This window comes from Rhododendron vialii, chromosome 7a, assembly GCF_030253575.1.
Source record: "Rhododendron vialii isolate Sample 1 chromosome 7a, ASM3025357v1".
Taxonomy (NCBI): Eukaryota; Viridiplantae; Streptophyta; class Magnoliopsida; order Ericales; family Ericaceae; genus Rhododendron; species Rhododendron vialii.
Genome location: NC_080563.1, coordinates 17,268,882 through 17,403,988, shown reverse-complemented (window position 1 = coordinate 17,403,988; position 135,107 = coordinate 17,268,882). Strand labels below are relative to the sequence as shown.

The window sequence follows — 135,107 nt, the reverse complement described above, 5'->3', positions numbered from 1 at the left end:
ATTCTATAATCTTTTTAATTTCTCCCGGGCTGTCTTTCTTTTCCTTCCTTTTCTTTTATAAAGAAAACAAAAACAGAGGCAGCGGTGTGCTGGAAAGGAAAGAAAACAAAAACAGAGGCAGCGGTTCCACGCAGTGGCTCCGGCCCGGACTCGACCTGTGACGTCGGGTCCGAATACAATAACACCGAACACAAAAAAAATCAATGTAGAGCATGATATATACGTAGGGAGGTGAGTTTCGGACTACCTCTCGTCTAGTGGAACGGGGATCGGAGAGAGTTCGGAGTGGGTCGGAGCTCGGTGGTGAGAGGATGAGCGGCGGTTGGAGGTGACGATGGAGCTACGGCAGCTGGGGTTTCGGTAATGGTGGAGTGAGCTCGGTGGTGTTGGTGAGAGGAGGTGGTGGTTATGGTGGTATATGGCTGGTGATGGTGAAGAAGAGAAGGAAATGGAGTTGGTGATGGAGGTACACGGCTGAGAATAGGAAATGGAGGCCCGGCTGATTTCTCTTCCTCTCTCTTTTTCTCTGGACAGGAATACCAAGGTGGGTGTTTGTGTTGGAGGTTGTAAAAATAAAAGGAAGAGTGAATAAGTGGAGTGCTGAAGTGGTGGGATGGGATAGGAGGTATGGTGAGGGAGTGGGTTTCTGATTTTTGCAGGGGAGAAGGTGGGATTTTCGGCTGAAAAAGAAGAAAGGAGCGGGAGATGTGAGGTGAGGGTAGAGTATTGGTTTGGTAATAGTTTGTTTAGGATTCTAGTTTAGGATTCAGTTAGGTTAAGGTTTGGGTGAAATGATCCAGTGTACACACACGCACGCAATAAAGAATTAATTCGTCGGACATGCGCGCGCACAATCGATTATAGAAATAAAATTGGTGTGACGACATAAATAATTTTTCGCATTAAATAACTAACGAGCAAAATAATATATATATATATATATATATATATATATTGGTAATTATTATTATTTATTAAAAATACAGGGTCTTTACAACCTATCCCCCTTAAGACAATTTCGTCCTCGAAATTAAGATGTACCTTCGATTTGAAACAGGTGCGGGTAGTTTGCTCTCATTGTGTCCTCGCGTTCCCAAGTTGATTCCTCTAGTCCTCGGTGTCTCCACAGGACTCTGATTAATTTGATTGTTCGTCCTCGGGTAACTTTTTCTCCATGATCTTGGATTTCTACCGGTTGTTCTTCAAAAGTCGTATCCTCGTCTAGTGTTACTTCCTCCCAATTAAGCACGTGGGTGGGATGGGCCATATATTTTCGCAGCATAGAAACGTGAAAGACGTTGTGAACTTTGGCAATCTGCGGTGGTAGAGCAAGGCGATAAGCTACTTCTCCAATTCGCTCCAAGATCTCAAACGGACCAATGTAGCGAGGTGATAACTTCCCTTTCTTGCCAAATCGAATGATCCCACGACGAGGCTTGATTTTTAAGAACACGTGATCTCCCACATTAAACGTCAAAGGCCTTACCCTCTTATCAGCATAACTCTTTTGTCTATTCTGTGCGGTCAAAAGTCGCTCTCTGATCACCTTTACCTTCTCAGTAGTTTCTCGAACCAGCTCAGGTCCAAGTAAAGCGTTCTCTCTAACCTCTGTCCAACAAATGGGTGATCGGCATGGTCGTCCATATAGTGCTTCGTAAGGGGCCATCCCGATGCTAGCTTGATAGCTGTTGTTATAGGCAAACTCCACCAGTGGTAGGTGTCTCTCCCAACTTCCTTCAAAATCCAACACACAAGCTCGGAGCATGTCCTCCAAGGTTTGAATTGTCCTCTCAGACTGTCCATCAGTTTGAGGGTGAAAAGCTGTACTTAGGCGGATATCTGTTCCCAGTGCTTTCTGTAAGCTTCCCCAAAAGTTGGAGGTGAAACGAGGGTCTCGATCAGAAACTATAGATATCGGCACTCCGTGCAATCGAATAATTTCATTGATGTAGAGCCTGCTGAAAGATTCCATGGTATCGGTCATACGAACGGGTAAGAAGTGAGCAGATTTGGTTAGTCGATCCACAATTACCCAAATAGCGGTGTTCTTCTTGACTGACCTAGGCAATCCTGTCACGAAGTCCATAGTGATATGCTCCCACTTCCATCCTGGAATTGGTAATGGCTGAAGGGTCCCTCCTGGCTTCTGGTGTTCAGCTTTCACTTGCTGGCACGTGAGACACGTGGATACGTACTTAGCTACGTCATTCTTGATTCCTCCCCACCAGTATAGTCTACGAAGGTTCTGATACATCTTGTTCCCTCCAGGGTGCACGGCGAAGTTTGATTGATGAAACTCCCTCAGAACGGCTTCCCGTAGGGTGTTCAGATCAGGTACAAAAATTCGATCTCGAAATCTGAGGCTCTTATCGGCGTGGATTGTCCATCCTGTTGCGGCTTTTCCTGTTGCCACTTGGTACCTGATGAAGTCGCATTCCTGATCGAAGGTTTGCACTATAAGAATCTCTCGGTGCAATGCTGGTGTGGCGACTATGGCAAACAAGCAAGCTCCTCCTTCGCTATTGGCTGGCTGTAATTGAAATTCGTTGAGAGTTTCCACCATCTCCCATTCTTTCATAGCTAGTCTAGCTAACTGTCCCCTCGTCTTGCGACTAAGGGCATCTGCCACAACATTGGCCTTGCCTGGGTGATAAGACAACGTGAAATCATAATCCTCTAAGTATTCCATCCATCTCCTCTGTCTCAGATTTAGCTCCCTCTGAGTGAATAAGTACTTGAGGCTTTTATGATCAGTGAAAACCTCGAATTGCTCTCCATAGAGGTAGTGGCGCCAAGACTTGAGAGCATAAACAACTGCAGCGAGTTCTAAATCATGCGTCGGGTAGTTCTTCTCATGCGGTTTCAGCTGTCGTGATCCATAGGCAATAACCTTCCTGTTTTGCATCAGCACACATCCCAGACCCTCTTTAGAAGCATCGCAATACACTGCATAACCCACGTTCCTCTCTGGTACGATCAATATGGGCGCACTAGTCAATCTTCTTTTGAGCTCTTGAAACGACTTTTCGCAAGCCTCATTCCAGTCAAACTTGACACCCTTCTGCGTCAGTCTAGTCATCGGCTTGGCTAGCGTGGAAAAGTCCTGAATGAACCTCCTGTAGTATCCGGCTAACCCAAGGAAACTTCGGATCTCGAATACCGTTTTCGGTCGCTTCCAATCCATGACTGCTTCCACCTTACTTCTGTCCACCGAAATTCCTTTTTCCGACACAACATGACCAAGGAATTTCACCTCTTTCATCCAGAATTCACATTTACTTGCCTTAGCATACAACTTGTTCTCCCTTAACACCTGCAGAACTATCCTTAAGTGCTCTTCGTGGTCTTGCTCCGACTGGGAATATACCAATATGTCATCGATGAACACCACAACAAATCGGTCGAGGTACGGCGTGAAGATCTTATTCATCAAGCACATAAATACGGCAGGTGCGTTGGTCAATCCAAATGGCATCACAACAAACTCGTAATGTCCGTAGCGAGTTCTGAATGCAGTCTTGTCGATGTCACTATCTCGTACACGCAGCTGATGGTATCCCGAGCGTAAATCAATTTTTGAGAAACAAGTCGATCCTCTCAATTGATCGAACAAATCGTCTATCCTTGGGAGGGGGTAGCGATTTTTGATCGTGACTCGATTGAGTTGCCGGTAGTCAATACAGAGTCGAAGAGTTCCTTCCTTCTTCTTGACAAAGAGCGCAGGCGCTCCCCATGGCGATGTGCTTGGTCGAATAAAACCTTTCTTTAACAACTCTTCAAGTTGAACCTTCAGTTCTCGCAGTTCCGCAGGTGCCATGCGAAATGGTGCCATGGAGATAGGCGCAGTCCCTGGTTGTAGCTCGATGGTAAAATCCAACTCTCTTCGCGGCGGTAGTCCAGGCAACTCGTCAGGAAATACATCTGCGTATTCACAAATGATCCGCGGTAGTCCCAATTCCATGCAATCCTCTTCCTCAAGCATGAGGCTCGCCAACCATCCTGATAGCTTATCTTTCCACTTCGATTGTGGTGCTGATAAGGCAAGATTCTGTCTATCCCCCTTAAAACGGAAACATAGCCCATCTGGAGAGTAGGCTGTTACGATCTTCCGGTGGCAATCAATCACAGCACGATGGGCAGATAACCAATCCATTCCCAAAATTACGTCGAAATCCACCATTTCAATAATACGAAGGTCGCAGGTCAAACGTATATCAGACACTTCTATTTCACAAGATCTGCATATCGAACTTACTAGAATCTGACCTCCTAACGGTGAAATGACTCTCATCGACGACTCTAAATGCTCGGATTCTAATCCTAACGTATTAGCGCAGGCAGCAGATATAAACGAATGTGATGCACCAGAATCAAATAACGCTCGTACACAAGTGTTGAAAAGTAGGAGGTTACCTTGAATGACTGCAGGGTCGTATGCTTCTTCTTCTCCCTGTAGCGCAAACACTCGTCCCCCAACTTGCCGGTTCTGACCTTCCGGTCCCTTCCTCATTCCCTGATTCTGAAACTGGCGCTGTTGTTGTTGTGGGTTCCAACCTAGCTTCTGATGGTTAGGGTTTCCCTGGTACTGATTTCCTTGCCCAGTTGGTCTCCCCTGATACGATTGTTGCTGTTGTCCCTCATATCCTGAGCTTCCAAATCCTACTAGCTGCGGGCAGTGGCGCTTGATGTGTCCCTCTTGATTACAGTGGAAGCACCTTACCCCTCCAGGTGCTTTGTTCTGCTGCTGACTCTGATATGGTCCTTGGTTCGAACCTCGATTATGGTTATTGCTTCTCCACGGTTGGTTGTTCCGATTGTTATTCTGATTGTACGGTTTGGGTGCGACATACCCCTGACTGTTATTGCGGATCGGCCCTCCAGATGCTGGTGCTGCTTTCCTTTGATTCGAAACCCTGATCGAGTCATTAATCTCTCTTTCATTGATCAATGTTGTCTCTACCACCTCTGTGTAAGTCTGCAATCGCATCCCAACTACTTGAATTCTGAGAGCGTGCTCCAATCCCCATTCAAATCTCCTTGCTCTAGTAGCATCATTGGGAAGGTATTCTGTCGCATAATGGGATAGCTCCTCAAAACGTGCCATATACTGAGTCACGGTCATGTTTCCTTGTTTTAGTGCCAGAAATTGCTGCGCCATCTCATCCTTCAGCGGGGTTGGGAAATACTTATTCAGAAAAACCGTCTCAAACTGCGTCCAGGTAATGGTCGTGAGGTTCAAACTGGGCTTGATGGCCTCCCACCAATAGTCAGCCTCTCCTTCTAGTTGATACGTGGCCAGAGCCACTTGATCAGTTCCTCGCAGAACTCCCATCGTGTCCAACATCTTCTTGACTTGTCGGATCCATGCGTTAGCGGCAAATGGGTCAGGTGCTCCATGGAAGGTTGGAGGTCTCTGCTTCCTGAACTCAGCGAACAGATGGGTACGGTCCGGGGCTGCTCGAGGCTGAGGTCCTCGCGGGTTAGCGACAAGGTTCTGGAGTATCTGGGCCACATTCTCTAGGGCGGTCGCTACATTCTGATTTGTGTCTCCATTATTGTTGTTCCCACCCGAGTTGTTATTATGGTTGTTGTTGTTACTACCGTTACCATTTCGTGTCCCCACCATCTACATTAGTCGAATTCGAAAGTCAAAAAGGGGTTTCTAGTTAGGTGGCCCGTTTGCATAAAATTTTTATTCAAGGCAAAATAAATAAATACACAATACTGAACTAAAATATCATTCCATTAGTAGTCAAAAAGAGTGCAATCATAGATCTCGACATCATATCAACACATAAAGGAAATCATACTACTAGCACTGCCATCATCAAAAGAGTACTACAAGAAGTCCTACTACTAGCACTGCTACCATGAACAAAAGAGTGCTACCAAAAGTACAGCGACCCTTCCCTTCTTAATACTGTAACTAGGGTTCGCTGACAAGTACTACAGTACTCTAGTCTGAATCGTCCATCGGTGGCTCCTCTGGGTCCTCATCCTCTGAGTCCGAAGATATGTCGATATAAATCGGAGGTGCTGACGCGGGTGGTGGGTAAGTCTGTCCAGGTGAATCTGGCAGTGAAGATGGACCAGCGATGTAAGACCCCACACTTTCTGGTGACGGTGGTCGATAAGACACATAAGGCTGAGCTAGGGCCTCTGCCCTCAGGCGCTCATACTGCTCATCGTTGGCAATAATCTTTCGAGCTTCCTTGTACTTCAGGCCGTGGTTCTTGAGGCGATAGTCCACCAGCAGCCTCTGCTTCTCCAGGGAGCAGTTCGGGGAATCTTCGTGCACTTTTTTTGATGTCCCACATAATGCTCTTCTCTGCTTGCCATTTGAGTTTTCCCTGAAGCTGACGCGCATCTCGGGGCATGATATGACGTCCTCTCTGCCTCCATCTCCCGTAGGTGTCAAAGCTCAGGTCGTCCGATTCCAACTTTGGTGATGATGAATGGCTCGACATCCTACATTTTAAAAAAATTTAAGTTTTATTAGTAAAATATTCTAAGAAATTGATAATTTTAAAGGAGCGTGTTGATAGTGAATACATGGTATGCTTAGCTACCAATACTAAATATCCCCGCGCTTACTTTTACCCATTACTCACGTCCTCGCGATTATCGTTAAACCTAGGCTCTGATACCAAGTTGTAACGCCCCGAATTTCGGACACGTTAAAATAAATATTAAAAGACAATTTTCTCAAAGGATTAATCCGATTTACTGCGTCAGTCATTCCAAAAGCATACGTCAAAATATTACAACCATATCGAATTAAGTTCAAAGTTTCGAACAAGTCAAGAAATTACATTTTCCAAATTTAAACGTTTAAGCTTTCCAAAATCAAGACCAATTTTCTGTCAAGCATCTAAGCGTACGGCAACCAAGGTTCCTCGCCTCCGTCCGTAGCAGAGTTAAAGTTAGGCTGCTCGAACGGCACCTCCGTTCCGTCTTCAGTACCTGGCGTTCGAGTTACCAGGGCAACATAGTACCGTGAGCGATGACACTCAGTAGCCAAAACCCACCCGAACCCATAACTTACAGGCAATAGGAATATAATTGTCATGCATTAAAAATAACATAAAAAGAGAACAATCAACTTTTCTTTCATTACTATCTTTTAACCTATGTGAAATCTCGGATCTTATCCACAGATCCGTTCCTACCCATAACCTCCGGCACGAAACACTAGTGTGGTCCGACTCCCCTTTTCCAGATCCGGATGAAAGATACCTAAGTTATGTACTCGGGTATCCCATCCGCGACCATAAGTTCGGATAAAACTTCCCGGGTGCGCACGCGAGCACACTCTGTCCCGGTTTGTGACACAAGCACAATACCTCCCTTATGACCCGTCCCAATATCCGAGAGTCGACCACCACCATGCCGTACCCAGGGTTTCGTAAACCAACAATTCACAAACTCACCACCAATCAATCTCCAATCAATACGTCACCACGGGTTCCAAGCCCGGAATCCAAATCTCAGCTTCTCACTTTATTATCTTTTCCATTAATCCTATTCTCACGTCTAATAAGTTAAATCCACACCTCGCAACCAACCCCGGGAACCTATTTGTCCAATCTATCAATCCAACAACATTTTGCATAAATTAATACTTCTACAAACATGTATACATGCTACAATAATTAATTCTACGATAACAACCAATTATGCAATAAATCTACTCATGCGATAAAATTTATCATACCATAGAATTTATCATTTGAATATATTAATCATGCGATTAAACTAACATCAACCGGAAATATTTAACTTAGGGACTTATATTATTATTTCATATTCTCTAGGGTGGTTTTAGAAGCTATTCAAACCCAGTGGTGGAATTTGCAAACTAATCTAACTCAAGGGGTTAGACAATAATTATTCTATAATCTTTTTAATTTCTCCCGGGCTGTCTTTCTTTTCCTTCCTTTTCTTTTATAAAGAAAACAAAAACAGAGGCAGCGGTGTGCTGGAAAGGAAAGAAAACAAAAACAGAGGCAGCGGTTCCACGCAGTGGCTCCGGCCCGGACTCGACCTGTGACGTCGGGTCCGAATACAATAACACCGAACACAAAAAAAATCAATGTAGAGCATGATATATACGTAGGGAGGTGAGTTTCGGACTACCTCTCGTCTAGTGGAACGGGGATCGGAGAGAGTTCGGAGTGGGTCGGAGCTCGGTGGTGAGAGGATGAGCGGCGGTTGGAGGTGACGATGGAGCTACGGCAGCTGGGGTTTCGGTAATGGTGGAGTGAGCTCGGTGGTGTTGGTGAGAGGAGGTGGTGGTTATGGTGGTATATGGCTGGTGATGGTGAAGAAGAGAAGGAAATGGAGTTGGTGATGGAGGTACACGGCTGAGAATAGGAAATGGAGGCCCGGCTGATTTCTCTTCCTCTCTCTTTTTCTCTGGACAGGAATACCAAGGTGGGTGTTTGTGTTGGAGGTTGTAAAAATAAAAGGAAGAGTGAATAAGTGGAGTGCTGAAGTGGTGGGATGGGATAGGAGGTATGGTGAGGGAGTGGGTTTCTGATTTTTGCAGGGGAGAAGGTGGGATTTTCGGCTGAAAAAGAAGAAAGGAGCGGGAGATGTGAGGTGAGGGTAGAGTATTGGTTTGGTAATAGTTTGTTTAGGATTCTAGTTTAGGATTCAGTTAGGTTAAGGTTTGGGTGAAATGATCCAGTGTACACACACGCACGCAATAAAGAATTAATTCGTCGGACATGCGCGCGCACAATCGATTATAGAAATAAAATTGGTGTGACGACATAAATAATTTTTCGCATTAAATAACTAACGAGCAAAATAATATATATATATATATATATATATATATTGGTAATTATTATTATTTATTAAAAATACAGGGTCTTTACATGTAAAATGACGATTTTGAAAATGTTGATTTGGTAAATGAAAGGTGAAACCAGTGACACGGTTTACGAGATGTCGCGTAGGAGAAACTCAGAAAATCACGGACACCAACGTTAGTGGATAGTGAAAGTGGATATGTCATTGTTAACTGTTTTGTCAATTATGCATGTACTATGTGATCTATTATTGGTAAGTTAAGGGTTAGTGGGTATGGATTATTCTATTGAGCTCTCGTAGTTTATGGTGTTACCTTTGGTGACCTGACATATTATACTGGTGGTGAAGCTGGTATAATGTGTCAGACTTTGTAGATGATCAAGGTAAGTTGTACACCTTGGAGGCCTTTGGAGCTGAAGAGCTGGTTAGGATGGAGGAGCAGACGGAGCTGTAGTTAGGAACCCTAGTTTCCCTACCTTTTTGTAATGAAAGTACTCTTATAGAAATTGTGTTGTAATAATGAGCCAGACTCTATTTTGAAGTTTCTATAAAAATGTCCTTTTAACGTTCCCAAAATTCGGGGCGTTATAGACACTTTATCTGTTGATTTGATTTTTTTAATGAGATGAACTGTTGACTCCTGAAGTTTACTATTCAAAGTTATATACTATTTTTGTTAGTGTAAGGGACATAGACGTATGAGTTAGCAACTGAACTTAATTGCTCATCAGATCTACTTTTTGTGGACTTGGCATCTTATGCCAGATAATAGAGACGGACAGGAAGGGTACTGCAATCTGGAAGAGTTTGGCGCAAAACAGATGGTTGCAGAAGAAGACGGACTCCCTGAGGAGTAGAAATTATCTTAGTACCCTTTCCGAAATTTGGAATAATGTAATTTGAATTTATAAGACTATTTGGATTTGTAATGACTTAATTAACCTCCTTATTTAAATAAATGACGAACTATAATTTAAAAATTATTTATTTAATGTTCCCAAAAATCGGGGCGTTACAATTTTAGTTGAATTATGAAGCAAAAATACAATGTTTAATCTTTTTACCTTATATTAGCCAACTATGTTTGTATTTTTTTTGGTTGAAAGAACTAGGATCTAGTTTAAAATTTGCTTTAGGCCTCAAATATTTCAGGACCAGCCAGAGACGGAGGGAGGTGTGGGCATATAGGGGCCAAGGCCCCCGCGTGGTTTCGGGTTTTTTTTTTTTATAAATATTTTTGTTTTTGTTTTTTTGTTTAGTGAGAACATTTAGGTATTGTATTTTGTATTGGATATTATTTAGATATAAAAATTTGTTCGTTTTTTGTCCCAAAACCCAATTTCTCTCTCTGTGCACGGTCTCTCATAAGTTTTTCCTTCAATCGTTGATCTCATTTCTTTTTCTATCTCTCTCTATTTACTACCCAAAAAAACCTCCCTCAAAATTTAAACCAAACAAACTATAAGATTCCCGAACCTTCAAATTTCAAAATCGTGTTCATAGGTTGGCCCCGTATTTATAAGATCTTGGTTCCGTCCCTGGGACCAGCCCTGCTACTCCTAAAGAAGTGATGAAAACATACATGAGTGGTTACATGATTCAAACTAATCTTTTGTGTAATTCCCAATGATCATTACCTTAGTGCATTAGTTCTAGAGTTAGGTAGGATCACAATTGATGTGTTCTCACAATACAATACATTACCTTTAGAATCACTTATTTTGTTGACGGAACAAGGCCTAAATACTCTAAGCAGGCATTGGAAAATTGGAGTATGAGGGTATTCTTTTGGTTCAAATAGAATCACTTCACTATGTCAAAAAATAAAATAAAATAGAATCACTTCTTTTTTCTTCAAACCGAATAGCCCAAACACAAGAAAAAACTTAACCCGGTTCGCGAATGAACCGGTTACTATTTGCCACTACGCCCACCCGGGTATTTGGCCCATCCAACCCCGGTCAACCTGATCGAATCAAAGGTCCGGGTTTTGAATGGAGCCCCGTGAAAGAACCACATAAAAGAAGCTGCTTTGCGAAAACCTGGGTTGAAGCCTAAACCCTAGTAAAATCAGGCTTCCCACACCAACTTCTCGACACGCTCTTGGCTCAGCTGTTATTCGATCGAAACACGAAGCAGCTGTCATGGGTATCACAGACAACCATGAACTCGAAGCTCAGAAGAAGAGCAAGAAGCAGAAGAGGAAGCTCGAACTGATCGAGCCCGAGGTGGTTGTCGTAGAGGCCAAGAAGGAGAAGAAAAAGAAGAAGAACGACAAGAGAGGTGATGGGTTTGTGGTTGATTGTGTTGAGGGGGGTGAAATAGTAGATGGGTCAGCTGAGGTTGGTGAAAAGAAGAAGAAGAAGGATAGGAAGGAAAACAAGAGAGAAAAAGAAGAAGAGTTTTTGGGAAATGGGTCAGGTGGAATTGGTAAGAAGGAGAAGAAAAAGCACAAGGAGGAGAGAGAAGGCAGAGGTTTGAAAAATGGGTTGGCTCCTGATGAAGCCAAGAGGGAAGTTGTTAGTGGGTCGTGTGAAAAACCTGATGGGAACAACAGAAATGGTGCCATTGTTGATGGGGATGAGAGGCGGAGTCATGGGGATGTGGTGGTGTCTGGGAAGGATATTAAGGAAATCAAATACACAGCACTGAATTCTTTTGCAGAGTCTGGGCTTCCTAAAGAAGTTCTGGAGTGCTGCCAAGGTTTTGAAAAGCCGTCGCCGATTCAGTCCCATTCTTGGCCTTTCCTGTTGAACAATCGTGATTTTATCGGGATTGCAGCAACTGGGTCAGGTAGTATTATAGTTTGATTTGTTGGTGTGTTTTCCTTGTACGACATTGCTATGTGGTGTATAATTTTGTCCTTTTGGTGGTCAGGCAAGACATTGGCCTTTGGGGTTCCAGCTATTATGCATATTTTGCAAAAGCGGAAGAATAAGACATCGAAGAGACTGAATCCGCTTTGCCTTGTACTTTCACCCACTAGAGAGCTAGCTCAACAAGTACGTGCTTATTATCTTGAATTCGAAGCTGTAAACAACTTGCCTAATGGGTGTGGGAGCTGTTTTTAATTTTCTAGGTTGTGTACTATCTTCCTGCCTTAAGTAATGACTGCTTTTGTAGAACTCTTTGTAATTAGAGAAGCCAATGTTACAATAACTGAGAAATGAGAACTGCATCGAGAAACTTTAGAAGAACAGCGGGGAGGGTGCAAATTATGTTAGTAGAAGACTAGAAGTGAATAGTATGTTGCCTGGTAAGGTATGAAGGCAGTGGCGTAGCCAGAATCTAGTACCAGTGGGGGCACAATCCAACCCATGCAACTTGATTTTGGGAAAAAAAAAAGTATCTATTTCTCATTTCTAAGAATCTAACCCACACCTAATTTGAGTTTCTTCTGAACTATTTTTTCATGATCACTGTTAAATTTTTTGTTCAACTATCGATTATCTTAGGGTAGAAATTAAATTTTTAGTTCTAAATGAGTATTCTTCTACATAAAGATATAGAGAGGAGTTGTTGATAGATTTAAGAAGAGGAAGGAGAGAAAGAAGGGAAAATGTGAAAACGAGCCTGACTTGAATTGAATTTTGTGATGAGATAGTGATTGTAATTCCGTCAAACACATGGTAGTTTGGGGGCTAAAGTTTAGTGAATGGAAGTTTGCCAAGAGTAATTAATTATTTAGTGGCCAATCCTCGTCACATGGTGCCCCAACACTATTCTCCATTACATATTTAGGTGAAATTCAAAACATTAAGTCTTGAGCCTTACATGAATACGCAATGGAGAAGGATGTTGTCACAGCACGGGATGGTGTATTTGAAGTACTCAATAATTTTTTCATGCTTTGAGGTATGATGTTTCTACCTTAGATATCACTTTATAGTTTTCTACCTAAAATTATCAAGTGTAAAAAAAACGAAAAAAACAAAACCCAGTGGGGGCTTGTGCCCCCACTGATCTCCTACTCCCTCCGCCACTGTAGGAAGGTTTTGGGAATGAATGGATACGGAGCACTGAAAATACATTCCATGCATGCCTTGCGTGGTATCTTTTACTTTATAGGAAAAATAAAAACAACTTATACATTTGGTACATCCACTTGGCTATACGCCTATGCCCGAAATTTACGCTAGAAACTTATGGGACCCCCAGACTGTTAACTTAGTGCTCTTTTCTTTAGGTTGAAGATTTTGATCTAATATGCTAGTATAGGTTGGACTGAGATTCTGTCATTATGTACCAAGGTTTCTGGTACAAATAAAATGCAAATGTCATAACTAAACGTGAAGGTTGGAATTTTTCATCTTGTGGTGGCACTTGAAAAGTTGGTTACGTAGTTTCTTCCTGGTGAGGAGTAATTTGCATGTTCATGGATTGCCATGATCTTCTGGGCCTTAGTGCCATCTCTACTTGATCTTACTTGTCAAAGAAAAATGAAGGAGAAAAAGAAGACAATAATGGTGGCAATGAACTTCATCATAGGTATCGGAATTGCCCAATTTGCAATTTGATTCATGATTTATTAATATAGGCAATGTTCTAAAAGTCGCTAGGCGCTAGTCGGGCAGTTGGCCACCTTTGAGCGATAAATCGAAGTTATCGGCGATTAATCCGAGGTAGTAATCGGACCTAATTGATAGGCCCCGCAAGCTAGTAATCGGTGATTAATTCCTTGTTTCAGAACACTGAATATAGGTGATCCAAGGTTTAGAAAGAACCGGTGATGAACCTGTCGTTTCACAGTTCGATTCGTGCAATTATGACAATTGTTGCATCCGATTAATATGGAATCACTTTTAACGTTGTTTTTTATCGGAAAAGCAAGAATATAACTTCATAGAGTGGTAAGTACGAAAAATCTTTATTCCCATGTGAAATTTGATATGAGTACTTATTCTTATTTTGTTGCTAACCCTTTTTGTCTTATTCTTCTCAAACATTAAACTAATCATTCCAACTATGTTTAAGCCTAAGATACCTTGTACTCATGAATTATCTTTGTTATTTTGGTGAATTTTTGTAGTTTATTATCATATGGGTCAATAGATGGGCTCAACATGTTTAAAATTATTCTTATTTTGTTGCTAACCCTTATTGTCTTATCCTTCTCAAACATTAAACTAATCATTCTAACTATGTTTAAGCTTAAGATACCTTGTACTCATGAATTATCTTTATTTTCTTGGTGAATTTTTATACTTTATTATCATATGGGTCAATAGATGGGCTCAACATCTTTAAAATGTTATAATGTTAATTTGGTAGACAATAATTATACACGTGGTTGTGATTATTGAAGAGTATAATGTCTTACGTGAAAGCGAATTTTGAATCTTTGATGCATTGATCATTATAAGTATCGTATTTTTGATTCATAGATCAAGGCTTAGAGCCTCGGACCAACCCACATTGCTGCATATAAGCCAGTTTCTTACCTATTAAGCTACGTGATCCTTGTTAAAACCAAACCTTTTATTATACTAAGGCTAAGCTTTTATTTTTGTAAGGAATCTATAATACCTATATGCATGTATGTAGAGTCATACCTCATAGTTCCCAATCAAATTTTGATGATCCGAGCCGCTCAATGTGATCAGAATGTGATTTTAAGGGTACCCGCGAGAAATCAGCAAAAAAAATGATCGGAAGGGCTTGATCCGAACAGTTTCGAATCGTTTTTTATTGAACGGTTTAAATAAAAACTGCTCAAATCAAGCCTTTTTCGGTCATATTTTTTGCTAATTTCTCGCGGCACCCTTAAAATCACATTCTGCACACATTGAACGGTTCGGATCATAAAAATTTGATTGGGAACTAGAGCTGCAAACGAACCGAGCCGCTCGCGAGCGGCTCTCAGCTCGGCTCGTTAGTGGCTCGTTCAAGCTCGGCTTGGAAGTTAAACGAACGAGCTCGAGCCGATTTTTTCAGCTCATTTTGTAAACGAGTTAGGATAAGCTCGGCTCGAGTTGGCTCGCGAGCCGGGGTATGTATACTTAAGTTTAGGGTTTTTATTGTTATTTCATAATTTGTTCTTTCCGTTTTCACTTTCCAGTCAACCAAGGGAGGCGAGAGCACACGCACACCAGTACACCCCCGCTCCATAGAAAAATGAAAGATATTTACCTTCACAATCAAAATATTTTTGGTTGTATTAGGCCTATGCAAGGATATATATATACATTTTTCGTTGGTCCGTTGAGGCTCGTGAATAAGCTCGAGCTCGTGAACAAGCTCGAGTCAAGCCAAGGCCCGCTCGCCTTGAGCTCGCCTCGTTAAGTTTTCACTGAGCTCGAGCTCGTGTTCGTTAAAAACTTAATAAACAAGCTTGAATACGGTAAAACTTGGCCCGGCTTGGCTCGTTTGCAGCCCTATTGGGAACTATGAGATTGAGGTTTGGGGTGTTTTTTTGGGTGTCCCTTGAACTGCCCTATATATATATGTATATCGGGGTGGTTCCGGGAACAACTAATTAGACACTTAAAAAAACACCTCATAGTTCCCGATCAAATTTTGATGATCCGAGCCGCTCAATGTGATCAGAACGTAATTTAAAGGGTATCCGTGAGAAATTAGAAAAAAAAAAAAAGACTGAGAAAGGCTCGATCTGAGCAGTTTTTAGCTTAGATTTAATGAACGGTTCAATTAAAAACTGTTCAAAATAAACACTTTCTGGTCATATATTTTGCTAATTTCTTGCGGGCACCTTTAAAATCACATTCTGCACACATTGAACGGTTCGGATCATAAAAATTTGATCGGGAACTTTGAGATTGAGATTTGGGGTGTTTCTTGAGGTGTTTTTTTGGGTATCCCTTGAACTGCCCCGTATATATATGTATTTCTCTTATGTACAAGTGTCTTGCTCTTGCTTCATTGATAAAGGGGCAGTGGACCTGGTGGTTAGATTGGTCTGGTGGATTTTTCCACTTCATTGTTAAGGGGGTTGTGGACGTGGTGGTCGTTAGATTGGTCTGGTGGATTTTTCCACTTCATTGTTAAGGGGGTTGTGGACGTGGTGGTCGTTAGATTGGTCTGGTGGATGTTCTCATTTGACAGAAATGGTGCCGGGCGCAATCTAAAATTTGTTATGGCCTTCTCTTGGATGGTTGTATAATCTTGTCTGTCAATATCTTGATGTCATAAGCTTGTTTTGTTTGGGAAGGTTCAGCTGTTGATAGTTTATGGGGGAGTGCTTTATCTGGTTAGAGAAAACAGAGATGTGGGTCTCTGGAATCAATCTACTGCAACTGTACTGTTCAGCTCTTTCATATTGTCGGGAAGAGTACTCTGATCATGACTCATTTTGTGTCCAAGTATGAGGATTGTGATTCTTTGACATAACAACAATAACTGTACCACTTTAACACCCAATCGATGGGGTATGGGCGGGAGAGGACCAGAGACGGACCTTGCACAAAGCAGCTGCTCTAAGAGCATCCGCAATGTAATAATCAAAATTGGATAACCAAAAGTTGCCACATCATCTTTTGATTATCCATTTAAGACATTGCTAAGATTAGCAATGTAGAAGTCCACAATGTAATAATCAAAATTGGATAACCAAAACTTGCCATATCACATTTTTAAACTAAAAAAAATCTATAAACTAAAATTTTTGACAATAATTTGAATACTCTTTTTGAAAAAAAATAACAGTTTTTTTAAGAAAATAGTTTAGTGAAAAAAAATTTGAAAATAGTTTTTTTTTTCAAAAAGAAAACAGTTTAAATTTTATTTTTTTTTTGAAAAACCGTCAGAAACTGTTTTTTTAAAAAAAAAACAGTTTTTGTGTAAAGACACTTTTAAATTTTGTTTGTTTGTAAATACTGTTTTTTTTTAAAGTTTCTGAAAAAAACAGTTTTGAGAGAGAGAGAGAGAAGGTTTTCATGTAATGATGGGTGTACTTGATTGAGAAAATGTGGGGACCATTAGATTTGATTATTGGCAAAAAGATTGCTAGTTTTGATTATTCAAAGGCCAAAATTTGATGAGTTGCTAAGAGGTTGTTAAGTATGGTTATTACAATGTGAATACTTTTTTTAGAAAACATTGCTAACTTTAGCAACTTTTTGGTTTTGATTATTACATTGTGGATGCTCTAAGAAAGTTTTACCACCTAACATAATTGTGATTCTTTGACATGTCTGATTAAAAAGGTCAGGAAACCATGACTTGTCTTAGCCTTGTTGGCAAAATGGCAAATCTCAAACAACATTATGTAATGCAGTGTTTCTACATTTTTGTGTACGCATTCTCCTCATTTATACCGTTCATGCAGAACACTCATATAGTCATATGATAGTGGAATTTATTTGTCTGAAAAGTGGCCAACCATTGATGCTTTGTGCTTGTGGCAGATTTCAGATGTTCTGTGCGCTGCTGGAAAACCATGTGGCTTGCAATCAGTTTGTGTATATGGAGGAACTTCCAAAGGACCCCAAATATCTGCTCTGAAGTCTGGTGTTGTGAGCCTTCTATTATTCTTTGCAATTCTATTCTCACTTTTGACATAATGCTCAGTTGCTTACAGAAGTCACATACTATTTGCTCTATCCTCACATAAAAAGTCTACTTCTCAAATAGAAAACCGAAAATATCAGTTTGCAAAGTACTAATCAATACTCTTTGCTCGGTGCTGGGGTATGGGGGCAGTACTGCAAAGTTTGGAACCACCAGGACTTGAGGTGGGGCACCAGCTTGGTAAGGGTCATAACCTGGATTATTGAAAAAAGGCAAATGAAGATGACTTCTGCTTTCTGATTTATTAGATAACGGCAAATGAAGATGACTTCTGCTTTCAAGTACCTGTTGTTCTTGGAATGGCTCGTTCAGTTCCAATCTCGTATCCCTATATACGGAGCACGGTTGCATGCATATTTGCAGTTGTCCAAGTAATACTTGGATGCTATCCATATGCTTAGATACCAATCATCTTTGCATAGTTTTGGGGTTTTAAGGAAAGATGTATCTGTAAAGAACACTTAAGAGGAGCTTCTTATTTTCTGGTATCAGAGGCTTTTTTATATTGAACTGAGATCACTTCTTATTTTCTGGTAGCAAAGAATTCTCTTGTACTGAAGAGGTACAGGGTGTTCCCAGTTGCATACTAGCAGTATCCCTACACTTAAAGTACTTCCCTTTGTCCTGACATTTGACCTCCCTTATTGGGGGATAGTGTGAAGCGAAGTCCCACGCTTAGGTACCAAAGCTTTATGAAGAATATAAGCGTGAGGGCACCCTCACTTCAAGAGCTAGCTTTTGGGGTTGAGTTCTACCCAAGACCGTGTTGTTATCATGATGGTGATGCCTATTGCCTTCTGTGTTTAAATGCTTGCTGATGTTGGTCTACAATGGCTAGGACTGTGAAGTGCTGTGTACATTCCAAACTCTTTATTGGATATCATCTACTCTTTTTGGGAAGAAAAACACGAGATATCTACAAAAAGGAGATTATTATTGTGATTAGAGGCTTGCTGGCACTTGTATAGTTCCATGCATTATCAATTGGGAGAGCTTTTGCCATTGGATTCTCAATTCAACTTTGTCCTGTGCATAACCTTCTTTAGAATTACTATTGCTTCTAATGGGAAATTCAAATTCATATTATAGGTGTTCCTTCTCATATTGACAGCAAATTTGCTTTTGATAGAGCCATTTCGCTTTAGTTTTTTTTTTGATCGTCCATTTTCGCTTTAGTTGGCTATTGATTTTTGCCTCATTTTTTTAGTAGTGTTAAACTACTGACTTTCTCTAAGTGTTTTCCTATGCTTGATGTGCTGCTTATCATTACTTCAGGTTCTTTTCTTCCTTCGTTTTTCCATTTGTTTTTGGTTTAATGCTTCTTTCCTTCTTGTGATCTTAGGATATTGTTATTGGAACACCTGGACGTTTGAAGGACTTGATTGAAATGGGTGTATGCGTTTTGAAGGAGGTATCATTTGTGGTAAGCACTGTATATGATTCTTCTTTGTTTACATGTCATGCTCAAAGCTTGATTTTGTTCCTATTCCCTGTTACTACATATGTTGATATTTTTCTTTGATAAGTAAGTAATTTATTAACAAAAAGGCATAAAGGGAATGTCGCCCGTATACAAGAAGGCATAAAGGCATAAGTAAGTAATTTACTACATATGTTGATGTTTATCTAAATCTCATCTCCTCATGAGTCAGTGACTAGGGTAGAACTTCAGGCTGCTAAGCCCCATCACCCACAAATTTGACATCACGAACCTATACTAGGTGTGGACTCACACATAAGAGGTCCTTGAATCGAGGTTTATGTCAAAACCTTAATAGTTATATTTGACTCCTTCCAGCAGTTCACTGTGACGGAGTTACCACCATTCCTGCTTAGAATGCTATTAGACCCTATTCCTCCATGGGATCACCACATCAGTAATACAATTCGGATGTAGACAAATATCATCCTTGTTCTCGTCTGAATGACAATTCAAAGGCAACCATTTCTCCTATAAGACCTCAACAATCTATAAGCTTCTTCATGCCAAAATATGGGTCTTGCCACTATTAGGGATTTCATTTACAAATAAAAAATACACTCCCAAATAAAACTTGTACTCCATTCAAGGTTGTGTAAACCTTCTTCTAACAAAAAACAAAAATTGTGTTATTGAACTAAACCTTGAAATGAAAATGAAGTAAAATCCAAAAACCAATTCATTCGCCAAGAATCAAATCAGCATTGGAATAGCATGATAACGGTTCTTCCCAAAATCAAATACTTCCTCCATCCCTTCTCAAGTGTCCAGTGTCCACTACGGTTCTGTGTGTCATTTTCAATTGCCTATATCTCTCGATATATATTATGTTTTATATTTTAAAATCATTGTTTTACAGAAATAATTGAGATTTATCAAACAAAATCCATAAGACAATGATAAATCTCAATTTTTCTATAAGACAATGATTCATAATATATGTCGAGAGATATAAGCGATTGAAAATGGCACGGAGAACCGTATACGTTGCTGTTGTAGCAATTGCTCAGTAAGTTTTGTGAATATGTCATTGTGGTTTCCGAAGAATGAAAGAATAAGTATGTTATTGTAGACCATGTCAACTGTTCTTCATCAGAATATATATATGATTTGAATTAATCTAGGGAAGCTTAAAGTGACATTTTCTTGGTATAATTTTGTCACAGATCAGTTAGTATGAAATCCTATTTTGGGTCTGAGTTGTGCGCAAATCTCCTATATATTTTCGGAAATGGCAAGGCTGGCAGAACAATATTGAACTATTGATGATTAAATACTCTTCCCAAAACCAACGTTAAGTCCACTATTGATAGGTTATTTTCAAAATATTACTACCTCCGTCCCGAAATAAATGTTTGATCGGCAAAACGAGAAATTTGTATTATTTTTAAGTTCTCGTTTTGCAGACGGGACATTTATTTTGGGATGGAGGGAGTACAAGACAAAAGCTAAGAACCACTTAGAGCCATTACAATAACAACAATTAGAATCTAAGACTCTATGCACACAAAGTCCACCAAGTCACCAGCTATGGTATTATCCAGCCACGGTTCCATGTCTCTTTCAACTGCAAGCTCTTAATCTTGGAATTTCATTGGATGAGCTACGAATCCCAGTAGGAAAATAAAATCCGAAAAGCTCGAATACCAAACGCATCCCTTAAAACAATTGTCGGAGCAGGTACAGTGAGACACTTAAAATATGCAGCATAAGAGTAAGAACTAAGAATAAATGTACAAGTGTACAACAATAGCTAATGAAGGAACCAACAAATTAGTGAAGTTAGCTAATTCTGTTGTTTATTGCTTATTAATATGTTTCAATTCTAGGGCTACTTATGTGGAGTAACTGCTCCCACCACCGGTAAGTGACTTGCAGAAGTCAACCAGTAAGCCCTCTCAGGCCGTGCTAAGGATGGTTATGCTTCGAGTTACATACCTGGTCCTGGCATCCCTGCGCCTAAAGTCCTCTTAGCTTATCTGACAAAGGTTCGACCAGCCACTGAGTAGTACTAGCATCCTAACCTAGGTTCTGCAAACCCGTCTTGCTTACTGACTAGTCCGGGTTTTTGGTTTAGGTTTGACTTTTTTCCTCTAAGTTCAAGGATTGGATTCCGCTAATGCTGTCTTAGGGTTTCACTTGCGAGATAACACTAACCACCACAACTGTGTGTCGAGAAACCATGATTAAATCAGTCATTATCTTTTGTTCAATTAGCATCCAAACCCAACAACTCAAGGCTTAACGTTGACTATGTGTCCAATTTGTGCTCTCGGCACATTTTTAAGAACAGGTAAATATTTTCACAAATTGTTATGCATGTCATTTTAACAATAGTAAGAGTCTAAGAGTAGTTAAACGCAATAAACCAAAAATTAGTTACAGCCGTCAGAATTATGAGTTTGCAGCAGACAAATAGTACTCAAACTTCATGAAACTCTCCAAATTTGGTATTTATAGTATGTTAGTAAGATTTTGACACTGGCCTAGAAATAATAGCATTTCTAAAATAGGAGAGAAGTCCAAAATACGCTGGTAATAACACTGCTGGCAGGGGCGGCCCTACATGGTTTCCAGGGGGTTCAAGCGAACCCTTTGGATCCAAAAAATGCCCTAAAATTTTCATATTTCTTTTATATAATTGTATTTTTCCTTAATATTGTCGGCACTGAATCATTCATACATTGTCAAAGTGAAAAATCACTTGAGTTTGTGAGTAAGTAGGTACTATAGCTCAAGTAAACAAAATAAAGAACTGTGCTACTGGTACAGACAAAATCTGTACTAGTGGGTACAAACCCCTTTTTTGTCCCATTTTGGGTCTCAAAAAAATGATCGGAGTCGCTCATTTTGTTTAAAATACTTTGCTTATGGTCCCTACAAAAAATAAACTTAATCCGGTATCGGTAAAAGTATTTACGAAACGTCCAAACTTTGCTCTACTGAATTCTAGAGCAAAGTTTGGATGTTTCGTAAATACTCTTACTGATACCGGATTAATCTTATTTTTTGTAGGGACCATAAAGCAAAGTATTTTAAACAAAATGAGCGACTCCAATCATTTTTTTGAGACCCAAAATGAGACCAAAAAGGTATTTGTACCCACTGGTACAGATTTTTTGTCTGTACTAGTCGACTTTCTGCAAAATAAATTAGGCGCAATAAAATTTCATCCAAATGTAAATATGTGCATTCTACATAGAGCTTTGTATACAAAAAATTTCTTTGTAATATTGTCACCTCTTAACTAAAAACCTGGAGTGTGTCACTTTTTGGTGAATATGCAATATCTGCAACTGCAAGTGGTCTTGACTTAGAAGTTCTACCCTCTCGAAAGTGTTCTAACTAACTTTAAATGGAAGCTAACACAAAATGCACGTTTCCAAGTGGTCTGGACTTAAAATGATTTTTGTTGAATATATAACGTGCATGCAGAAGTACTGTTCAAAAATAACTTCTGACTGATGTACCAAAATGGGTGTTTTCATTCATAAACTATTAAGATCGAAATCCGCAGAGAATCACACATTTAGTACACATATGATGCTCAACTGTAAGAACTGAAGTAATGACCCATCTCCTATGATGCTCAACTGTAAGAAAGCATCATCTTGAAGAACAACTTAGTGTGACTACTCAATATCCATTTAAGGCCCCCTAGTCCAAATCCAATCTATACCCCATCCTCTTGAGTCGTAGCACCTCTAGGAATGTATCTAAGCAAGTAAATCAGATTATTCAAAAACTTGAAGAAGGTATAGAAGAACATGGAAGAAGGGATTTTAAGGACTACAATACTTTAAGTAAACAGCCTCTTTGCTTGCTTGGGTGAGACTGCATACATCAATCCTTCCCCAAATCCTGTGCGGGACTTCATGCACACTCTCATAGGGTAACACCATTTTAATATTTCTAAGTAAACCTTGCATATTATTACATATTTTTGTTAGATTTCTAACCATGGATCATCATCAAACCTTACATACAACATACATCTTAGTAAATCCACATAATACACCTATATTTAAGATTCATATAGAAGGGCATAGATATGGAGCTAGGTTTTAGAATCTTTCCTTGAGCAAGTAAAGAGAAAAAATAAAATAGTAACACGGACTTCTCTCTCTCTCTCTCTCTCTCTCTCTCTCTCTCTCTCTCTCTCTCTCTCTCATGTCAGATCTTCTTGTTGGTTAGGGAAAAATTGTTGGAAGACAAAAGACTACTGCTCCTTCTCTTTTTAGAGAAAGTGGTGAAGAAAACAATGTTGGTGTGTGCTAAGAAATTGGCTATGGTAGGATAGTATTGAGGGGTGTAAAGAGTGATTGGGATCTTTGCATGCCAACATAGATGCAAATGTATGTGTAATCGAGGTCAAGTCATACATAAATGAATAGAAAAATCTGAAATAGGAAGTTGTAGACAAATTGAGTCAAGTCAATTAGTTTCTTATATTACCATTCATTTATCATGCAAGTAAAAGTTTTGTTACATGTTTGATAGTCAAACACATTACTACACATGACACACACCTGCACACAAGTATCAAGTGGGTCCACCAACAGTGACAAAATTTTAGCAATTGTAAAAGATATTGAAACAAGACTATAAAGACTAGCTAAGCACGTAAACAATTAAAAGGGAAGAAAATAGTAACCAAATAGCTATTTTTATACATGAACTAATGATGCAAGGTTTACAAAATTTTCTTAGCTGATTATCTTTCATCGGCTGGAAGCTGTATTCCTGCCTTTGCTGGTCAATCATTTTAGTGTATTTTAGCGGCTTTTTATTTTTTATTTTTTATGCATGTTCTCCCCTTTTTGTCCCTTTCTGTTTGTAAAGTCATATAGTTCACCACTTGTCCCAAAAGATTGAAGCTATTAGAATGTCACCAAACAACCCATGTTAAGCTCTCCGCTAGGGGCTAATGGTGATATAATTTCTCGATTTCATTTCAGAAAATTTGATGGAATGGATATTGCATTCAAGTTCTCTCCTGTATGAAATTATATCTTCAAGTTCCCTTGGCAGGTTCTAGATGAAGCTGATCGAATGCTTGACATGGGATTTGAGCCAGAAGTTCGCTCTATATTGAGCCAAACATGCTCTAGTATGTCGCTTAACTCGATTTTCCTGTCCTTTTTGAAGAATCTGGTCAAAAGTAGAATGCACTCGATCCACTTTTATGTCTTGCTTTTACTGCTGTCTCGGGTGTTTTTTCTGCTTCGTCCTTACCGTATTTTCATATAGCACATGGCATCCTCAGCACTCTCAACTGAGCCATGCATTTTTTCTGTGGACTTGTTTGAATAGCTACTACACACCTCCTTGGGTCTTCTTGGAGTGATGAAATCAAACCTATTTGCGAGAATCGTTGTTAGATAACTAGTCACTGAACCTATTCTTCTTCTTTCTTCCCTTTTCTGTTTCATTTATCCTTCTTTTTCTTAACTTGTGTTTCTTTAAGGAGCAGGGCGTGGCTTGGGTTGGTGGGCTATAGAGGAAACGTCATTTGGGGATGTGTGTTTGTGTGACATGAACACATGATTGGTCTTGCTTCAATTTTTTTTTTTTAAAGCAAAATATGTTTTGGATGTGCCTACTTCTCTTCCAGGCGTATAGGATACATGGTGGGAACGTATGCCCATTTTTTTGACTAAGTTCTCAATATGGTAAAAGAAAGGTGAAAGTACATGGAGACCACCTCAGCTATGCATTTTTCCCACGGAGATCCCCTAACATTTAAAACTGCTCATACAGACCCCCTCAACTATATGAAATGAAATATTGGCTACCTCTGTTAACGGAATGAGAGAAAATGATGATTTTACCCCTTAAACATCGCCCACACTAATCCCCTCATCTGTAAAAATTGTCCACGTTAACCCCTTCATCTTAACGGTCTTTTTGATAGAAGGGTGCTGATTGGTTAACAGTTATAGTTGAGGGAGTTATAGTTGAGGGGGTCTGTATGGGCGATTTTAAATATTAGGGGGTCTCCGTGGAAAAAGTGATAGTTAAGGGGGTCTCCGTGTACTTTCACCTAAAAGAAAATTGGAAAAGAGAGCTTGTTATCTTTATGAACAAAAAAACTTTTGGCCACTTTTTTTAATCCTAGACTTCAGTCGATGTAGAGAGTGATGACGAATCATTTATGGATACATTGTCCATTATAGATACACGATTAATATGTGGAACAAGACATGAATTGTCCAATGGAATTTCAGGGGCAATTAGGAACAAAATAGCAATGTTGATATAATGTTCTGGCAGCACCTACCTGTGCATAATTAAGGTGGTTTGGACGTGTCTATTGTAGATCAATAGATGCGGTAGGTAGGAGGGGTGATATGGTTTGAGGGTAGCACTAACTGGAGGGTTTGACTGAAATTGACTTTTGATGCCCTTGACAAAGCTCAATGGAGAAAACAGATTCATGGAGCCGACCCCAATTAACTAGGAGTTAAGGCCCTGTTTGGTTTGGTTTGGCTTATTGGATTGTCCCTTTGTGTACAAAGCCTTTGCATCTGCTCTAAAAGCCTTCAAATCTGCTCTAAAAGCCCTCACATCTGCTCTACTGTATTTGTTTTCCTCAGCCTCTTTGCAAATTATAGTTTACATGTGAATAAAAAATTTGCAAACCTATGCAGCTCGTCAAATGGTTATGTTTAGTGCTACGTGGCCTCTGCCTGTTCATCAATTAGCTCAAGAATTCATGGATCCCAATCCAGTTAAGGTGTGCATCTTTGTGCTTGACATCAACTTGCTCTACATGATTTAGTTTCTCTGTTTGGTGATAGAGCTCCATTTCAGGTGGTTGTAGGTTCAGAGGATCTGGCTGCCAACCATGATGTCCTGCAGATAGTTGAGGTGTGGTAGGCAAAGTGATTGGCCGAAGGCGGTTTTCCTTTCAAGACTATTTTGCAAGAAATGAAGCAGCTTGTGTTAATGTGGCTTCCTTTTAATTTGTAGGTTTTGGAGGATCGAGCGCGTGATGAGCGTTTGGTCTCGTTGTTAGAGAAATACCATAAATCACAAAAGTATGTGTTGCTAGTTGGTCACATGACTCACATTACTTGCCCCTTTTGAATTTGAATAAAGATCACGTTTGACCACTCATCTTATTTTGACTTATTTGCCTACTAAAATGAGCAGACGTTTCTTGTAAATCCTTAAGTTTCTTATCCTCACTTCTAGTGCTGATTATGTCATTTCTGTTGTACTTGTCTAATTTCCACTTCCGTGGTAGTTCCAATGTTTCTTATCTTGCACATGTTTCTTAAAATATCCCAATATGTTTTATACTTTGGTGGTATCTGCCTGCTGACACAATGCCTTAATTGTGCTGGCCATGCTTTGAGCAGGAACAGAGTGTTGGTTTTTGTATTGTACAAGATGGAAGCAGCCCGTGTTGAGAACATGCTTCAAAAAAAGTATTTTCTCTCTTATGCTCACAAAGTTTCTGATTAGGTTTTGTCATTAAAACAATTGTTGAGCTCTTATCAATAGAAGATCTGGTTATAAATATCTCTTAATCAAACATGACAAATGTTTTTAGTCTAAGCTAAAGAAAATTCCCATGATAATTCTTCTCTCTTTCTGAATCAAGGGGTTGGAATGTAGTCTCTATTCATGGGGACAAAGCACAACATGCTCGTACAAAGGCACTGTCTCTTTTTAAGGAGGGAAGCTGTCCCTTAATGGTATGTTGTTTTTTAGACATCATGAACTTGTGATGGGTTCTGCGAAACAGTCTTTCGGAGGTGTTCATACCTTTTTGGCCTAGGAAAACAAACACATTTTCTTCGATGTTGTTTTGGTCTCCATATCTGTATGGAAGTTGCATTTTCATCATTTGATCTATTTTATGGAATGGTCCACTTGCATTAAGTTCTTGCTGATTTTTCTCCGTATGTTCTTTTTATGTGATGCTACTGCAATAATATTTTGCCAACTGCTACTTACGCCAAGCTTCTGTGTTATACATAGTTTTTATTTCTGTGATGTGGTATTTTGTTAGTGTTAGGACTTGCATAGGTCATCGACTTTTGTTACTTGGATGTAATTCTGTAATGTAGAGCTACTAGGAGGATACATGTAAGGTAAAGCTACCCATGGAGATGGGGAAGGCCGTGGTTTGGGAGTTGCTTCAGTAGCATGGATAATGGAAACTTTGTAGAGAATGAGGAGGAGGACCTTGAAGCATTCCCAATATAAGTGTCAAAGCCGTGTCTGCAGTAGTCAACCAAGATGGAGCTTGGTTTGGACTCTTGGATTGAATTCCAGAATGTCTCGTTAGTCAACGAAACCAAAATCTTATTGTCGACCAAAGAACTAAAATGTCATACTCCTTGAAGCTCAAAATTTAGTCGGCCTACTGTACTCGCTAGTGTGGTCGGCCAACGTGTTGTCCCATTTTTGACCAGATGGGACCCTTCTCTACCACCCTAGTTCGTATTCAAAATTGGACAACAGTTAACGAGTTGTAGATTCCTAGATTCAAGTGCTTAGTGCTCACACCCTCACCATCACGCTTCATGATTGGGTGAACCTGATGAAAACCCGCTACTGTTGTAGTGGATGGAGTCAACAACTCTCTCTTTCATTGAATCATTCCTATGATCTTTTTGTTTTTGTACTAATTGCATGATTTGGCTGTTCTGGTTATTTTGTGGGGAGTCTTGCGACTTTAGGTTTGATTTGGATGTGTATTGAATAAATTCACATTAAGTCTTTCCTTGCATTTTCCCCTTGGATGACATTGTGACACTGGAATTTTTTTTGGATGCATTGGTTTTTTTTAGAAGCCTGTTTCATTCCAATGGCATTGTATTTCTGCAGATAGCCACTGATGTGGCTGCTCGAGGATTAGATATTCCTGATGTTGAAGTAGTGATAAATTACAGTTTTCCTCTGACAACGGAGGATTATGTCCATAGAATAGGGAGGACGGGACGAGCTGGTAAAAAGGGTGTTGCCCACACATTTTTCATGAAAGAAAACAAGGTAAAGAAAAGGTGACATTGTTATGGGATATGAGTTCTTGAATTCATAAACTAACAATTCTTACTTCGAGGATTGGGTGATTATTTTAGCTGATAAAAAGTTGATTTTGCTACAGGGATTAGCTGGGGAATTGGTAAATGTTCTGAGAGAGGCTGGACAGATTGTCCCTACTGCCCTTACAAATTTTGGCACCCACGTAAAGAAGAAGGTCTGCTTTCCTCTCCTTCTCTTTTTTGAGAGTTGTGTCACCACGAATAGTTTATGCGTGTGTGAGTAGAGGACATCAATTTGTGTGTGATTACAGTGTTACCTACAAAGTTAATATTGGAATCTGGTGCTAGACATGCAGCTCTTCTAAGCTTGATGCTCTTAGATGAGCCCCTTTCATACGTTACCTTCGAAAAGTGAGTGTATTTCACTACAACTGATTGATATGTTGGATGTAAATATAGATTGTAATCTCAGTCAAATATTTCAACAGACAGCTTGAGCTGTTATTGGGCACATTTGACAGCTTGAGCTTCTCGGACTGTTAGTGATCTAACATAATATTAGGTTAGAACTTTTTGGGAGGTCCTGGTTTCAAGTCTGTCTGTATTATTTTCATTCGCATTCTCTCCCATAAAATATGCTTTGCTCAATGTACAGATGTTTTTTGTACCAAGTGCCAATGAGATTTTGCCTACATGCGAGCAAGGGTTTTAGATTGGTAAACGTTGTTGGTTCTATATATTTTCTAACGACTTAAGCAATTGGGAGAATTAGTGATCTTAACCGTGGGCATCGTTTTGACTTCAACTGATGCCTAAAAGTGTCTCTTACTCTGCTGAACCCATGCCTTGTTTAAAAGAGCTGATTATACCCTTGACTTGGATGCAGGAATCAAAGCTCTATGGGGCTCATTTTAGGGAGATTGCCGCTGATGCTCCAAAAGCCAAGAAAATAACATTTGACTCTGATAATGAAGATTGAGGCCGACTGCAATTCCAAACTGTTGAGCTTGTACCAAACCTGTTTGATAGCCGGTTATCAACGTTTGGTGATTGTTTTTGCTTTTCGGGTCTCATAGCCTTTAACCTCAGCAGGTTTTGAGCATGAAGGCAAATACGATTTGGGGTACTAGCCACATGGCCTAGCCGTTCCTGGATAGAAATTTGTAATCTCTCCCTCTCCCTCTGTCGGTGTGGTCACAAGGTAACTTGTGGAAAATCTGAGACTCATCTATTTATCTTCCTTTATCGTTTTATTTTTATCGGCATCTTTTTTATTTATTTTTCTTTTTCTTTGAGAGGTTCTGAATGAAAACTGTTTCACGATTTATTGGGGCAATATATGTATGAAAATATGCTCTAGTTCAATTGCTTGGTGAGCTGTAATGAAAATTTTGATGTTCTTAATTTACTGTACTGAATTGGTTCTAGTTAAGGTAAAGAAAAGGGATTGGTTCTAGTTGTGATGTAGTCTTGTGATTTTTTAGATTGTAATGAATGTGTTATATTGTTGAATGATAACCAACTGTAAGCAAGTTGAATAAACTTTGATAATGAAGTGCATGTTTTTCAACAAAAGTAGAAAAAAACAAAAAAAAGGGTTTGTAATTTTCAGGTCGGCCTCTTCGTAATAAAAATTGCAAAGAGGAAAAACAATGGCAAGGAATCTCATTTTCTCTGGAGTCAACCTTTGTTTTGCAATTTCTTCCAAATCAACGAGCTATATGGAGTGTCAATTCATAAAATCTGTGGCAGACAAGTTTTACATCGTGTAATATTCACCTCCAAATGGCCGGATCGGATTGGATAGGTATGGGTATAATTGCCATCCGTGTTGCTTGTTCCCACCTCTTTTAATTTTTGACGAAGTACCATAGGGTTCCAACCTTGCCAATGAGGTTGCAAGTTGGAATCACAAACTCAACATTTCCGACTTTCGATACGTGAGGCAACTCGAGTACTTGCTCAGATCTTGAAGTAAATCTTACTCTCTTCGTCAGTGTTCAATTATGCAATTTTAACATATTATGGGACAATAAAAAATGGAATACTAATTAGACTCTTATTTGAGGATAGGGGAAGTATTTATGTAAACAACATCGTAAAAATCTTCACACCTTCATTCATACTCATATTTGAATGAGTTGTGACTCTTACCATTTTGCTTTTTAAACAAAAGCACCAAAGCTCAAACTTTTCAAGGTCTTATGTGAATTTTAAATAAGTAGCTTCATAGTATTGCCAGTTATTCTTTCCTCTCTCAGAATGGCAATCAAGATCAAACTCTCAAGAAAGGCCCTCCATCCCTTTTTTTATGTCCAGTATTCCATTTTGGGCTGTCCCTTAATAAGTGTCCATTTTGTAAAGTTAGGGGGGTAAAAGTTGGTATATTGTCTATTTTGTCCCTAAAAGTAGATTTTATTTTGAAAAGTTAGTGAGTAAAAGTGTAATGATGATGGGTAAGTAGGGAAAGTGGAGGAAAAAGTTGATGTGAAAGGTGTAATAATGATGTCTTTTTAATAAGTTGGAGTTACGAAGCAGGACACTTAAAAAGGAACGGAGGGAGTAGTATTATTCTAGGCACCATATCGTGATTGGCCAATAAATGAAGGAATCTTCACATTAAATTAAAAATCCAAGTGGCCGCCGTCAAGTTCTTCTTAGGCAAAGAGAAAACTATACTAAAATACCTAAAATAATGGAATCCATAAATATCGTAATATTTATTGCCTTTCGAGCCATGTCGTTCCACTTGTGAAGCAATTTAACGCCATAATATATAGTTGTGGCTTATAAATCAGTAGCTCTTTAATATTGTCACTTAGTATTCCTCTCTAGCAATCAAGTTCAACTCTCAACAAGTGACAATATTTTAGGTATTACATCGAGATTGGTAAACGAAAAATGGGATCTTCACATCAAATATAATTGGCTTAAGCAAATAGGTAACTACTAAAATAATGAAATCTTCACTTTATAGTATAAGAATATATTCCATCCATGCCAAGTCGATCGACGTGGGAGGCAATTTAATGCCCTAATATATATCCGTTGGCATAATTTGTAAAGCAATCAATCCAAATAGTATTTGACAAGTCCCGTACCGTTTTCCTTCGATAGTTCCCACCTCTTTTAGTTTTTGAAGAAGTACTATTGGATTTTGGAAGTTGGAATCACAAGTTCAACAAATCCTACTTCTAATATGGGACGGCAAAAGTAAAAATCATTTTGTATAAAAGCCTCATAAAAATCTCTTCACACATTCAGTCAACTCATACCTTCACGAGTTTTAACTCTAGTTTTTTTTTTTTTTTTGAAACTGAAATAAAGATAAAGCTTTTAATTCAAGGTCTTTATCTTTTGTGGTTTTATATATCAGTACCTCTTTAATATTGCCTCTTAATATTCCTCTCTAAGAATGACAACCATGACAAATCAAAGGTCAACTCTCTACCGGTGATAATATTTCAGATATTACATCACAATTGGTAAACAAAAAATGGAATCTTCACATTAAATATGCAATTGGCCGGCATACGCGAATAGGAAAATGTAATGGTCCTAAAATATATTCCCTCCGTGCCACGTCGTTTGGCGTGGGAAGAAAATTAACGCCCTAACATATATTTAGTGGCATAACTTGAAAGCAACTAAAGTCTACCTTATTTTTCTACTAGAGCTAACCAATTACTCCCTCCGTCCCTTTTTAAATGTCCTGCTTCGTAATTTCAACTTATTAAAAAGACATCATCATTATACCTTTCACATCAACTTTTTCCTCCACTTTCTCTACTTACCCATCATCATTACACTTTTACTCACTTACTTTTTAAAATGGAATCTACTTTTAGGGGCAAAATAGACAATTCATCAACTTTTACCTACTAACTTTACAAAATGGACACTTATTAAGGGACAGCCTAAAATGGAATACCGGACTATAAATAAGGGACGGAGGGAGTAGAAATTTGCCTGTTTGGAATTGAAAATTGTAAATACGAGTCACCTTCCAAAAATTTCAGCAATCAATCCAAATATTTGACAAATGTCGTACCATTTTCCTTCGATAGTTCCCACCTCTTTTGGTTTTTGAAGAATACGATAGGGTTTTTTCATACTTTTTTTTCCCTTCCAAAACGATATATGTTATTAATCTCAATCAAAATATATCAAGTAGAAGACTCATCCGTAGCACAAACATCACATAAATTTTACATTGTGCGCAGGCGTTGTGTGTGTTAATGTAGGCCCAATTTGAAATCCATTTGTCCCACATCAGAAATGAAATGATAATTAGTGTATAAGGAATCGTGAGTAGCAATTGATAATTCGAGGTTAATCTTTTGAGCCACGCGGTTAGGCTCAGGTAAGTTAACGCGGCTTATTACACTCAACGACTGAGTGCATGACTCCTACGCTAATATATATGATGGAGAAGACCCCTTAAACACCACATGATGATACTCCAGGAGCACTAAATAATAACTCGTGTGTTGTCCTCTCCAATAGGGAGGGCCAATAATTGGTCAAGTGGAGATAATTATGTGTTCACACTAACTTCTTCTTTTCTTTATAACTTAGGGTGTCTGAACCAAAATTTGCAACCCTTGGCTAATCTATGGGAGCCAATCCCTTAGTCCACTGGCGGGGTTAAACCCAAGACAAAGTTCCGTCTGGATTAGACCCATAACAGTTTTGATATCACCTCAGACCGTAGGAGGAAAAAAAAACTCCGAAATCTCACGGCTTGACCGCCGGACTAAGGCATTGGAGTTGTGTTCACACTACTTAAATACTCAGAATGATAGTGAGTTACTCTCGTGGTTAGTGAATTTCTTTGCAACTTCTGGTCAAAACATTTGGAATTAAGTACTCGACAATATATAAAAAGGGGAGAGTATAGCAAAGAAGAAAGAGGCTGGTGGCCTAGGGGTGAAGAGACTGTTGCAACAAAACTTAGCATTGCTTGCTAAATGGCGGTGGAGATTCAACAAAGACAACAACTCTTTATGGGTGAGAGTGGTGCGAGATAAATCTTGTCTAATATATAAATGGAGAGCACCCCTTTGGTGTCATGTATTTTCCTTTTCCATAAGTACCCTCTTAAAAAAAGAAAAAACCAATACAAAAGTATTGTAACTAAGGATATATTTGACATTTAAACACAAAAAACTGCCAAAAACCCCAACTGCCACGTTCCAATATTTTCTCACTCTCTCATTTGCCTTCCACAAAACACAAGTCAGTATTTTTTTCACCCACGTCCTCCCCACCCGAAGGCAAAACTGATTTCTCCCCACTTTTTAGCCCTCCTCACTTTTTAAGTTTTAGATTCATTTATGATCTGGGTTGGTTTTCAATTCCATTTAGCTTGAAGGGTAAGTTGAGGAATTAGTGCTTCAATTGGTGGGCATTCATTGTTGTATTCTCTCTTTTTGTTGTCTGGACTATACATGTGTAATTTATGGCCTCAGTTGACTGAAAAGATGAGATCGGTTTCCTTGAATTTACTGGGTCAGCACGGGAAGGATTAACATTATCTGCTGATAAGGTCTATCACTCTATTTTCGTCATGTATCTTCATTTTTTTTTACGCAATCCTTTATTAATTAATGGTATTTCAACCTTTTGTTCACCAAATTACGTACGTGATTGCTCAATTTGTTAGAACATTTGTTTCATGTACTCATGTACTTTTCCTGACTCGATTTTCCCACCCTCCCTTTTCTAATGGTATTTTCACATTTTTGTCTCTAGATTTTAAATAAAATAATTAATAAGTTGGGTTCATAAGTGTTTCGTTTCAATACTCATCCACTGCTCAAAGGTCCACTGCTCAAAGATCAATTCTAACATAAGTTTCATCCACATATCAGTACGTTATGTTCGCATAAGTCAAAATTTTTGCCATTTTTCTTCCTCGGTTCATGAGTTCTTTTTTTTGTCCTAATTTATTGTTATGTTGGGTATGAAGTATAGTAATAGGCAAGTATATTACAAGTGTAAGATATTTTCCGAATAAAGAAAAATTCATACATTACTGTGACTTGAGAGAGGGGAAGACTAATGTGACGCAGACGGTTTTGGATTTTTGGGTTTTCTAAATTACAGGTAAATGGAAATCACATTTTTACTATTTTTTAATATTCCGTCTCCGGTCTAATTAATGAGTTTCGACTTTTTTTGCTCTCCAGTTTTTTAAGTTGAGTAAGAGGCTACGCTCACCAACTACAATAATTCTACTCCGAAGTAAGTGACTGTCCAATTCATATCTCATCCAACGCTGAAAGGTTTAAGAAATTCATGTATTTATGCCTTTTTCTTATTTTCCCGGCCAACCTAGAGTTGAGTTCTCATGCAACAAAGGCAATTGTTACTAAATTTCGATTGATTTTTATTTTTTCCTTGCCTCCTTGGCTCTTTTAAGGTTTCCGCAACTGTTACCCAACATTTACGTGATGGCCATGTTTGGAAAGGGATAGGCAGTTACATAAGTCTACACTAGAGGCCGGGGCACACGCGATGCGTGTGCAAGTCGGATTTTCACAACATTTGTGAAAATTTGATCACATAAAAAGTGGGAAGCATTTTTACAAAAACGTTGTGAAAATCTGACTTGCACACGCATCGCATGTGCCCCGGCCTCTAGTATAAATTAGATCAGAGGAGTTGGCTGCTAAACTACCCAGTGAGAGGGGCAGTTTCTACCTTGTGGAAAGATATTTGTTCAATTGGCGATATTGGGTCAAGCATAGGAGGAATTGTGCAAGAGGGTTTCGAAATACATGTATTTTCGGGTCATAATACATATTTTTGGAACCACAAATGGTTAGGTCCCCAAACTCTCAAAGAAGCTTTTCCTAGGTTGTTTTTGCTATCTACTCAACAAGATGAGGTGATCAGTAACATCTAGGCAGGGAGGGGGAACGGAAATTGGGGGTTGGATTTTAGGAGTTTTGCGTGACAGGGAGAAGGTGATGCTAATGAATTTGAAATTAAGATTGCAGTCTTATCATATGGATCCGTCCAAGCTTGACTCTATGCAATGGCGATGGGCGCAAAATAAGAACTTCACGGTAAGGTCGGTGTATGAGCAATGGGAAGTGCAGACTCTAGACAGAAACTCAATTTTGGGCTCTGTGTGGAAGAACTTATGCCCCCCTAAGGTCGAAATTTTGGCGTGGAAGGCTATTCAGGAGAGGTTGCCCACAAGGTCCGTTCTTATGAGCCGGAATATTGCCATGAATGATCACTTGTGCCCCCTTTGCCCTCTGCATCTAGAAACCCCCAACCATTTATTTTTTCACTGCCATTTTTCTTGGTTTGTTTGGTCGCAAATTTTGGATTGGTGGCACACCAACTAGGTCTGCCCATCCTCAGTCGCGGGTCTCATGGGCTAGTGGTTCAATAATAGTTATCGCAACTTGGAAAAACATATGTGGGAAGTGTGTTTCTATGCAACAATCTGGTTCATTTGGGTGATGCGGAATGGGTGTATCTTTAAGAATGCAGCTGTAACCTCAGAGGCGGTGGTGGACATAATTAAGTTCAGGGTGGCTATGTGGATCAAAGTTAAATTCAATATTAGGATGTACTCCGTGGAGGATTTCAAAATGTTTTTAGATGGTATCCGGTTGCTAAAGTTGTATAATCTGTTTTGGCGTTTATCATTCAACTTCGTGCTGGATGATTTACGTTTCCCCCTCCCCCGGTTGAGTTTGGGCACTTATGTTCCTAAGCCTTCCCCCTCGATGTATCCTCTTGAGCTTTATAAAATTTCCTTTTGCCGATCAAAAATAAAAAAATAAAAAAATGAGGATCAAAGTTAAAAAAATTCGATAACAATTAAAGAAGACTATTCAGTTAGTTCAAGACAAATGTGCTCTAAAATAGACAAACAAATAAAGACGTAAACCGTGTCTCTTCTAATCAAACTCCCAACTACTCAGAATGAATTTAGCTCTTAGAAGAAGAAGTACTAGTTGCCATAAAAAGAGACAGGGACAATAGCAATTTCCTGAATCTTAACATGAGAGAAGAAAGGAAAAAAATATCTCAAGGTCTGCCTAAACCAAAGGAGAGAGACCAATACCAGTGCATCACTCCATTTATTTCACTCCACATGCTACTGTGTTCTAATCAAAATTTCAAGTTTTTCCATGTAGAATGATTTGGCAAAAAACAAAAGTTTCATTTTAATTTTTCGGTGTTTGGTTGATAGTTGTAAATGATGTATGCATGTTTACTTATAAAAAAAAGAAGTAAATGTTGAATACATGTATGTATATATGTACTCCAGTATTACATACAAAGTTTTGTTGTCTTTGATGAGAAAGCACATTGTTAGGTCAAAGATGGATAAGATTGGAGCTGTGGGAGAGCTCAGCAAAATAACACAATTATTTGTCTAGCAGCGAAGCCAAGTTCGGAAAATGACTTACCACCTTTTCAAGAAAAAAACATTTTCTACTATATGAAGTAAGATGTTTTACATGGTAAAATATTTTTCTGTTTTTTGCATAACCAAACACCAAAAAATAAATGAAACATTTTACAGTAAAATATTTTATGCCCAAACAAACGGAGCACTAATGTAATCAACTTTCCACAAGTCATTTGTTTCTTTCCACTTTCCACTTTCCACTTTCCACAAGTCATTTGTTTCTTTCCATATGCTAGTTGCTACTGTGTCTTCACAATTAAATATTGGGCTCCAGAATTAATAATGCAATCAAAAAGAATTTTCATTACAAATAGTCAAATTACTCTTGGACAATAACCCTTATAGCTTTCAAATTTGGGGCTCACTTGAACATAAACTAAGAAGATCATTCCAGTTTTAATTATCTCACAATCTCCGATCTCTTTACCTCTAGTGGCGGATTTAGAAAATTCAAACAGATGGGTCACTTTTCGAACATAAATTAATAAAAAAACCTCACAATCCAATACAAAGAGAACATTTGTTCAGAAAAATATAATCAGAATAAAAAAAATGAATGTAAGTGTTTTTTTTTTGTAGATCATTTATTACATTTTTATTGGTGTTATTAGTAGAATTGTGTGTGTTGGCTCCAACTATCTAAGTCTAGAATTGATGTGGTTCAACTCTCGGTAGGATCAAGTTTTGAAGAATTGTTTTTCCACTCGTGCAACCTTGTTTAGAAAAATAAAAACTGAATGGTGGTGGCAAGTTTCGAACCTGCACCGCCCAGGTGAAAGTTTGACTTTACCAACTGAACTAGACGACAGAATTACTAAATTTTCGGTAGTTCACTATTCTCTCCGTTCCAAATTGAGAGTCTATTATTCCATTTTAGGTTGTTCCAAAATGATGGCCCTTTTTCAAAAATGGAAGGCAAAATTTGGTGATTTTTCAAAAGTGTCCCTTAAAGGTGAATATAAGTGTCATAAAATAGGTAGAATATAGGGGTAATGGTGAAAATAATAAGCAATGTAAGTGTAATCATTGTATGTCTTCCTAAATAGTTGGAATCTCCAAAAGGGATTTTCAATTTGGAACGGAGGGGGTAGTATATATTACTTCCTCTTTTGATTCACACAAAAAAAATTTCAATATTTTTAGCCTGGTTACGTGACCTGTCTGTGCCCACATTGGATCCGCCTCTGTTTACATCCAAGGGCTACTCCAGGAAGCATCAAACAAGAAAAAATGGCAGAGGGTGCTATGTTCGAACTCCACGAAGAGGTAAACCTATTTAACCGAAGTGTGGGAAGAGATTGAATACATTAGAGCCGAATTTGAGCCCATGACAAATTTCCTCATAGTAGCTGATGCTGTGGAAGAGAGAAACCATGGCAAGACTTTTACAATGCCAACATTTTCTCATCAAGAGTACTCTTACATTTAGGCTCCGTTTGTTTGGGCGTAAAATATTTTTCAGTAAAATGTTTTACCTATTTTTTGGTATTTAGTTGTGTAAAAAATGAGAAAAATATTTTACATGTAAAACTTTTCTCTATTAATTGGATGAAAATGACTTACCCTTAAATCTTCCGTAAGTTATTTTTTGAAATGAACCCGCTACCTTCTACTACAATTCTCACTGCTCAGTTTCCTCAATTGTAGTCCTAACCCGCATTCAATTCCAATATTCTCATATCTCTCTACCGTTTAAGTCCCCGCCTCTCTACACTATTTTACATTGTAAAACAATTTATATCTTCATAAATGGAGCCTTAATGTTGAATCATAAATAATGAGGGGCAAATACCATAGCAAGAATTCACCCATAGTTATACATAACATTAAATAGAATAGAATTTTTATTTTGCTTCCGCCGTTCCGCGCATAGCACGAGATAGGACGCTCGTATAATCTATACTACTTTTAAATGTACAAAAGTGTTTCCTACTCTTTCATTTCCACAAATACCCCTTGCAATTGCAATTAATCCTAGCCCACTCCACACCTCTTCCCAACCCAACCGAAACAATGAAACCGTCCAACGAACAGTTCTTTCCAAACGATACAGTGCAATCCTTCTGGAAGCCTCTTCACCTCCGACTCCTCTGGCCTCCCAAAAAAAAAATTACACCATCCTTGTGGCACCCCGTTCTCATGCTTAATTACTCCGGCAGCCTCCGACCAAGACTCCAACAACAACAACGTACCGGACTGAACCCAAGTGCATCCCAACACAAGGCCAAGACAGGTAAGTCATGCATTCAAATTTCCACCCTGTCTTTGATTGCAAACACTCTCCCTTTTCCCATTTGTCCACCTCTCTAGACCATAAATACGCATACCAACTGTTTGGCAAAAATGACCCTTCGAAGACCAGACACTCCCCTTCCCCCTTCGTCCACCAATGTCACCAATTCTGTAGACCATAATTACACACACCAACTGTTTGCCAAAAAGTGCCTGTGAAATTGTTGTATATTGGAGAGATTATAGGCTTGTTTGATTGGCCAACTTAGACACGAGACAAATTATAACTGTTGTGAGAGGTCATTATTGGGATTTGAAGCCAGCTATTGGATGGGGAGTATCATATCAGTGGGTCATGGGTTGTGTCAGATAACTAACCATCTAAAACATGAGATGCTGTTAATCCTTTATCCATTAGTTTTAGTTGGAATAGTTATAGGTCGGGTCACTGGTAGTCCCGTCAATAAACATGGCCTATAGATATAGCAGATCAAACTCCTTGAGTGATGTAATTTCTTTGAATTGTATATCAATGCCTAGCAAATTAAGTGAAATGAATCATAGATTTGAATGGTCAAAGATTATGTAGAACTTCAAAATTCAATTAACTATGTTTTGGAATGGAGTTTGATATGCATTAGTGCTTTATAATGTGCAATTTGATTCTTCTGTTTTTTGAGTCAATAAGCCAAAGGACACGTTTCCGCTATTTGAGGATTAGATATCCCAGTGAAAACCAACCACAAGAACCTAAGCCTAGTACCTAGAAAAGAGTCCTACGCCACATGTAGCCGGCAAAAAATGTTAAAAATTGAGAACCTAATGAGTTGACTTGGAAGGTAACAAAAAGGCCCAGTTTTCCAGATTCCGAGTTGCCCTACGAACTGGTTCAGATTTAAGATCCCAGCTATCCCCTTACAACCAAAATTCTATTGCCAGAAACAGAGAAAAAAGAGGAAAATGGCGGAGGTTGCAGTTTTCCATCTCCTATCCAACTTCGCAACATATCTCGGAACCTATCTCAAGGAAGAGGCAAAACTGTTAACTGGAGTGGGGAAAGAGATTGAATACATTAGAGCCGAATTCAAGCAGATGAAAATTTTCCTTAGAGCAGCTGATGCTATGGAAGAGGGAAACCCGGAACTCGATGTATGGGTGAAGCAAGTTCGAGAAGCTGCATATGATACTGTAGATGCTCTTGACATGTACATGCTTCGCCTTGGACATCACCACGGCCCCGGATTCCGCGGATTTCTTTGCAAGGTTTCTTGTTTTATTAAGACTTTGAAAGCTCGTCACCAAATTGCTTCTGAAGTAAAAGAAATCAAGTCCAGATTCGTTGATATTTCCGTGGGATATCAGAGATACAATGACATATACCGTACAATGGAGCAAGGCCCAAGCTCCACTCATTCCGGTGTTGCATGGTATGGTTGTATTTTATGATTAAAAATTTCATTGCATAAATTTGTTTGATTTTGGAGGACATTTAATTTAGCTCTCTGATTTTGTATTATTAGGTGACTTAATTGCATACATTTTCTTGATTTGTTTTTTACAGAAATTTCTACTTATTTTCCAACAAACTAGGAGAAGAAACGGTGTCGTTATAGGAATTTCTGTAAGAAGGAGAAAATGGAGTCTAATTCATGCAAACCAGAGAAATTCACGGGTCATAGGAAAAAAAATTCTGAACACTTGGGGTCGTCGCACACACCTCTCATAGTAGAAGTGGATAATAAGTTAATAACTCCGCATCCGCTTGAAAATCCAAGTCCCATGGTGATGATTCCGATGAAAAAGATTTGTTTGCATGTGTCATGGTCCACAAGCTAGAGCTTGTTACTTGCGGAAGGGTCAAACACCTAAAGCTTGTGGACCTCCAGTAGCCCTATCAAGACTCAGGCACAAGAACTATGAGCATGAAAAATGGAAGCTTGGTCAGGGTACAAGGAGAAGGAAAAATAAAGTTGGAGATGTCTTCGGGAAATTTTATCACACTAGATAGAGTCCTACTACATGTTTTTTTTTTGCTCGGCAAACGAAACTATTTATAGAACTCGAAAGGGTTACATCGAGGGAATACATCCTAGCTCGTAGAGCCTAGAAGCACCAAAAGAAAATACAAACACATCCAACTAACAGTTGGATAACACTCCTCAATCTAAGTTACAATTTTAGTTTTCGGATACCATCTAGAAAAACCTTAAACTCTTCCACCGTATAGACCTTGATGTCGAACTTGGCCTTCATCCACATAGCGACCCTAGTTTTAACTACATCTCCCACTTCCCAGGCATGTTTTGCTGAGTTGTTGAAGATGTAATCATTCCTCACCAACCATATGGACCAAAGCATTGCATAGAAGCATGCTTCCCAAATATGTTTCTCCAAATTGGAAAATCCATTTGCAAACCACCAACTTGCTAAATCCGGAACGGAGACCGGACACACCCATTTCATATTCCACCACTCTAAAATTATTGACCAAACACTCCAAGAGAAATGGCAATGGAGAAATAAATGTTGATTTGATTCAAAATGCATAGAGCAGAGAGGACACAAGGCTAAATGAATTTCATTTATCACATTTCTACTAAGAAGTTCTGACCTGGTAGTAGCTTTTTCCTTGACAGCCAACCAAGCAAAAATTTCCACCTTGGGGGGGCTTAAGTTCTTCCAAATAGAACCCAGAAAAGTATTACTTGAATGGGACAGCAATTCCCAGTGGCCATACGCTGATTTCACAGTGAACTTGCCATCCCCCGTCCACCGCCACAATAACTCATCGGGCTTCGATTGGCTTAATGTCACCTGTTGCAATCGCAGCCTTAGGTTATCCATCTCTCCTTTCTCCCGCCCAATAAAGCCTCTCCTAAATAGTAGGTCCCAAGATCCACCAGCAGCGTCACCCCTCATATTACAGATCAGTTCCTCCTTTTGAGAAGATAATGAAAGCAGTCTAGGATATTCTTCTTTCAAGGGTAACTCACCCAACCAAACATGTTCCCAGAACACCGTAGCATTACCTGAATTTACTTGCACTCTGAAGCTCTCACGGATGGAGTATCCCAAATGAGATGAGGAATTCTCCAGAGAGTAAATGTCTGCCCAAATTCTTGAGGTGGAACCTGAGCCATGAACATAAGGGAGCCAACAATTTCCAACCAATTTGTATTTGTCTCTAATGACTTTCACCCAAAGAGAGCCTTTATCTGTACCAAATCTCCACCACCATTTGGCCAAAAGTGCTAGATTCTGTTGAAGCATCTTTTTCACCCCCAACCCTCCGTCAGCTTTCTTCCTTGTAATCTCCTCCCATTTTACCATGTGTATCTTTTTTTTATCGCTTGTATCGCCCCAAAAGAACTGTCTCTGCATTTTCTCCAGCTTCCTCGCGACTGCCACTGGCATTTTAAACAAGGACATAAAGTAGATAGGCACATTTGCAGAGTTGGAATTGATAAGGGTAATCCTTCCCCCCGTCGAAATACACTGTGATCTCCAAATACTCAGGATCTTCTCAGTCCTTTCGATTACGGGGTCCCAAGTCTTAATCCTACTTGGGTTTGCACCCAACGGCAACCCAAGGTATTTGATTGGTAATTTTTCCACCTTACACCCCAAAATACGAGCCAGTGAAGTTGTCGCTTCGGGTGGAACGTTCACTCCGCAAAGAGAGCTTTTTGAGAAGTTAATTCTCAAACCAGACATCAGTTGAAAGCACCTTAAGATTCTTTTAATGTTTGCCAACTCCTCCGGGTCGTTGTTGCAAAAGAGAATGGTATCATCCGCAAATTGTAGGTGAGTTAATGAGACCCCATTACTCCCCAATTTGGTTCCGTTGATAATATTCGCTTCCTTTGCTCTTTCTAGCATTATGTTAAGGGCTTCCACAATAATATTAAAGAGGAAAGGAGATAGGGGATCCCCCTGCCTCAACCCCTTATAGGTGCAAAACTCCTGGGATGCTGAACCATTGATCAATATTGACATAGAGACCGTCGAGCAACACTCCATAATCCATCCTCTCCACTTGTCCCCAAATCCCATGCTCAACATCATGTTGTTTAGAAAACTCCAGTTGACACAATCGTACGCTCTTTCAAAGTCTAGCTTTAAAATAAGGCCCCCGTGCGCCCTATTTTTCCAGCTGTGAATGGCCTCATTGGCTATAAGAACGCCATCCAGAATTTGTTTCCCACATACAAAGGCAGCTTGGGACTCCCCAATGACTAATCGCATATGCTCTTTGATTCTATTCGCCAAAACTTTAGATAGAACCTTATAGACCCACCCCACCAAACTAATGGGTCTATATTCTTTAAAAGAAATCGGATAAGCTACCTTAGGAATCAATGAAACAAAAGTGGAATTGATACCTTTAGTAAGCTTCCCATTGGCATGGAACTCAGTAAAGAATTGAGTGACCGACTCTTTCATAAAATCCCACCCTTTCTTGACAAAAGAGAAATTGAAGCCGTCGGGTCCCGGAGCTTTGAGACTACTACATCCTTGCAGGGCTACCAAAATTTCCTTCTCCTCAAATTGTTTCTCAAGTTGCGATGCTACCGCCGGCTCTATCGTTCTGGAAAAAAAACCCCCTAACACTGGTCTGATCTTTCTATCTTCCTTAAAGTTATTCCGAAAAAAATTTACTGCGGCTTGTTTGATCTGATCCGGTTCCACCAGCAGACATCCGTTCATCTTAATAGAACCCACCAAATTCCTCTTGAATCGGTTGTTAGCTGAGATTTGGAAAAACCTCGTGTTTCTATCTCCCAATTTCAGCCACTTGACTCTAGATTTCTGTTTCCAAAGAGATTCTAACAACTTAGTGAGCCTCCAATAATCTGACTTGATAGAACATCTTATTGCTTTTTCCTCGTCATTCAATTGCCTAACTTCAGATAGAGTGTCAAAGAGATGCATTTTAGCTTCGGCTTCTTGAAGAGCAGAATTGATGTCCCCGAAGTCCTCTTTATTCCAAGCTCTTAGCCTGTCCTTAATACCTTTTAATTTCTGCATAATGACAAAGCCGGCCCAACCACTTACCCGAACCTCATCCCATGCAGCTTTAGCTACCTTCAAACATTTAGGATCAGACAACCAAATGTCCAAAAACCTGAAAGGTTTTGGTCCCCAATCTCTATTATCATCCAAAAGCATGATAGGGCAATGGTCTGAAATAGGCCTAGGAAGACCCCACTGCAAGACCCTAAACTTATCAAGAAACTGTTGGGATAGCAGAAATCTATCCAAGCGGCTGTGGATGGCGAAGTTCTGATAATTAGTCCATGTATACTTCCTGCCCAACATTGGGATATCTAACACTTCCATATTAATGCAAAATTCTTGAAAATCTTTCATACCCCTATCCACTCTCACACACCCCACCCTTTCAGATACATCCCTGATTTCATTATAGTCACCCCCAATGCACCATGGAACCTGAGAATTTGATTTAAGGACTAACAATTCCTCCCAGAGATCTCTACGGGATAGAACTACATTAGGAGCATAGAGATTCACAAAGGTACAAGGGAAATCATCAACGGACCCTTGTATCAGAATGAAGGATCTATTAACCATCACATTAGATACTTTAAAGAAAGAGTCATTCCAAATAATCAGCAGACCCCCTGACGCTCCAACTGAATTAGAACATACGAAATCCATGTTGCTTGCACCCCAAATTCGTTGAATTACAAAACGGTTCGTTGAATTACAAAACGGTCCACTGATTCCAATTTCGTTTCTTGAACAAACACCATATCCGGTTTCCTCTTCTTAATAAGTTTTCCCAAAAAACGTTTTTTAGTATCACTCCCCAAACCTCTTATATTCCAGGACAAAATCTGCATAAAACTGACTTGACCAAAAACGACCACCAAAAATTAGACGCTCAAAGCTCTAAATACCTCCATCCCTCTCATGCAAGAGGGCAGCTTCCTTAGACTCAACCAAAATCATCTTCTTTAAAATCTGATCGTCATTAGGTAAAAAATTGACATTCAATTGAGCACCTAAAGCCATGGTGGCCCTTACCTCTTCAATGACGCACTGGGAGCTCTCTATAGAATCAGCAGAGGAATTTGGCACAAAATCCTCCTCACCTGGTTCACCCGACAAGTCCTCACAGATCTGGATGAGGTTGGATAGTTGTCTACGTCTTCTCCTTCTGCACGCAGCATCATTCAAATCCACCATGAGATTGATGCCTGGAGGTTGAGATGGGTGAGAGGAAAGGGATGCGGCACCCCCCTGCTGGATAAGGGGATATTGAATTTGATCCTCTGAAAGCTCAGAATTCTCCGCCCTTGGCTTGAGAACGGGTAAAATAGAAGTGGGCTCCTCCAACTCCTTTTGGGTCAGTGGCTGTTGCAAGCCCACCTCGCAAGCAGCCCTTTGTAGTTCTGGCCCAATTGTAATTGCTGCATTAGAAGGGATACCCTGGCCCATTACCAAGGCTTGAGAGACCCCCACTTGGGACCCCGGGTCCACCGACTCACCCACCACAGATTCAAAATCCCCTCCATCAGATTTGCTTATAGCTGAGCTAGGCATTAAATGCTTGTCAACTTTCTTTTGCTTAGAGCTCCGGACCTTGAGCTGACCCGTCCCCTCCCTCTGCTCAAACATCACCTTTGTAGCCCTGGCCCCTCTGCTTTCATCACCAACCCCCCTTCTCTCATTGGCTGGACTCTGAGCAAAACTTTCCATGTCATTATCTTCAACCTCCCACCTCAATGTCTCAGGATTCCTCCCACCTTCTTCCTGCACCAACTCCACTGTTTTGTTTGCCACGCCCGATTTGTGGGAAGGCCAGGCCTCTTTCCAAATCTCCTCTGGATATACGCATGTCGATTCTTCTTTTACTAGAACATCATACCTTACACCATGCACCTCCAATCGAATCCATCTTTCTATCCTTATAGATTCCTCTGTTGCTATAAGTATTTTTCCTTTTGCAAAAGACAGGTCCTTTAAGGATTCCTCATCTATCAAAATGAGAAACCCCCATACCTCCCCAATATGCTTAAAAGTCTCAACATTCCAAGAATTAAGAGGCATACCAATACAACTCAACCAAGCAAACCTTTCAGTACTAGCCGGCTCACCTTGCCATGGTTTCACCTTCGCAAACCAACGTTCCATCCACGGGCCTTTGATAAGAGAGTCTTTGACTTCGTTATTTTGGAATGTAATAAGCACTGATCTTCCCCCTAAAGCTCGAAATTGGACTGGCTCCTCATGCTCCTTACTGAAACTCTCCTTCAAAGTCTTAATCGGAACCACTCTACTCAAAACAGCCACAGCACTCCGGAATAGCCATCCATTCCCAATCCCATCAGATTTGATGATGATCTCTTGATCCTTTGATAGGGCTGGATTAGAGGTCTCACCTGTTAACGCCTGAGCAAAAGAAACTCCTGGACATTTCCTTTTCCAACATGGGCCCCCATTCCCATTAAAGGTGTTCACCCCTTCTCCAACATTGTTGCTAGAGTTAACCTTCTGGCTGCCTCTTGGATTCCTATCTACGAAAAAATTGGGTAATTTGGGATTGCGTTTTTCATTCCTCAAATCAAAACTTGCCTCTTTGACAAATAACCTCTTGTTATCCACCCAAACTCCATTCATTTTGGATATTGCCATACTTGCCGATGCATGGCAACCAAATCTAACAAACCCAAACTTGCTACCAGAGCCTTTACTCCTCTTTCTCGGAATAAAAGCATCCTTTACTGCTCCAAACTTCGCAAACGTCCTTGAGAACCAGTGAAGATCCCTTTCCTCTAGGATGTTGTCAACAAACAGAGTAACCACTGACCCCCTACCAACCTGGAATCGATGATTCCTAATCACTGGAACCCAACCTCCAATATCTTCCTTCCCGATACCTCTCTCTCCCTCTCTCTCGCTTGCTCTCATTTTTTCTCTAAAAGACGATGTTTAGGAAAAATTTAGTTAGTGCGTCGTTGTTAGTACAACGTACCACCAATTCATTCCCACCAAGACTCAGGCACAAGAATTGTGTATATTCCGCGTCAACACCAATTTTTTTCACCAAAGGGTGTTGTCGTTGGGTGTTTTTGTGTTACATTTTTTGTTGCAGTGGTTGATCTTGAGTCCAGGAAATGGTAATTTTGTTGGTAGGGGATATTTGCTAGTTGGTCTTTTTGAAGTTAAAATTATTTGAATTCATCATACTCAATTCGCATGATAATAAATTGATTGATTCTTCGTGTTCAATTCAAGTTGTGGAATAATCAAATAGTATTTGGCATGGTAGGCTTGGTCATGTGAATTTAAATACCATTAAAAAAATGATGAGTTTAGAGCTTATTCCCAAATCTCCTGTTGATACAAGTTAAAGATGTCAAATATGTGTTCAAGCTAAACAATCTAGGAAGCCTTTTAATTAAATCAGTGGAAAGAGAAATAAAATTATTAGAGTTAATTCATAGTGATATCTGTGACTCTAATAATGTATATTTGTGACTCTAATGATGTTTTGACTCGCGGAGGTAATAGGTATCTTATAACTTTTATTGACGACTGCACGAGATTTTGTATTACGTATTTGATTAGTGAACAAATTAAGTGAGTTAATTAATTGAAATATTCAAAATTTACAAAGTTGAGGTAGAAAATCTACTTGAAAAGAGGATTAAAATTTTGAGAACGGATTGGGAGGTGAAAAACGAAATGACCGATTTTTGTGAATCACATGGTATCATTCACCAATTAACTCCTTCTAACGCACCACAATCAAACAGACTTGCCGAAAGGAAAAATCGTACATTGCTAGATATGGTTAATGCAATGTTGTTGAGTTCAAGCTTGCTTAATAATCTTTGGGGTGAAGCTTTATATTCAGCTTGTCATATTCTTAATAGAGTCTATTACAAAAATTCAGATAAGACCCCTTACGAGAAGTGGAAAAATAGAAAACCTAGCATGAATTACCTCTATGTGTGGGGATGTTTAGCTAAGGTTAGTACTCCTATCTCAAGAAGAAAAGGAAGATTGGCCCAAACGTACAGTTGATTGTTGGGTGTTTTTCAAATAGTGTTACTCATAGATTTTTAGTTTTAAATTCTGAAACTCCAGATATATCTAATAACACTATTATATATGGCATGTCGTACGTCATGCAACTTTCTTTGAAAACATTTTTCCTATGAAAATAAAATGACAAAACAGGTAGGTGAAAACCTAGAGGAGGATAACTTGAGGTCTAATCTAGATAATGGAATGCATACAGAGGTTTAGTAGGTTGGGCCTGATTTTTATACTTATTTGATAGAAGACAGATCCGAAAACATTTACTGGCTATGATGTCTTTAGATGCTTCGTTTTGGAAAGAGACGATTGATAGCGAAATGAATTCCATTATGAGTAATAATATATACGTGGTTTCTAACTGATTATTCACCCGGAAATATTGGTTGCAAATGGATTTTTCGGAAAAAGACCATGAAAAGAAAAAGAACGGATGGTTCAATCTAAAAGTTTAAAGCAAGACTAGTTTGGTTTTAGTCAAAAGAAGGAATAAACTTCTTTGATACTTGCTCCCTGGTTCCCTGGTAACTAGGATTACAATGATTAGAGTTCTAATTGTTAGAGTTCTAAATGTTAATGCTACCACTTATAAGTTAGAGGTGCACCAAATGGATGTGAAAACTGCCTTTTTAAATGGTGAGCTAGATGAAGAAATATATATTGATCAAGCGGAAGGATTTGTTGTACCAGGACAATAAAAGAAAGTATGTAAACTCGTGAAATCTTATGTAAACTCGTGAAATCTTTGTGTGGTTTAAAACAAGATCAGAAACAATGGCACAAAAAATTTGATAAGGTAACGGTTTTAAAATAAATGATTCTGATAAGTGTGTTTACATAAAGCAAATTGTTGGTTCTTTATCTGATTTTGCTTGTATGTTGATGATATTTTAATTTTTGGTATGTACGAATATAGGTGTCATTAAGGATACAAAAGAATTGTCATATCTAAGAATTTTGACATGAAAGATTTGGGTCATGCTAATGTTATACTAGGGGTAAAGTTGATAAAATAAAATAAAAAAATCAAAATTGCATTAGTATGACTCAGTCTCATTTTGTTGAAAAATTATTTAGGAAGTTTGGTTATTTTGATTTAGAAGCAATTTCTACTCTGTTTGACCCTAATTTTCATTTGGAGAAAAATGTGGGAGAAGGAATTTCTCAACATAAATATTCTCAAATAACCGGGTCATTAATGTTTCTTGATAATAATTAATTGGGTCATTAATGTATCTTGCTAATAGTATTAGACGCATATGCAGTGGGTAGATTGAGTAGATATACTATGACATTCATTATTCTGGTTATCCTGTTGTACTTGAAGGATTTTGTGATGCCAATTGGATATCAGATTCAGATGAGACTAAGGCTACTAGTGGGTATATCTTTATTTTAGCAGGTGGTGCAATAGCATGGCAGTCCGGTAAACAAACTGCCAATTGGATATCAGATTCAGATGAGACTAAGGCTACTAGTGGGTATATCTTTATCTAGATCAATAATGGAAGCAAAATTTATAGTCTTAGAGTTGGCGAGTATAGAAGTTGAATGGCTAAAATGCCTTTTAGAAGCCGTACCTTTATTGCATAAATCTTTACCAGCTGTATCAATGCATTGTGATAGCCAAGCTACAATATCAAAGGCTAAGAGTAAAAATTGCAATGAAAAAAGGAGACAGAGAAGAATAAGGCATAACACTATTAAAGAGTTGTTGACTCATTGTGTGATATCACTTGATTTCGTGAGGTCTGAAAATAATTAGCAGATCCTCTTACAAAAGGTTTAGCGCGCAGGCTAATCTTAGAACTATCGGGGGATGGAACTGAAGCCTATATAATAGTCATCGCAATTACACCCAACCTTTGTGATTGGAGATTCCATGCATGAAGAAGGTTCAATGGGTAACAACGAAACTGTACGTTGATGAAATATCTAGGTTGATGCTAGATATATAATTACCTTTTTACTAGATAACCTTAATCACAAAGTACAAGTGCACAATCGCACGAGACACGAAGATTACGTGAAAAACTCCAATACGGGTAAAAATTACGGGAAAAAATCATGCACTAATACTTTTGTGCAATTACAAGTAACCTTAATAATGACTGTGTATCCTCACGACGAGTAGGGGTGGAGGGACAGTGGGACAACTGAAGTCAGTTGACCCCACTGACCTCAAAATTACCCTTAAGTTTGTGTTTGGTTAGGAGTTTAGTTTAGTTTAGTTTTGGTAGTGGATGGAGAGAGAAATAGAGTAATGATTGAAGATAAGAGTAATGATTGGAGAGAGATAGAGAGAGATGAGAAAGTAATAATTGAAAAAATAGGGTAATGATTGAAGAAAGAAGTACGATAATGATTAAAAACAAAATTAAAACTAAAACTAAGTTGGAGTCCGAACAAAGCCACATGATTTAGTTTTCTTAGATATTCTACCATTTTGCTCTGGACTCTTGCCCTGTTCTTGAAAATTCTACAGTTTTGCCCCCCATGTGCTTGACTATTTCCTCAAAACCCCTCGTAAAATTATAAAATTTGTCCTTTGCTTTTTATGAAAAGTAGGCTTTTCTTTTTTATGGTGCACGATATATACTCTCTCTTCATCAAAACCTGCCCCTTGCATTTTACATACAGTTATGCACCTTCTATACACTCTTTCTCTCTCTCTCTTCATTATCTTCTAGGTAAGTTTTCCCCCAAATTTCCTACATATGTATGTTAATAGTTTCCATTAAATTGTTTCCATGTATTCTGTATGAACAATTTTTTACCAAACTTGTTCGTATATGAGTTTTTTTTTTTTGTGCTTTTAACTGTTGGTGCTAGTGGAATTTAATTAAGTATATTGTTGGTCCCTAGAATGAAGTTCCTTACTTTTTGACCATGCTAGTTTTTTGAATAAGAAAAATAGTCCATATGTGAATTTTGGTTCTTGAGTAACCTTGACCCCACTGACAACTAATCCTGTCTCCGCTCCTGACCACGAGTCCTAAGAACTACTTGCCGAATTCACGTTCATCGTATTTTTGAATAATCGCCGATCTTGAATCCTCAAGCCTTCCAGAAATACTTTTCGAGCTCGATCCACGAAAGGGTTTGCTTCAATGATTTGGATGTAGATGAACGATAAGAACCTCTTGATGATGATTGATTAGCACCAAGATCCCATGAATCTTTACAATACTTCCAGATACAAGGAACGTAGCCCACAATAGTGTTCTGAGATGTAAACGAGGGCACACAAATCTAACAGCTGCGCTCGGAGGAGATCAACTTTAAGAAACGAGGGCTGTGCATATATACAAGTGCTCAGTCCCCCTTTTTCATTTTTGTTGACCTATAACGGGTCAATACTTGTTAAGGCCCCAAAACCCATTCCAACAAAAACTGAACTGGCCCAATAACAACTTGATTATGCTTCAAAAAACTCCGTTTTCCTACTCTTTCATGAACCGGCCCAATAAGAACTTGACTAATATCTACCGCACTCATATACAAAAATTGAGATTTATTTCCACACCTAACACAGACTCTCTATCAAATTATAAAAGAAAAGTACAACTCGATAAAAAAAAAAAAAACGATAGATGGAAATGTGTATTTTTGTCATGAGCGTACCAACCAAAAAAAGAGCTCGGCCTATGGAGCTTCAGTTGACTAGAAAGATCATGATATTTATCTTGAGGGGTATTCTCTAGTCCCATTCCTATGGTGATAGTGATCTTTATTGTGGCGCTTGAGAAAGAACATAGCTCTGAATGAGTCCGAGACATGTATTCTACGGGGTATCGGTCAAAGATAACATTGAAGATCTTGCCTTAGTGAGTGTGGTAGTGGGGTCGCTATTGTGGGAAATTGGGCTACTCCTTAAAGACACTTATGATACATGATACGTGCGCATGACCGTAATGCGCGATCCAGACTAGAACATTTTATTGCCCATACTGATGCAAAATGAATATATTATATATTATTTAAAAAAAAGAATATAAAGTTTCTTATTTTTGTTTTTATTTATTTTGTTAGGAATCTTGCAATTATAGAAATAAGTGTTTACATTATTTAGTTTTTCAATTTAGTTTATTTAGTTTCCTTTTAAGAATTATTTGATTACGAAGGCTCAATTCTAACTTTGGTAGTTTCCTTTTTCTTTATTTCCTAGTGTGTAGGGTTTCTCCTACTATAAATTAAGTTGTAAGCCTTAGGGCTATTCAGTTTTTTGGATGATTAATAAAATTATAAAGAGTGTTCTCTTTTATGCCAAATTCTTTGGTATTCTACGGAATCAACAAAGTGTTTGATGCCTTTATTCCTGGGTATTCTTTGACTAAACAGGTTTAGAGAAGGATTTCGATTTCCGGGTATTCGTTACGAATCAACGGATTTCGAACTCGATTAAATAGTTCCGTTCTTCAATATGCAAAATGAATATATTATATATTATTTAAAAAAAAGAATATAAAGTTTCTTATTTTTGTTTTTATTTATTTTGTTAGGAATCTTGCAATTATAGAAATAAGTGTTTACATTATTCAGTTTTTTGGATGATTAATAAAATTATAAAGAGTGTTCTCTTTTATGCCAAATTCTTTGGTATTCTACGGAATCAACAAAGTGTTTGATGCCTTTATTCCTGGGTATTCTTTGACTAAACAGGTTTAGAGAAGGATTTCGATTTCCGGGTATTCGTTACGAATCAACGGATTTCGAACTCGATTAAATAGTTCCGTTCTTCAATTAGCTTCTGCTGCATCAGTTGGTATCAGAGCTAGCGCTCGATTCCGGATCATGGTGCAACAACAACTAAGGGTATGGTTTCAACGGATTGAGAATACGCATGAAGCGTTGGTCAAGAGGGCTGCCTTGATCATTGATAATCAACCTCACTACAACCCATTGAGTTCGTGCTTCATGGAGGAGGCTACAGTTCGGTGGCCTTTCACATCCAAAGTTATTCCAGATCCAGTTGTGGATTAGAGTAAACTGCCTATTTTTGATGAGGAACCATTCAATGATGTTACCCAAATTATGCAACCTAGAGGGGGGGTGAATAGGATTGCTAGTAATAATTACCAATAAAAATTTATCTCTAACAATATATGCAAACAATAAGTATGCAATCAAAATAGAGAGATAGAGAGATAGAACCCGTTTATAGTGGTTCGGTCCGGATTTGTCCACGGTCCGGCCCTACTCCACTTCTCCTCAAGCAATTACTTGAAGGTTAGACTAATCTTTAAAAGATTACAACTTGTAAGTCTTGCGGGTGCTTACAAGAACCGAATGCCTCTAGCTTTCCCGAGGAGCTAGCACAACCGCAAGAATTTTCTCCGAAAACTTCTCAAAAACAATAACACCCAAATTTCAACCCGAATTTGGTCTTCTAAGCTTTCAAGTGTTTGACTCAAACACCCACTTAGGAAATACAAGTATGTGAAGAAGGTATGAAAATTATCGCTCACGACTTGTACAAAATTTCTCTCGAGAATAATATGAAAGTGGAAGAACAATGAGAATTTTTGGTTTTGATCTTTTGAGAATTTGCTCTTGCAATAATATGGAATGTTGTAGCTTGTGTATGTCTACTCATTAATGAGTTCTTGATGCCTTATATAGCCATCCATATGCTTCCTAGCCGTTGGAACTAGCCGTTGGAACTAGCCGTTAGAAACTAGCCGTTGGAAACTAGCCGTTTGAAACTAGCCGTTTGAAACTAGCCGTTGGAAACTAGCCGTTGGAAACTAGCCGTTTGAAACTAGCCGTTGGATAGAGTGGTCATCCGGGTGGTCGTCCGGTTGTCACAGCTTTCTGTTCAGACAGCCGGCTTGTCAGCCGGTTCGTCAACCTGTGGCTCACAATTTCATCTAAATAAATCCGTTAAAGCATGTATTGAGCTCAATAAAGTCTTTGTAAATATAAATCATGAATCCAAGAGACTTTATGCTATATTTCAAGGTCACGAAAATATTTAATTCGGGAATCGACTTTTCGATAATTTTGTATTTGCCGAATAAAAATATCATTGAATTAATCATCAAAATAATTAATAGAGATGCATATAAATTTTCACAAATTATAATGCATACATTTTTCAACAATCTCCCCCTTTTTGATGATGACACAAAATGATAGTTTTTATTCAAGTAGGAGTTATGCCAATCTCCCCCTTAATACATGCACCAAAGCAGTTATCTATGATCAACGAGTAATAGCAATAATCATCAGATCATAGCAAGCAATTTTTTAAATTTGCCCAAAATGGCAAGATAGATCAATTAAAACTTGGCTTTTTCTCCCCCTGTGACATCATAAAAAAAACTAAAAAGAGAAAAACAATAGGGCCATGGTTCCAGCACCATGCCGCTCTTGCCCTGTAGCACTCTATCTTCGTTCATTGAGAGCTTGGCGTCCTTGATTTTCGTATTCTCGAATAATGGCTGCTACAACGGCAGCTATAATGCCAATCCAATACCACAGAGTATCCACATTTACATTCCATCCGAACCATGGTGGTATTCTCATGGTAAGTAACGCACACAGCAGAATGAAGATAAAGAGTTGCATCCAAATGGTTTGGATAAACAACCTGAACTCTGCTCGTTCGGCATCTCTTTCGTAAAACTCAAACGGTAACCCTTGCGGTATGTTTGCCATTGCTTGATGAGAGATTTAGGCCGAGAGAGAAGGAAAGATAGATAGATGAAGAGATAGAGATTGTGTTGTTGAATTTATAGAGTATGAGATTGCCGAATTGTTTGAAATGCTGCGCCGAAAGAGAGATAGATGAAGAGATAGAGATAGGATAGGGGATGCGGTAGAGATGCGGCGCCGAAAGAGATAGAGATAGGGGTGGCGCCGAATAGAGATAGGATAGGGGTGGCGCCGAAAAGAACAAGAATAGGGGAAGAAAATTGTGTTCGGGTGTTTATTGTTGTGTCCCCTTAATACATGCTCCTCCTAAAAGAGAGCTTTTTAAAGAATGCGAGGGGTATTACCGAGAATGATTATCCCTGCAAGCTTAGAGACAAGAAATTCATATCGGCGAAGTATATAAGAGACAATTTAAGCACTAAGCCATGAAGTTCATACAAACTAAGTGTAACAGACTTAATAAATCAGAGTTAGCAACGCAAAAGCTTGAATAAGTCTCAACCTCACGGTTGTCCGGTTGGACATCCGCTTGGACATCCGACTGACAAATGCAGGTTAAGTCCAGAAATCGTTTAAGAGGAGTAACATTAAAGACCATAAAACTGATTTTCTTCATACCAAACACAGGAAAATGAAACATATGATAAAATGTTTGGAGGGTGATTTCTTTATCAAGATCATTTGTACTCTCCATCAAGTATGATATTTACGAATTCAATCAACTCAACATTGAATCCAAAAAAAAACTTTTGACATCAAGAACACAAAACTTTTTCATAAATGATTAGACATGCCGAGTTCTCGTCGAATGAAACAAAATTGTTCTTCACCAAGGGGTTTTGTGAAAATGTCCGCCAATTGCTTGTCGGTACTAATAAAGTTAAGTTCAATATCCCCTTTTTGAACATGATCTCTTATAAAATGATGTCTAATCTCAATATGTTTTGTTCGAGAATGTTGAATTGGATTCTTGGTTAAGCTAATTGCACTAGTATTATCACATTTAATAGGAATATGATCATATTGCAAATTGAAATCCTCCATTTGTTGTTTGATCCACAATATTTGGGCACAACAACTTCCGGCCGCTACATATTCCGCCTCGGCGGTAGATAGAGCTACGGAATTTTGTTTCTTGCTATGCCAAGACACTAGAGAGTGCCCTAGAAATTGGCAAGTCCCACTTGTACTTTTACGATCAACTTTGAAACCTCCAAAATCCGCATCCGAATAACCAATTAAATCAAATGCAGCTCCACGTGGATAAAACAATCCTAAGTCATGAGAACCGGCAACATATTTAAAGATACGTTTAATAGCTTTTAAATGCGATTCTTTAGGACATGATTGAAATCTAGCACACATGCAAACACTAAACATTATATCCGGTCTACTTGCAGTGAGATAAAGTAATGAGCCGATCATACCTCGATACATCTTTTCATTGACGGCCTTACCATTCTCATCTTTGTCTAGCTTAGTTGATGTGCTCATTGGTGTGCTCGTTGGCTTTGATCCTTCCATGCCAAACTTCTTAATAAGTTCTTTCGCATACTTGGCTTGGTTGATTAGGATCCCCTCATTAGTTTGCTTGATTTGAAGTCCGAGGAAGAAGTTAAGCTCCCCCATCATACTCATTTCAAATTCACCTTGCATACACTTAGCAAACTCTTTGCACATATTATCATTAGTGGCACCAAAGACAATATCATCAACATATATTTGAATAATGAGCATATCTTTACCTTTGGCTTTAATGAAAAGAGTAGTATCAATTTTTCCACGAGTAAAGCCATTGTCAAGCAAGAATGAACTAAGTCTATCATACCATGCACGTGGTGCTTGCTTCAAACCATATAAAGCTTTTGAGAGTTTAAAAACATGATCGGGGTATACATGATCTTCAAAGCCGGGAGGTTGTTTGACATAAACTTCTTCATTTATGAACCCATTCAAAAATGCACTTTTCACATCCATTTGATAAAGCTTGAAATTTTTGAAAGATGCAAAGGCAAGTAATATGCGAATAGCCTCTAATCTAGCTACCGGTGCAAAAGTTTCTTCAAAATCAATACCTTCTTCTTGATTATAACCTTGAGCAACAAGTCTAGCTTTATTCCTAACAATATTTCCGGATTCATCTAGCTTGTTACGAAAAACCCATTTAGTACCTATAATAGTGTGATCAAGAGGCTTAGGTACTAATGCCCAAACTTTATTCCTTTCAAATTGATTTAACTCATCTTGCATGGCCAAAATCCAATTTTCATCATCTTGAGCTTCCGGAAAGTTTTTAGGCTCAATTTGAGAAACAAAAGCTTGATTTTCACAAAAATTTCTATGAGACGAGCGAGTGGTTACCCCTTTCGAAACTTCTCCAAGAATCAAGTCCTTTGGATGGTTTTGCACGAATCTCCAATCCTTGGAAAGATCTTGGTTGTCTCCCATGGCATCTTGAGGTTGATTAATAACTTCATCTTCTTTGATTTGAGAGCTTTCTACTTGAGTATCACCATCAACTTTTTCTTGAATTGTCAAGTCATGAATCTTATGAGTAATCTCTAAGTCATCATTATCAACAACATCCTTAGTAGCACAAGGATTAGATTCATCAAAGGAAACGTGAATAGATTCTTCAACAAGATTAGTGCGCTTATTATAAATTCTATATGCTTTGCTAGTAAGAGAGTAACCAATAAAGATGCCTTCATCCGATTTTGAATCAAATTTACCCAAGTTATCTTTTCCATTGTTTAATACATAACATTTACAACCGAAGGCATGAAAGTAATTAATGTTGGGTATTCTACCATTCCAAAGCTCATAAGGAGTTTTCTTGAGGATAGGCCTAATTAAAACTCGATTCAAAATATAGCATGAGGTATTAACGGCTTCCGCCCAAAAATATTTTGGCAAAGAGTTTTCACAAAGCATAGTGCGGGCCATTTCTTCCAGAGTACGATTTTTTCTCTCTACTACTCCATTTTGTTGAGGAGTACGAGGTACGGAAAAGTTATGACCAATACCATGTTCATCACAAAACTTTTCATATAAAGAATTGTCAAGTTCTTTTCCATGATCCGTACGAATGTTAGAAATAACAAAGCCTTTTTCATTTTGAACTCTTCTACAAAGTTTAGTGAAATTAGGATAAGCCTCATTCTTATGAGCTAGGAACATCACCCATGTATATCTAGAGAAATCATCAACAACAACAAGACAATAATAGTTTCCACAAAGACTTGGAGAGCGAGTTGGTCCAAACAAATCCATATGAAGTAATTGCAAAGGTCTAGTAGTTGAGACAACATTTTTGGACTTAAAAGAAACCTTGGTTTGTTTTCCTTGTTGGCAAGGACCACAAAGTCTATCTTTTTCAAATTTGATTTTAGGAAGACCTTTTACCAAATTTTTTCTAGAGAGTTTTGAAATAGCATCCATACTTGCATGTCCTAGGCGCCTATGCCAAAGCCAACTATTTTCACTCAAAGCGGAAAAACATTTTATATCACAATTACTTAAATCATTGAGATTAAAAACATATACATTTTCAAGTCTTTGTCCAACGAAGAATGTCTTGTTGCTTTTGACATTTTCAATGATACATTTGGATTTTTCAAAGATAACACGATTTCCTCTATCACATAATTGACTTATGCTAAGAAGATTGTGTTTTAAACCACTAACAAGTAAAACATCTTCAATAATAGGAGAATTACCTATATCACCGATTCCTATGATTTTGCCTTTGTTGTTGTCTCCAAATGTGACATGTCCACCATCTTTAGGCGAAAGAGAATTGAAAGCCCTCTTGTCACCGGTCATGTGTCTTGAACATCCACTATCAAGGTACCAACTTCCTTCCTTGAGAGAACTTTTGAAGCATACCTACAATAGCACATCATTTCTTGACTTTTGGTACCCAAATCATCTTGGGTCCTTGAAGGTTAGCATTGATACGGTTCTTAGGAACCCAGACCTTTTTTGCATTAGAAGATGAGTATCCTTTCATAGGACAAGTAGGAGAAATATGACCAATTTTACCACAATAATGACATGTCAATTTAGAATGGCTAGAAGGAGGAACATCTTTTCCAAAAAGATTTTTGTGTTGAGTGGGATTATAACCAATTCCGGCCTTGTGAAAAGAAACCATTTGTTTTCCAAGAAGAATGTCTAAACTTTCTTTTCCATTAGTGAGTTTTGAAAGAGAATTAGTTAAATCATCAATTTGTTTTTCTAAAGATTCGTTTTTGGAAGTATCCTTCAAATACTCTTTTTCTTTTGCCAAAGAGGTTCTTAAACTTTCATTTTCTTCCTCCAAAATATCTTTCTCTTCAATTAAATCATCCATTTCTAGTGAGAGATCTTTAGCAACCTTTTTAAGAAATTTGTTTTTAGAAACAACTTTTTCAAATTCTACTTTCAACTCTTTATAGGCAATAAACAATTCATCAAAGGAATAGGATGAGTCGAGATCTACCTCGTTTTCTTCGATGGCCATGAAACACAAGTTAGCGACCTCTTGTTGCTCATCGTCCTCATCGGAGCTACTATCGTCACTATTGTCCCATGTGGCCATCATAGCTCTCCTTTTGTCCTTCTTTGAATATTTTTTGGCATATGGACATTCACTTTTGATGTGGCCGGGCTTCTTGCACTCGTAGCAAATGATTGGATCCTTTTTGCTACTTTCTTCTTTGCCTCCATCTTTTCTTGAAAATCCTCTACCTTTGCGAGATGCTCTATTTTTGAGGAGTTTCTTGAACGTTTTTGTGATGAGCGCCATTTCATCATCCTCACTTTCGTTGCTTGAATCCTCCTTGCTTTTTGATTTGCTTGTTGTACTTTTGAAGGCAAGATCCTTAACTTTCTTCTCTTTTTCACCCTTGAGGTTGTGATGCATTTCCTCCGTCATGAGAGATCCCATGAGCTTGTCCATCGTGTATTTTGAGAAATCTTTGGATTGTAGGATGATGGAGGTGGTAGTGTCCCAATTGGTTGGCATGGAACGGAGCACCTTCCTTGTCATTTCGGATTGACTGTAAATCTTTCCAAGAGCTTTTAAACCGTTAGTAATACTAGCAAATCTAGCAAACATTTGAGATATAGATTCATCCGGTTTCATTTTGAAGAGCTCATAGCTATGCACAAGAATATCAATTTTGGACTCCTTAACTTGACTATCTCCTTCATGTGACATTTCTAACTTATCCCATATTTCTTTAGCCGATTCACATGCGGAAACACAATCATATTCATTGGGAGTAATAGCACAAAAAAGAAGGTTCATAGCTCTATAGTTCTTTTCTATTGAAGTCTTTTCCGAATGACTCCACTCATTATCTGATTTAGGCATAGTCTCTTCCCCAACTTTCTTAGTAGGAATAATGGGACCATTTTTGATAATTTTCCATAGATCATAATCCGTGGATTGAATAAAGATCATCATTCTATTTTTCCAATGAGAGTAATTTTCTCCGGTGAACAAGGGAGGTCTATTGGACGATTGACCTTCGATACAAGAAACATTACTAGTGGTTGCCATGGATCTTAACTCTTAGATGGTTAAATCTACAAACAAGAGCCGAGGCTCTGATACCAAATGTTACCCAAATTATGCAACCTAGAGGGGGGGTGAATAGGATTGCTAGTAATAATTACCAATAAAAATTTATCTCTAACAATATATGCAAACAATAAGTATGCAATCAAAATAGAGAGATAGAGAGATAGAACCCGTTTATAGTGGTTCGGTCCGGATTTGTCCACGGTCCGGCCCTACTCCACTTCTCCTCAAGCAATTACTTGAAGGTTAGACTAATCTTTAAAAGATTACAACTTGTAAGTCTTGCGGGTGCTTACAAGAACCGAATGCCTCTAGCTTTCCCGAGGAGCTAGCACAACCGCAAGAATTTTCTCCGAAAACTTCTCAAAAACAATAACACCCAAATTTCAACCCGAATTTGGTCTTCTAAGCTTTCAAGTGTTTGACTCAAACACCCACTTAGGAAATACAAGTATGTGAAGAAGGTATGAAAATTATCGCTCACGACTTGTACAAAATTTCTCTCGAGAATAATATGAAAGTGGAAGAACAATGAGAATTTTTGGTTTTGATCTTTTGAGAATTTGCTCTTGCAATAATATGGAATGTTGTAGCTTGTGTATGTCTACTCATTAATGAGTTCTTGATGCCTTATATAGCCATCCATATGCTTCCTAGCCGTTGGAACTAGCCGTTGGAACTAGCCGTTGGAAACTAGCCGTTGGAAACTAGCCGTTTGAAACTAGCCGTTTGAAACTAGCCGTTGGAAACTAGCCGTTGGAAACTAGCCGTTTGAAACTAGCCGTTGGATAGAGTGGTCATCCGGGTGGTCGTCCGGTTGTCACAGCTTTCTGTTCAGACAGCCGGCTTGTCAGCCGGTTCGTCAACCTGTGGCTCACAATTTCATCTAAATAAATCCGTTAAAGCATGTATTGAGCTCAATAAAGTCTTTGTAAATATAAATCATGAATCCAAGAGACTTTATGCTATATTTCAAGGTCACGAAAATATTTAATTCGGGAATCGACTTTTCGATAATTTTGTATTTGCCGAATAAAAATATCATTGAATTAATCATCAAAATAATTAATAGAGATGCATATAAATTTTCACAAATTATAATGCATACATTTTTCAACAAATGATGTGGAGTTTGAGATTGTTTTGCGTAAAGATGATCATCTGCATTTTGTGTTGAATACTACAATTTCAGCGCCGTTGCAATTGGAATTTAAAATTGCATCTAGAAGTAACCCAACATACACATGGTTAGGTGTTCAAATATTTGGATTCTGCAAGGAACAAAGTGAAGACATAGTTCGCGGCGATTTTATGGGATTCACTGATATTCCACCTTTTGCGTTTGAAGACTTCTTGTTAAAATTCAAGTTCGAGAAGATCAACTTAAAGTATAAAATTGATGCAGACAAGTTTCGACGAGCAAGATTATTTGAAGCAATTGAAACTCGAGGACGAGTTTTCTCAAGCCCGGGAGAATGATGCAAAATGAATATATTATATATTATTTAAAAAAAAGAATATAAAGTTTCTTATTTTTGTTTTTATTTATTTTGTTAGGAATCTTGCAATTATAGAAATAAGTGTTTACATTATTTAGTTTTTCAATTTAGTTTATTTAGTTTCCTTTTAAGAATTATTTGATTACGAAGGCTCAATTCTAACTTTGGTAGTTTCCTTTTTCTTTATTTCCTAGTGTGTAGGGTTTCTCCTACTATAAATTAAGTTGTAAGCCTTAGGGCTATTCAGTTTTTTGGATGATTAATAAAATTATAAAGAGTGTTCTCTTTTATGCCAAATTCTTTGGTATTCTACGGAATCAACAAAGTGTTTGATGCCTTTATTCCTGGGTATTCTTTGACTAAACAGGTTTAGAGAAGGATTTCGATTTCCGGGTATTCGTTACGAATCAACGGATTTCGAACTCGATTAAATAGTTCCGTTCTTCAATTAGCTTCCGCTGCATCACATACTGTGTATGAGGTATGTTAAAGATTGGTTCAAGAACCCAGTTCAAGACTTTAGTTCAATGTGGCTCCTTCAGATGGAGACTTACCATCGCTAAGTGTAGGTTCAAACCCAGAAGGTACCTACATTATTGCACAGTAAAAATGCTCGTACATTATTTTGAATTTTAATCATCAGGGGGATTGTTGTACTTTTATGATTAAAAATTTCATTGCATATCTTTGTTTGATTCTTGAACACATTTAGCTAGCTCTCTGATTTTGTATTATTAGGTGAGTTAATTTAGTTACTACAAGGAACCAACCATGTATTATTAGATTTTTCCTGTCCCATGTATCAATATCATAGTTTAGGATTTTTTTTTTCTTTCCTTAATGATTTACCCTTATCAAGTTTCAATTAAAAATCTTTTCGCCAGTCAAAAAAAAAAAAAAAAAAAAAGGCCATTGGTGACCTAACGGCATAAACCCAATTTGAACGTTGGTATTGCTCAAATGTAACTCATCAATTATTTTCTTCCAATAATAATTTAATACATTGATTGCATGCTATTACACCTCTCCTGGTATTTATTGGAGATAGCTAGAGACAAAAAATTATCTTCAACTTTACAGCTACGTAAAACATTTGTGTGAGATTATAAAATAACATAGCGCCATCAATCTTTATCAATTTCATTGGGTCAGGGAAATTGAATATTTTAGATTGTATTCTTGAGTTCGGTTAATACACTATATCCGATTTGAGCATACGGGTGGTTCTTGATTCGGGTAGAAAATTTTAGTTGCACACAAAACTTTCTGAGGATTGTTTTTTTTTTTTAGGTAATTTAAAACTTTTATAAAGCAAACCAACAAGAGGTCAAAACCTCACTACAATCAAAGCATACCTATCAAGCAAGGAAAAGTAAAAACAAGAGTAGAGCAATTACACATATAGAATAGAATATCCTAGAACTAAGGTTCCAGGATGTAACAGGAGGGCGTTTCTTCTCTTAGGACGGTGCTATGTGCGTGCCTCAATCCACAGGCTTTTCTACACCCTATATCTCTTGATTGAATTATTATCTTGCTTTATTATTATTGCTTCTTGTTGTGTATTTTACAGAAATTTCTACTTATTTTCCAATAGGTATGATTGTCGTGGTGACGCCCTTCTACTCCAAGAAGCTGACCTTGTGGGCATCGACAAGCCCAAATCACAAATGATTCAGTGGCTAGTGGATGAGGATCCTCAACTCAAGGTGATTTCGGTAGCAGGAATGGGCGGGTTGGGCAAAACCACCCTTACTAGAAAGGTCTACGAAGATGCAACAGTGAAGGGGCACTTTCAAACCCATGTTTGGATCACTGTTTCTGAAACAGTCAAAGTCGAAGAGCTTTTAAAAGACATGATCCGACAACTCTTTGAAGAAGTCAGGCAACCACTCCCACCAAGAATGGACAATATGGATACAAATGGCTTAAAAAGGACAATTAACGATTTTTTGCAGTAGAAGAGGTATGTGTTTGTTTTGGACGATGTATGGCATATTCCTAAGTGGCAATTTCGCAAAATTATATTTCCTGAATGCAATTGTGGCAGTCGAATAGTCCTAACAATGAGAAATAATGATCTATCATCTTTTGCTCGTAAAGAATATCATGGTTCTGTTTATAATCTCCAACCCTTGCCTCACCAACAATCATGGGACCTGTTTTGCAAGAAGGCATTTCAAGGGAATCCTTGTCCCTCACATTTGGAAGATCTTTCAAGAGACATCTTGAAAAGATGCGAGGGTTTACCACTTGCAGTTGTGGCAATCGGTGGTCTTTTATCAACGAAGGAGAATAGTCTTGACAAGTGGGAGAGGGTTTACCGCTGCCTTGGAGCGGAACTAGAAAGCAATGACAAACTCGTGAGCATGAAAAAGATATTGTCCCTCAGTTACTTTGATCTGCCTTACTATCTCAAGTTATGTTTTTTGTACTTGAGTATTTTTCCAGAAGATTTTTTCATTGGCCACATGACATTAATTCGGCTGTGGGTGGCGGAAGGATTTGTAGAAGCGAAAGGAGGAATGACAAAAGAAGAAGTTGCTGAGGGATACGTCAATGAGCTAATCAATAGAAGTTTAGTTCAAGTGGCAAAGAAGAGGTATGACGGGAGGTCAAAAAGTTATCGAATCCATGACTTATGGCGTGAAATAGTTGTTTCAAAGTCGAGAGAGCAAAACTTTGTGTCGTTTGCCAGTGCCGAGAAGGTGCGACGCTTATCAGTACACACTAATTTGGAAAACATACAAATCAATTGCTTCACTCGACTTCGTTCTTTGCTTGTGTTTAGCATAGAAGATCCGCTATCAATGTTGTCAAAAGTTGTGTCGTTCGGCAAAGGGACGAGGCTATTAACGGTGTTAGACTTGAGAGGTACAGATTTGAAAACATTTCCTGAAGAAATTGTGAAGCTAGTTCATCTTACTTATCTAAGTCTAAGGGAGACCGAGGTAAAATTGATCCCGAAGTCAATTGGAAACCTCAAGAAACTAGAAACATTGGATCTCAAGTTGACACGTGTTATAGAGTTGCCAGAAGAGATACTGAAGTTGCAATATCTTCGTCATCTCTTATTGAGTAGTGACAAAAGATTGAATGATTGTTACTATGGTTTTCACATTGTATCTGGATTCAAAGCCCCAAAAGGAATAGGGAGCTTGACATCCTTACAGAAATTATGTTATATTGAGACAGACAATGGAAGTAAGAATAGCATTGTGTTTAATGAGCTTGGGAAGCTGACTCAACTGAGGAAGTTGCACATTTTAAGACTACCACAGGAAGATGGGAAGGTGTTATGTTCATCCCTTGAGAAGCTAAACAACCGTCAATCGTGGTATGTTGGTGCTAAAGAGGAAGATGAGATCATTGATCTAGATTCTTTGTCTTCGGTGCCTCGGCAACTTCGGACACTCTATTTAAAAGGATGCCTGCAAAACCTACCCCATTGGATACATTCACTTCACAACCTGACGAGAGTATGCTTATGGTGGAGTAAGTTAAGGGATGTTGATCCACTGCAATCCTTTCAAGACTTGCCCAATTTGGTTTGCCTTCATCTCGTGGTGGCTTGTGAAGGAGAGGGATTATGTTTCAAGGCAGGTGGGTTTCAAAGCCTCAAATGTTTATGGCTGATTCAAATGGAAGGATTAAAATGGGTGCGAGTGGAGGCAGGCTCAATGCCTCTTCTTGAAGAGGCATATCTCTACGATTGCAAATCGATGAAGAAGTTGCCCTTAGGGATTGTACATCTGACCAACCTTAAACGTCTTGAATTGGTTTATTTGTCAGATAGCTTGATTGCAAGTTTGAATAGAGACTTAAAAGGTGGGGATTATTTGAAAATTGCACACATCCCTGAAGTTGTGACCGGGGACAGCAAGTCAGGCATTTGGAAAATAACTTATCTTTGAGATCGGGTCATACCTTCAATTACAGTGTCCTGTTTTTATTTTTATTTTTATTTTTCAAGGTTTTTTGAACACTAGGCAACGTAGTTCTAAAATCCTACTGTGAATAGGGATTTCGAGTTTTATTTTTCGTTCTTTTTTTTGTTTTGGATATCAGTAGATCGAGAATGTCTTATTTGACATAATTAGCTTGACATGGATTTGGAACAGCAAAGCATGCATTCGGTTTGTAATAATCGTAATTTAGATTTAGAATGTCAAGACTACTCTCGATGAATCTAGGATTTCTTAGACTTGTGAAAATCTTTGTCTTGTTTGTATAATTGTATTTAAGGCAAATTTTCGTAGTCGTCCCTCCAGTTTTAAGGCTGTCTCAATTTCGTCTATTTAGTTTCAATTGTCTTAATTTCGTCCCCGTAGTTTGTTTTACGTTCCAAATTGGTAAAATTGTTAACACCGCTAAAGAAACTAACGAAAAAATATGATTAAAAAATTAATAAGTTTTTCAATTTTCAATCCGGTTGAACCGGTGCGAAGATCTTATTTTTTTTTATCATTTTATCCTAGATGACCGTAATGAATTTTTGGCTCTAAGGCCTTTCAACGAGCACCCGAAGACTCCTTATTTAGTTTCAGGGCTCTCTTATGGTGCTCATTAAAAGGCCTTAGAGCCAAAAATCCATTATGACCATTTAAGATAAAATAATCAAAAAATAAGATTTTCGCACCGGTTCAAACGAATTGAAAATTGAAACACTTAATTTTTTTACACCATTTATATATTAAAAAATATAGTTAAAAAATTAAGTGTTTTAATTTTTAATCTGTTTGAACCGGTGCACAGATCTTATTTTTATGACCATTTTATCTTAAATGGTCATAATGGATTTTTGGCTCTAAGGCCTTTTAATGAGCATCCTAAGAGAGCCCTGAAACTAAATAAGAAGTCTTTGGGTGCTCGTTGAAAGGCCTTAGAGTTAAAAATTTGTCACGATCATATAGGATAAAATGATCAAAAAAATAAGTTCTTCGCATTGGTTCAACCAGATTAAAAATTGGAGCACTTAACTTTTTAATCATATTTTTCCGTTAATTTCATTAACGGTGTTAACGATTTTACCAATTTGGAACGTAAAACAAACTACAGGGATGAAATTGAGACAATTGAAACTAGAGAGACGAAATTGAGACAACCGTAAAACTAGAGGGATGACTACGAAAATTTGCCCTTGTATTTATATTGAATTTACAATTCCATTGAAAGTTTTTATTGTCATTTATCTAGGGCTGTAAAAAGCAAAAAAATCCGTGCTATACATAGCTAGCATGGGAACTTGTTTTGTGTTGATTACATAGTGCATAAAATGATGGAGGCCAATGGGCTTGTCCCATTGGGTTTTCTTGATTTGTTTGTATTTTGCCAATCGAGAGTTTGGGTCTCGAAATGGGCATAAAATTTTTCTTAGGTTTGTTGGAAATTTGATGTCGTTCTCCTTACTCCTATTCGTCTTTGTATCAATTTCAAAGATTAATAAAAAAAAATTGTTGTTAAAATAAACGTTTGAGACCAAAACTAAACTGCTCTTGCACTGTTGGGAAAGTTGTAGTGGGATCAATCTTAGACACTTTTTGGGGTAGAAGCAAAAGAAAATAAAACATTGTGTTCATTGGTATTGTTCACCATTACACCAAAGATCCAGTAAACATTGTGTTCATTGGTATTCTAAGTACCTTGGACATAAAATCTTAATGTAGAAGTGTTACTACGTGTTTGATGTTAATAAAAATCTATTAATGGATGGTTAATTTTTTCGTGAGGAAATGAATAAATCTAGTATCAAAAGCGTGCTAGGCACAACTGCATGCCTTAATTGAAGTAAAATCAAGGGTCCTTTTTTTTTTTTTTATATCAACAAAATTATAGTAGATTTTATTAATCAATTGTAATAGATACAAAACTTAAACGAGGCAATAGAAAGTATCACAAGTTTGTCACTCAAGACCCAAAAGATTTCAAGGTTGGCAAAAGGACAACCAACAAAACCAAACAACAAACAAGTAGGGGTGAGCATGGATCGGATTGGTCTGGTTTTATAGTAATTCAATAACCAAACCACTACTTACGGATTATGAATTTAGAGAACCAAACCAATCCATAAAATTCATAAAACCAAACCAATCCAAACCATTCAAAGGCGGTTTGGTTTCGGTTTTAAACCACGGTTCGTTTAAAATTGAGATATCATTACTATAAACTATTTTAAGTACTTAAAATTGCATAGATAACTTAAACTAAAAGTTATATTGAAATTAATATATTAAAATCATCAAAACTCACTAATATCAATCAACTAAATAAGAATAGAATACATTAGAAAGTAAGTTACCGAGATAAAAGAGTAGGAAATCACTTTACTAAGCCCAAACCATGTATGTTTAGCATAATGAAATTGTAGGAATAGGAAGTTTAGGAAATTAATATTGAAAGTGAAAGAAAAGAATAGGGTGGTGGAATAGAGTATTAGATAAGGAAATTAAGTTTATTAAGTATATCTAAACAAATTATATACTATATGTGTGTGTCTATCACACGGTTCGGATTGATTTGGAACCAGAACCATTAACGTAAATCCATAAACCAAACCATTTAACACGGTTTTTATTTTTTTTAAACCAAGACCTAACCACATGATTAAAAAACCAAACCAAATTATTCGATTTGGATTGGTTTGGACTGGATTCACGGTTTCATGGTTATTTTGCTCACCCCTACAAACAAGCTCAATAAAGAGCAATCAGATATGATAGTCCCATAATGAAAACAACCCTTATCAAAGTAGATAATATGTGTGGGAGTTCATACTTTCTTTTCACTACAAGCATTCCTAATATATGTCAAACTAGTATTCAATTTGTTTTAACCATAAATATATAGGACCAAGTCAACAATCAAAATAGCTGACAAAAATTTCAGCCTTGTATCCTAACTGTTTCCATGAATGAAATACTAGTGCAATACCCCGATGTCTAAAACAAGAATATCATAGGGTATGATAGTATCTAGGAGACCCCAATCAAAATTCAAATGACTCCGCTCTGTACTTCATAACAAACTTCTTTACCGTTTCAAAAAAAAAATACTTCATAATAAACTTCAATGTAAGAGAAGAGAATGTTAACGCAAAAGGAATCCGGACCCATACACCAAAATAAATAACTAAGAAATGAAGAATCTTCTATGAGAAGTCTAAATGATCATATTCGGGAAGAGGTAAAAAGGGAAATCAACAAATGATTCAAAATTACATGCATCCATACTTGAGACATCTGTGATGTAAAATGTACCGAGTTACCACAAGCAGTCAAACAAAAGCACCTTAAATAATAATTACCTCACCTTTCTCGAAAAATTTCAGGTGGTACAGAAGAGTTGACTTCTTCTGTGTCCATTTCTGATACCACCATTTTCAAAATCAGTGCAACAAAACTGGTCCTTTTTGGAAGCCTCTTACCCAGCAGAATTTCAAAACCAGGTTTCCTCGAAGATGCTACGAAAGCCAACAGAGTAACAGCACTCCTGCGAAGTTTCAGTTCCTGAAAATTGGAAATAGATGAAATTGTGCATCAAGTGATATTCAAGTGCCAAAATAATGATCTGAACTGTTCGTTAATTTTAAAATAATGTTTCAGCTCACCCTATAAATAATCAACTCAATCGGAAGGTAAGTGTTTGCGGTTTTTTGCTTACCACCGTTAATAGTTACTTTTACTGGCGGTTCGATATTACCGCCATTAATAGTCACCTTTACCAGAAGTTTTACTCCCGCCGTTAATAACGGCCGTTTGATGGTTTCCTTTGCTGGCTGTTTTTCATTACCGCCGGAAATCACTTTTCCCCAATCAAGCACTTAAGTTATCCAATCAAGTTGAATTTTCACTGGGCTTTCAATAAATTATTTAAAATTAACAAACAATTCGAATTTTTTGCATGGAATCCCGGAGTGGACCTCACAATGTGATTGATACAACTTAGATGAGTACGCGTAGTATTACGCCCGGAATAAACTAAGAAGAACATAACCAATTTTTCCTCACCTAGCTAAAAGTAGTTTACTTTTAAGGTCTGCCAAAACCAAAGGACAGAGAGAGCAATACCAGTGCATCACCGCATCTATTTCATTCCACAAGCTTTTTCCCATCTAACAGTGAGCTCCCGAATTTAAGCCTCTTTCGGAAAAATAAGTTAAGTGACTTTAGACTTTTTCTTTTGTCTTTATTTAAATTTTTTTTACATATTTTAATTTTGCACCAGATTTTTTTTTAAATTATTGATTTGTCTCGACGTTAAAAATCGAAAAGTTAGAACATTATGATCCAAGCTCATTTTTTTTATAAAGATAAGGATAAGCTAAAAAAAAAAATCTGCCTTTATGGCTTATATTTTATCTTTATTCAAAAAATTATGAGTTTCAGTCATAATTTTTTAATTCCTTGAGGAGAGGAATCAATAATTCACAAAAAGTTAATACAAAAATAAAATAATAAATGTCAATTTTTTTAAATAGAGACAAAAAAATAAACCACTTTAACTTATTTTTTTTGCCAAAAGAGGTCTAACTTTCCACAAAATCACTGTTTCTTTCAACATTCTACTGTGTTTTCACAATCAAAATCAATAGTGGGCTCCAGAATTGATAAGGTAATCAACTTTCCACAAACCAAATAGGGTGCCAGTAACAGAAACCACACAAGAATTTTCATCACAAATAGTCCCGTCACCCGTGACTCTTGTCGGATAATATCTAATCACTAATGCTAATGGCACGGATAATGGAGTACATACTCCATCCACATATCGTTTTAGGACACATTTTGGATCCCATAAGTATGATCGGAGTCGTTCATTTTGTTTTGGGTCCGTGTAAAAAATCATTTCAATTGGATATCTGCTTTAGCCCCTACCGATATCTGGTTGAAATAATTTTTTATAGGGGCTCTAAACAAAACATTTTGAACAAAATAAGCGGCTCCGATTATGCTTGAGGGACTCGTTTATGATCTGTGCATGGAGTATGTACTCCATTGTCTGCGTATAACAGATCTCAATATCTCATGCAATAATGCTAGGAACACAATAATTTAAACAAACACAACCTCTCACATATATATGTGAGGCCACACGCACTAGTATGTGTGAGAGGTTGTATTTGATATTGTGTTTGAATTATTGTGTATGTAACACTTTTGTATCCCATATAGCCATAAAAAGATAATAATAATGATAAATTCCGTTTCACCAACAAAAAAAAAGAAAAAGCAATCCTATATAGCTATCATATTCGGGGCTGATCACTTGAATATAAACTAAGAAGAACATTCCAGTTTCGAGAAATTTGGTGGATATGAATTTTTCAACTCTGGCCACTAAGTGTGTGATTCCCACATTAATGTACGATGGATAAGGTCCCTGGAATACTACGTGGCGATACTCCTAAAGCACTAATAATCACTCTTGTGTTGTTCCCTCAACAAGAACCAATAATTGGTCTAGTGGAGATAATAATGTGTTCACACGAACAACTTTTTTTCTTTAATAATTACTTAGGGTGTTCAAGCCAAAAATACATGCACCTTGACTAATCTATGGGGAACCAATCCGTGGATACCCCCGCTGTCACACCCCAAAATGAGAAGTGACCGGCCATGAACCACAAGACCAAAGCTCGTAGAACATGCAGCCTAAAAAGAAATTTTATAAAAACTCCCAAGTAAAGATCCACCAAATAGTCAACCAATCTTTTTTTATTTATAAAGAACAGCGCTAACAAATTAAGTTCCTCAAAAAAAAGTATGGGGCACAAACATCCCATGAACCAAATAAATCCAGTGATCCTACAGTAATAAAAGAATCCATATGTCTGATTAAATGTTTCAAATGCGAAAGCGATTAATAAAATAAAAATATGATGACACCCTAAGGAGGTCAAACTAAAAGAAGTCTCTGAGATGCCGCCAGAGTCCTCCTAACTGCCCAAATTACCTGAAAAAAAAATTGGAATAAATCCGTCAGCTGACGAGCTCAGTGAGTAGCAAAGCATGTATATTAAAATAAAGTTCTGAAACAGGGATTTAAAATAATTTACCATGTCAATATAAATTTGGCATAGAGGTGAACAATAAAATAATCAATTAATCCAATTAACGATTTATCCAATAAATCTTAATGGTGTTCTCAATCCAATCTCCAACAACAATGGGGAACCACAACCGAAATCAATAGTACCAAGTGCCAGTGAATAAATATCTCAAAATTGGATCCAATATCAAAACTTAGAGTCACCACGAGTAGGTAGCCCGTAGAACTTTTCCCTAAGAATGATCCGGTCAATAACAACCGTTGAGCATTAGGGTCACCGGCCTAATCCGGATTCTTTCCTAATGGCCAGAGTCACCCGCACACAGAGGATTAATTTCCCTGGACTTCCAAAATATATTCCCATCAATATCCACGAAGTTCTCACAAAAAGATTATTCGATCAACAAATGGTTTCACCAATCCGCATGCCAATTTCAAGAACCAAACAAAACAAATAAATGTTTCCAATTTCAATCATTAATTTTCTAAAACAATAATTTAAGGGATACGGGGAAGTTCGCAAATACGTAACATGCTTAACCACTCACCTGAGCTTAAAGACAACGCAACTCGATCACGGAAAAAGAAAATAGCCTGTACACAAATCGCCATACAATTAGCAAACCCAAAACTCTAATTCCTAAGATCAAGCTCCACATACACACGAACAACCCAATGTGCCTTCTAAGTGCCAAAACTGAAAGCTCACCTTTACTCCCTTCAATATATATGACAACCTATCCACACATGCACCAAATCCAGCCTACTGCATCGGCACCATTAAAAGTCCACCACTGGTATTAATATTCAAATCATCCCACAAATGACCAATATTTAAGCAACCCCAACTGATTACCACGTACCGAACACCGCCACACACACCACGACGCACATCTTCACTGCCGCACATGCCCACGCCGTACACCTCTCCCTCTGAACACAAACAAAACCCATTAAACTAGTCTCCAATCCAAGGGTTTGACCAATCTATAAACTGTACGCACCAAAGAAAAAGGAATGGATGAAGTGGAATATTACCTCAGGGAACCAAGAAGTTCGACGGCTGCGGCTCTCCTATGAAAGTCGGAAGTTATCTCAAATAAAACCCTATTAAAACTTATGAATATCTAAGTACAACTCTTATAACTACCCACTAACGTTGTGGCCTAAATTATAGCTAACTAGTCAATTAAAGTTTAGGTAAATAAATAACAATATGAATTTACTAAATCTGACTTAATACCAAATTCTATAATCAAGCACATACCCACTAATTTATCCAAAAGTAATCTCATACCCCAAAGATTACAATCATGACAATAATACCCATAGTGCGCACAAAAATAGCTAATTAGAACCCGACCTCAACACCTAATTAATATGGCTCATAAAATTAATTAAATAAAAATATTAGGGCGTAACATCCTTCCCCCCTTAAAATAAATTTCGTCCTCGAAATTACTTATTGCATACAAATATGGGTACTGTTGAACACAAATTTCGAGTCTACGAAAAAGACGGAAAAATGTTGAACAAAAGTCAATTTTATTGATGTATGATGTTAGGGTTTACAATCTCTGATCTATTTTCTAATCAAAGAAAATAAAGTCTTCTGATTCTTCTCTTTGATTGTTGAAACGAGGGCTTTGTGCTTGATCTCGAATCAAAAGGCGGAATCTTCTCCGTGATTTGCGAAGAAGTTGATAACTTGGGTTGAATGTTCTTCGAGGCTTTGAGGCTTCGATTCGAAGAACCTTCTTGTTTGGATGCACACTTGAAGAATTCTGAAGGACTTGAAGGTTTTGATATTCAGAGCTCTGGAGCTTTTTGCTTCAATGTGCAGATGGAAAAATATGAGAAGGAGCACCTCAATTTATAGAGATGTAGGATGGAGAGTCACGACCAATTTCTACTTCCTTCGTATTTATCCTCCTGATTATTTCTTTATTCCAAGTAAGAGAAACAATTATATAATTTGATAATTATCCTTCTTTCTTTATTTTAAGAAAGATAATTATATAAGAGAAATACAATTATTATTTTACCAAGTGGTTTAATTTGATTGGCCGGACTTAATAAAAATAATAATTGCATCACTTAGACACATGGCGCCATTTGATTGGTCCATTCGCATCATTTTAACTTTTGACCTAAAGACACTTGGCAACATTTAATTGGCCATTTATTGTGCCCTATCTATCAGGTCCGCAACACGTGGCAACTTGTGATTGGCTGTAAAATTTACATGTCTACAGATGCCCCCTCGAGACTTACTCATGTCTGAAAGTGAGTGGGTCTCGAAAATGTTGACTTGGTTTGATTTGATGCCAAAAATTTGTGTATTCGGCAATTACTTCTTTTGCTTGAAGCTTGGAGTGAATTTGATTCTCTAAAATTTAACTCACGAGCCAAGTTAAAATTTATTAACCACCACTTTTGAGTTTTAACTTGGAAGCCCAATTTATCTTTAGACCAAATTTTGGTCCATCAAAGAAAATCACAGCTACCAAATTGAATTTTGGTAGCCGAATTATTTTAAGCCCAAGTGGTAATTGTCCAAAACGAATTTAGAGCTCGTCCATGCGTTTGTTCATGCCGACCTGTTTTCAGCTTCTAGAAATCACCGTTTGAACACTAGTGTGTTTGATTTAGGATAGGACTTCCAACTCCTTTTCCTATTAGAAGTTTGCTTTTATGCTCTATATATTGAGAAGAAGCACTGAACAAATCCTCAAAATTGAGTGCATGCACAACTTCAAAAAGGAATCTCTGAATAATTCGTAAGTCGTCTTCTTTTGCTTCATTGCTTCTTGCTTTTATCTTTCTCTTTTGCTATTTTATATTATGCCAAGTACATATATGCATGCCATGTACTGAATTTTTTCCAAGTACAGCTTATAGCAACAAAGCAACGTGGCTCCTCCTTTTGGATTTTTTTTTTTCCGGTGAAATTGTATCACACGGCCAAAAGAGAATTGGATACCCATAATCAATCTTACTGCCTTGAATGCCCTGATCAATTTCTTTTGTCTCTTTCTGATTGTCTTTCCTTTTGTACTGCAACAATTTTTTTAGGACTGCTTAATCAGAATTTTTTCCTCATATGCTAAGCAGAGAATTGTCTTAGTACCAATTTAAAATTGGTCATGTGATGCCACATCCTTGCACAAGCGACAGAGAATTTTCCTTCATCTTCTGATCATGACCAGTTTAAAATACTAGGCATGCACTTGTGTAGCCGATAATTTTGTAAGAGCAATAGGATAATTTCCAACCATTGGGTCCTCCGGCCTTCGGTTTTACATGGTTCCACTTGCACTGTAGGTTTTCTCCAAGCATGCGATATCACGACTTTATCCGTTTTGTGATTTTCCGGACCAATGTCTTGATATTTTTGCCTCCTTTGATTTTGCAGGTATCAAGAATCTTGATCTCAACCTTCAGACAGTTGACGGAGTTTGAGTCTTGATTTTCCAAACAGTACTGTGACCTCTTTTTAATAGAGCCATACTTTGAATGCCCTTTTTTGGTTTTGACTACTGTTTTTTTTTTTTGCTTGGTCTTTGCAGATTCGGTGCTTTGGAATTTGCTCTTCAAACTTTAAGTTCGGCGATCATTGCTTCTTCGAGCTTTAAGGCTCCGTAGCTTTTATTTCTTCGAGCTTTAAGGCTCCGCAACTTCTTTGTGCTTTGGTCCGCAGCTTCTTCGAGCTTTAAGGCTCCGCCGCTTCTTCGAGCTCTGCTCCGCAACATCTTCGAGCTCTGCTCCGCCGCTTCTTCGAGCTTTAAGGCTCCGCCGCTTCTTCGAGCACTGCTCCACAGTTTTCTTCGAGCTTTAAGGCTCCGCAGCATCTTCGAGCTCTGCTCCGCAGCTTCTTCGAGCTTTAAGACTCTGCTACTGTTATTTCTTCGAGCTCTGCCCCACACCATCTTTGAGCTCTGCTCCGCATTTTCTTTGAGCTTTGCTCCGCAGCATCTTCGAGCTCTGCTCCGCAGCTTCTTCGAGATTTAAGGCTCCGCAGCTTCTTCGAGATTTAAGGCTCCGCCGCTTCTTCGAGCTTTAAGGCTCCGCAGTCTCTTCGAGCTTTAAGGCTCCGCTGCTATTTATTTCTTTGAGCTCTGCTCCGCAGCTTCTTCGAGCTCTGCTCTGCGAAGTGATGGCCTTGTTCAACGATCGTTTGGTAGATGATCATCAAATTCTGTCCATTAGTTACGAAGGTGCTGCTCCAGCCACTCAAGTTGACCTTTGGGTTCATGATCCAGCCATTGGAGCTCTTGCACAAGACTGGGATCTTTCTCCTGATTCACACCACCTCTGAAGATGGTATATTGAATCATCTCGAGAACTATATGATCATGGGAAGTCTACTTTTGTCTCCGGCAATACACTATTACTGCGATCATCTCTACACAAGAAGTACAATGATTCTGAGTGCTTCCTCTTGTTAGGCGATCGAATCATCAACGGAGCTGCTAAATGGAGTAACTTGACTCCTCAGTTTGGGGAAATTTCTTTCATCGACGGATATTGGGAGTGGTTAGAAGATGTACTCGCACGGAATAAAGATATGCTAAATAGTGCGACGATATATGATGCTGTCTTTGCATCCTTATTTACTTATGTTCGCAACACAAACCTTATTCGCTCATTTTGTGAGCTTTGGTGTCCCTCAACAAATAGTTTACACGTACCAATCGGAGAAGTGTCTATTTCTCTATGGGACCTACGCCTGACTGGGGGACTTTCAATTGATGGAATCTTCTATGACGAGGTCGTGCCTTCTGCTAGAGAACTCATTGGTGTTGACAAAAAGGGTGTGCCACTTCTTCTTCCAAGTTGCAAGTACTTATTTTTGGCATACCGCAAAATTTATTGTGTGAGCAAGACCTCAAATGTTACTATCCATGACTGGGTAAAGTTCTGGTTTAAAGAGGAATCCCGTTACAAACAGCCGCCCGCTAGAGTTCAAAAGAAAAGGTTGGGCGAGCCTAGGACATCCAACAATCCAACTGGCTTTATTGGAGAGAAAAAGCCGCGCTCCCAAGATACACAAAAGGTCTTTGATGACTTGGGTGTTGAGAAGGACGTGAGAGAAGAAACCAATTTAGCTGCTCTTCTATCTTGTTGGCTATGTGTTTTTGTGCTACCTAACAAGGAAGTTGATCAAATTCGTCCAGGCATCTTCAAAGTAACAAGTATGATGGCTCAAGGAAAGAGGTTTTCTTTGGCAGTACCTGCCCTTGCAAGCATATACCATGGTTTGAGAGAGATCACATCTTCACCTAATCCAAGCAAATGTGGCGCAGCGTTTCCCATCCATTACGTTTATGGGTGGCTCGGTCGTTATTATGATAGTTACTTCTTGTCTGCTTCCACAAAATTTGATTCTGGTGCCCGGATGGTGAGACTTGCCGGGGAAAAGAAGGCTAAACATTTTAGTTTTCAAGAAGCTTGTGATCTTTTGAAGAGCATCATGCCATCGACTCTATCGCTCTTAGCCTTGGGTAAACCACAACAAGGAATTGTCACCTACCATGGAAAGCATTCGGACTCTTGGAATGATTACGTCATCAGTCTCAGATCAAGTTACTTAACTCTTCGTCGTGGTAATGAGCATATTGTTGAACCATATAGCCTTAACCGATTTGCTAGACAATTTCGATTTTGTCAAGATATTCCTGGAAAGTTAAGAGAAGAGCTCTCAACCGGAACTTTGGAGGCAATATACCAACTTTGGGAGTCTTGCACGAGATTAAACACGAGGGCTGATTTCATGATTCCGTCGCATTCATCTGAAGGCCTTGCCACTAAAGAGTATACTGAGTGGTGGGAAAAATCTTCGAGCGGCTTCTGCAAATATAAGCTTGCATGTGCGAAGCCAGATCCATCTCCCGCTGCTCCAAAAGGGGCCTTGCCACTAAAGAGTATACTGAGTGGTGGGAAAAATCTTCGAGCGGCTTCTGCAAATATAAGCTTGCATGTGCGAAGCCAGATCCATCTCCCGCTGCTCCAAAAGGGAAGAACCTTATCAAAATATCCACTACGAAGTCAAAACTGGCTTCAGAAGTTACTTAGCCTCTTTTAAAACCTAAGGAGAAGGAAGTGACCAAAGCAGTGACCAAGGAAGCAGCAGCTGTTATGGCAGTCAGGCCAAAAACTCCTTTGAGTATTCCATCTTCTAAGCCAAAGCCTGCTGTTACCAAGACTTCAGAACCAACGGGTGGAAGGAAGAGGGCTACCGTAGTTCTTTCGGAGGGTAGTAGTTCTGACCAAGGTGAGTGCCATTGGAAGCGTTTGAAAAAGAAAGCAATAGATTCTGATTCGCGGCCCAAAGAGAAAGTGACGGTTTCTGATTTGGCAAAATTGGACTTTAATTTGGATGGTGTCCTTGATGATTTGCCAGACACTTCAAACCATCTTGAGGTATTGGGTAAACGAGTAAGCTTAACTGCTGTCTTCTTTTGTTCTTCACTTTATTTACTCTTTAAAGAAGTTTGAAATTTTTTTTTAATCACATTTCTTAACAAGTTATTTCCTTCTACAATTGGGAAACCAGTTTGCATCAGATGAGCGTGAAGGTTCTGTTGATGGTCCAGACCCTTTTGATCTTGCATTGCATTCAAAACATAATTTTGTATCTGGGGCAATCCATCTTCCATCTACTTCCAAGCCTCTTACTTCCAAGCCTCTTATGTTAGGTCGTGCAGCGCCGTTGACTGTTACTGCATTTGATACGGGGAGTATGATCAGTTGCGGTCGTCTTTTGGCCGCGAAGATTTATGATAGCAATATTAAGAGTATCTTGGGAAAAACCCCTTTTGAGAAGCTAACATCTTTAAGACCAAAACTGCAAGTGATTTACGCTGAATTTTCGAAGCTTGAATTGGATTATTCCCCACTGCAAACTCAAGTGGAGAAATATATACAGAATACCACCAACTATGTTTCCATGAGATCGAATTTTGCTAGCGGGCTGACTTCAGAGGTGAAGGAGCGACGATTGGCAGATGTTGATACCAAAAGAGGTCAACTGATGGAGGAGCTAGAACAGTTGGACTTAGAGGCGAAAAAGCTCAGAGAATCGCTCGAAGGGATTGATGCACAAAGAGCTCAAAAGTAGGATGTTGTCTCAACTTTACAAGCAGAGCGAGCCAATATAGAAGCGACTGAGGTGATGGAGCCGGCGGACATGGAAGTAGCTAACAATTTGGAGCAACTTCTGAAGTCTGAGCGGGAAGAGATCCAAAATTTGGCTTGGCTGGACTAGTGCTTATTCCACTTTCCTTTGTCATATTTCTTTTATTTAGGCTTGTTTAGTTTACTAAATGGATGTTCCATTTTTAGCAAACCATGCCTTTGCATTTATGATGTTTTAGCATAAGACAATCACTTTATTTTTTTTAAATAAAGTTTTTCTCATACTTTTAGCCATACATTGTTAAATCTCTTGCAAGCCATGAGTAGCATAGTTGCGGTTGAATTTTTTTTTTTGATGGATTGACTGAACTTTAAGAAAAATTCTCAAATTGCCTACGTACCCTTGGAAGGGATCAAGTCAAAACGTAGTTCATTTTTTTGAATTTATTTTTTTGGGCCATGCACAGTTATAGCTCATGCGGGCCAGGAGCAACATGCAGTTTAATCTCATGCGTCATGGAGTAATGCTTGCTCTTCAAGGGTAGTAGCGCTTCAAGAATTTGCCATTTATGGGGCCAACTCTTAAGCCATCTTCAGCAACCACTTTGTAGGCGCCACTTGAGTATACTTCTTGCACCACATATGGTCCATCCCACTTGGAGATGAATTTGCCACCGATTTTACGGGTGGTATTGATGGGCCTTCTTACAGCAAGAACCAAGTCCCCTTTCTGAAAAGAACGAAGACGAACCTTCTTGTTGAATGATTTTGACATGCGGGCTTGATAACACTCAAGACGTTGTTGTGCCTCAAGTCTCTTTTCATCAAGTGCTTCTAGTTCTTCAAGGCGCAAGCAAGCGTTGTCTTCATGAGTGAGACCTTCTTGAACAGCCATCCTTAAAGATGGGATTTGACGTTCGAGCGGCAAAACAGCTTCCACACCGTACACTAGCGTATATGGAGTGGCTCGTGTAGGTGTTTGATATGTGGTTCGATATGCCCAAAGAGCTTCTTCCATTCTCTCAGGCCAATCCTTATTTGCTTTGGCAACCACTTTCTTCAATAAGTTCCCAAGAGTCTTATTGAATGCTTCTGCAAGACCATTTGCAGGAGGGTTGTACATATTGGAGGTATGCTGCTTGAAGCCAAATTTTTGGCAAAGTCTGGTCATGGCACTGTTGTAGAAATTCTTTCCGTTGTCCATGATGATGCAACACGGTACGCCATATCTAAAGATGAGGTGAGTACGGATGAAGTTGACGACATTTTCCTTCTTTACCTCTTTCAGCGCGATTGCCTTCGCCCATTTGGAGAAGTAGTCAGTTGCAGCCAAGATGTACAAGTGACCATCAGAAGACTTCGGCAAGGGCCCCACGACATCCATCCCCCATGCATCAAAAGGCCAAGAAGTGACAGTTGGATGAAGCAGTTCTGGCGGTTGATGTATAAAATTGGCGTGGACTTGGCAAGCATGACATCTCTTGGCGTACTCCATGCAATCCTTGACCATGGTTAGCCAATAGTAGCCCATTCTTTTGATGCGAAAATGAAGTTTGGGGTCAGATTGATGAGCGCCACATATTCCAGAATGAGCTTCTTCCAGAGCTTTTTTGGCTTCATTTTCTTCAAGGCAACGGAGAAATAACCCTTCAAAAGATCGGCAGTAAAGCGTGTCTTTGTAGTAAATGAATCGAGGGGCGCGACGCTTCACATCCGTTCTTTTATGTGGATCATCAGGCAATTTTCCTTGTTGCAGATAATCAATGAGTGGTTGACACCAATCTTCAGTTTCAATTTCCAAAACTGAGACGACGTTCACTTCCCTTTCACCATTGTCTTCATCGCCAATGATTGGAGGTATGACCCAACTTCGGCATATTGGAACGTGCATCTCTTGATCAGGGAAAGTAAGTGTAGAAGCAAGCTTTGCAAGTGCATCTGCTTGCTTGTTTTCACCTCGCGGTACATGTTCCAGAGTGACACCACCAAGCCATGCAATCATGCGATGTGCGTAGTTATTGAAAGGCATGAGCTCAGGCTTCTTCACTTCATAGATGTCAAGGAGTTGGTTGATGATCAACATTGAGTCTCTATATACCTTGAGTTGCAGATGTTTTGCTTCAACTGCCATCTCTAGTCCAAGAATGAGAGCTTGGTACTCGGCTTCATTGTTTGAACAGTTTTGTGTGAGGGTGAAAGCATAAGGCAATACATCTCTTTCTGGGGAATCAAATATTATACCAGCACCTGCTCCACTTCGATGAGACGCGCCATCAAAGTACATTGTCCAAGGGGGACGAACTTCTACTACCATAACGTCCTCATTTGGCAATTCTTCGGTTAACTCCCATTCGGCTGGTATAGGATGGTCTGCCAAGAAGTCGGCCAGAGCTTGTCCTTTAACGGCTTTTTGCGGCACATAGATGATCTCGTATTGTTGGAAAATGAGTGACCATCTTGCCAATCGATCAGAGAGGACTGGCTTTGACATGACATATTTGATTGGATTAGCCTTGGAGATGAGATGCACTGTATGAGCTTGAAAATAATGCTGCATCTTTTGGATTGCGAAGACGAGGGCGAGGCACATCTTCTCAATCACGGAATAGTTTAACTCATGCGGCAACATCATTCTGCTCAAATAATATAAGGCACTTTCTTTACCTTTATCATTCTCTTGAGCGAGAAGAGCTCCAACCGAACGCTCTTGCGCAGCAATGTACAAGATTAGTGGTCGTCCAGGTATAGGGGCAGTGAGAACTGGAGGGCTCGTTAGATAGGATTTGATGCTTTTGAAAGCATTACTGCATGCTTCATCCCATTCAAACGGAGCCCCTTTTTTCATGAGACGGCTGAATGGTTAACATCGACCAGCCAAATTTGATATAAAACGGCGGAGGTAAGCCAATCGTCCTTGAAGACTCTTCAACTCATGAATATTTCGAGGTTCAGACATTTTCTGGATAGCGTCGATTTTAGCTTGTTCAATTTCTATGCCGCGGTGGCGCACAATGAACCCAAGAAATTTTCCAGATGTAACCCCAAAAGCGCACTTCAAGGGATTCATTCTAAGTTGGTACCTTCGTAGCCGTTCAAACACTTGCCTCAAATCATGAAGATGGTCTGCTCGTTTCGCTGTCTTTACGACTAAGTCATCGACATAACACTCCACATATTTGTGGAGCACATCGTCGAAGATCTTTTGCATCGCTCTTTGGTACGTGGCTCCCGCATTCTTCAAGCCGAATGGCATAACTTTGTAACAGTAAATGCCTTTAGGTGTGCGGAAAGCTGTGAGCTCTTCATCTCGCGGAGCCATGCGGATTTGATTGTGTAACTAGACGAACCATCCATGAATGACAAAACCTCATGTCCAGTAGTGGCATCAACCATGAGCCCGGGTATAGGGAGTGGAAAGTCATCTTTTGGACAAGCGTTGTTTAGATCGCGAAAGTCTACACAAACTCGTATTTGCCCATTTTTCTTCTTTACTCGGACGATGCTTGAAATCCAAGTGGGGTATTTGACTTCTCGAATGAAACTAGCTTCGATAAGTTTATTGACCTCCGCTTCAATCTTGGGAACCAAGTCTGGTCGGAAGCGTTTTTGAGATTGCTTGACAGGTCGAACGCCGTGCTTTACTGCGAGATGGTGAACAACGACTCTTGGGTCTAATCCTGGCATTTCCGTGTAATTCCAAGCAAAGATGTCTTTATACTCCCTGAGAAGTTCAATGTAAGCAATTTCTTCTTCAGGAGTAAGTGAGGCACTTATGTAGGTTGGCTGTGGGTCATCTTCAGTCCCTAGGTTGATCTCTTTTAAATCGTCAACGGTAGACTTCACGCCTTCTTCCAACTCTGGTGGAGCATCTTCAGCATCCTCTTCTTCTTGAACTTCATTACAAGTGGCCGTGATATGGAATGAGGAAGTGGCAGACTCTTCATCGAGACAACAATCCAATTCCTTAGAAGGCGCTTTGGTCAGCACCACAGTTCGTCGCCTTACTCTTAGTAATGCATCATCAGTTGCCACAACGAGAGTAGTTTGGCGCTTCATGCGAGAAGGTATTTTACTCTTCAATTTCTTGTCATCTTCTGACAAAAGAACAGTCCTCCGTTTTGAAGCCTTCCCGATGGCACTGCTTGAAACACCCAATCGACTTTGGACAGATTTTTGTGGAGCGTTTGTTGAAGATATCTCATTTGGTAGACCCAATCTACTTTGGATAGGCTTGCACAAGATTGAAAGTATGGAGCTCTTGCTTTGTGGCCCTAATCTGTCTTGAATGGGTTTTCCCGTGGGGATCGGTGAAACCACTTCTTCTTGAGGAGTCAATCTGTCAAAGACTGACCTTTGTGATTTCGGAGCACTCAGGCGATCGAAGACCGATGCTTTTGGCAGTGAAGTGCATTCTTCTGCCATAATATGGTTGTTGCTCGACTTCTTTATGAAGATGCGAGCAGGAGCAGGTGCGGTGTATCCAATGCCTGCTTGGGACTCCTTGATAGAATATCCCTTTTGTTTGAGCATTTTCTGAGTCTGGTTCAAGCCATGTATCTTTTCGCCAGTCACTTCAGGCAGGAGTCTCCCTAGAGTGGTTAAAGCTTTTGGATTATGTCCAGACTTTGCGAATAGCTTGTAGGCAATGGGATCGAAGCCATTTGTCCGTTGTGAAGGCAGGTATTCATGCTCCACTTGAGGGCCATGTGTGGCTCGAACGAATCCTTTCAGGGGTGGAATAACCTTTGCTTCGTTAAAGTCGATGATTGGGAATGTTAATCCTTTCAAGGCCGATTCTTCATTTTTTTGCAACTTTGGTACATAACGAAGTGTTGGCGTGCCTTTCTTCTTTGATGGATCTTCCACGTGATGCTTGCCACCTTGACCATTTTCCTCCTTCGCCTTAGTAAGGATGTTGGTTTTACCAATTTGAAGGTTGTTGGCCTCAGAGGGTTTATAACTTGATGAAGAGGCAGTTGGCACTAATTCTGTCAACACCATGTTTGCCAAATAGAATTTAGCATCGGCAAAATGGGATTCAGCCTTGCTAAAGGGCTTGTCATCGGCTACCACCTTCTTTGTCACACCATCTTTGCAGTACTTGAAGCATTGATGGAGGGTTGATGGGACAACGCCATTCTCATGGAGCCACGGCCGCCCTAGCAATACATTGTAAGAGGTTTTTGCATCAATGACATGGAGCAGTGCGCTTGAAATCATATCATCGATGACTAGGTCCAAATGAATGACGCCAACAGCTCTTTGCCCCCCTTGATTGAATCCTTGGATCATGAGACGACTAGGTGCTAGTTCTTCCATAGAGATGCCGAGTTCCTTCAGGGTACGAAGAGGCAAGATGTTGACTGCAGATCCACTATCCAGTAGCATCCTATTGACTCTTTGTTCGCATATGTATCCAGAGACAAAAAGCGGATGATTATGTGGAGTTGCGCCAAGCAATAAATCTTCGTCAGAGATTGTAATGGCTCCAACGCAAGCAGAGCAATCTTTGGCGCAAATGGTAGAGCCAAGATGGATTGGAGAGTGCTTATATGCAGGAGGCGACTCTAGTTCCGTCTCTTCAGTTTCTTCACAACTCACAGTATTGCATGAAGCTTCAAAAAGACTGGTGTTGTGAATTGACTCGGGTAAGAAGTCCCATAAAGTAAATGGAGTGCGTAGTCTTTGGACAGAGATATCTTCTGGCAAGTTTGAAGCTATTTTCTTCAGCTTCTTCCTTTTTTGTTGCCTTCTTGTATGCCTCTTTCTAGGACTAGGCTTTGGGGCCATGGATTGAGGATGCTTTGCACTTGGCTCGCGATTCTTCTTTCGGCGAGTAACAAGGGTCCATCCTTCGCCATCCTTGTCATCTACTTTTGCCTTGGCACAGATGCTGCCCCCAAGCTGTTGGATAGAATGACATCGCACTACCTCAATTGGATCGAATGATCCAAATTGAATCTTCACACTTTGTAGCGCTTCAGGCTGTTGAGTCTCATCTTGTAGAGTAGCCACAATTTGATTTGTAGCTACTGTTTCTTTTTCTTCTTCCAAGACGATCTTTCCTTGGCTAGCGAGCTCTACTATCTTCTCTTTGAAGACAAAGCATCGTTGGGTTGGGTGACTAACCAAGCGATGGTATTTGCAGTAGTTTGGATCATTAACTTTGTTAGCTTCCTCAGGGCGCTTCATCTCCGGGAGCTCAATGAGTTTCAGATCTAACAGTTGGTCAAACATTGAAGGGACCTCTGAATCAGGGAAAGGATACACCTTTTCTTGCATCTCCTTCAACGTGAGTCTTTTCCTCTCCTTCATTTGCGGCAGAGTGGACCTTTCTACTTGCTTTTCTTTGGGTTTAGTAGAGATCTTGAATGGTGCAGTATTCACAGCCATGGATTCCTTCTTACCTTCTTTGACTAGAAATTTGCCCCCTTTGCGAATATCTGGCTTGCTTCCTATGATGCGAGAATCTTGCGTTTTGCGAGAGTCTTGTATTGGTTGGCCTTGCCTTCCATTTGCTGCAATGGTGAGTTCCATGTCATGAGCTCGAGAAGCTAACTCTTCAAAGGTTTTAGGCAGGATTCCTTGAAGAATGTATTGTAGATCCCATTGCATGCCTTTGATGCACATCTCGATTCCGGAAGTTTCAAACAGTCTATCCTTGCAGTTTAGACTCACGTGCCGCCATCTATTGATGTAATCAATGACAGGTTCATCCTTCCATTGGCGAGCATTCGTAAGCTCGAACATGCTGACAATACGGCGAATGCTGTAAAAACGATTAAGAAATTCCTGTTCCAGCTGCTCCCAACTTTCAATCGTGCCAGGCTCAAGGTCGCAATACCAGTCGAAAGCATTGCCTTTGAGCGTTCGAACAAACTGCTTGACGAGAAGATCACCATCAGTTCCAGCATTGCTACACGTTTCAACAAAATGGGCAATGTGCTGTTTTGGATTGCCCTTGCCATCAAATTGCTGAAACTTGGGTGGTTGATAACTAGTAGGCATCTTCAAAAGGTCGATCCTTCTAGTATAAGGCTTAGCATAAGTAGAAGAAGACTTCGGTGCCTCCTCGTACTTTTGCTTGATAGTGCCTAAAATGAAATCCTTCAGCTGGTCCATGGGAATTGAACCATCACCAGAAATCGAAAATTCTTTTGGTACCTCCTTATGTTTGTTTGAAGACCCAATTTGACTTGAATCCCCCATAGTTTCTATTTTGTTCTTGAGGAAGGCAATTTCTGAATCGCGCTCTTCTACAGTTTTTGACAAGCCCTCAATTGCTTTGGCCAAGGAAGCAACCTGCTCTTCTAGATTGACCGCATTTATCGTCATAACATCCATGATTGAAGAACTGCTAGACTTGGTGAAGACATTGAGGTTTGACAGAGGAGTGCTTCGAGAAAAGGTGGAGTCAGAACTGCATGAATAGCCTTCTTCCGTGTTCTTCTGAATTTCTGAAGCAGACTCATGAAGCATGGGAGGATAAACAAAGGGATTCTCAATGATGGTTGCCATGTCTTTTGCTGCCTCCATGGTAGAGACGCCTTCCTTCCCTTTTGGTGAGCTTGTGAAGGTTAGCGATGCTTTCGGTAGATCAACACCAACGGCAGAGTTTGGTTTAGGTAGAAGCGAGGCTTGTGCATATGCTTGAGCTGCTGCCTTTGACTTGCTTCGAGTTATTGGACCACCACTTCTAGCATGAGATCCAGAGCCAAGATTTGCAATGGTTGAAGACTTGAAACGTACAACCTTAGCTTGAAGGGCCTTTGAACTGTTGTTCTTAGGAGCGTTTGAAGCCTTTGAACTGTTCTTCTTAGTGGCCATTGAGAGTTTGCTTGATTTGTTGAAGAGAAGAGATGAGAAGTAGAGATTGTCCCACCGGGCGTGCCAAAATCTGTTGAACACAAATTTCGAGTCTACGAAAAAGACGGAAAAATGTTGAACAAAAGTCAATTTTATTGATGTATGATGTTAGGGTTTACAATCTCTGATCTATTTTCTAATCAAAGAAAATAAAGTCTTCTGATTCTTCTCTTCGATTGTTGAAACGAGGGCTCTGTGCTTGATCTCAAATCAAACGGCGGAATCTTCTCCGTGATTTGAGAAGAAGTTGATAACTTGGGTTGAATGTTCTTCGAGGCTTTGAGGCTTCGATTCGAAGAACCTTCTTGTTTGGATGCACACTTGAAGAATTCTGAAGGACTTGAAGGTTTTGATATTCAGAGCTCTGGAGCTTTTTGCTTCAATGTGCAGATGGAAAAATATGAGAAGGAGCACCTCAATTTATAGAGATGTAGGATGGAGAGTCACGACCAATTTCTACTTCCTTCGTATTTATCCTCCTGATTATTTCTTTATTCCAAGTAAAAGAAACAATTATATAATTTGATAATTATCCTTCTTTCTTTATTTTAAGAAAGATAATTATATAAGAGAAATACAATTATTATTTTACCAATTGGTTTAATTTGATTGGCCGGACTTAATAAAAATAATAATTGCATCACTTAGACACATGGCGCCATTTGATTGGTCCATTCGCATCATTTTAACTTTTGACCTAAAGACACTTGGCAACATTTAATTGGCCATTTATTGTGCCCTATCTATCAGGTTCGCAACACGTGGCAACTTGTGATTGGCTGTAAAATTTACATGTCTACAGGTACTTCTCGCGCATCTCCTTATTACACTCCCATGTAGCTTCTTCACCCGTGTGATTGCACCACAATACCTTGACCAATAGAATCGTTTTATTGCAAAGCACCTTTCTCCTTTGTATCCAGAATCTCTACGGCCGAGTTGCTCATCATAAGTTAAATCATACCGATCATGAAGTAGCTCATAATTAATAACATGGGACAAACTATGCACATACCTCCTCAACATCGACACATAAAAAAAAAAAAAAAAAAATATATATATATATATATATATATATTATGATTTTTTAGCCAAACTAGACAGGAATGCCAAACGATAAGCCACCTAACCATTCCTTTCCAAAACCTCAAACGGCCCAACATAGCAAGAACTCAACTTCCTTTCTTTTCTTTTCTTTTTCCAAATCGATTGACACTTTCCCATGGGGACACCTTAAGAACACCGAACCATAGCTTTTATCACAAACTCCAAATCCCTCCTAAGATTATCTGCATAACTTTTTTGTCTACTCCGAGTAGTTACAAACCTTTTCCAAATAGTATTTTTTTTATTCGCACCCTCCACCAAGTCAGGTCCAATTAGTCGCCTTTTTCCAACCTCATACAAATAGATAGGGGATCTACACTTTTGTCAATACCAAGCCTCGAATAGAGTAACTCCCAAAATCAAATGATAACTATTATTGTAAGCAAATTTCATTAACGGCAATTGATCATCCCAATTTTCTTTTCACTCCAAGGTACATGGTCTCAATAAATCTTTCAAAGTCTGTATAGTCCTCTCACTTTGATCATCATTAAGCAAAACTAAAAAAAAAATAAGCGAGCATCCTTTGCTATCTTTAACGCACCCAAAATTTAGATACAAAATGGGGATCACAATCTGACACAATTGATTCAAGTGCACCAGGGAATCTAACAATCTCCCTAAAATACAACTGCACCAACGATCCAATTTATACATCATGTTAATAGCAATAAAATATAGTGAATTAGTGAGCCAATCAACTACAAACTCCATACTCGACTTTCATGCAAGAGTTATAATCTCTTAGCTACTCCGTATCACTCACATCAAGGTCAAAGAAATGTATGTAGTTATTTGAAACTCTGAAAAGAATCATGCCTCCATAAAATTGAACATTTCGAATATCCAAAAACTCCAAAAATTTGCAAACAATTCAATAGTTACTGCCTCATTATGTCCAACATTACTACATCCAAGTGCATCTAATCTTGTTCCAAGTGGACCACCCATACGTAAAATCTGGCATCAATAGAGAAATTCAAACAAAAGGATTATTCTAACCAATGTCATAATTTCTTCTAAAAATCCAAAATCTCATTGGTTCATCTCATAAGTCCTCCTCATTTCATACCAACATACTTTTCAGTAGGCACTCGAAGCATAGCACAAACCACAAATAAAATGTTTGAAATAGACCATCATAACCAATTCTACCATATTCTCCAAACTCCAAAATTAACATTTTAAACAATTGTGCATCCTCCTATCCTATTGAACACCTAATATAGCACCAATTAGACTCTACCAAATCCCATACGGAATCCAATTCTTAGTTTTTTTTTTTTCCAAGACACTAACCACACTCAAGCTGAGCATACTCATTAAACTCAAAATGACCAATCAATGAATATCTGTTGCAACAAACTTTTATGGCTATCACAAAAATTACTAACCCAAACAGACTAAATCTATAAATTGCCTACCCCAAAATCTTCTCTCTCCCTTTTTTTTTTTTTTTTGCTAAAGTGATACGTCATGGTTGAATATTCCATTTCTAGCTATCAAATTTTCCTTTCCCATCCAACTCCATAACAGTCAAGTTTTCAAAATACATATTAGTCTTCATGATGTCTTACTACCATCTGTAGCTACGAACCAACATGAATACTTCCACAAAAATCTCCCTGATATAATACTCTCACTTCACCTAAAAGGAACTAACTTAAAACTAACAAATAAGATATTCTACCAACTAATCAATCACGGTTAGAATTAGTAGCCGAGGGAAGAATCAAAATAATCACAGCTCAAACCAAGTAAGCCAAGCTCTAAGGATTGGTCATTAATAGTTACCTACTACAATCCACTCATACACAAAAACTCAAAAGCTTGCTAATGAACTCCTGAAACCTCTAAGCTTTGATTTATTACAGTATCACAAGTTCTATAACCTAATAGATCACCTCTTGTTCTCGATTGGTTTACCAATTAGCTACGCATCTAACACCGATACCCTCCAAACCATTTTGTTGAACCATGCCCAAATCAGTCTTCACTAGAGTCCAAACAATAACCAAGTCCAGATTAAAATTTTAGGTAACAAGATGCCTCACAAATATCATTGTCTATTCCACATATCCAAAAGAGCTGCAAGACAAGAATTCTTCAATACATGCAATCTAATCTTCTCCACTCAACCAACGTTTCAAGACGGTTAACAATAATATTGCTGAAGTATAAACAAGATTTTACTCCACTGAATCATCCAAATATTTCACGAGTTATTATACATATATCCATAGCCTTTATCAATTACCCAAACTCGGTGTCTTCAAAACTAATAATCAAACTAACTAGCCGCTAATCTCACTTCCAAACTAACGCAAAATACACATCACAACCTAAAGATCCTAAAATTCACCTTGCAACTTGAAAACAAACTCCATGCACTAACCCAAAATTTAATACCACAAAATATTCCCTTGTCATTCCAAAACCATGTCTCTAAATTATCCCCAAAAGTAAGAGTTTTAATATTTCACAGCAAATAAACTAAGAACCCCAAAACTACTAATGATCAAGTCAGTAACACTCCATATTTACCTCAAATGGCACGAAAGCAACTCTAATCACATATGTTTACCCACACAAATTTTCTCCTTCCTTAACTTCCCATAATTCCACAATAGCGATACCGTAATGCATTAAAATTTCAAAGCACCATCAGTGCACTCCATAACCTCATTGTCTAATCACCAAACATACTGTAACAATCCATTTCCATAGACTCAAACCAACCAAAGCACTCACATGCTAATATAGCCATAACCTAATGCTTGTCAATACCAATCAAGCAATCGTATCCTTGCCAAAGTCTATCTATTTTTTGTCAAATTCTCACAACCAAACAATTAATACTGCGGTTAGAAAAACCCACTTTCAACAATTGACTACTCCCACTCTATACCCACCTAGTCGTAAGGTTTTTTTTTTATAGTCGGATTGAAACGACGAAACACGGGAATCCTAACCATCAACGAGTTCATAGGGTATTCACCTAATAACTATCAAGGAATTCATGGGGTAGTTCCTCAAACAAGCATAATTATTGACCTCTCATAATAGAACATAGCCAAATCTCTACTAAAATCTCAAGCATAGGAATGAAGGACCAATCAAACAACAACAGTTCAAGACTATCCGGGATGTACCGAGTACTACAAGTAAGAAACTCTTAGCACTCTCACACAATTAAACTGGCCCATCCTCAATACCAAATTGAAGCAATCCTCTAAGTTACATTCTTAAGTCAATATTCTCCAAGTAACTACCACCAATACTAATTCTTCATATTCACAAATATCATACTCCAACTACATTACGCCACCAAAGTACTTGTAAAATAAGGGTGACGATCCAAATAACGAATAAAATCACATATGCCACATTCTCCTTTAATATCCTATCCAAAGTCTATAGAAAAATAATGTTCCCACCAAATGACTAATATCTCCATAATACTATGCGGGTACCGATACACATCAAATAACAAACACTCTCACAAATGGCAGTAGGACTCTGGGGACTGGGACCTCCACTAAATGAAAATGATACAAAATGAATCCAAAAGTTTTTTTTTTTTTTTCAAACCTGGCTCTGATACCACACCCGCCCAAAAGGCCTTTATATGGCGAAGCAATAAATGGTAACCATATAGGATGGCCATGTTAGCGATGGCCTTGTTAGCGAAAGTACTCTCTTTTAGACACTCGTTGCGGCATGCTTGTAAATTGGAAGAGCCCGTTGCGGCACACTTATTTTGTTTAGAGTTGTCACTTTGTTTTAGGAATCAAAAAATCAAAGATCGAGATTTACAATTCATCTCCGAAAACCAAATTTCTTGTAGTGGAGACTGGTGACCGCCGCTTGCAAAAGTGGCTATCGACACTGAATGAAAATAGGGGTGTTGAAATGCTTGAAGGGGTGTTTTGAGTGGTGGTCTGACAATCTTAGGCTCGTCATCATTCAACTGGGCCTTCGTACTTTCAATCAATACTCACGAGAATCAGTTCATCATCGAGATTTGCCCAAGGTGGAGCTTAAACATTTAACAAGCCAAATTAAGGTGTCTACAATCTCTTAATCGATCCACTGGCAGGGTTGAAGCCAATACAATATTCCGTCAAGGCTGGACCCACAAGAGTTCATATCACTTTGAGAATGTTGGAGGAAGAAAATGTCTAAATCTCAGGGTTTGACCATTCAAGTAAGGCCTTGTGGTTGTGTTCACACTAACTTCAATATTTGGAACGATAGTGAGTTAATGGTTAGTTAGGGGGAAAAAAAATGCAAAGAACAAAGAACTATTCACTTAATTCAACTCAAATATGCTCTAAAAGAGACAAACAAATAAAGAGACAAACCGTGTCTCTAGGGAGTTATTTCTACTAAAATTAATAACTCCCAATTACTCAGAATGAATTTATCTCTTAGAAGTTAGAAGAAGAAGCCATCAAAAGAACCAGGCAATAGCAATTTCCTGAATCTTAACATGAGAAGAAAGAGAAAAAATATCTCAAGGTCTGCCTAAACCAAAGGAGAGAGTGCAATACCAGTTCATCACCTCATTCACACTTAATAGTGGGCTCCCCAATTTTATCACTTTCCACAAATCATTTATTTCTTTCCACATGACATGACATGCTACTGTGTTTTCACATGTAATCAACTTTCCACAAATCAAATAGGGGACCAGTTGGAGAAAAACTAACAAACATAAACCACACAAGACAGAAGAAATGACAGAGGGTGCTGTGTTCCAACTTCTATCCAGCTTGGCACCCTATCTCTCCAGGAAGAGGTAAACCTGTTAACCGGGGTGCGGGATCGAAGAGATTGAATTCATTAGACAAGTTAGTATTGTTATGGTACATGGAAGGGACTATATATGTCATATATTGATGTGGAATCGCTTTGACACGTACTAGTTGTTCATTTAATAATAGTATTATGATTATAACTAAATACGGATTTATGCGCCCTTAATGTTACCATATGAAGCCCTAGCGTAAGTGCTCATATGGGCCAAGTGGAGAATGTAAGAGTATGGCCCACATGATTGCCTTGGATGCCTAACAATTAAATGAGCTCCATAACTCGTTGCAAGGCTGGCATCTACTTCTTTTGCCTTCACCGTTTCGTACGTAAAACAAGGCATCTGAGGATGCGTGTGGATGATTGTCCCACATGACATTGAGGCATTATCGGGATGTGACTAATTAATGCCCCAACTGTTACCAAGGCAACCAATATTCATTCGGTAGTACTTCTCATCTGATAATGGAAAGTAGGGTTGTCCAGTGAATGATCCGAACCATCCAACCCGTTCAATCCAAAGCAAACGAACCAAACCGAGGCGTATTCGCTCCGAACCATCCAACCCGTTCAATCCAAACCAAACGAACCAAACCGAGGCATGCTACAGGCGGATACGAATCTGAAAATACTTATTCCAACGGATGCGGTTTGATTCCTGTTCAAACCGCCCAATCTGTCTAATTCACAAATTCTTACAAAACACTAGAAAAATATATTGCACTTCAGCACCCAAGCCCTATTTCCATTAGCATCCGAATCACACGTAAACCAAAATACCTCACTGAGAATCATATTCTGTGAACGCAACCAACCAATTATCTTCTTAAAGTGTACTATTGTGCGGTTATTTGCTTGAATTCAGTTGATATCGAAGCGAGAATTCAACTAACCCATATTCAGAACTTGTTTTGATTTTAGGGTGGATGAACTTTTTCCAATTTTAGGGTGGGCGCCGGATCAATGTTTAGACTTGTTAAATTTTTTTAGACTTGATTGAACTTGAAGTTTTGGGGCTTTTTTTTTTTTTTTTTCTTTTGAAATCTTTTGGTGTATGTGAAAAAATTAAATTGCATGCAAACCAAACCATCTAATCAACATCACTGACGGTTGGCAGATGGAGAAAACGACAATCCGCCACGAGCAAATCAGATTGAAAACCGGACCGACCCGCCAGGAGCCCTAATGGAAAGGGTCCTTCCTCTGCCTATGATAGTTTTCTCTTAGTCTTCCCCATCGATTGAAGTTATAATTGAGGGCCCAGGGAGAAATCTAATTCCTAGTGCTCTTAAGTATGAGGGCATCTTTCAGTAATGCATTAAATCTAGTAGAGCTCCACCCCAATTGATCAAGGTATGTAAACTAGTTTGATCATGTTAAGATCCTGAATTGAAAAGAAAGGAAAGGGTTGTGGTTTCTTAAATAATCACTCGTTTGGATTGAATATTTTGATGAGAAATGGAGAGAAAAATATAAAAAAAATATTTTAATTGGCCCTTCCCTTTTTCACCAAATCTCATAAAAAATAGTGAGATTTTGAGAAAAATGACTCCCCTTTCTTTTCTCCTCCTTTCTAACTGAAATTATGCGGAAGTGTTCAAACTACTCCTAAAAAAATTACCAATTTGAATGTAGATTCACTGATTAAAAATAAATATAGATGAATGGGTTGATTATCGATTAATCCAAACCTAAACTCAAGTAGTGCAGTAAAATAAAATTGATATGAGAGACGCATGATTTACGTGGAAAAACTTAGGGTCCTAAATAACCCTAAGCCAAAACCACGGCCTAACACTACTGATTTATTCTATTAATAAAAAAGAAGTACAGATTGCGAAATAGTAAAAATCATATCCAAGCCTCTACCTATTCTCGCCAATCTCCAATGCTCCCCGAGTTTCTTCAAGATCCAATAGATGCACCACAGACTTCACGCCCGATCTCCATATTCAACCGGCTCCGAATCAATCTCCCAAAGATTCGGTCTTAGTAGCAGATGGCACCAAAAAACCATGAACAGTAAATAGATGAATGATATGATGTGAACGTGATCTAAACAACCCAAAAAAAAAAAATATTTCGAAGATGCATGAACGAACAAAAAGTGGGCTGCCAGGAAACCTTTCAATCTTGCCTTCACCAAAAACCCCAAAAACCCGTGCAACCCTTTCCTTTTTTAATCAAAACTCTCGCCACTGAAAAAAGAGATGCAACGTAAACCCTTCATTCTTTTGTTTTTATAAGCAAAAATAAATAAAAGTACTCTTCTCGCCTCTCTGTGTATTTTCGTTTGCAGATGCAAGCATGTAATAAAGTTGCTGCACACAAACTCTTCTCTCAAAAGGGTGTACCCTAATGGTTGATCAATCCCTTTTTATATAGTTTTTTCTCTCGACCGACAATCAAGTATGGAAAGCAAAATTTCAAAGAATTCTTTTCGGCAAGACAAATGTGTGCAATCTATATTTTTTATATACTAATAAAAAAAAACTTGTAACGATAATGATATATATATATATATATATATATATATATATATATATGTGTGTGTGTGTGTGTGTGTGTGTGTGGAAAATAAATTTTTCGGAGAGTTTTATGGAAAGGCAAACATGCAGAAATAAAATTTCGAATCTTGAAAATAATATGCATGATATGCTAATGCTATTACCTTTCACGCAACCGGATCGATTTGTCGCAGCGGTCAACTTGGCACAAATAATGGAAGGAGTATTGAGCGAGCAACTACCCCCTATAAACCTACCCATTACAATCAAACGGAGTTGATCTAGCAAAGACACCAATGGAAATTTTGGACATCTCCGGAAAATGTCAAAATATCTAACACTCACCATCCAAAGGGAGTGTTAAGTTATCATACAAGCTAATTTTTCATGGGCGTTTTTAAAAACCTACTTAGAATTACTGAACAGCTCGTGTGGGACCCTTCAGAGTGGGTTCCACAATGTGATCGGTACAACTTAGATCGATACCCTTCGTATTACACCCGGAATAAACTAAGAACTCCTCACCAGTTTTCCCTCACCTACTAAGAAGCCACTGTAAAAGTAGTTTACTATCTAGAGTCAATTTCTCATTCTATACTCAATCGAATATTGTTCATATTTTTCATGGACAAATTAAGCTACTTACTTAGGAGTACATATCCCCTTGGACCTACCTCATTTGGTATATGGGTCTCATTGAATTTTCTGCTCCAAAATATTAACAAATCTTATGAAAAATCCATTTTCCCCAACATATGCAGCTAACATTAATTCAGAGCTTGAATAGAGATTTACAAGGCGTGGACTATTGAGAAATTGCCCACATCCCTAAGGTTTGTTATGCGGAGGACTCCAAATCTGGCTTTTGGACCGTTGGCTAGCCACTCACTTTTTGACAGGAAGAATTGCCTTCGCGGTACTGAATTCTTCCAAGGAGAGAGAGAGAGAGATGGAAATGACTTCAATTTCCCAAAGCATATTAACACACTCACAGCGGGTGTTTCTTTGTGCGTGCTGTGTTTACGGAAAATTATTAAGTGCTTCAAACGCTTTTTTCCTATCACTTATTAGAGTAGGCTCGATGTGAAATCCATTTGTCCCACATCGGAAACAAAATGGAAATAGAGCTACTGCATCATTTGATATTTACCTTTTGAGTTGTGTGGTTTGGCTAAGAGTTAGCACATAGGTGACTTCCAGATTAATGTATGATGGAAGAGGCCCCTGAAATATCACATGACGATACTGCTATTCATTCGTGTGTTGTCCCCCTTCAATAAGAACGAATAATTGGTCTAGTGAAGATAATAATGGTTCACACTTAACAACTTTTTTTTTCAATAATAACTTTGGGTGTCTACCTTCTAAGCCAAAATATGCGAACCTTTACTAATCTATGACGAGCCAATCCCTTAGTCCACTAGCAAGGTTGAAGCCAGTACAAAGTTCCGTCTGGACTAGACCCATTAAATCTCACGGCTTGTCCATCTGGCTAAGGCCTTGGGGTTGTGTTCACACTTACTTAAATACTTAGAACAATAGTCAGAGTTGATATCGCGTTTAGTGAATTTATTATGTAGCTTTTGGTTAAAACATTTGGAATTAAGCATGCTAAAAAATATAAAAATGTGGATCAAAGTTGGAAAAAATCTATAAAAATAAAAAGGCTATTCACTTAATTCAACACAAATATGCTCTGAAATAGACAAACAAATAAAGACAATAACCGTGTCTCTTAGTGGTTATTTCTAATAAAAAAACTCGCAATTACTCGGAATGAATTTAGCTCGTAAAAGAAAAAGTACCAGTTGCCATCAAAAGAAACAGGCAATAGCAATTTCCTGAATCTTAACATGAGAAGATCAAAGAGAGAAAATATCTCTAAGGTCTGCCAAAACTAACAAACATAAACCACACAAGACTTATCATCACAAATAGTCCCATTACTCTTTGACAATATCCCATATAATTAATTAATTAACAGCCCCAAAAAAGAATATTGGAATAGCACATGTTTCCGAAACTATAGAATTACTTGTGTTCTTAAACAGATATGAAAACCCCGTTTTCACAATTTTCAGAAATATGAACATAAACTGTTTGCTTAATTTTTATCAAATCATAAACACCGTTTTCCAAAATGGATTCGTCTTAAAATTGTAGGATGGGAAACAATAAACAGTTTTACTAAATTCTAGAACTTACAACTTGAACAGAAATTACAGTGACTGAAATAACAAGATCTAAAACTGTAAATGAATAAGAATCGTAAACCTACGCCCTTGAATGAACGAACTCATGTTTGCAATGTCTCTCTAGAAATTTGAGAAGAAGAAGCTTTTTTTTTTTTTTTTTTTGTTTCATTGAAACTAAGCTAAGGACTCTCTTTATGTACCAGTTGCCATCAAAAGAAACAGTCAATAGCAAATTTCTGAATCTTAACATGAGAAGATCAAAGAGAGAAAATATCTCAAGGTCTGCCAAAACCAAAGGAGGGAGTGCAATACCAGTCCATCACCTCATTTATTTCATTCCACATCCTACTGTGTTTTCACACCGGAGGTGGATCCTCTGCAGTTGTACTGCAGAGTGTCTCTGCAGTTCAATTACAGCCGTTCATTTTTGCATTTAACGGTCCAAATTTTAAAAAACTTTTTAACTTTTTCGTGAAATTTTCTTTTAAATATCAACCATTAAAAACACCATTCGATAATTATAAACACTCCAACCACATCTCTGCAATCCAAATGTGGCCTGCAGGCAAGCCTCATTCTCTTTCACACCTAATAGTGGGCTCCCGAATTTAATCAACTTTCCACAAATCATTTTTTTCTTTCCACATGACATGACAAGCTACTTTGTTTTCACATGTAAATCAACTTTCCACAAACCAAAAAAAATATAACTTTCCACAAACCAAATAGGGGACCACTATGTCCAGTTGGGGAAAAACTAACAAAACATAAACCACACAAGACTTAGCATCACAAATAGTCCCATTACTCTTTGACAATATCCCATATAGCTATCACATTCGGGGCTCATTTGAATATAAACTAACAAGAACATTATTCCGCTTTTACCACACAATCTCCTTTCTATTTACATCCAAGGGCGGCTACTCCAGGAAGCAACAAAACTGAAAAAATGGCAGAGGTTATTGTGTTCGAACTTCTATCCAACTTCGCACCCTATCTCCAGGAAGAGGTAAACCTGTTAACTGGAGTGCGGGAAGAGATTGAATTCATTAGAGCTGAATTCGAGCGGATGAAGAATTTCCTGAGAGTTGCTGATGAAGTGGAAGAGAGAGACCCGGATCTCAAAGTATGGGTGAAGCAAGTTCGAGAAGCTGCATATGACACTGCAGATGCTCTTGACATGTACATGCTTCGCCTTGGACATCAACATGGCGCCGGATTCCGAGGGTTTCTTGGTAAGGTTTCTTGCTTTATTAAGACCTTGAAAGCACGCCACCAAATTGCTTCTGAAGTAAAACGAATCAAGTCCAGATTCGTCGATATTTCCGCGGGATATCAGAGATATAGTAACATATATCGCACAATAGAGCAAGGCTCAAGCTCCACTCATTCTGGAATTGCATGGAATGATTGCCGTGGTGACGCACTTCTACTCAAAGAAGCTGACCTTGTGGGCATCGACAAGCCCAAATCACAATTGCTTCAGTGGCTAGTGGATGAGGATCCTCAACTCAAGGTGATTTCGGTAGCAGGAATGGGCGGGTTGGGCAAAACCACCCTTACTAAAATGGTCTACGATGATGCAACAGTGAAGAGGCACTTTCAAACCCATGTTTGGATCACTGTTTCTGAAACAGTCAAAGTCGAAGAGCTTTTAAAAGACATGATCCGACAACTCTTTGAAGAAGTTAGGCAACCACTCCCACAAAGCATGGACAATATGGATACAAATGGCTTGAAAAGAACAATTAACGATTTTCTGCAGCAGAAGAGGTATGTGTTTGTTTTGGACGATGTATGGCATATTCCTAAGTGGCAATTTCGCAAAATTATATTTCCTGAATGCAATTGTGGCAGTCGAATAGTCCTAACAACGAGAAATAATGATCTAGCATCTTTTGCTAGTAAAGAATATCATGGTTCTGTTTATAATCTCCAACCCTTGCCTCACCAACAATCATGGGACCTGTTTTGCAAGAAGGCATTTCAAGGGAATCCTTGTCCCTCACATTTGGAAGATCTTTCAAGAGACATCTTGAAAAGATGCGAGGGTTTACCACTTGCAATTGTGGCAATCGGTGGTCTTTTATCAACGAAGGAGAATAGTCTTGACGAGTGGGAGAGGATTTACCGCTGCCTTGGAGAGGAACTGCAAAGCAGTGACAAACTCGTGAGCATGAAAAAGATATTGTCCCTTAGTTACTTTGATCTGCCTTACTATCTCAAGTTATGTTTTCTGTACTTGAGTATTTTTCCAGAAGATTTTTTCATTAGCCACATGAGATTAATTCGGCTATGGGTGGCGGAAGGATTTGTAGAAGCGAAAGAAAGAATGACAAAAGAAGAAGTTGCTGAAGGATACGTCAATGAGCTAATCAATAGAAATTTAGTTCAAGTGGCAAAGAGGAGGCATAGGTCGAAAAGTTATCGAATCCATGACTTTTGGCGTGAAATAGTTGTTTCCAAGTCGAGAGAGCAAAACTTTGTGTCATTAGCCAGTGCCGAGAAGGTGCGACGCTTATCATTACACACTAATTTGGACGACATACAAATCAATTGCTTTACTCGACTTCGTTCTTTGCTTGTGTTTAGCAAAGAAGATCCGCTGTCCATGTTGTCTAAAGTTGTGTCGTTAGGCAAAAGGGCGAGGCTATTAACGGTGCTAGACTTGAGAGGTACAGATTTGAAAACATTTCCCAAAGAAATTGTGAAGCTAGTTCATCTTACTTATCTAAGTCTAAGGGAGACCGAGGTAAAATTGATCCCGAAGTCAATTGGAAACCTCAAGAAACTAGAAACATTGGATCTCAAGTTGACACTTGTTACAGAGTTGCCAGAAGAGATACTGAAGTTGCAATATCTTCGTCATCTCTTATTGAGTAGTGGCAAAGAATTGATTGATGGTTACTTTGGTTTTCACCGTGTATCTGGATTCAAAGCCCTAAAAGGAATAGGGAGCCTGACATCCTTGCAGAAATTATGTTATATTGAGGCAGACAATGGAAGTAACAATAGCACTGTGTTGAGCGAGCTTGGGAAGCTGACTCAGCTGAGGAAGTTGAACATTTTAAGACTGCCACAGGAACATGGAAAGGTGTTATGTTCATCCCTTGAGAAGCTAAACAGCCTTCAATCGTTGTTTGTCGGTGCAAAAGAGGAAGATGAGATCATTGATCTAGATTCTTTGTCTTCGGCGCCTCGACGGCTTCGGACGCTCTATTTAATAGGACGCATGCAAAACCTACCCCACTGGATACAGTCGCTTCACAACCTGACGAGGGTATTCTTAGGGTGGAGTAAGTTAAGGGATGTTGATCCACTGCAATCCTTTCAAGACTTGCCCAATTTGGTTTACCTTCATCTCAAAGTGGCGTATGAAGGAGAAGGATTATGTTTCAAGGCAGGTGGGTTTCGAACGCTCAGATTTTTATGGCTGGCTCGAATGGGAGGATTAAAATGGGTGAGAGTGGAGGCAGGCTCAATGCCTCTTCTAGAAGTGGCACGTCTCTCTGATTGCAAATCGATGAAGAAGTTGCCCTCAGGGATTGAACATCTGACCAACCTTAAATTTCTTGACTTGGGTGATTTGTCAGATAGCTTGATTCTAGGTTTGGATAGAGACTTCAAAGGTGGGGATTATTGGAAAATTGCACACATCCCTGATGTTCATATATGGTACAGCAAGTTGTCCTACTGGAAAAGATCTTATATCTACAAAATGGTGGAGAGCAGGAGGGATGCTAATCTTTAAGATCGGGTCGTATCTTCAATTACGGTGTCTTGTTTTTATTTTTACTTTTAAGAGTTTTTGAGCACTTGGCAACTTATTTGCAAAATCCTACTGTGAATAATGGATATAGAGTTTTATTTTTCGTTCTCTATTTTTTTGGGGGGGAGATTAATAGATCGAGAATCTCTTATTTGACATAACTAGCTTGATTGGATTTGGAACAGAAAAGCATCATTCGGTTTGTAATAATCGTAATTTAGATTAACTGAATCTCAAGACTTCTCTCGATGAATCTAGGACTCCTTAGGCTTGTGAAAATCTTTGTCTTGTTTGTATAATTGTATTTATATTGAATTTACATTTCCATTGAAAGTTTTTATTGTCATTTATCTAGGGCTGAAAAAAGCATTTGATGCTTGGATAAACCTATAAGTACTTGAGAGAACAAATAAATTGGGAGAAAACGAATACTATATCATGTTTTATGTTTTTCTTGTTGTTCGGACTTTTTGAGTCCTTTGTACTGTTTGGTAATGGATATATCTTTCTATTTTCTCACATAATTCCCACTAGCAATAACCCGTGCTATGCATAGCACAGGATCAAGATTTAAGTCACATCTTCAAATGGGGCTAATAACATGGGAACTTGTTTTGTGTTGATTACATAGGTCTCGTTTCGCTAAGGGAAACAATTGTTTATTTTTTTAAAAAGTACTTATTTTTTGAATTAAATGTAATATATATATATATTGTGAGAGAGTGATCTGTCTCATAAAGCAAAAAATAAGTACTTAAAAAATAAGAACAATAGCAGGATCAATCATCTTATATACTTTTGGGGTAGAAGCAAAAGAAAATAAAACATCATGTTCACTGGTATGTTTCACCATTACACTAAAGATCAACCACTTCTAAGTACCTCGGACATAAAATCTTATGCCTTGTTTGGATTTAATTTTGAGTTTTTTTCGGTTTGATTTTTGGGGTAATGAGAGAGAGAGAGAGAGAGAGAGAGAGAGAAAAAGAGATGAGAGTAATAATTAGAGATAGGGATAATGAGTGAAGAAAAATAAGAGTAATGATTAAAACTAGGGGTAATGAGTGTTTTTTGAGTTGAATTTTTTTTTTTCAAGTTTAAATCCAAACAAGGCATTGATGTAGGAAGTGTAACTATGTGTTCTATGTTGATGAAAATCTATTAATGGAGGGTTAATTTTTTCGTGAGGAAATGAACAAATCTAGTATCAAAAAAGTGAAATTAAGGGTTTACTTAATTACAAAGATTAAATGGGGCAAGAGAAAGCATCACAAGTATACCTGTTACGGCCTAGAATTTTTATTTATTTAATTAACGACGTAGCCATTTATTATATGTGTGTTATGGTTGGGTCCCAAATAATTATTTTGCGAGCGCTATGGGTATTGTTGTCATGATTGTAATCTTTGTAGTATGTAATTAATTTTGGATAAATACTGGTACTGGAAGGTAATTTTCTATAAATTGGTATTAGTTGGATGGCCGTGTATATAAGAAAACGTATTTCTGCCTTTTTATATACGTAAATTCTAATTAACTAATCAGCTAAAATTTAGGGTGCGTGCCACGTTGTTAGTGGGAAGTTTATAAGAGGGTTTACTTAGACTGATATTCATAAGTTTGATTAGGGTTACTTTTAAGAGAACGTTGAGAAGGAAAGAGCAGCGCAGTCAAAGGTTTCGAGGTCGCCCTTGTACTCGTCTTCAATCGTGGTAAGTTTCGAATTAATCTTATTGCTTCACTACTCAAAGTTCGGTTCAGTAGCAAGATAATTGGATGAAAATTATTCTATGTTGATTTGGTGGGTGCCGGCTAGAGAGAGACGGTGCGAGTGTGCACGGTTTGTGACGGTAGAAGTTATGAATGGAGATCAAGATGAGTGGTGTGTTGTACGCACGTGGTTTGGGTGCATGAAGTTGGGATTTGTAGGTGGTGGTTACCGATGGTTTGGAATTGAAAATAAGGTTTAACAATTTGGTGGCTAATTATAGTAATTTAGGATTTGGGTGGGGATTAAGAATTTAATAGATCTGATATTCTTAGTTTGTCGAGTCAGTACTAAGCTTTGATTAGTTTGTCATTTCGTATTGTTCTATTGTTCAGGTTAGCTTCCTTTTTGGTGTTCGATTGCATTTGCTTTGGACCCAGGTGAGTGGTTAAGCATGTTACGTATTTGCGAACTTTCTCGTATTCCTTAAATTATTGTTTTAGAAAATTAATGATTGAAATTGGGAACATGTATTTATTTTATTTGGTTCTTGAAATTGGCATGTGGATTGGTGAAACCATTTGTTGTTCAAATAATCTTTTGGTGAGAACTTTGTGGATATTGATGGGAACATATTTTTGAAGTCCAGGGAAATTAATCCTCTGTGTGCGGGTGACTCTGGCCATTAGGGAAGAGACCGGATTAGGCCAGTGACTCTAATGCTCAACGGTTGTTATTGACCGGATCGTTCTTAGGGAAAAGTTCCACGGGCTGCCTACTCGTGGTGACTCTATGATTCGATATTGGATCCAATTATGAGACATTTATTCATTGGCACTTGGTACTATTGATTTTGGTTGTGGTTCCCCATTGTTGTTGGAGGTTGTATGGTGATCACCGTTAAGACTTATCGGATGAATCGTTAATTGGATTAATGGATTATTTTGTTGTTCACCGCATATGCCAAATTTATGTTGACATGGTAAATTATTTTGATCCCTGTTTTGGAACTGTATTTAATATACATGCTTTGCTACTCATTGAGCTCGTCAGCTGACGGATTTATTCCAACTTCTTTTTCAGGCAAGTTGGGCAGTTAGGAGGACTCTGGCGGCATCTCGGGGACTTCTTTAAGTTTGACCTCCTTAGGGTGTCTCTTCATATTTTTATTTTATTAATCGCTTCCGCATTTGAAACATTTTGTCAGACATCTAGATTCTTTTATTACTGTTGGATCACTGGATTTTATTTGGTTCATGGGATGTTTGTACCCCATTCTTTTTGTGGAATTTATTGGCTTGGGATGTTCTGAATAAACAAAAATGGTTGACTGTTTGGTGGATCTTTGCTTGAGAGTTTTTATAAAATTTCTTTTTAGGCTGCATGTTCTACGAGCTTTGGTCTTGTGGTTCATGGCCGGTCACTTCTCATTTTGGGGTGTGACAATTGTGGTATCAGAGCCAAGTTTGAAAAAAAAAAATTTGCATTCATTTTGTATCATTTTCATTTAGTGGAGGTCCGAGTCCCCAGAGTCCTACTGCCATTTGTGAGAGTGTCTGTTATTTGATGTGTATCGGTACCCACATAGTATTATTGAGATAATAGTCTTTCACTGGGAACTTTATTTTTCTATAGACTTTGGATAGGGTATTGGTGGAGAATGTGGCATATGTGATTTTATTCGTTATTTGGATCGTCGCTCTTATTTTACAAGTACTTTGGTGACATAATGTAGTTGGAGTATGATATTAGTGAATATGAAGAATTAGTATTGGTGGCAGTTACTTGGAGAATATTGTCTTAAAAATGTAACTTAGAGGATTGCTTCAATCTAGTATTGACGATGGGCTAGCTTAATTGTGTGAGGATGTGCCAAGAGTTTCTTACTTGTAGTACTCGGTACGTCCCGGATAGTCTTGAATTGTTGTTGTTTGATCGGTCCTTTGTCCCTATGGTTGAGATCCTAGTAGAGATTTGGCTATGTTCTATTAGGAGAGGTCAATAATTAAGCTTGTTTGAGGAACTACCCCATGAATTCCTTCATGGTTATTAGGTGAATACCCTATGAACTTGTTGATGGTTAGGATTTCTATGATTCGTCGTTTCAAAAAAAAAAAAAAAAAAACCTTACGACTAGTGGGTATAGAGTGGGAGTAGTCGACTGTTGAAAGTGGGTTTTTCTAACCATAGTATTAATTTTTTTTGGTTGCGAGAATTTGACAGTAAATAGATAGGCTTTGGCAAGGGTATGATTGCTTGATTTGTATTGGGCATGCATTGGGCTTTGGCTATACATGTGACTGCTTGGGTTGGTCTGAGTTTATGGAAAGGGATTGTTACAGTATGTTTGGTGATTAGACAATGAGAATATGGAGTGCACTAATGGTGCTTTGAAATTTTAATGCATTACGGTATCACTAGTGTGAAATTATGGGAAGTTTAGGGAGGAGAAAATTTGTGTGGATAAACATATGTGATTAGAGTTGTTATCATGCCATTTGAAGTAAATATGGAGTGTTACTGACTTGATCATTAGTAGTTTTGGGGTTCTTAGTTTATTTGCTACGAAACGTTAAAACTCTTACTTTTGGGCATAATTTAGAGACTTGGTTTTGCAATGACAAGGGAATATTCTGCGGTGTTAAATTTTGGGTTAGTACATGGAGTTGATCTTCAAGTTGCAAGTTGAATGATAGGATCTTTAGGCGATGATGTGTATTGTAAGTTATTTGGGAAGTGAGACTAGCGGCTAATTGGTTCGATTATTAGTTTTGAGGACATCATTGAATTTGGGTAATTGATAAAGGCTGCGGATATGAGTATACTGACCCGTGAGATTTTTGGATGATTCTGTGGAATAAAATTTTGTTTATGCTTCAGCAATATTATTGTTAACCGTCTTGAAACTTTGGTTGAGGTGAGAAGATTAGATTGCATGTTCTTTTGGATATGTGGAATAGACAACGATATTTGTGAGGCGTCTTGTTACCTAAAATTTTAATATGGATTTGTTAAGTCATTTGGACTCTAATGCAGACTGATTTGAGCATGATTCAACAATACGGTTTGGAGAGTATCGGTGTAAGATGTGTAGCTAATTTGTAAACCAATCATAATAAGAGGTGATCTGTTGAGCCATATGACTTGTGGTACTGTAATAAATCAAAGCTTAGAGGTTTAAGTAGTTCATTATTAGACTTGTGAGTTTTTGTGTGCATGTGAATGGATTGTAGTAGGTAGCTGTTAATGACCAATCCTTAGGGATTAGCTTACTTGGTTTGAGCAATGATTATTTTGATTCTTCCCTCGACTGCTAATTCTAACCATGATTGATTAGTTGGTAGAATATCTTATTTGTTAGTTTAAGTTAGTCCCTTTTAAGTGAAGTGGGAGTATTATATCAGAGAGATTTGTGTAGAAGTATTCTTGTTGGTTTGTAGCTACGGATGGTAGTAAGACGTCATGAAGACTACTATGTATTTTGAAAATTTGTCTGTTATGGAGTTGGATGGGAAAGGAAAATTTGATGGCTAGAAATGGAATATTCAACCTTGACGTATCACTTTAGTAAAAAAAAAAAAGGAGAGAAGATTTTGGGGATTGATGATGCAGACAGTTTATAGATTTAGTCTGTTTGGGTTAGTAATTTCTGTGATAGCCATAAAAGTTTGTTGCAACGGATATTCATTGATTGGTCATTTTGAGTTTAATGAGTACACTCAGCTTGAGTGTGGTTAGTGTCTTGGAAAAACTAAGAATTGGATTTCCGTATGTGATTTGGTAGAGTCTGATTGGTGCTTTATTAGGTGTTCAACAGGATAAGAGGATGCACTATTGTTTAGAATATTAATTTTGGAGTTTGGAGAATATGGTAGAATTGGCTATGATGGTCTATTTCAAACATTTTATTAGTGGTTTGTGCTATGCTTCGAATGCCTACTGAAAAGTATGTTGATAGGAAATGAGGGGGACTTATGAGATGAACCAATGAGAGTTTGGATTTTTAGAAGAAATGATGACATTGGTTAGAATAATCCTTTTGTTTGAATTGCTCTATTGATGCCGGATTTTACGTATGGGTGGTCCACTTGGAACAAGATTAGATACACTTGGATGTAGTAATGTTGGACATAATGAGATAGTAACTATTGATGGTTGGAATTTTTTGAGTTCTTGGATATTCGACATGATCAATCTTATGGAGACATAAATTTTTCGGAGTTCCAAATAACTACTTACATTTGTTTGATCTTGATGTGAGTGATATGGAGTTGTACAGGAATTGGAACGGTTACGTGAATGTCAAGTTGGGGGTTGTAGTTGATCGGCTCGCTACGTCAATGCATTTTGTTGCTATCAAGGTGACATATACATTCAGATTGTTTGGCACGGTTGTATGTTAGAAAGATTTTTAGACTCCGTAGTGCACAAGTATCAATTATGACAGATCATGATCCCCATTTGTATCAAAATTTTGGGTGCCTTACAGATAGCGATGGATACTCGCTTATTATTATTTTTACTTAACAATGATCACAGTGGGAGGACTATACAGACTTTGGAGGATTTATTGAGACCATGTACTTTAGAGTGAAAAGAAAATTGGGATGATCAATTGCCGTTAATGGAATTTGCATACAATAACAGTTATCATTCGAGATTGGGAGTTGTTCCATATGAGGTTTTGTGTGGACGGAAGTGTATATCCCCTATCCGTTGGTATGAGGTTGGAGAAAGGTGACTTTTAGGACTTGACTTGGTGGAGGATGCAAAAAAAAAAAAAACTATTTGGGAAAGGTTTGTAACCACTCGGAATAGATAGAAAAGTTTTATAGATAATCGTAGGAGGGATTTGGAGTATTAGATGGCCCTATGAATATTTTTGAAATGATGGAAAGCTAGTGACTAGTATTATTTTGACATCCTTTTATAATTCTGGTAGTCTTAATTTGATTGACATGGTTGGTTGATTAATTTTTTAAATAGATTGGGCTAGTTAAATTTCTGGTCATATTGTAAGAGATACTTTTTTCGAATAGTCATTGGAGGGATTTGGAGTTTGTAAGTAGAGATATTGTATTTCTTAACGTATCCCCATAGAAAGAGATTATTCGGTTTGGCAAAAAGGAAAAGTTGAGTCCTCACTATATTGGGCTATTTGAGGTTTGGAAAGGATAGTTGAGGTGGCCTATCATTTGGCATTACTGCCATGTTTGGCTAAAGTTCATAATATTTTTCATGTGTCGATGTTGAGGAGAGATTTGAATAGTCCGTCCCATGTTATTGATAATGAGCCACTACAAGTTCAAGATGATTTAACCTACCATGAGAAACCTGTTGAGATACTTGATACGAAAGAGAAGGTTCTTCGCAATAAAATGATTCTATTGGTTAAAGTGCTGTGGTGCAATCATGTGCTTGAAGTAGCCACATGAGAACGTAATGATCAGGAGATGGCAAGAAGGACCCATATTTGTATGAATGAGCGAGGTTAGTAGAAATTTCGAGGACGAAATTTATTTCAAGGGGGGAAGGATGTTACGGCCTAGAATTTTTATTTATTTAATTAACGACGTAGCCATTTATTATATGTGTGTTATGGTTGGGTCCCAAATAATTATTTTGCGAGCGCTATGGGTATTGTTGTCATGATTGTAATCTTTGTAGTATGTAATTAATTTTGGATAAATACTGGTACTGGAAGGTAATTTTCTATAAATTGGTATTAGTTGGATGGCCGTGTATATAAGAAAACGTATTTCTGCCTTTTTATATACGTAAATTCTAATTAACTAATCAGCTAAAATTTAGGGTGCGTGCCACGTTGTTAGTGGGAAGTTTATAAGAGGGTTTACTTAGACTGATATTCATAAGTTTGATTAGGGTTACTTTTAAGAGAACGTTGAGAAGGAAAGAGCAGCGCAGTCAAAGGTTTCGAGGTCGCCCTTGTACTCGTCTTCAATCGTGGTAAGTTTCGAATTAATCTTATTGCTTCACTACTCAAAGTTCGGTTCAGTAGCAAGATAATTGGATGAAAATTATTCTATGTTGATTTGGTGGGTGCCGGCTAGAGAGAGACGGTGCGAGTGTGCACGGTTTGTGACGGTAGAAGTTATGAATGGAGATCAAGATGAGTGGTGTGTTGTACGCACGTGGTTTGGGTGCATGAAGTTGGGATTTGTAGGTGGTGGTTACCGATGGTTTGGAATTGAAAATAAGGTTTAACAATTTGGTGGCTAATTATAGTAATTTAGGATTTGGGTGGGGATTAAGAATTTAATAGATCTGATATTCTTAGTTTGTCGAGTCAGTACTAAGCTTTGATTAGTTTGTCATTTCGTATTGTTCTATTGTTCAGGTTAGCTTCCTTTTTGGTGTTCGATTGCATTTGCTTTGGATCCAGGTGAGTGGTTAAGCATGTTACGTATTTGCGAACTTTCTCGTATTCCTTAAATTATTGTTTTAGAAAATTAATGATTGAAATTGGGAACATGTATTTATTTTATTTGGTTCTTGAAATTGGCATGTGGATTGGTGAAACCATTTGTTGTTCAAATAATCTTTTGGTGAGAACTTTGTGGATATTGATGGGAACATATTTTTGAAGTCCAGGGAAATTAATCCTCTGTGTGCGGGTGACTCTGGCCATTAGGGAAGAGACCGGATTAGGCCAGTGACTCTAATGCTCAACGGTTGTTATTGACCGGATCGTTCTTAGGGAAAAGTTCCACGGGCTGCCTACTCGTGGTGACTCTATGATTCGATATTGGATCCAATTATGAGACATTTATTCATTGGCACTTGGTACTATTGATTTTGGTTGTGGTTCCCCATTGTTGTTGGAGGTTGTATGGTGATCACCGTTAAGACTTATCGGATGAATCGTTAATTGGATTAATGGATTATTTTGTTGTTCACCGCATATGCCAAATTTATGTTGACATGGTAAATTATTTTGATCCCTGTTTTGGAACTGTATTTAATATACATGCTTTGCTACTCATTGAGCTCGTCAGCTGACGGATTTATTCCAACTTCTTTTTCAGGCAAGTTGGGCAGTTAGGAGGACTCTGGCGGCATCTCGGGGACTTCTTTAAGTTTGACCTCCTTAGGGTGTCTCTTCATATTTTTATTTTATTAATCGCTTCCGCATTTGAAACATTTTGTCAGACATCTAGATTCTTTTATTACTGTTGGATCACTGGATTTTATTTGGTTCATGGGATGTTTGTACCCCATTCTTTTTGTGGAATTTATTGGCTTGGGATGTTCTGAATAAACAAAAATGGTTGACTGTTTGGTGGATCTTTGCTTGAGAGTTTTTATAAAATTTCTTTTTAGGCTGCATGTTCTACGAGCTTTGGTCTTGTGGTTCATGGCCGGTCACTTCTCATTTTGGGGTGTGACAATACCACCCGAGATCCAAAAGATTTCAAGATTGGCAAAATGACAACCAACAAACCATACAACAAACAAGCTCAATAAAGAGCAATCAGATCTGGTAGTCCTATAATTGAAAACCGTCCTTATCAAAGTGGATAATATGTTATACTGTCTTTTCACTACAAGCATTCAGAATATATTTTAAATCTAGTATTTAATTTGTTTCAACCATAAAACAATCAAGGGAGGATAGAACAACAACAAAAGATTCAAAATGGGTCAAGTATTAAATTTTTAACCACCAACTCATCTAATAGCTTAAGTTTTGTGCAAGTACAAGTACGTTTGTTATTCTGCTTATCCCAAAAAAAAAAATTACATATGCATGTGTTGGAGTTCATACAACTGATCTCTCTCTCTCTCTCTCTCCCTCCCCCCCCCCCCCCCCCCCCCCCCCCCCCCCGCATTAATACAAACAGAGCGGAAGAAAAAAGTTGGCAAACTAGGTATCCATCACCCATAGATGAAAATAAATATATAGGACCAAGTCAAAAATCAAAATAGTCGATTTACGCCCAGGTCATTCTAACTGATTTTAATGTCACCATTTGTTCAATGTTATTCGGAAACAAAAAAGAACAAGAATAAAATCATACCTGATCCTGATGAAACGTTGATCCAATCCTCTTGTCAGATTATTTTCCAAATTGAAGTACAAAGCATCTTATATGATTTGTCGTTATATTATCCCATTGAACGAGTGCACGGTGAGAAAAGCTTATAAATTGGTTTGTCAATTTTATTTCTTTCTCAATAATAATTTACAGAGATATTGTCCCTATATATATAGAGAGTAACAATCCTATTCTTGGCTATACAGATTTTATGGCTATAATCATGGATGACCTTTACAATTATGGTTAATTATATAATCTCACTGATTTGTTGCTATCCCACTGATTTTGTCCCTTGATTGACAACTCACGCCAACACTCCCCCTCAAGTGGAAGCATCCAAATCTTCAATGCGCAACTTGTCAAGTGAGTTGTAGAAATCTTTGCTTGACACTGCCTTTGGAAGAATATCCGCCAGTTGGTCTTCCGATTTCACGAATGGAAACCGAATTACCTTAGCTTCGAGATTTTCTTTGATAAAGTGTCTGTCAACCTCCACATGTTTGGTACGGTCATGCTGAATAGGATTTTGAGCAATGGCGATAGCTACCTTGTTATCGCAAAAGAGGTCTATCTCGGAGGTATGAGAAATTCCAATCTCGGTTAGAAGTCTTTTGAGCCACAAGAGTTCACAAAGTCCCTTGGCCATTCCACGGAACTCTGCTTTAGCACTTGATAATGCCACTACCTTTTGCTTCTTACTTCTCCATGTAACAAGATTCCCTCCGACAAACGTGAAGTAGCCTGAGGTGGATCTTCTGTCTGTGGCATTCCCTGCCCAATCTGCGTCTGTATAACCATTAATTCTGAGATGATTATTTTTCGAGAACATAAGCCCTTTCCCAGGAGAAGATTTTGGATACCGTAAAATCCGTATCACTGCTTCCATATGGTCCTTACTGGGTTGGTGCATGAATTGACTCACTACACTCACTGCGTAAGCAATATCCGGATGGGTATGTGATAGGTAAATCAGTTTACCAACCAGTCTCTGGCACTTTCCCTTGTCTGTTGGTATTTGGTTTGGATATTCTCCAAGCTTATGGTTTAGAATGATTGGAGTGTCTGCTGGCTTACAATCCAACATTCCAACTTCACATAGCAAATCCAATATATATTTTCGTTGGGAAAGAAATATACCTCCCCGTGATCTAGCAACCTCTATTCCCAAGAAATATTTCAAACCTCCTAGATTCTTCATCTTGAATTCAGTCGTCAATTGCTTCTGAAGTTTAGCAATCTCCTCCGTATCATCCCCTGTGATGATCATGTCATCAACATACACAATCAAAGCTGTTACCTTGCCATGTTGATGCTTCAGAAATAATGTATGATCTGAATTACTTTGGTGGAAACCATACTTTTTCATTGCCAGACTAAACTGCCCAAACCATGCTCGAGGTGATTGTTTCAATCCATATAGTGCTTTCTGCAATTTGCGTACAACTTCAGTTCCTGCGGAAGTGGTGTCGCCTGGAGGAGTATCCATGTAGACTTCTTCTTCAAGGTCGCCATGGAGAAATGCGTTCTTCACATCAAACTGATGTAACGGCCAATCTAAGTTTGCTGCGAGAGATAACAGGACCCTAACTGTATTTAACTTGGCCACGGGTGAAAAGGTTTCTTGATAATCTACGCCATACGTTTGAGTGGATCCCTTCGCGACTAGCCTTGCTTTGTATCGTTCTATAGTTCCATCTGCCTTGTGTTTAACCGAGAAGACCCATTTGCATCCAACTGTTCTCTTCCCTTTGGGCAGTGGAACCAAGATCCATGTTTGATTCTTTAGTAGTGCCTCCATTTCTTCCTCTATTGCCTGAGTCCATTTGGGATCCACTAATGCTTCCTGGACTGTAGTAGGAATATGACATGCAGAGAGCTCATGTGCGAATTTCTTGAGAGGTCCAGAGAGCTTTCCGGTGGAAACATAATTGGCAATTGGATACCTTGACCTTCTTTCCTCAATGTCTGGAGAGTATCTATTTGGTGGTTTACAACGATTATGCCTGAAAGGTAGAGTATATCTAGTAAGAGTATCCATATTATTCATAAGGGAGGTGGTGGTGAAATTGCTTACCTCAGGAATATTCTCGGGAGAAGGGTCTGTAGGTACTGAAAGATGGGGGGATTCTGGTTCTTCTCCTGATGGTGTGGTCTCAGTTGCCGAGGGCCCTCTAGATTCAGAGGGCATGCCTGGCCCTGAAGATGTATCCCTTGATTCCTCGCCAATTATCGGTGTGTCATTCTGATTTTCAAGCCAATCAAAGCTCAGACAATTCAACTCTTCATCTATTGTCTCCCCCTGAAGAGAAGAAGTGGGTGCTAAAGACGGATAGAATAGTTCAGACTCCAAAAAGGTGACATCCATAGTCACATAGTTACGCCTGGTAGCAGGATCATAGCATAGGTAGCCCTTTTGATGTGCAGCATATCCCAAGAAGAGGCACCGAAGAGCACATGGATCGAGTTTGGTGCGTTGGTTTTTAGGAACGTGAACATACGCCACACACCCAAATATGCGAGGAGAGAGCATGAGGACCAAAGGTAGAGAGACCGATGGTAATAAGCATTGTAGTGGAGTCTTAAGATCTAAGACTTTTGATGGAAGGTGGTTGATTAAATGTACTGCAGTAGTTACTGCATTGGGCCAATGGCATGTGGGGACATGAGCGCTTAGAAGGAGGGCCCGGGCAGTCTCAAGGATATGTCGATTCTTCCGTTCAGCAACCCCATTTTGCTGAGGGGTGCCGGAACATGTGGTCTGGTGGAGAAGACCTTGTTGTTGGAAATAGGAATGAAAATGGTGATTAACATATTCACCACCATTGTCTGAGCGGAGAATTCGGATCTGAGCGGAGAACTGGGTCTTAACGATAGCATGAAATGACTGAAAGACACTAAACACTTCGCCCTTATGTTTCAACAAATATAGCCAGGTCATTCGGGTGCAGTCATTGATAAGCACCCGTTAATGCAATGCAGGGTGCGCTAGTATCTAGTTTTAGTTAATTTCATCGCTTAATTAGTTACTTCTTGATTGCGTTTACTCATAAGTTATGTTTTTAGTGCTTTCAGGTAAATTATGTGAATAAGGCATATTTTGACATCATCCATGGCCCGAGTGCGTCCAAATACCCGAGGAACCAATGAAGACCCTGTCGGCCCCTGAAAATCTGTCTAAGTATGGAAAAATCACTTTTCGAAAAAATATCGATTTTCGAGATAAAAAATGGCGGTAATTGATCCTTGAATTTTTCTAAGAGCAACTTCAAAATTGCAAGGTTTTATTCAAAGATTAAGGTCATATTTTGAGCCATTTATTCGATAGAAAAGTGTGCTGTTTTCTGTTTTACACTAAAAGCTGGGGGTCAACATTTTGATTGGATTGAAATCTCAAAATTCTTGTAATGCCATTGTTTCCAAATGGGGGGTACTTCCTTATTTTCATTAAATAAATTAAAGTAAAGAAAAGGTAAAAGAAATGTTTAAAATGCAATCTTTACTTAAGTTTAGAGAATGAGAGAATGAAAATAAGATGATGTGGAGGTTTGCCCGAGCAGAAGCTGGATGGCCAAGGCAGAAGATGATTTGCCCGAGCAGAACCTGTCATTGCCCGAGCAAGAGGAAGGCAGCCAAGGCAGAATTCTGAGCTATTGAGCTCGGCATCGATGGGATGCCATTTGTTACATCGATGTCGAGCCCCTTAGTGGTCCAGCCCCTTAACGACCTCGGCATCGATGGAATGAAATGTTTTACATCGATGCCGAGCCCCATAGCAGAGCTTTCTAAGGCCGTTGCCATCGATGCCGAGGGGCTTAGCACGGGATTTTCGGAGCATCTAGGGAATATTCCAGGCGCAGAGCTTAGAAGTATAAAAGCTTATTTCATTGTTTTGTACAACAAGTAGATAGATAGTATGTAGAATTAGATTTGCTTACCTAATTTTAGATCTAGATCTAGATTCAAATTGTTCTTGAGCGTTCTTGTTGTTTTTCATTTTTCCAGCACTTATCTTTTAATTTTCTGCCCTTAGTTGTTACTTTTTGTTATTGTTACCTTAATTAAAGTTGTTTATCTTCTCCCGATCTATCTTAATCTCTAATTTTCTTCTAGTGTTGCTTTTCAATTATGTTGAGTAGATTTTTACTTGCTTTTATCTCTCTAGATATGAGTGAGTAGTTTCAAGGGTTAGGTCATGGGGTGATTAGCACCTCATGACTCGGGCGAAAATTGCATTTTGCACCCAAAAAAGCTTTAAACTTTGATTTGAAAATTAATGTGGGGTTCGGATTTGTTTGTCAAATCACCGAGGTGTTAACCTCTTTGATCATGTGTAGGTGGGAGCTTCGCCTACCCACCACACATGATGCTTAGAGCTCTTTCGCACGAGGTATTTGCCAAATGAATTCTAGAGCTAGCTTGATTCTCAAATCATTTTATTTTCCAATTTGAGAACTTTAACCAAGTATCTTAAATTGTGTAGTTGGGTGAAAAGTGTGATTTAGCTCGGGTCTTGGGTGTTAATAATTCCTAGACTTAGCCTATCTTTTCTCTAGTTAATTCCTTTTTAATTTAGCCCTTTTATTTTCACCGTTAAAGTAAAACAAAGTTGGCTGTCTTAAAGCCGAAAGCCCCTACTTGCATCTACAAATCCGATCAAGCCATATAATTATTCCCTTGGGTACGATCCCGGATTTCCGGTTTATTATGCTTCAACAGACGTTTTAGGCCCTACGCTTGGGGCGTTATTCCATTACATCGGAGCAAACGAAGCAGTCATCAACAAATAGCACAAACCAACGTATACCAGAAACAATAGATAAAGGAGAGGGTCGCCATACATCAGAATGAATTAAAGCAAAAGGTGTATCACTTTTATTCATGCTTAATGGATAAGGAACACGGCGGCTTTTGGATAAAATACAAATATCACAGTGAAATTCAGAAGCCTTTACGTTGGAAAATAAATTCGGAAACACATGTTGTAAGTACCCAAATGACGAATGTCCCAAACGACGATGCCACAACCAAATCTGTTGAGTTTTGGAGCCAGGTGAAGAAGACACATGATGCGCATGACCCGAACTGAAATCTTCCAAAATCCCCCCCTCTTAGTACCACGCCCAATTATCTCCTTGGTGAGAATATCCTGAATAAGACAAAAATCGGAAAACATTAGCACCACACAGTTTAGATCGGTAGTAATCTGGCTAACAGATAATAACTTGTGGGATAATGAGGGAACAAGAAGAGTATTGGATAAATAAAGAGAGGGTGATAGGGTCACAGATCCTGCCCCTGTGACAGATGAGACCACACCATTAGCATTAGCAATACTGGTACGCCTTGGAGATGAGCGACGAGAGAAATCCGCATGATCAAAGGTCATATGATCCGTGGCCCCGGAGTCGAGAAGCCAATCACTTCTGTCCATATCTTGACGGTGACTAAGTAAGGCATGACAGAGGTTACCTAGATCCATAGAAGAGGGCGGGATAAGAGAGAGATGAGGTTCGGCTGCCACCACAGCAGCCTTTCCCGTGCCTTCAACTATACCAGTGGCGTCTCGTTTTTTTCGGGCTTGGAGTTCATGCCACCAATCGGGATACCCAAGCAGCTGGAAGCAGTTTTCACGTGTGTGCTTCGTATTGTGGCAATGAGAACATTTGAGACCATCGGATGGGGTACGGGTCTTAGCGGAAGATTTCCCATTATGCTGAGAGACCGATCCAGATGAACCCGACGGTCCAAGTTTGAGGCCTCGCAAAGCAAGCACTGCCCCAGGAGGAGACTCATGGTCACCGGCATTCATCACGGCCCGGCGAAGGGCCTCCCTGCGGACATGGGCATAAGCTTGCTCCACGGTGGGAAATGGGTGCATCTGCAACACATCGTTGCGAATATTGTCCAGCTTGTCGTCAAGAACATCCAAGAATACGTACACTCGTTCTTCTTGGATGAGGTTATTATAGCATTGAATATCAGCAGGGCATTCCATCGGATTGGGGCGTCGAAAATCAATCTCACGCCAGAGGCCTTGCAAGTCGGTGTAATATTTTTCAAGAGAGCCACCTGCTTGGCGGAGACGAGAGACACGGCGCCGGAGATCGTAGACTTGAGAAGTATCACTACCATCAAAGTAAGTGGTAGCCACAGAATCCCAGACCAGTTTGGCCGTGGGAAATCGAATGAAGTTGCCAATCAACGCCGGATCCATGGAGTTGATCAACCAGCCTTTGACAATGGCGTTGTCAATGCGCCATTTGCGGAAGGATGGGTCAGTCGGAGATGGCGGGGGTAACTCGCCATTGATGTAGCCCAACTTGTCTTTGCCGGAGATGTACATCTCGACAACTTGGGACCATAAAGCATAGTTAGAACCATCTAACTTGATGCCAATCGGGACAGCAGCAGGTTCAGGGATCACGGTCGGGGCCTGGGTTTTGGACAGAACCTCGGCCATTATGGTGGTGAATAATTCAGAGAGTAGTGTATTAGGGTCAGTAAGAGAGTCATCGGACTTCACCGAAGTTTTAGTGTCTCCCATTTGGGATGGTAGTGGCGGAAGTAGACTATGGGTAGGGATCAATGTGAACCGAGAATCAGAGATTGTGTAGCTCTGATACCATGTCAATTTTATTTCTTTCTCAATAATAATTTACAGAGATATTGTCCCTATATATATAGAGAGTAACAATCCTATTCTTGGCTATACAGATTTTATGGCTATAATCATGGATGACCTTTACAATTATGGTTAATTATATAATCTCACTGATTTGTTGCTATCCCACTGATTTTGTCCCTTGATTGACAACTCACGCCAACAGAGCTTATGGAACCAAAACACCTCACCGCCACCGATTCCTCATCACTCGATAACATTTGTAAATATATCAACTGCGTGATGATAACTCACCAATACAATAGGACCGAGCGCATTCTCATTAACGGCATATGAGTTTACCACTCAGATACACAGTGTACTATTTTCCACAGCAAGTACAAGCATATGTACGCATATAACATACAACTGGACCAACATAATTCACACAATGCCCCAGATGGAAAAGTCACAAATTAAAAAGCTTGAAGTAGTTGACTCCCTCTGGTATTACAGCTTCTGAATAGGCTCTGCCGGTGAGAGCTGTCATCGGGTGCAATGGAAGACACGAAGGACCACACAGGTGAAACTGCTACACATTCTTTCAGCTCGAGTCACTTTTTTTCTCTTCAAAGGAACACAATCATTAATAGATTTGTGGCTCACCTTCCATTTTCTAGAAAGCGTATGTCATGAAGAAGTCCAGGACATGGTATAACCCAAAAATGTAAAAACCCTTTTCCTAAAAACTCGAGCCAAGACCACAATTTTGGACTCCCTCATCTGCCGAGCTGTGCTGTCGTGCTGCCACAACCACTTATCAGAACAGGATAATCTCTTTGTGATATCGACAGTCAAGCAGGCCGTATCTCTACTGTTGGTTAATATTCGCAAAACGGGAGTGGAGTATTGAGGATTGGATACAAGTCGATTCAAAAGGATAAGTGCCTCTCGGATTAGTAAAGTTCTGCAGAAGAAAATTGGCCCAATAAGCGGCATGTCTAAAACCAGATAAACGGAATCAGAAACATTGAACAGAAGTATCTGCTCAACATTGACAAAATTTTCAGCCTTGTATCCCAACTGTTTCCATGAATGAAATACTACTGCAATACCGATGACTAAAACAAGAATATCATAGGATATGAAAGTATCTAGGGGGAAGTCTGAATTCCCCAATCAAATTCAAATGACTCCGCTCTCTACTTCATAATAAACTTCGTTACCGTTTCACAAAAAAAAAACTTCATAATAAGCATCAATGTGAGAGAATATTAACGCAAAAGGAATCCAGACCCATACACCAAATAAAATAACTAAGAAATGAAGAATCTTCTATGAGAAGTCTAAATGACCATATTAGGGAAGAGGTAAAAAGGGAAATCAACAAATGATTCGAAATTACATGCATCCATACTTGAGACATCTGTCGTGTAAAATGTACCGAGCTATCACAAGCGGTCAAACAAAAGCACCTTAAATAATAATCACCTCACCTTTCTCGAAAAATTTCAGGTGGCACAGAAGAGTTGACTTCTTCTGTGTCCATTTCTGATACCACCATTTTCAAAATCAGTGCAAGAAAACTGGTCCTTTTTGGAAGCCTCTTGCCCAGCAGAATTTCAAAACCCGATTTCCCTGAAGATGCTAAGAAAGCCAATGGAGTAACAGCGCTCCTGCGAAGTTTCAGTCTAGAAAATTTGACAAAGATGAAATTGTGCATCACGTGATATTCAAGTATATATATTTCCTTGAGATTTTTTGCCTTCCTAAATTCTCATAGAAGCGGCTTCACTTCTATTGAATTGTTGACCACCAACGCATCTAAAAGTTTAAGCTGTTAGAGAGAGGGGCAATTTTATTATTTATATTCTCAACATGCCTCCTCACGTGTAGCCAGACTCTTTTCCATAAGTGTTTACCAATTTTTCCCTGGTGAAATATGGTGTAAACAATAAGTGAGCTAAACATGAGTAAATTTTAATCATTAGGTAGGTGGTAAGGTTCAAACACAGAATCTATTGCCTGCTCTGATACCATATTGGATTATTGACTACCAACTCATCTAAAAGCTTAAACTGTTAGAGAGAGAGGCAATTTTATTATTTATATTCTCAACAACTTCATACTCACACAGGTGACCTCCTTATAAGGGGTATCCTGCTATACCCCACCTATCTAGCATTCTAGCCTATAAGAATCATTAAGAACTACATCCAACCTCTTCTCATTGTAGGCATCACTGTTACACACCATAGCAAACCATAGGAATGGGCAGGAGATCATGTCTATCTGATTGTCTCCTTAGTGATCATTCTCTGTTATTCGCAAGTAGGTTGTCCCATTGAACCTAGTTCTTCGGATCTCTAGTCAGCTAGGTTGGATTTTCGGTTACGGTAACTTGAGCGTAGTAGGCTTTAGCTCCATTCCCCTCGATGCTTTATCAACTAGCTCTATGTTTAACTCTTAGGTTAGCATATCCGTAATGTTGTCATTTGGCTTCACATAGTCAATAGAAACAACCCCAGTTAAGAGCAATTGTCTAATGGTATTGTATTTACGACAGATATGTCTAGACTTATTAGACTTATCATTATACATATTACTATATCCCCTTCCAATTGCTGATTGACTATCGCAATATATGCAAATTGCTGGCACAAGTTTCGACTATCTTGGAGTATCTCCTAGAAAATGGCGTAGCCAATTATTTGCTTTTTCAGTTGCCTTATCTAAGGCAATGAATTCAAATTCCATCGTAGACCCCGCAATCCACTTGTGGATTTTGAGTCTTTCCTAGCTAATATCCAGTTTGCATCACAATACCCTTCTAGTACAGCTGGATATTTAGTGTAGTGCAATCTCAAATCACAAGTATACCTCAAGTAACATAGTACTTTGGCTATCGCTTTTCGACATTCATGCCTTGGAATACTCGTATATCTACTCAGCCTGCCAACTGAATAGGCTATATCAGGCCTCGTACAACTCATCAGGTACGTTAGACTCGCAATTATATAAGAATACTCCAATAGGGATATGCTTTCCACCAAATTCTTGGATAAGAGCATCCGCAATGGTAATAATCAAAACTAATAACCAAAATGTGCTACGTTAGCATTTGATTATCCTTTTAGTCCATAATCAAACTTAACAACCTGCACCTCTACATTTGTTATTTTTGCATCTCTAACTAAAAAAACCCCCCACAATACACAATGCACATTTGTCCAATCGGAAACGAGTTCTAATCACGCACCCGACTACACCAAATTATTCATCTCGATGAGACGATTCCAAGGTGAGGTGTTTTTGAGTTATTGAGTGTTGAGTTTGGTTATTGAGTTTTGGTTATTGGTAAAAGTTGTTAAGTTTGATTATGGAATGGGTGAAATTTGCATGGTTATTTGCCAAAAGATTTGTAACTTTGCTTATTACAATGTGAGGTATTTTTTTGAGTATTGTTGTTAAATTGGCTTATCCACACCTATTTGCTTATTGTAATGGGAACGCTCTGAGTGAAGATTTACATCCACAGGAGACAACCCCACAATCGAAGGTAAACTTTAAATTATACACATTAGTGTGAATTAAATCCAATGGTTCAGTGCTTCTTTCAACTTATTGACAGAAGTCTGTGTCACGTGAACCTTTCACTATGGGACCACTTGCCTATCCTACTCATCATTTTCTAAATGAGAGAAACTTGTTCTCACATAAACCACTGTTGGCGCACCAAATAGCTATGATCAAACTACTAGGGACAATAGCATCACAGGTATTCCCAATGTTAGATCTATTTCTGAAACCAATTGGCTTAACAGAACCGAGTACAGAAACTGTATCCGCCGAGCTGACCAAACACAGGATCGAGGTCGAACCGTGTTAAGGCCGAAGCCGAGAAAACAACTCCAGAAGCCAAACAATCCAATGATTTGAAGTCGAGTCGCATATGACTAATTGAGGCCGAAGCCAAACAATTTATCCATCCGAGGCCAAGTCGCGCATGACTGACTGATGCCAAAGCCAAATAGTTCTTTTTTTTTCCCCTTAGCACGAACTTATCATTTCTGATCGATCATATATAAAACTATTTAGCTCTATAGGCATATGGCATTCTTCTTGTAACCAAACATGGTGTACGCACGAAACCTTGCAACATAAAAGTAAACAAAATTTTCCTTAAAACTTAAAACCATGGACATCGGTTAATCGCATGATGGCCACACTCCAGACAACTACAGTCCATTATTTTGCAAGGCGATTGCAGACACCATCCTGTGTGGAAACAATCACCAAACACTTCCACCAACAAAAAGTAAATCTCCATATGCTCTTATCATACTTTCCTGAAAATTAGGCTCTATTTGGAACATGCGGAAAAGAAAAGAAAGGAAAAGAAAAGAAAATGAGGGGAAAAAGGAAGGGAAAATTTACTATTCTCAAAACTTAAAATTATTATTTTCTTCCCTCTTTTCCTCCCAACCAAACAATAGGAAGGAAATTTTTTTAATTTTCCTTTCTTTTCCTTTTCTTTCCCTAAGTTCCAAACAGAGCCTTAAGATCAAACACAAGTATCAAGAATTTAAAATTTAGATAAAGCAACTGAGATATAAACCCCAATATATAAAAGAGTTAACTCGAAAATGAACAAATCCAGGGGAAGTAAAAACAGAATATATTTTTTCCCCATTAACCACGTCAAAACGAAGAAATACTGTTTTAAGTCACCAACAAAATAACAAGCAGTTTTCCTTTCCCAATTTCAAGACAACAGCAATGAATGTCCTATTGCCTTTGTTCACCAAAGAAAAATTGTACTTCCTCCGTCCCTTTTTAAGTGTTTTATTACGTAACTCCAACTTATTAAGAAAATATCATCATTACATATTTCACATCAACTTTTATCTCCACTTTTCTTACTTACCCTCTATGGATATATCATTACACTTTTACTCACTAACTTTTCAAAATGGAATCTACTTATAGGGGCAAATTGGAAAATGTATCAACTTTTACCCACTAACTTTACAAAATGGACACTTATTAAAGGACAGCCCAAAATGAAATACTTGACTTTAAAAAGGGGATGGAGGAAGGATCAGTTTGTTTTTTTACCAAGGCCGGCCGAGAGCTACAAGACTCCGTTCAACTGGCCACAACCGTGAACAGATATTAATACCAAAAGTCCAATTATGAGAGCAACCAATAGAAATAGTGGAATAAGATATCCAAACAAGTTGGGGGCAAAATACAAAACCAAATAACACGGTTTTTCCACAAAACTGATTTTGAGGACCCTCTGTCTTTAACAAAGTAATGAGAAAATAATACCTCAGTTTTTTATTTCCTGAAAAAAAAAAAAAAAAAAACACACACCATTAGCAATGATATAATATAGGCTTATCTACTTATTTAGTTCCTATAAAAGTGTACCCGTTTCATTTTCGACCTTACAAATTTTTTGGTTTCAATTTTATCCTTATGGTGTATAATGAAATTCAATGTTACCCTTCTGTCAAGAAATGGACAGAAATAGACTATGTTTATAACAGGAGGCTTATGTGGAACATATTTGTACACGGTGAACAATTAGTGTCTTCCCACCCCCTTCACTTATGCGGTGACTATGGCCAAACCACAAATGTATCCACCAGAATAACCGTTATTCCAAAACCGTTCCTCTCCACCTCGCTCTGCCATGCACGATCGACGGCAGCACAGTACATGCTTACTTTGAAATCATAGGAGCATATGAGTCTCATGCATTGGGGAAGACTTTTTGAAATTTTAATTTTCCATATCTTGCCATGTAACTATTGATCCTGGGTTCAATGAATGAAACAAACTCTTAGCCCTGTCTTTCAAAGATGATGGAAATAACATAAGTAAAGCCACTTTATCGCTCATGCAAAACTCCTCAAGTTCTATGATATGCGCACATGGATTTCAGAGGCTAAGCCATGAAAATGAGGCAACACTTGAAGCATGCCCGACTTAACATGTAAAACACTGGCGGTAGGAGGGATTATTTTCTCATTTGCCACCGCCATTCTACTACAAAGATAAAAATATAAATTAAAAACAAAAGATGAAATACTTACAGTGCGGTGTAAAGCAATACCTCCAAGTTAGCTACCAATTGATTCCCTGGCAATGGAGCCAAAAATGCTTGCTCGACCAAAGCGTGTTGTAGTAAAGAGCACCCCAAATGTAGGGCTAGGTCGGTTGTAGCATAATAAACTCGAAAGTCTGAGGTCGAATCCACAGGAAACCAATAGAGCTAGGCCGGAAGTTTGATTTACGAAGGGTTTTTAGCGTTAAGACCACCAACCTTTGGTTCGGCTTTGAGACGGCCAACTTTTGAGTGATAAAAATTCTCTCTACCTCCTAACTTTAATTGAAAACTAAGATGGACTAGAAATTAAAAGCGACAAGGTCTACGGGTTCATTCCGCCCATAACTTAGGCCGTTCAATGCTTCTCTTTGATAACTCAAGTGAGAGTTATTGTCATTTGATCTCACTCGGAAGATTAAACCATGAAAATCAAGTTTAACTTATACAACAGTGTTTTGAAATGGAAAGGAACTCATTTAGGCATTTTATCAAACACATAGAGTGTCATGGTTCTAAGCATTGGGTGTGCCAAGGAGACTTGTTTACACACAATCAAAAAAGTTAACAACCCTAAATTTAGACCAAATATTAGAGTTCAACAAGTTCTTTGAGGCATTTTGGCAAACACCTAAAGTGACATAGCTCTAAGCATTATATGTGACAAGAGATCAAATCATTGTCTACACATAATCAAAGAGGTTAACAACCCTAGGTTTTGTTACATAAAAATAAATTTAATCCATTCACAAACCACATTGAGCACAAGAAATGAGAGAAACCATTAAACTACCCAAGTCACGGGGTAGAAATCACCACATGACCAAGCCAAGGAGGCTACCCCTCCATTAGAGATAAACTAAGTAAGAAAGATGAAGGAAATGCTTGAAACATGAAGAAAAATGAAATTAACAACTAAAACATGTATTGAAATTAAGAGTACTTACATGATTGTTGAAGAAATTACAAGATCAAAGCTAAAATCAAAGCCCTAGATATGGGTCTTTGAGTTAAACCTAAAAGGGAGGTAGAGAGAGAAAAAGAAAATGGAAGATGTCCTAAAATCGGGCTAAGGGTGGTATATATACCCCCTTTACAAAACAACTACAAAAATGCCACTGAAAGTTTGCGAAAGGCCTTGGGGATTGATCCCCATACACAGGGGGATCAATCCCCCTATTTGCCAGATTCTGCACAATTTTGCGGGACTCGCTCTGGACACTCCCAAACTCGGATTTGGGTGTTTTTTGAACCGTTGGAAAGCTTGTTGAGTTTACTTTCTAATCCAAGTGGTTTGGATCAAAAATATTTTGTATATCAAAAGATATGACAATTTTACCCTCAGTTGGTCAAAAAATGAATGGTTTTGGGTGAAATCCTCACATCTCCCTCACTTCCCTTGACCAATGGGCATCCCGAGAATGCTTCAAAGCTTCTTTTCATGACTTTTGGGACTCAGTCGCGGAGCGCCATGTGGTCTTGGGTACTTAGGCACATTTGGGGCTATATCCATGGCCTTCAAATATGCCTTATTCACTCGATTTACCTGAAAATGCTAAAAACACATCTTTCACGCAACATCATTCAAATCAAGCAAGTTTTGTGCGTGTGTGACAAAATGAGAGAGATAAACCCTATTATTTACACTATTGAGGGCTTATCACTATCGCAAGTTATGTTTTCTGTACTTGAGTATTTTTCCTGAAGATTTTTTCATTGGCCACATGCAGTGTTCTAAAATAAGGAATTAATTGGCGATTAATCACCGATTAATTGTTGGCCGGACCTATCCGATTAGGTCCGACTAACGACTAATCACCGATTACTTATTAATATGCATCGATTAATCCGATTAATCGCTCGAAGGTGCCGACCGCCCGACTAGTGAATAGCGACTTTTAGAACATTGACCACATGAGATTAATTAGGTTGTGGGTGGTGGAAGGATTTGTAGAAGTGAAATCAGAAATGAGTCAAATGACAAAAGAAGAAGTCGCTTAGGGGTACGTCAATGAGCTAATCAATAGAGTTTAGTTCAAGTGGCAAAGAATGACGGGAGGTTGAAAAGTTATCGAGCCCATGACTTTTGGCCTGAAATAGTTGTTTCCAAGTCGAGAGAGCAAAACTTTGTGTCACTGGCCAGTGCCAAGAAGGTGCGACGCGATATACACACTAATTTGGAGGACATACAAATCAATTGCTTTACTCGACTTTGATCTTTGCTTGTGTTTAGCATAGAAGATCCACTGTCCATGTTGTCAAAAGTTGTGTTGTTAGGCAAAGGGGCGAGTCTATTAATGGTGTTGGACTTGAGAGGTACACATTTGAAGACATTTCCCGAAGGAATTGTGAAGCTAGTTCATCTTACTTATCTAAGTTTAAGGGAGACAGAGGTAAAATTGGGGTAAAATTGATCCCAAAGTCTATTCGAAACCTCAAGAAACTAGAAACATTGGATCACAAGTTGACATATGTTACAAAGTTGTCAAAAGAGATACTGAAGTTTTTTTTTGCTCGGCAAGAGATACTGAAGTTGCAATACCTTCGTCATCTGTTATTGAGTCATGACACAAATTCGGGTTGTTATTATGGTTTTCATTATGTATCCGGATTCAAAGCCCCAAAAGGAATAGGGAGTTTGACTTCCTTGCAGAAATTATGTCATATTGAGGCAGACAATGGAAGTAAAAATAGGCATTGTGTTGAGGGAGCTTGGGAAGCTGACTCAACTGAGGAAGTTGCACATTTTAAGACTTCCACAAGAAGATGGAAAGGTGCTATGTTCATCCCTTGGGAAGCTAAACAGCCTTCAATCATTGTGTGTTGATGCAAAAGAGGAAGATGAGATCATTGATCTAGATTTGTTGTCCTCAGCACCTCGACGAATTAGGAAACTCTTTTTAAAAGGATGCTTGCAAGACCTACCCCACTGGATACATTCACTTCACAACCTGACGAGAGTATGCTTAGGGTGGAGTAAGTTAAGGGATGTTGATCCACTGCAATCCTTTCAAGCCTTGCCCAATTTGGTTTGCCTTCAATTACGGGCGGCTTATGAAGGAGAAGGATTATGTTTCAAGGTAGGTGGGTTTCAAAGCCTCAAATGTTTATGGCTGACTTGAATGGAAGGATTAAAATGGGTGAGAGTGGAGGCAGGCTCAATGCCTCTTCTAGACGAGGCATGTCTCTTCGATTGCAAATCGATGAAGAAGTTGCCCTCAGGGAGTGAATATCTGACCAACCTTAAGACTTCTTAAACTTGTCTAACATGTCAGATAGCTTGATTAAAAGTTTGAAAAGAGACTTAAAACGTGGGGATTATTGGAAAATTGCACACATCCCTAAAGATCGGATTTGGGACAGCAAGTTGGGCTTTTGGAAAAAAACTTATCTATAATATGGTGGAGAGCAGGAGGGATGATGATATTTGAGATCGGGTATATCTTCAATTACGGTGTCCTACTTTTAATTTTATTTTTCAGGATTTTTTTGAGCACTTGGCAACTTATTTGTAAAATCCTACTGCGAAAAATGGATTTAGTGTTTTATTTTTCGTTCTTTTTTGGTTTTGGAGATTAGTAGATCGAGAATCTCTTATTTGACATAATTACCTTGACTGGATTTGGAACACCAAACACTACAAGAAAAATTGCATTGGGTGACGAATGAAAATCGTCGCAAATTGTATGTTTTTCGTCACAAATAATATAGGTGACGAAAAAAAATTTGTCGACTAAAGGTTGTCGAGGATTCCTATCTGGTGACGAAATCTATTTTTCGTCACCTATAGTGCCTTTTGGTGACGAAAAATTTCGTCACGGAAAAATGACTTGGTGACGAAATTTTCTTCGTCACCTATTGTGCTTTTTTGATGACAAAAAATTTCGTCACAAATTATTCCCTTTGGCTCGTCAAAGGTGACCCATCGGTGACGAAATTTTTCGTCATGAAAGACATTCTTATATGTGAAAAAAATCTCAATTTCTTGCTTCTGCGGGGTTTTGAACCCGAGTCTCCTAAGTTTTGCACGCAAGCTTTAACCAACTACACCACACAAACTTTTCAACATATGTTTGAAATATCTAATATATAACACATACATTGAATATTAAAATATATTTTGAACGCCATTTTGAACTATTAAACATTAAAATTAGCAATTTTAATAAACATGAAAGTCATAGCTCTTTATGTTATTGTTCAAACCCAATTTAGATTATCTCAATCGAAGTTCTGAGCAAAGAGGTATGCCCGAAGTATACTTGGTGACAAAGCGTAATTCATAAATTTCGTCACCAAAGGATAAATTTTTCCTCACTGAAAGCGTAAAAAGAAGACGAAAATATTTTTCGTCGCCAAATTGGTTCATTTGGCGACAAAATATTTTTTCCGTCACCGAATAGTTATCTTTGGCGACAAAAAATAATTTTGTTTCCTTTTTTACTCTTTTGGCGATGAAATTCGTCGCCAAATAGGAGCCTTTGGTGACAAAAATATCTTTTGCGTCGCTAAATAGTTATAATTGGTGACAAAATAATTTCGTCAAGGAAGTTATCAAAACAGTGACGAATTTATTTTTTTGTCGCCAAATATACTCATTTAGCGACGAAATTAAATTTTGTCGCCACTTTTTCGTCACTAAACATACTTTTTCTTGTAGTGAAAGCATGCATTCGGTTTGTACTAATCGTAATTTAGATTTACTGAATATCAATAATTCTCTTGATGAATCTAGGATTCCTGGTGAAAATCTTTGTCTTAATTGTTTGTATAATTCCATTTAAGGGAGTGATTTTGGCACTTTCCAAATTGATAACCGCACTGCAAAATCAATTCCTATATGAAATCGATTTTGGCACTCCCCAAGGGAGTTTGGTTAAATTTGGAGAGTATCAAAATCAATTCCATTGTATTTATATTGAATTTACAATTCCATTGAAATTTTTAATTGTCATTTATAGGGTTGCATAAAGCATTCGATGCTTGGATAAACCTAATTACTTAAGGAAACAAATATATTGGGAGAACACAAAATATATCATTTTTTTCCTTCTTGTTTGGATCTTTTGAGTCCTTTGTACTGTTTGGTAATGAATATATATTTCTATGCCTAGCACGGATCAAGATTTAGCTCATATCTTCAGATAGGGCTAATATAACATGGGAATTCACACAAGTAGCTATTTTTTGAATTAAAAGGTGATATATATTATGAGAGAATGATCTCTCTCATAAAGTGAAAAACAATTACTTGAAAAATAAGAACATTAGTGGGATCAATCATCTTATATACTTTTGGGGGTAGAAGCAAAAATAAAAATAAAACGTTGTGTTCACTGGTATTGTTCACCATTATACCAAAGATCAACCGCTTATAAGTACATCGGATATAGAATCTTAATGAAGAAGTGTAACTACATAAAATCTATTTATGGAGGGTTAATTTTTTCGTGAGAAAATGAACAAATCTAGTATTAAAAGCGTGGCACCATAAGCAAAGTAAAATTAAGGGTTCAGTTACACTAAATCTTTTTTTTTTTTAACAGAAAAAAAATAGATTCTATTTATCAATTGTAATAGATGCAAAGATTAAATGGTGCAAGAGAAAGCATCACAAGTATGCCACTTGAAACCCAAAAGATTTCAAGGCTAGCAAAAGGACAACCTACAAAACCAAACAACAAACAAGCTAAGCTAAATAAAGAGCAATTAGATCTGATAGTCTCATAATTCAAAACAGCCATTATCAGAGTGGATAATATTTTATACTTTCTTTTAACTACAAGCATTCAGAATATATGTCAAACTAGTATTTAATTTGTTTTAACCATAAAACAATCAAGGGAAGATAGAACAACAACATGCAACAATAACAAAATTTAAAATGTTCCCCGGCTCAAACATCTGGGCACTCCTTGGATATGCATGACAACTTATCGAGGAGGGGTGGTTAGAAGTGCAAAACAATGGGCAAAGAAGAGCTGGTTATTCGGTGGGTTAATGTCAGGTCTGGTCCTGAGATTTCCAAGGTCTTAGGCAATGTTTAAATATGGAGCCTCCTATTTTAAAGTATATATATTAGTTGTTAAACAAAAGTAACAAATCCGACCTGTAGCTTGGTGGCAAAACGGTTGTGCTATCTCGTTAGTATAATCAAGTCACGAGTTTGACCAAGGTGGCATTAAAAATTAGACGGGATGGGGATCAAACTCAAGATCCCATGGTCTAACCGCGGGCAACTTAACACTGTGGTACATCGCCCTACTTGTGAAATAGTTAGCATACATAATATTTAATATATTCCACTATTTTGGGGTCCTGTTATTGGGCTCAAAACGGAAGACCCTAGGCGGTCGCCGAGCCTATGCTCAGAGCTTGCCCTGGTTAATGTGCTAAGGGCTCGATTGAATGCCGTATTAGGCAGGTGTACTACCGGATGAGGCCATGATGTGATGGTTATTACCTGGTTTGGATGCAATATTTTGCCTGTATTAAGTCATCCCCCATTCTCTTCTTATCCCCTCTTATACGGATTTGGGGTCTTAAAATTAGTAAACTAATTTATTATCGCTTAATTGTTCAAAACTTTTTATTGAATTAATTAGGTTTCGCAATTATATTTATATATTTAATGTAATGCATAACTAAGTTTGGGATGCGCAAAGGTAAATGAGTCATCTGATAGCCTTTTACATCATATATCCTTCCTTATACTCCGAATTTATGCTCCATCAAAACCAAGTATTATTTTATTTTCTATCTCTAATACCTCATCCAAATCATCTACTTTTTAATCCTCTCCATAAATATCACATCAATAGGGGCCCTCTTTTATTACCTAATACTCCCAATTATTTTATTCACCATTCATAAATAATACACTCAAAACTCATACAACATTCAATCGAGCCCTAAGTACTTTGTTATAGTATCCATAATGACATAATCAAAAGTAATAGGTTTCTAAGGTTAACAATGTTGGTTCAAAATATGGCTCGCAATGCTCTAATCAAATTTAGCAATCTCCTTAGAAATAATCAAATTTTGAGTTTTGGATAACCAAAACTAGCAATCTTTTGTCAATAACCAAATTTAATGAACCCCATATTCTCAATCAAATACGCCCATCATTACAACAACAAAAAAAAAAAAACGTTCTCTCTCTTCCCATTTCACCTCTCTTTCTGTTACATTCTTTATCAACAATGTTTTCCAAAAAAAAAAAATTTACTACAAAACTTTTTTAAAAAATAAAAACTATTTTTATTTCCCTAAAAATTGTTTTTTAACAGTTTTATAAAACATTTTTATACAAAACAAAATTGGTCTTTTGTCAAAAAGCTATTTTGTTTTTAAAGCTGTTTTTTTTTTCAAAACCTTTTTTTATATAAAAATTAATTTTTTAAAAACTGTAGTTACACAAAAACCTTTTTTCTTAAAATTGTTTTTTTTAAAAACTATTTTTTCAAACAGAATTTCAAAAGCTATTTTCTATGTTTATACTTTAGTTTTTCTGTAATTTAAAAAGGTGATGTGCCAACTTTTAATTATCCAATTTTGATTATGCCATTGTGAACCTTTACATTACTAATCTTAGCAGATCTCTTAAATGAATAATCAAAAGCTGATATGGCATCTTTTGGCTATCCATTTTTTATTATAGCATTGTGGATACGCTTAGGTTTAGACTTTGTGGCTGAGAGTGGTTTATGTCTTGTTTGGATAGTGATTTGAAAAAAAAAATTCAACTCAAAAAATACTCATTACTCCTACTTCTAATCATTACTCACTCTTATCTCCAATCATAATTTCCATTTCTCTCTCTATCTCTCTCCAATCATTATCCTTACTTACAATCATTACTCTTATTTCTCTCTCCACTCATAACCCTACAAAATTTTTCAAAAATTTCTCAAAGACTTATCTAAACACAGCGTTAAGTTTTGTGCAAGTGCAAGTACAAGTACATTTGTTGTTGTGCTTATCCCAAAAAAAAAGTACATTAAAGTCACTACAAGAAATTTAAGATCTCGCAACGTTTTTTTTCGCAACGGTTGTAAAAACCGTCGGTATAGATGGTGTATAGTAACGGTTTACAAAACGTTACTCTAAAGTAGAACATGACTATAGCGACAATTTTCATGTAACCGTCAGTATATTACAACACTATATATAGCGACGGTTTCTAATAACTGTTACTATAAACTGGACTATAATGATGGTTTTCATTAACCGTTAGTAGAGTTTTACACCTCCAAAACCCATTTTCTTTCATGCGATCGGTTTTCCAAACCCAAACTAACGATCGAGACCGTTGATTTTATTTTCCATGTTGATGAAATCATTCTCGTACAAATTTGGCTCGATCGGATTTTAAAAATTTCTTTATTGATACACAATTTCATTAATAAAATGAGTTTTTTTGTTCGATAAGTGTGTAGCGATACCCGATTAGCTTCATTATTGGTACTAAAGATGTACTCCTTAATATGTAAAATATAGACGATTCCAATCGAAAAAAAAGATTCAGGTGGGGGTCGGGTCTTGCAATATTCAAATACTTTAATGCCTCGGGATGCATTAAATGTGGTCTGATCACGTGGTCGCTAAAATCCGACGATCTTCGATTTTTGTGGTATGGATGGAATTAGTGAGACGTGACATCCCAACGATTCAGATCGACGATTGTAAAAATTGAGTTTGTAATTACATTTAAAATCTATATGTTCAATGTAATTCATAAAAAACTAGGTCTTGTGTTGTATTTGAACGTACTATAGCCACTCGACCACGACACAATCATGATGATCGAGATTGTTGCTTTTGTTTTCCTTGTTGATTAAATCATTCTCGTAAAAATTTAGCTTGATAGAGTTTAGAAAACTTCTTTATTGAGACAAAATTTCATTAATAAAATAAAATTTTCTGCCCGATCAAGTGTGTAGCGATACCCAATTAATTTCATTCTTGGTATGAATGTTTTACTCCTTACTATGTAAAAAATAGACGGTTTCGATCGAAAAAAAATGATATTAGTAGGTGTTTGTATAGTATAAAACCTGATTTAAAAAAATGGATTAAGAAAAATCCGGTTTGTATAGTATAAATATTAAAAGGTGTATGAATTTACACAAGTTTTGGGCTAGCTCAATTGGTTCGCGCGCGCGCGTGGTCGGTAGTGCGATTCCCAGGAGGAGCAAAATTATTTCGCCGTGGTTGCCACGTCAGTGCCACGTGGGCATTACGTCACACATACAGTGGTTAGTTTTTCCGAAAAAAAAATATGCTCGTCAAAACCGTCGCTATACCTCTACAGCGACAGTTGGTGAACCGTTGGTATAGCCTTTAGTGACGCTTTTGACCGTTGCTAGATCCCAATTTTCTTTTAGTGAGTAATCTGTGTGGGAGTGCATTCTAACTGATTTTAACACGTTTACTTAACATAGATTACATCAAACTGCACAAATGTTACAGGATGTCACTATTTTGTCTAATGATTTTCGGAAACAAAAAAGAACTAGAAGAAATTCATATCGGATGAAAAGCTGATCCAATCCTCTTTTCAGATTATTTTTCAAATTGAAGTACGAAGCATCTTATACAATTCGTGGTTATATTATCTCATTGAACAAGTGCACGCTGAGAAAAGCTTATAAATTGTTTGAGCTTACAGAACCAAAGCATAATTTCGGAAGGAGATCAAATGGAATTCAGTAGATATCAGTGGACCTTCTATTGGACAGGTTCCTCCTCACCACCACTGATTACTCATCACTCGAAAACATCATATGTAAATATATCAACTGCGTGATGATAACTCATCAATACAATAGGACCGAACGCATTCCCATTAATGGCGTATGAGTTTACCACTCAGATACATAGTCTACTATTTTCCACAGCATGTACATGCATTTATACACATATAACATACTACTGGTGCAACTAAATTCACACAATGGCCCAAATGAGAAAGTCACAAATTAAAAAGCTTGAAGTAGTTGGTTCCCTCTGGTATCACAGCTTCTGAATAGGCTCTGCGCGCCGGTGTGAGAGCAGTCATCGGGTGCAATGGAAGACACGAAGACATAGGTAAAACTACTACACATTCTTTGAGCTCGAGTCACTTTTTCTCTCTTCAAAGGAACACAGTCATTTATGAATTTGTGGCCCACCTTCCATTTTCTAGAAAGCATATGTCATGAAGAAGTCATGGACATGGTATTTGTAACGACCCGATATTTTCTTTTAATAATTTTACTGATAATAAAATTAATTAATGCCTTAATAGGATTTATTTTACAAACACAATTATCATATTCTAATTATCTTATTTTAATTTCTTTTTAATTGCATGCATGCATGATTATAATTCCTTCTATCTCTCCTTCTCCTACTCTGTCTCAACTTCCTTTCCCTAATCGTATCTCCGCCCTTATTTTCATCCATCTCAAGCCAAGAGTTTGAATCCCATTGAAACACAATTTTATTCTCCTTATCAAAAGAATTCTCTTATATATACCCCATAACCCCGACCCTAGGGCACACCACGCCACTCCCCATATTCCACCAGTCCACAGAGAGAGAGAAATCGGAGAAAAATCGAACTCCAATCCATGGAGTTCTAGAGAGAGAAAAGTGGGTTTTCATTCCAAAGCCAATCGAAACCCGAATTGACCATTCCAATCTGTTTCTGCCACTCCTAGCATCGCCAAACGTCGGTCAATTCGAGCCCAAGGTTCCCCGATCGCCAAAACCGAAGTTGTCTTCTCCAAAGTTTCAAAATTCGTTTTAAAATCAATTTGACCCGAACCAAGGTAGTATAATCCCTTCCAAACACTCCTCTAAGTATATTTATTATTTTTATGCGTAACTCAATAGCCCGAACGAACCCATGCATCAAAACCGTGACCAAAAACGAAAAAAATCGAATCTGACCCAAACCTTGCGGCCGCAACCTGCGGACCGCAAGAACCAGTCGCCGAGTTCGCGGCAGAGCTCCCAGCCGCAAGGTCAAACCGGTCCAACCTTGCGGTTTTACTTGTTTTGTTTCGAATCGACTTTTCGACCTTCCGAACATCGTTTTCGACTCCCGAACTATTTTTCCTAGACTTTTCACACTTCAAAGATCATAACTTGTTAAGATCATATTTTTTTTTATTTAATTATCTATTTATTAAATTATTTGTTCGTTATCTATCAAAGTTTACAAACGAAAAATAATTGCGACCTTTCAAATAATATTTTTAACATCCAAACTATTTTTCCTTGATTCCTCACACCTCAAAGATGTTATCTTGTTAATTGCATATTTTTTTTATTTAATTTACTATTTATTATTATTTTACAGTGTTTCCAATTAAAATTCTTTACGACCTTATAAACGTTATTATAAATGCCCGAATAATTTTATTTCGACTCTCTATATTTTGAAGATGAAATTTTGTTAACAGTAACATATTTTAAATTTATAAATTATTTATTATCTATTTACTTCACTTTCAGCCACTTTATTTAAACGTCTTTGTTTAAATTAATCCCGTGACCTCCGAACCCAACTTTTGACACTCAACTGATTGTTTAGAACCTTTAGGACTCTTATTAAGGTCATGATAAATATTTCAATATTTCTATCTATTTAATGTATTTAATTAGTTTTGAATTAATCTATTACCTTAGAATTAATTAATAAGAGCCCAGAAAATTTCTCTTTTAATTTCTTTTAAAATTCTTACTTTATTATTGACATTGTGACCATACAAGATTAAGGGCAACGGACCGTCCATAATAAGTTGCGTGATTACATTGTTTATTAATTGTTTTAATTATTATTGATTTGTTGTATATTGCATCACTGTTTAATTGAATGCTAGATTGGACCCTAGAGAC

General features: G+C 38.3%; 4 protein-coding genes across 4 annotated transcripts; 3 read left to right on the top strand and 1 right to left on the bottom strand.

Moving 5' to 3' along the window:
- Positions 1 to 10,766: 10,766 nt before the first annotated feature.
- Positions 10,767 to 29,265, top strand: LOC131333815 (DEAD-box ATP-dependent RNA helicase 5). The gene is made up of 13 exons (XM_058368574.1): positions 10,767 to 11,610; positions 11,695 to 11,819; positions 17,181 to 17,288; positions 18,686 to 18,766; positions 23,855 to 23,933; positions 25,474 to 25,559; positions 25,637 to 25,693; positions 25,796 to 25,863; positions 26,188 to 26,256; positions 26,433 to 26,526; positions 27,665 to 27,829; positions 27,945 to 28,037; positions 28,709 to 29,265. The coding sequence occupies exons 1-13, from the start codon at positions 10,962 to 10,964 to the stop codon at positions 28,799 to 28,801; spliced, it is 1,767 nt and encodes a 588-aa protein (XP_058224557.1). The 5' UTR covers positions 10,767 to 10,961; the 3' UTR covers positions 28,802 to 29,265.
- A 9,061-nt stretch (positions 29,266 to 38,326) lies between these two features.
- Positions 38,327 to 100,987, top strand: LOC131333811 (disease resistance protein RPM1-like). The gene is made up of 2 exons (XM_058368570.1): positions 38,327 to 39,875; positions 98,339 to 100,987. Exons 1-2 carry the CDS (start codon positions 39,455 to 39,457, stop codon positions 100,714 to 100,716), a joined length of 2,799 nt encoding a protein of 932 aa, XP_058224553.1. The 5' UTR covers positions 38,327 to 39,454; the 3' UTR covers positions 100,717 to 100,987.
- On the top strand, positions 39,794 to 65,497 carry LOC131333812 (disease resistance protein RPM1-like). The gene is made up of 2 exons (XM_058368571.1): positions 39,794 to 39,921; positions 62,886 to 65,497. The coding sequence occupies exon 2, from the start codon at positions 63,355 to 63,357 to the stop codon at positions 65,200 to 65,202; it is 1,848 nt and encodes a 615-aa protein (XP_058224554.1). The 5' UTR covers positions 39,794 to 39,921; positions 62,886 to 63,354; the 3' UTR covers positions 65,203 to 65,497.
- Positions 100,988 to 117,412: 16,425 nt separating the features above from the next.
- Positions 117,413 to 118,788, bottom strand: LOC131333813 (protein SENSITIVE TO UV 2-like). The gene is made up of 2 exons (XM_058368573.1): positions 118,600 to 118,788; positions 117,413 to 118,070 (listed from the first exon to the last, which is right to left on the bottom strand). The coding sequence occupies exons 1-2, from the start codon at positions 118,665 to 118,667 to the stop codon at positions 117,794 to 117,796; spliced, it is 345 nt and encodes a 114-aa protein (XP_058224556.1). The 5' UTR covers positions 118,668 to 118,788; the 3' UTR covers positions 117,413 to 117,793.
- Positions 118,789 to 135,107: the final 16,319 nt, after the last annotated feature.

Bases quoted from the DNA above. Each gene is read 5' to 3' on its own strand.
- LOC131333815 (XM_058368574.1), top strand. From the start codon at position 10,962: ATGGGTATCACAGACAACCATGAACTCGAAGCTCAGAAGAAGAGCAAG. The intron at 18,767-23,854 runs GTAAGCACTGTA...TTCCCTTGGCAG, and splicing joins TGAAGGAGGTATCATTTGTG to GTTCTAGATGAAGCTGATCG. The intron at 27,830-27,944 runs GTAAAGAAAAGG...ATTTTGCTACAG, and splicing joins TTTTCATGAAAGAAAACAAG to GGATTAGCTGGGGAATTGGT.
- LOC131333811 (XM_058368570.1), top strand. From the start codon at position 39,455: ATGGCGGAGGTTGCAGTTTTCCATCTCCTATCCAACTTCGCAACATAT. The intron at 39,876-98,338 runs GTACAATGGAGC...CAATAGAGCAAG, and splicing joins GAGATACAATGACATATACC to GCTCAAGCTCCACTCATTCT.
- LOC131333812 (XM_058368571.1), top strand. From the start codon at position 63,355: ATGAGAAATAATGATCTATCATCTTTTGCTCGTAAAGAATATCATGGT.
- LOC131333813 (XM_058368573.1), bottom strand. From the start codon at position 118,667: ATGGTGGTATCAGAAATGGACACAGAAGAAGTCAACTCTTCTGTGCCA. The intron at 118,071-118,599 runs GTGAGGTGATTA...TTTCTTCTGCAG, and splicing joins CCTGAAATTTTTCGAGAAAG to AACTTTACTAATCCGAGAGG.